The 144,179-nt window shown below is 43.4% G+C and overlaps 1 protein-coding gene and 1 long non-coding RNA gene across 32 annotated transcripts; one reads left to right on the forward strand and one right to left on the reverse strand.

Annotated features, from left to right (window-relative positions):
* Positions 1-3,537: 3,537 nt before the first annotated feature.
* On the reverse strand, positions 3,538-88,956 carry ELN (elastin). Of its 31 annotated transcripts, none has more exons than XM_088152360.1 (33): positions 88,770-88,954; positions 54,737-54,784; positions 49,848-49,904; positions 47,803-47,829; positions 47,230-47,253; positions 46,219-46,290; positions 43,498-43,707; positions 41,603-41,647; positions 39,415-39,462; positions 39,182-39,253; positions 38,087-38,119; positions 37,810-37,884; positions 36,841-36,885; positions 35,249-35,311; positions 34,300-34,344; positions 33,622-33,717; positions 32,504-32,569; positions 25,867-26,094; positions 23,109-23,165; positions 21,100-21,510; positions 20,918-20,983; positions 19,526-19,765; positions 18,279-18,332; positions 15,986-16,267; positions 13,359-13,421; positions 12,169-12,393; positions 11,972-12,019; positions 11,186-11,224; positions 9,897-9,965; positions 6,954-6,992; positions 6,240-6,263; positions 6,091-6,138; positions 3,538-4,349 (listed from the first exon to the last, which is right to left on the reverse strand). In XM_088152360.1, the coding sequence occupies exons 1-33, from the start codon at positions 88,849-88,851 to the stop codon at positions 4,324-4,326; spliced, it is 3,027 nt and encodes a 1,008-aa protein (XP_088008486.1). In that variant the 5' UTR covers positions 88,852-88,954; the 3' UTR covers positions 3,538-4,323. The 31 variants fall into 31 exon arrangements, with proteins under 31 accessions (XP_088008486.1, XP_088008484.1, XP_088008505.1 ...); XM_088152358.1 differs by having other exon boundaries at positions 9,885-9,965; XM_088152379.1 differs by having other exon boundaries at positions 9,885-9,965; positions 21,379-21,510; positions 88,770-88,953.
* A 124-nt stretch (positions 88,957-89,080) lies between these two features.
* Positions 89,081-115,188, forward strand: LOC148214376 (uncharacterized). The gene is made up of 3 exons (XR_015798179.1): positions 89,081-89,230; positions 94,717-94,812; positions 115,081-115,188. It is a non-coding gene; the product is annotated as an uncharacterized LOC148214376 (long non-coding RNA).
* The last annotated feature ends 28,991 nt before the right edge of the window (positions 115,189-144,179 follow it).

The raw sequence follows: 144,179 nt of genomic DNA on the forward strand, positions 1-144,179 counted from the left end.
GCATTTGGCTGAATGTGAGCAGATAATATTGCCCGAAACACTGCAGAATTCATCCTGCTGCTTTTGCCAGCAGTCACATCATCAATAAATACAAGAGAACCAGTTCCATTGGCAGCCATACATGCCCACGCCATGACACTACCACCACCATGCTTCACTGATGAGGTGGTATGCTTAGGATCATGAGCAGTTCCTTTCCTTCTCCATACTCTTCTCTTCCCATCACTCTGGTACAAGTTGATCTTGGTCTCATCTGTCCATAGGATGTTGTTCCAGAACTGTGAAGGCTTTTTAGATGTCGTTTGGCAAACTCTAATCTGGCCTTCCTGTTTTTGAGGCTCACCAATGGTTTACATCTTGTGGTGAACCCTCTGTATTCACTCTGGTGAAGTCTTCTTTTGATTGTTGACTTTGACACACATACACCTACCTCCTGGGGAGTGTTCTTGATCTGGCCAACTGTTGTGAAGGGTGTTTTCTTCACCAGGGAAAGGATTCTTCGGTCATCCACCACAGTTGTTTTCCGTTGTCTCCCGGGTCTTTTGGTGTTGCTGAGCTCACCGGTGCGTTCCTTCTTTTTGAGAATGTTCCAAACAGTTGTTTTGGCCACACCTAATGTTCTTGCTATCTCTCTGATGGGTTTGTTTTGTTTCTTCAGCCTAATGATGGCTTGCTTCACTGATAGTGACAGCCCTTTGGATCTCATCTTGAGATTTGACAGCAACAGATTCCACATGCAAATAGCACACTTGAAATGAACTCTGGGCCTTTTATCTGCACATTGTAATTGGGGTACTGAGGGAATATCACACGCCTGGCCATGGAACAGCTGAGAAGCCAATTGTCCCATTACTTTTGGTCCCTTAACAAGTGGGAGGCACATATGCAAACTGTTGTAATTCCTACACCGTTCACCTGAGTTGGATGTACATACCCTCAAATTAAAGCTGACAGTCTGCAGTTAAGGCACATTGTGTTTGTTTCATTCCAAATCCATTGTGGTGGTGTATAGAGCCAAAGATGTTAGAATTGTGTTGATGTCCCAATATTTCTGGACCTGACTGTATCTTTTGAATAAACCTGGCATGCTAACCCAGGCATCATACTGGAGTTCAGCAAAGAGTTTATAACTCTTACAGCCCTGTGCTATGATATTGCCATTCTCCATGATGGTGATCGGGGTGTGTCTATGTGGAGATCAAGAATTGGCTTTCAGTGCTATTTAATCTGAAGATTTTTTGGATTTGTAGATGAGGCTCAACACTCCTGGCTCAAACAAAGCTCGTGGTCTTTCAACATCAGAATTCTCACTTTAGAAATTAAGCTTTAAGTCTGTGAATGCACAAATACAAGTGTGTATGTATATGATTTGACTTAGCTAGCCAGTATTTATCTGTCAGAACTAACTGCAGTTAAATTTCCCACTTAGTCCCTGGTGTAGTGGGTGGCTGTGGAAAGTAAGTACAGTGAGAAAGAAGAAACTTCACCCTCAGACTTGGAGGTGGTCCCAGAATTAGGAAGGAGCAGGACTATCAAAGATTTAAACCACACGTAGGCTGAGCTCAGAGTTCATTTAACCACATCAAGAAAAGGCTTAGCAACTTTACTTGCATGATATGAAAACTTCAGTCGGTTTTTTGCAGCTTAATATGTTGTGCAAACCCAGCCTGCTTGGTTATTTCAGTTCATTATGTGAATCCAGAAAAATTCTGAATTCAGTGGAATCTGATCAAATGTCTTCTGTGTCACAGTTGTAACATGCTTACATTCCTACACTCCAGCTGGGAACCCAGTTTTTTTCAAATTACATATATTCAGAAAACCATATACCAACTCACAATTCCATTATCTAGGAACAGAAAAGCTTAATTCTTTCAGTACATGATGTGGCATGGATTCACTCTTCTTTTGTACAAGAAATGGCTTTGCATTAGCCATTATTTGGAGAAATTGATCAGCTCTGAGAAATATCCATCCCTGACCCCAAATTACATTTCTAGTGATTTTGCTATTCATTGTGCTTCTATATCCACAAACCAGTTTAATGAGAAGCAGGACATTCATTACACCATCCTGTCATGGAAAGTATGCTGGTATCTCAGTTGTGCAATGAAGGTGGGGGTGACTGGTGTAACAGCTGCTGATGTCAAAAGGGCACAAACATATGATGATGAAACTTAGGAAAGTTTATGCCTTTTAATAAATTTTGTTAGTTGGAAAAGGTGCTACCAGACACAAATGTGTCAAATGCAGTTTTCCCCTGTGCAGTTTCTGCAGAGAAATATCTTCCCCTTTTCATGATATAAACTGTAGACTGCCCCATCACCTATTATATATTAATTCTTTCTCAACTTTGAGAAGATACCTCTTTTGCTGACAGTGTCTTCTTGCATCTTCCTGTTTTCTGTGCTATTCCCAGTTGCTCTAAATAGTCTGCTAGTCTAGAGCTTTATTTCAAAAGATTTTGTCTTTAGCACGATTTTTGATATACTGCCTCCTTAGGATCCATTTGATAACATAACACGTGTGTATGCTTTCTTAGGCTCATCTAATCCAGCATTCTATTTCCAATCCTGGCTAACCAGAAACCTCAAGAAAGTCCGTAAGTAGGACAAAAAAATCAGTTCCCAACATCAGATACACTGCCCTAGAACATGGGGTTCCAATTACTTATAATGCCTATTAGTCATTATAAGCCTCCCTTCTTCACGTATACACTTGTCTTATTTTTAAAAAAGATAGGAAAGTCAGGAGCCATCACTAATGGCTGGATTTGCACTAACAAATTTAACAGATTACTGAAAACATAATGGCTACATTTGCTCAATATGCTAAGTTTGGTTAGTTTTAACTTTGCTAAGGCTTTGTTTGTTTGTAGTTTAACATTTATTTATTCATTTGAGAAATGTATATGGCCCCCCGACTTGAACATTGCAACTCTGGGTGGTGTAGAATAAACCAAGGAACAGATACAAAAATGAAATAAGTAATTCCAGTTAAAATGAGTAAATGACCATTGATGGGTGATCAGGGAATGACATTTACTATGCTCTTGCAGGTGTGAACTCATTCTGGTCCCAATGCCTGAGCAAAACACGCAGTGTGTGTCCTGCCTGTTGGTTAGATTTTGGCACTGTGTATTCTGCTAACCCAGAAATGCATTGTTTGACAATCAGACTAAACGTGTTCTGCACGTGCAGTAATTTACTCTAATAAGAAGTATTAGGATATGAATAGCCTTGCACTGTTAACTGGGGTGGAAAACAAGGAGAGAAGGGCTTAATATTTCCAATAGCAGCTACACACTTGAATGTAATTTATAAAAAAGTCAGCTATATGTAACAAACAAATGTTACATTAGGAGTGTCAGGTGGTTTTTGCTTCGCTTAAGGCCAAGGGCAAAACATAGCCTCAGAGTTGCTCCAGTTGATTTCTGCAGTCTGCTATTAAGGGTATTGGGAAACTGGGTCCAGATCTGATCAGGTGGGCCGATTTGGAAAACATACCTTTTCTGAAAATAAGTACGAGAGAGCGAGGTTACCTTTAAAACATTATTTATTAGTCAGGTTTTATTTATTTTATTTTTTGGAAAGCAGTTACTGTTCTTCTTTATAAAAAGTGTCCCATCCCAGTTACATCAAAGTGATTAAACATGAAGATGTGGAGCAGGTCGGCTGGTCATGTACAGGGGTCCCTGGCCAGCCCGTTCATTGGGAGCTGGACAATGTGATGCCGGCGCCCACGTTAGGTATGCTGGACGCTGTGGCCTGGCCGTGCTAATCCACCCGGGCCTGGCAGCCAGCAGAAGCTGCAGGATTAAAGCTAATCCCATTGGCACTGACAGCTTGGCCTGAGCTGCTCCCCCCCATACGGAGGCAGTGTGTTGGGGGAAGGGAAGAATGGCCTGGCAAGGGGCTCACGGCAAAACTAGGGGCGTCCCCCCACACACACTTAGATCCAAAGAGGAGCCTGCAGAGAGAGACCAGGGAAGAAGCAGGGCCAACTGGCCGGCGGCTCCTGTCCCCCCGCTTGTAGGCGCAGGGCTCAGGAGCGGGTTAAAGTGCTCAGGCCGCCCCCTCTGAAAGCAGCCCTCCTAGGCTGCAGCACCAAAGGGCCCCAGGGAGCTGAAGGCAGGGATGCTCCCCGGGGGATGGTTGTAGCACCAATGAGAGGGAGGGGGGCCGGCCGGGGGTGGCAAGGCACGGGGCTGTGTTGGCAGCGGTGGTGGTGGAATCTCTGCTTTTCTCGGGGGTGGGGGGGTACATTCGAGACCAGGCAGTAGCACCAAAGTTCATGAGGTGAATGGTAGGCCGTTGGTCTGGGCTACTTCCTCTTCCGGCCGACTCCTCCTGCAATCCGAAGAGAGAGACAGAATGACCAAGCAGTCCAGCAGGTGGTTGACGGGTGCCGAGGGGGCTTGCCAACCTGGAACTGGGCCCAGGGATTTCTCACCTGGCTCAGTGGATGCAATATGCTTAACCAGGTCAGTTAGAGACCTAGTTATTTTATTTGGACATATTCCTCTTTCAGGAGAAGAGAATATCTATAGCTCAGGGCTGAACCGAGGCGTTCTTGGTGCTCTCCGAGCGTGGTTGTTGGCTTGAAGACGTTTCATTACCCAACTTGGTAACATCGTCAGTGCCACAGCCAAACAACCAACCAAGCTCAGAGCACCAAGAACTCCACATGGTCAGCTTCAGTAGCATCAACGCTCTTTTTTGTGCATGAGGGTTAAGTTAACTGATGATTCAGTGCAAAATAAGTTGAGCCTGTAAATATGGACTTTAAGTAGCAAAAAACATTAGGCACAAATTGGAAGTTTGGTGTGGGATTTTGGTGCTGGAACCTGTAATAGACAGCTTTTATGACACAGGATAGCACCTGATGGAGTCTGGGCTTGGGAGCTAAGCAGGGTCAAACCATACTGGGATGGAAGGCCATCAAGAAGCCTGAGGGTTTGTAAGCTACGCTGGGAAGTTCATATAACATGGAAGAAGGCAGTGGCACATCCCGTCCCTATTGCTGTTAAGAAAACTGGATGTGACTATGAAGGCCTCAAGAGCTGAGCTGAACTCAAAGGAGACTTTACTGCAAAAAGAACCTCCCTAATAATTATACAGTATAAAAATAAAAGTGGAACTCTGAGGAGAGAAAGCTTGGTGGGGCCCCATTTTCCATCACTGGGGCACGCAGTCCTTTGGTGGTTTGGGGGCTGCACTGTGAGAAAGTCTGAGGGGTCAGGCTCTGGCATGATGATGCTAAATAGCTACAGTCAGGCCACGCAGGTGAACAGCATTGACATTTTCCATTTTTTCCTGTATTTCGGAGACAAGTTTGGAAGTTTTCCATGTCTTTGTTTTAAACAGTTTATTTAACAGTTACACTAAAGCTTCTGTGGCCTAAAAATGGCAAGCAGTTGTGCCACCAGTTTTTGGCAATTGTAGTTGGGGGGAGCACAAAAAGGGGGATGGAAGCTGTTTGTGCTGCTGTGGTTACCTACCCTTGTCATACTCCCTGTGTGACCAAGGACATCAAGACTGTCCTGGTCAGATATACAAGAGCTGATACAGAATAATCTCTGAAAGAAGCCCAAATTTGTCCTTCAGACCAGGTCAAACCCAGTTCTTTGCTTTGCCGTTTCCTCTCTCCTGACTACTGGTCTCATCTCAGGCCCAAAGGATCGCAGTCTGGATCTCGCTGATCCAAGGAAAATGATCCTCCTCCTCCTCCCACCAGCCACTCCTGGGCCTCTACTGAGGAACTCCAACAACTGCCTTCACTAGTCCAGATGAGGATTACTGTTTTGGGAACAGGGTGTAGGCCGGGCTCAGGCGCTTTCCAACTCCCTGGATAGGAGCACCAAATCCATCCTGCTGGGATCAGGCCACCCAATCATCTTCCCTGACATCCTGTTTCTGATCGGAAGATTCTTGGACTGCCCTGTGGAGGGCGTGTTGGGCATTAGTTTCCTCTTTTCAACTCAGATCTAATCCTCGGAGGCAGAGTATCCCTGAGCATGGAGGTTTTGGAAGCAAGACAGAAACAGTAGCTTTCAATCAAGTTATCTTTCCAGGCCGTGGGGCCACTTACTTTTGTAGCCAAGTGCCCCCAGGACTCCATAGGGCTTGGGGGGTTTACCTGTGTAGAGGAGAAAAGGGGGGTCATTCAAGGCTGGTTAACTAGTTAACTTCTTCTGGACTATCCTTTGCCCCTCTCCTCCCCCAAAGTACTGCTCTTACCTCCATAGCCAGGTACGCCTCCACCTGTGATCCCAAATCAGAGAGAAAAAAACCTTGTTAGCATTGTCATAACCCCTCTTAGCCGACCCTCCTTCCCCCTTCCCGCTATGCTAAGAATCCCTCAGAGAAAATGAGCCCCTCTAAAGCATTTCTTTGTGGTTGGGTTCATGCATTGCAATAAGCCTTCATTTGCTTAACCATGATTTAAAAGCAAATGGCTGGTTTGTACAACATGCAAAGCCAAAATCAGAGAAACCACAACATACTCGATTAAAATGAAGCTGAGTAGTTTCTGGCTCTGTGAATTGTGGGAATGCAACCATTTCTGTGGGGTGAACTAGCCATGGGTTTCCAGGGGGGAAGCATGTGATATGAACACAGCAATTGTTTCATTAACTCAGGTTTAAAGTATTGTGAGAACTTGGCCATTACGCTTTGAGTGTTGTGTCAGGCCGCTCTATTTTCTTTATTAACAACTCCTAATGTTTCCCTCTTAGTTCAGTGAGAACTACAAGGATTTTGAAGGGGCATTGCTCTGTTAATAACAAAAATGATTGCTACTGAGATAGCACACCCACTGAGTGAAAACCACCCTTTGCCAGTTGTTGCCCTCAGGACACAGACACGCTACACTGGCCTGTCAAAAACTTTTAGCCTGCAGCCTCTTCCTGCATTTGGGTCTGCAAGACCTGAGCCTTTCCACCCCCAACATACCTGGGTAAATGGGAGATAATCCAAAACCAGGGCCATTTGCTGCAATAGAGGGGAAGAGGTGGAAGAGAGCATGAAAAGACTTTGAAGGGACAAGCAAAAAGAAAGCTTGATTCACAGAGTTAAATGAAGTATGGGGGGATAGAGGCAGCCAATGATTTTGCACGTACGTGAAGAGGATTCTTGTTATTAGAGTACCAAAAGGCAGCATTCATACAATGCACTGAAAACTAGCCAGCCGTGTTTTAGCCTTGTGTGCTGGTCGTATCCTTCCATGCGGTTAGTTTATACTACAGTTGTTTACTGTGATTCCAAAAGCTTGGGTTAATTGAGTAAATCATGGTTAAGCTAAACTGATGATTTTTTTTTAATCTGTTAAGTCGTGTCCGATTCTCAGAGACTGCCTGGACAAGTCCCTGCAGTTTTCTTGGCAGGTTTTTCAGAAGTGGTTTGCCACTGCCTCCTTCCTAGGGCTGAGGGAAAGTGACTGGCCCCAGGTCACCCAGCTGGCTTTGTGCCTAGGCGGGACTAGAACTTTGGTCTCCCAGTTTGCAGCCTGATGTAACCACTACACCAAACTGGCTCTCAAAAAAAAAAAAATCCTATGGATAAGCACATGCAAACCCAGCTTGTATGCCTCCTGACATCTTGGTGGAGGAGTTTTTCAGCCCATTCAGGGGCCCAGCATCATGCAAGTGCACATGTGGACCTGCCCACAGAAGTGAAATGTCAAAGCTTCAGGTCCCACCATCTAGCTTTCTGTAGAACATTGACTCTTGAATTCAGTTCCACTGAATCTATACAGCTCTCTGTCATATCATTTTATATAAACCTGTAGAGGTCCCCCCCCCCCCCCCGTCAAAAGGAAGAAAGAAAAAGGGAAATGCAGGAGTTTGCTTGTTCTTAAGGAAACAGTACACAAGATAATCCACTGTGTTGGAACAAAAGTGTGGGAAGTTGGTAAGAAACTGTAGGGTCTCTGAACATGCTCAATCTTTCCATCACCATTGCTGGGAGTCAGGAGAAGTGTTAAAAGTTGTTCAATTCTAGGGTCCTTTTCTGCTTCTATTCTCTGTGTCTCAGAGAACTCAGAGAAATGGCATTTTTCTCCTTGACTATTGGAATAGCAGCCCGCAGAAACAATAAAAAAGACAGGAGTGCCTCTTTAGAAGGGCAGTAGCATGGTGATCATTCATATAATCAACATAAGTATTTTTCCAAATACCCATGCATAGTGGAGTGATTTATCCAGTTATAATATGGTAGGCCGAGGATAATTAGGAATTAGCTATTCTTGCAAAATCTCACATCTTTTGTCAACTTTGAACATGAACAAATTCTCCCGTGAGAAGAAAGTCCTTTATGAGGTTCTTTCATTTTCCATTCTTTGGAGATTGGGAGGCACTTGAGCTCTGAGCCCCCTTCCCCTTCTGCCTTCCATGCTCCCTCCCCTGTTGCTAGAAATCCTATTTTCTTATTATCTGGTTTGGGAGGTTTACCACCAACCCCTGGATACTGTAATCCTGTGCAACAGAATGAGAGAAAAGTGAGTTGTGCCTTATTTCCACTCGGTTAGACTACCATAAGGTGCTCCACTTGGGGCTCTTCTTAAAGAGTGTTCAGAAACTGGTACAAAATGCAGCCGCCCAAATTCTTTTAGGCTTCCAGCTTTGGGAGCACATTATACCAGTTTTGCTAACCCTGCATTGGTTGCCAGTTGGTTTTCAGGTCCAATTTAAGTGCTGAGCTATAAAGCCCTTTATGGCTTGGTGCCTGGGTACCTCCAACTCCCATCAGAATTGGCCCATCCAATTAGATCTGCCAGGGAGAAATTGCCGTAAATCTCACTCTTTCAGGAGATTCAGTGTGTGTGTGTGGGGGGGGGGGGGGGGGTGGAAGATGGTGCTGCTTCTCTGTGGCAGCCCTGACCTGGTGGATTGGCTCTCTCTTTATTGTCTTTTGGAAGTTTTTAAAAACTAAATTGTTTCAGAAAGCTTTCCCTTGATTTGAATGTTGCCATCTTTATTTCTATTTATGCTATTTATAGTTTATGTTGTATGGTATTTCATTTTATTGTGTTTATAGTTGTTTTATTCCTACCCTGGAAGTTTTCGTCTGTATGTGTTCTGTGTAAGCCTATGAGTGTCTCTTTGGATTGCAGTGGCATAGAAATACATTAAATAAGTATAGATATTGTCACCTGAGGCTCAAGACAGAGGTGAGAACTACCTATGAGTGTAATAAGGCTGAAAGGTGATACAGGAGGAAGACATTTCTCCTTCGTTTGCTTAGTAGGATTGTTCTAAATAATTTAGCTGGTTGTAAACTGATTCTGTCAGCACTAGCCAGATTTGACTGGTCTTGGAGGCTGGTTAGTCCTGGTTAGTATATGGATGGGAATCACTTGTAAATACAGTATCAGGGTTGTTCACTTGACTGGAAAATTTAAAAAAAAAAATCCCAACAGAAGGCAGTGGCAAAACCATTTTACTACACTGCTGAGAAAACTGCATGGATATAATCATGAAGAACTGAACTTTTTTAAAACTTTGAATTGGTTGTAGAAGTGTGTTCGGATTAAGCAATTTTTAAGGGAAAAAAAATAATAGCCCATCCTGATCACTCAGATTTCCTTCCTATATCCTGAATTAATATTCTTCCATTTTGCATTACAAGCCACAAAGTTCAAGATTAGTCGGGGATAAGTCTGAGCTTATGATGACCGTAAAATTTATAATAGTATTTAAAATCTAGGGTGTTTCCACAAGTCCCTACTTACTTTAAAAGAAAACGGTGGACAAAGTTTAACAGGTACATTCTCATATTCCATTTTTGAAAAGATTGGACTGAGTTTCAGGATGATACAGATTTGGGTATAACTCCCACACTGATTTGTCCTCCCCCCTGCATCCCACTGGAAGCATCTTTGCCCACCAGGTATCAGACCTCCAACTCCAGCACCACCTCCAAGACCGGCTCCTCCCAGTCCAGGGACACCATATCCTCCTCCAATGCCTGTTTTAAAAAAATCTCCATCAGAAACAAACCACAAAGCTAGTTGAAATGAAATATGGAACATTTGATTTTTGTGCTGATTAGATACTTCTAAGCACATTTGAATTCACCACGAAGGATCTTCAAGGGAATCCATGTTATCTTTCTGTGCAAAAAGGGATAGCGGATTTAAACCGCATTCAGAATTGCAAAATGCTCAGTTTAAATCTTGTTGAATTAATCCAGAACTGAACATAATTTGTTTAGCATTTACTGTATATGATCTGAAGAAGCCTACTAGAGGACACAGTACTAAAAGGGAGAAATTTTGCTGACCCTTCAGATGATTTGGATTAAAATCCCCATGTAGCCCACCCAGTAGAGCCAAAGGCAAGGACTTGTGGACACTGTAGTCCAAAATATCAAAGGGCTCTGGGTTAGGCCTTATGGGGTCAATATAACACTGTAAGCTAATGGGTGTGAAATTAACATTATCAAAGCCCTGTAGAAATCCTGAATGTGCTTAACCCAATTGCTGCTAGCTTTGCACACAGAAAATCCTAAAACCTAGTCTGCAGCATAAGAAAGACTAAGAGGAGCCTCTTTTGGCATTGGCCAGTCCTAATTTAGATAATAGAATACTGGGCCAGCTGATCTAAGAGGAGCTATGGGAAGCCTTGGTGATCCATCCTAGGTGGTCTGAGAAGAGCTACATGCCAGTCTAAGAAAGAAGAGGCAACTTAGTGGTACAAAACAGAAATGCTGAAAACCACAATGAGAGATGATGAAGGCAATGCCAGGAAAGTGATCAAAATTCAAAGTGGCCATCTAAGAACAGAAGCAGGACATTTGGCATTGCCCTTAGTCTGGGAATCTATTCTTCCAAACTAAGGAGCAGGCTTCAAGGACAGAGTTTGATATGGCCTGGTGAACAACATTGGGTCTTGCAGGTCAGATGGCTCAAAGTTCAGCTGGGCTTAGAGAGCATTCTTCAAGTTTGCGGCAACAGAACCTGCCAGTTACATGCCAGAATCTGACTGCTAGGAGCAATCATTCATCATACCCTGGCCAAACACCTTTGTGTTGTATTCTTTAGTCATGTTAAGACAACTTCTCACATTCTGGAGTATGGGAAAAGGAACAAGGCCAGGAAGAATCCAGACCCACCTCCTGTAGCTAAAGACTGAGCCGTAATACCTATGTCAACCCTAGCAGTTCCCTACCCTGGACAACCATCTTACCTGCCACGCCAGTTCCACCCAGTCCAGTTCCTGGGACACCTGTCAAAGACAGGGAGCAAATCTCAATGGTGAATCCATGGCAAGTCTTTTCTCTCCTGCAGGCTGGAGGCTTCCCAGAGGAATTGCAGCTGCATCCACTTTTCCATTTTTTCACTCAAGGAGGTGTCTTGTCCTAGAGCTCACTTTCTCTAATGGTTGTTCTGGGCCCATCCAAGAACTTGCAGAGCAACCGTTAGGGAAGGCGAGGCCTTTGGCCTTGTGGGTCATGGGAGTTGCAGTCCAGCACATTTGGAGGCCTCTAGGTTGGGGAAGACTTTAATGTGCAAGAAGAAAGAGCTATGCAAGAACAGAATGGGTCCCTGGCGTGGCTTCCATTTGTTTCAACAGGGTCTGAGTAGGAGACCTTCCTGCTAGAATGTGCCCAGGGGAATACATTGGTGGATAAGATGTGCCATTTTGGCCAGCCCTGTGCAGTTAATTTATGCAGAAATTGCATAAGTCATAAGTGAGTTTATTCTGATCCAGTCCTGAGAAACAGCGAAAATTCATTTACTCTGCATCATCCCCACACACATTGTGCTCCTCAGCCTTCTCAAAAAAGTTAAATGTGCCACTCACTCCCAAAAGGTTGTTTCTCCCGTTCTGACTGAGCTGAATTTTTTTTCTTTTACACTCTCTCTCTCTCTCACTCTTTCCCTCTTCCTTTCATAGACACATTGGTCTATACCTACTTTGAGGAGCTAACATGTTGAATTACAAGCAGTTTTTTTCATTCTGCAGAGATACCGTATTTAGGTGGTTTGACTCCTGCTTGTCCTCCAATTAGGGGAATGCCTGTAAGATAAGACGAAATAATTCCCATCAGAACCCTTTGCTGGAGATAATTTTTGCCTCTAAAAATGGGAAATTGTGATCTGGCCTGATTCTCTAGGAAATTACTCCTGTCTCAGGAGAATCTGAGGATTACTCAGTGAAGCACAGACCTGCACCAGGAACTCTGCCCCCGGGCACAACGCCGCCTCCAGGAAGGACACCACCTCCAGGCACAACACCGCCTCCAGGAAGGACACCACCTCCAGGAAGGACACCACCTCCAGGCAAAACGCCGCCTCCAGGAAGGACACCACCTCCAGGAAGGACACCACCTCCAGGCACAATGCCACCTCCAGGAAGGACACCACCTCCAGGAAGGACACCTGTTCCACCACCTACAGTAAGTTTGAATTTTTTTTAATTGAGGTGCAGAGAATGTTAAATAAGGGGAAAAGAAAAAAAAATCAAATGTTTCCCATTTTGTGTCCTCATGTCCACTGTTAGGTTTAGATGAGTTCTCGTGGGTGTTCCACTCCTGTTGAATTCCAGTTTAGTAAGGAGAATCTTTAAAAAATCCTAAAATTTCAGCATATCTCCTTTGCTCTTGTTTTTAGTTCCTTTCTGCCTTACCCCTCTGTGTAACCGATTCATACATGAACACTGATATTGTGTAAAGAAACCGCATTTCTCATGCAAGCATATTTCTGAAACCTCTCTTTGTGTTGCCTCATCTGCAGAAGCTCATTCTGACCTGGACATAGGCATATAGGCTGTCACTTGACGCTGTATCATCAGTGGGCTTGATGCTTGGGCAAGCTAGATTTCCCCATCCCTACCCCCCGCCAATGAAATGGTGTCCAGTGAGAGCATGCAACTTTTCCGAGTGGTGTGAGAGAGCTACCCCCACCCCCAAGATAGGCCAGAGCGAGACATACAAAGGAAATGGCTCCAGACAAAAACTAAATTTAATTTACATTTAATTTCAATAAGGTAAAGTAAGTTAATTACAATCACAATTAATAATGTTCCCTACCAGTCACTTCCCTAGCAGTAATAATTCAGTGGCAAATTTGGGGTGGCTCTGGGAACCCCATTCAAAGCTTTCAGAAGCCACATGCAGCCATATAGCCTTAAGGTGTGCACCATCCCTTTATAGGATATCGAAATGAATTCCTAATTTCTGCCCCTGCCCAACTCAGAAATGGCACTATGGAATAAGGGAACCCATAACTGATCTTGGCAATTTGAGGTTTGTCCTGAAAAGGTGCAGAGCCTTTTGTTAAACGGGCTACCAAGAGAGAAAATTTTATTTCCCAAGAAAAAGCTAGCTTAGGCAGGGATGGAGGTAGGTCAGACTCACCATATTTAGCTGCTTTGGCTGCTGCTTTGGCTGCTGCTGCTGCTGCTGCTGCAGACCCAGGTACTAGGAGAAGGAAGGGCAGAAAAATTAAGCAGTCAGAATGGGAGCAAAGTTCAGATCTCTAATATCTCATGAAAGAGATAAAAGCAGGCTTCGTTTGCAGCCCAGCTACCCCTAAAAAGGAACTGCAGGGCTGAGGAGATGGGTGGGCAGGTTATTCCTCTGCCACATTGTTTTCCCAGTTTGACCAGAAGTGATTAATAGATTTTTCTGGCTCTGTTTCCCTTCCCATCCAGCATCATCCAGTGACAGGAGAAAAAAAACAAAACACCCTACTACCAATTGCTTTCCTTATAATTTGACAGGGTGAGCCTCAGTAAATAGGAGCTTTTGCCATTTTTCAAGTTGCCAAAGTGACAAGTTGCCAGTGCAGAGATGCCCTATGCCAGTAACCTGTCATTCTGGCTATTTCTGGTCTACAAGTGTTCTGGAAGACTGCTAGATCTGTGTGCAAAAGTAGCCCATCTAAGAGGTGGTGGGACATCCTTGGATGCAGGACAGAGTGCAAGAGAGCTTATGCAATGCATTGAGAGAGGCCCCTCCTGCTTCATCCTGACCCATCCTCCATTCTACTGACCTGCCAGCTGGGCTGTTTTTGGCAGAGGTCTACCTGTCTTCAGAAGAGGTGTAGATTGAAAGGTTTGTGTGTCTTCCTGTCATTTGGGTACAAAAGGAAAACAAAACAAAACAAAAAAAACCCCATGGCTGCCTTGTTAATTTCACTCCAGCTCCCAAATGTCCCAACTTGATAAGTGGTATAAGACACCAGCAGAAGAAGATGAACAAGGTTTTAAAATTGGAGGAAGAAACATCAGTAGCCCTGCTGATGACACCATTCTGATAGCCAGAAAAGGATCTGCAAGCCCTAGTAATCAGCGTCAATCAGTGCAGTAAAAAAATGGGACTAAGATTAAATATAAAGATCAAACTAATGACAACAGGTAGAACAACCAGCCTTAGAATGGACAATGAAGATATCAAAGTAGTGGATAGCTTCTGCCTTTTTAGGATCAACCATCAACAGTAAAGTAACAAGCACTCAAAAAATACACGGCAGATTAGCACTTGGTAGAGCAGACATGAAGGCCTTGGAAAAGATATTTAGATGCCATGATGTGTCTATACCTATAAAGATCATGCAAGAAATGGTATTCCCTGTGACGTTCTATGGAAATTAAAGTGGGACTTTGAAGAAGGATTGAAAGGGCATTGACTTTTTTGAACTTTGATGATGGAGAAGACTCCTGAGAATACAGTGGGCAGCCAAGAACATAAACAAATGGATCATCAAACAAATCAACCAAGAGTTCTCACTTGAGGCACAAATGACCAGGCTCAAATATCCTACTTTGGATACATTATGGAAAGAACTAGCTCCCTGGAGAAGGCTCTGATTCCAGGAAAGCTGGAAGGAAAGAGAAGAACCAGCAGCCAGGTGGATGTACTCATTTACAGTAGTGATGGGTGAACCATTGGGAGACCTGAAGGACCAGGTTAGGGACAGACTGTCTTGGAGAAAATCTATCTGCGTGGTCATTAAGAGTCAACACTGACTTGATGGCACATAATCAATCAGTCAAATCTGGCAGGGAATAGCTGCAGAAGGCAGCTTCTGAAAGCATCACATGGAGCATTCACAATGGCTTTAGGGTAAGCTAGTGTTGTCCAAACTTGGCCACTTTAAGATGAGTGGACTTCAACTCCCAGAATTCCCCACCCAGCATGGGGAATTCTGGGAGTTGAAGTCCACTCATCTTAAAGTGGCCAAGTTTGGACAACACTGGGGTAAGCAAAATGATATTACCTTCCTCCCAAGTAGTAAAAACAGTAGGAAGCATGGCTATATAAATACACCAGTCAGCAAAAGCAGCAGAGAACCTTTAATGCACTCATTTAGGACAGAACCAGCACTATGGCTCTTTCCCACTTTAAACTGACTGGCAGCCATGGGGTTTTTTTGTTTGTTTGTTTGCTTTGGGCAGACAGGTCTACGGGTCTTTTGAAACACCACTGAACATGTGTTTAATAATAATACTGAAAAAGGTTGAAAACAGTATACAAGCCATATTTCATTGCCAGATTTTTCACTGATGGATCCCTGATATGTTTCCTATAAGCAGTCCCACCCTTCCCTGGATTTCCAGCAGCAGTATTTAAAAATCAAAAGGTAATATGGGATAACATTGCTTTGACTTGCAATATGGGTTGCCAAATGCCACAGCAGCATTTCTGAACAGGAAAACTGAAATGATCTTGGAGGGGGCACCTCAGTTGTGGAATTCCTCACTCTTAAGAGGCTTACTTGGTCCCTCTCCTACTAGCTTTGAGGAGGGTAGGTAAAAAAAAGTTTGCTATTGCAGAAAGTATTTATGCTATTGGGGAACTTGGCGTTTTATTCTTTGCCATTTTTAGTTCAATTTGTAAGGGCATTTCACTGATTTGGCTTAGTTGCCTTGTATTATGAACTGATCAGAAATTCTGCTGTGGTCCAAAAGAAATAGAAATCTATCTGGGAATAATAAAATAAATACACCTGGTAATAAGTGTTGGCATCTAGAACTGCTTACCTCCAACTCCTGGGATTCCTCCAATGCCAGGCACAAGTCCAGTTCCAGCACCAGGCACCAGGCCACCAACGCCAGGGACCAGGCCACCAACTCCACCAATGCCAGGGACCAGGCCGCCAACACCACCAACGCCAGGGACCAGGCCGCCAACACCACCAACGCCAGGGACCAGGCCGCCAACACCACCAACGCCAGGGACCAGGCCGCCAACACCACCAACGCCAGGGACCAGGCCGCCAACCCCTCCTCCAGGCACAAGACCTCTTGCTCCCCCAGCTCCTGCTGGGGCAAAGCAAACATTTTGTTCTGCTCTGTTGTGTAGAACAGTGTTTCTCAACCTTGGCAACTTGAAGATGTATAGATTTCAACTCCCAGAATTCCCTAGCCAGCCAACTCTCAGAATTCCCCATGCTGGCTGGGAAATTCTGGGAGTTTAAAGTCCACACATCTTCAAGTTGCCAAGGTTGAGAAACACTAGTGTAGAAGTTGAAGTTCTCCAAGGAAAATATTCAGTTCAAAACATGAAGCTTCTGTGCTTTGTATTTTCTCCTATGCCATTATCTTTTTTCAGCACGCTTGCAAGTGGCTACTGTGTTCTTATTATAATTGCTTTTCTTTGCCAAATGAGGATGCTGAATGATGCAGCATTTTTCTGCAATTATTTGTCCCCTTAGAATAGTGCTGCTAAATGATGCAGTGTTATTATGGGGAATTGCATATCTGCATGTCTGTGTACTGGAGTGGGTGTTTTGCCCTCCTATCATAGCATCTTATGCAATTTCCCCAGCTCCAGTGGGAAGCCAGGCCGAAGTTGGGCATGTCAACTCCATCCCACACAATGCTTATGATCCTTAGATATAAATCTATTACCTGCCACTTAAATCAATTGTTCTTGCTATTGCCAGAAATTCTACAGTGTAGGCATAAGGCTTTTCAGGTATAGTAGAAGACCGCTGGTGTAGTGATGAAGATTTGGGGCTAGGACTGGGGAGATCCAGGCTCAAGTCCACCAACAGCCATGGGTGATATTGCACCAGTGACTCAAACTAACCTTCTTCATGGGGTTGTTGTTACAGGAATAAAAGGGAGATTCCCATGTAAGCTTCCTTGAGCACTTGGAGAAATGGGGATAAAGATCTTATTGGTCCTAATAGTAATAATAAAAACTACCACCCAAGGAATACCTGTCTACTGGTTTCATCATCTTGCTTTTGCCTTATGGTGAATACCTAACTTTTGAGAAAGGTCTGGTGAATATAACTGCACTTCTATGGCTGTATTCACACAACACACTTATCCCATTTTCTGATATGCTGAACCACAAATTGTAAATTATCAAATGATGATTAGAGAGAACCAAAGCCATGGGGGGGGGGGTGAGAGACAAAAAATCAGAAGGAATTGGGTGGCACCTTTTCTGACTAACACATTTTATTAATAGGCACAAGCTTTCATGAGCATCAGAGGCTCTATGCCTTTGAGAAAGGGTGTTGCAGTTCATAAAAGCTTATGCCTGTTAATAACATTTGTTATTCAGAAAAGGTGCTACCAGATTCCTCCTGATTTTTTCTCACAGAGACTCATACAATGTCTATAACAGGAGATGAGAGAGTGATCCATGACAGACTCCTCTTCAGATACTATGTTCTCTCCAAAGGGCGAGACACATCAGTCTTCAAACGCAGAACTGCCTGGCCACTTTTCCCCAGTATTCCTAACTCAGTACCATTGAACAGATTCTCTCCTTAAGTGAGGAGTAGACCAAGGCCTAGAAGTATCGACTCTTTCATTTCTCCTTGTGTATAGGGCTCTATTTGCTGTTTACTAAGACTGTACAGCATTTGGATTCAAAAGTAAAAAAAGTGATTTGGAGTATGTGGGGGCACCCATATAGCATCTGTCTGCAACTCTGTAAAGCAGGGTTTCTCAACTTCAGCAACTTTAAGATGTGTGGACTTCAACCCCCAGAATTCTCCAGCCAGCATGTTGGCTGGGGAATTCTGGGAGTTGAAGTCCACACATCTCAAAGTTGATAAGGTTGAGAAACCCTCCTGTAAAGTTTGTGTGGCTGCCCTCTGTAGCTGCAGAAACACACATTTGGTTTAAGGAGTTGCAGACAAGTGCTACAAACATGCCTCTGCACTTTCTAACATACATTTTTGCCTTCAAATCTGAAATGCTGCACAGCCCTAGCGTTTGCCAGTAGAAACTGCTAGTTCAGCTTGACTATATTTACAAGGCTGCTCTAAAATACTAGCATTTTGCTGCCTGTGCTGGATTGAAGCGACCTTACCGTATCTTGCTGCTTTGGCAGCTGCTTTTAGAGCGGCCGCAGAAGTTCCTGGAGCTGGGAATAAAAGGAAAATAAAGATGAGGTCTTTGGATCCCCAAGACCTACTCTGCATAGTTCCCCAGCTCACGACAGGGTTGGGATCACCCTAAGAACCACAATAGCAGCCTAACTTCAGCTGAATAACCATGAAGCCATAATTGCAAGCTGAGTATGAATCAGCAGTGCAGTGTGGCTGCAAGAAAGGCAAACACAATTTTAGGCTGCATCAGTGAAGATACAGTGTCCAATCCATGGGAATAATACCCATCTGAAGTATTGTGCCAATTCTAGGCACCACATTTTAAGAAGGAGTCAAAGGATTTAGAATAGTTTCAGAAAAGGTCAGCAACGATGATAAAGGGACCAGAAACTAACTCCTACAAAGAGAGATTGAAGGAGCAGGGCATGTTTAGCCTTGAGAAGAAAAGCCTGGGGAGGTATATGGTACCATGCTTCAAATATCTGAAAGGTTATCACACAGAAAAAAATCAGAGGAGACCTGTTCTCTATCATTACAGACCTCAGGGCATGGAATAATGGATTTAAGTTAAAGGCAGGCAGTTTCCACTGAATGCTGGAAAAACTTCCTAACGGTAAGAGCCATTTAAGTGTGAAACCAATTACCCAGAATGCTGGTGAGCTTCCCTTCCCTGGATATCTCCAGCCAGAGACTGGACAGTCAACTTTTCAGGGATGCTTTCACTTGGATTCTTGCACTGAGCAAGGAGTTTGTTTATTTAATTCATTTATTAAACAAACTTATATAGCTGCCCATCTACCAGAAGGAATTCTGGATGGCAAACAAGATACAATGCAATTCCAACACTCACATACCCCTCATTTAAACAAAAAACAATGTTGAGACCAATGATAAAATTTGCATCCATAAATCAACCACACCATGTCAGCTCCATCAGCATCTTAGGCCCAGTGCTTTCCTGAAGACCAACAAGGTCAGGGCCATCTGTATCTCTGGGGAAGGCTGTTCCATAAAAGAGGCACCATGACAGAGAAGGCATACTTCCAAGGCCCCACCAGGTAACACTGTTTCACCAAGGAGTCTGGAGTTGGACTCAATGACCTAAGTCTATGGGACTTTTCCCACTGTTGAGTTAAACTGCTAACCACCCATTTTAGAGTTGGCACAAAATGACATTGGCAGTAATTCTGCACTTTTATGTTAACTTCCTGCATACATAAGAACTTACCTATCTGGCCAGGTCCCAGTCCACCAGGTCCCAGTCCACCAGGTCCCAGTCCGCCAGGCCCAAGTCCACCAGGTCCCACTCCAACTCCACCTGGTCCCACTCCAACTCCAACTCCACCAGGTCCCACTCCAATTCCACCAGGTCCCACTCCAACTCCAACTCCACCAGGACCCACTCCAACTCCACCAGGTCCCACTCCAACTCCACCAGGCCCAAGTCTGCCAGGTACTACCCCAGTTCCTAAAAAAAGATATTGAAACAAATAGATTAAGGAGCAGTTTATGTTTTTATCTGGTTTAGTAATGTTTGTTGGAATAGGATGAGATATTATTTCTACCCCATCCCATTTATTTGCAAATTTTCTCTATCTCTACCTCTAAAGAGACAGAGAAAATGGAATGTTCAAGAATGCAAAAACATCATCATTGAAGCTTCCCCCCTCCAATTCCTAGAACTACGGAAACTGACTGCAATTCAGAAGTTTGGCAGAATCTTCTACTGTCTCCCCAAAGATGCTGAGATGTTGAGTTTGGTTTTGCGTGATTGACAAATTTGATTCAGTACAAATGAGAAACAATCAGAATGCAAGATCCCCAACTCAAAGTCTACAACAGTGTTTTTGAAACTCGGCAACTTTAAGATGTGTGGACGTCAACTCTTCGAATTCCCCAGCCAGCATGCTGGCTGGGGGATTCTGCGAGTTGAAGTCACACATCTTAAGGTTGCCGAGTTTCAAAAACACTGGTCTACAAAGATGATAAATTTTGGCTTACAGAAATGAAAATGATTAGGGGAGTGATAAACTGAGGGGTGATAATTTTTTTTGATTCTGCTTGAAGGGTTGTTTTAGTGGGTAGAAGCTGAATGCATTTCTGAAGTGAATGCCTTGGATCTCACGGAAGGGTGGGGATGGGGTGGACAAACTTGGTTTGGTAGAAGAATTATCTAATGATATATTAACATGTATATTAATACTTTACATTAGACCCAGTGAAGGTCTTTAATATGGATTTTCAAATTAATTTAACAGGCATTATTCCTACAGAGAGACTTGCTTTTTTAAAAAAACAACTAATAATATCTATGGATTCTTTATAATGTTACATATTTTATTAGGCTCAATGTCTGTAATAATTTAAATAATAAATCAATCAATACATTTTAAGATGTCTCAGTCAGCCATTTATGGTACGTGCCATTCTATATTTTATTTAATGCTTTGGCTTTCCGAAATAGATCTTCATTTTGCTTCAGTGCTTTGTATCCTGCTATTCCTGCTACGCTGCCCAGAGTCACCTTGTGTGAGATGGGCGGCCATATAAATAAATAAATAAATAAATAAATATTCACAAACTCTGATGCAATGAGGAAAGAAGTAGGTTGGATATTTACCATACGCTGCTGCTTTTGCTGCTGCCTTGGCTGCTGCTGCCACTGCTGCTGCTGATGTTCCAGCTCCTGATGTACATAAAAAACACAGTTGAGTTACAGGACAGAATCCATACAGATACGGAGCTCTTCAACTTATCTAAATGCACCTGCGACTGCTGGCACATCAGGAACTCCATCAATACCTGGGATGATGCCAACACCACCAGGGCCGACACCAACGCCACCAGGGACAACGCCAACGCCACCAGGGACAACTCCAACACCACCAGGACCAACACCAACACCACCAGGGACAACGCCAACGCCACCAGGGACAACGCCAACACCACCAGGACCAACACCAACACCAACACCACCAGGGACGATGCCAACACCACCAGGGACAACGCCAACGCCACCTGGGATGACGCCAATGCCACCTGGGATGACGCCAACGCCACCTGGAACGACGCCAACGCCACCTGGGACGATGCCAACACCACCAGGACCAACGCCAATGCCACCAGGACCAACGCCAATGCCACCAGGACCAACGCCAATGCCACCAGGACCAATGCCAACGCCACCAGGGCCAACGCCACCTGGAACCAGCCCTGGGAAAGAAATTATGAAATTGGAGTGGAGACTCAGTAGAAACTCAATTCAACTAGCTGGAAACTCAGATGGAAACTCAACTGGAGTGGGAACTCAATGGAAACTCAAAACAGACCCACCAAAATACTTGCTGTCTACCAGCCATGCTTATTCAGAAAATCCTTGCAATGTGATCACTCAGTGATGCTAATCACCAGGGCAGACTCAGGAGGGAACTGCCTGCATGCTACTATCTAAGGGCCACATTAAAGCAAAAACATCCTATATTAGATTATGGCTCCCAAAGCACTAATCTCTCCTTGTTCATTCTGAATTCATATCCACATATGGATATCTTCCACTCACTGATATACAAGAACTCTATTTGTGTATATGTTTTACTCATGGAGGCAAAGACACAAAGGTCTGAGATCAGTTTCACAGGCTGTGTTGTTGGCCCGTCACTGGTCGCTCAGACTGGGGGGATGCACAGGCACAGCCTTTTATGGATGGCCTCCTATGTGGAGAATTCTCTCTCATGACAATTCTGCTCAGTCTCTTCTTTTGTGGCTTTTCACTGATCCAAAAGACTTGTTCTATTCCTCTTAAGATTTTTATTGATCTCATTGCTAGCCTTCTATATATGTGGTGCATGAGACAGTTTGGTGTAGTGGTTAAGGCAGCAGGCTAGAAGCCAGGGACCGTGAGTTCTAATCCCTCCTTAGGCACAAAGCTAATTGGGTGACCTTGGGCCAGTCACTCACTCTCAGCCCTACGGGAGGTGGGTCGGGGAGGTTCCCGGGTAAAAATCCACGTAACATCTCCAAACTGCAAAAGTATCACTGCATACAGTAACTGCTTCCTTTATAAGCAAAACCAGAATATAACTGGACATTCAGTCAATCCACATTCTGCCTGGAAAGTCTGAATTCTGCAACTTACACATGTTAAGAAAGTCATTTGGATTTTCTAAATTTCATCTTCTGTAATTTATGGTTAGAGGGAAAAAAAAATCTCAAATTGTAATTTCTTCTAGTTTGTTTCATCTAGATAATATGGAAAGTGTTAAGAAGTATGTAATTGATCAAAACCTTCCCTGATTCCAAAGATACTTTAGGGGTACCAGGTGGTCTGCATTTACTGCTGCCAGAAAGCAGAAACTCAAAATCTCCTATTTTTCCCCACCAAAATGTCACAAGTTTCTCTGCTCTCCACTGTGTTGTATAGACCAGTGTTTTTCAACCTCAGCATCTTTAAGATATGTGGACTTTAAGTCCCAGGATTCCCCAGCCAGCATGTGGCTGGGGAATTCTGGGAGTTGGTCCACACATTTTAAAGTTGCTGAGATTGAGAAACACTGGCATATACTGCTGGGTGTCAGAGGGGGTGGGAAAACTGTCTGTACGATGACAGCCCAATGTGTTGTTTTCAGCAGCGGTTGTAACTTGTCATGCTGGATTTACCAACCTACCCTTCTAGCTTCTGAAGTGTCGCTAAGGCTGCACACTTACGAAGTGCAACTTTGCCCATCCCAGGAACTAAAGGCTTGAAAGTAAGACACCTGCTCTCCTCCCCCCTCCCCGCAAAAAAACAGCTTTCAAATAATTTGGACACATACCGTATTTTGCTGCTTTAGCAGCTGCTGCTGCTGCCGCTGCTGCTGCTGGACTCACTCCTGGCAGATTCAAACAAGAGAAGAAACAGGAGGTATAGCTTAATAATAGAAATGTAATGCATTTCAAATACAATCTTCCACCTTGCTGTGATCAGAATGCAAAACTGGAAAATCTTACACTCATTATAATAAATCTTGGAAATGTACCTTTGGGGCCAAAGGGGAGGAGATAAAACAATTTATTCTGAACTTTTTGCTGGCATCATACTTAAGCAGGGTTTTTGGTACTGGCTGGTTAGATCAGCCTGGCTTGGTTAAAACTGGAAACTATCCAGATGTGTAAGGGAGATGGCACCTTCCCCGCCAGCACTTCTGCCTCATAAAATAAGAGGTGATCAGCTTGTAGCCTTTACTTCATGTTCAGAAGCCCTCTTTAAGCGAGACACCCAGGTTGGGAATGAAGAGAAGGGGGTTGCAAAAAGAAGGTGGGTTCCCTTGCCCACTTGGGTTCTGGCCCCCCACAACCATCAGACAGTCCCCAAGAGACTATATACCATCCCCCAGGACAGTAGCCCTGGAGGAAAAAAACATTCCATACTTGCTATAAGCCAAATACAGTGTTGTAATGAAGCAAGCTTTTCGCTGGCATCCTATTCTCTTTATAGACCATGGAATATAAAAATTCTCAAAGCCAACTCAATTGCTGTATTATTTACTTTGTTCATATGCTATTTCGTTCTTTTCTAGAGAAACACTGCTTCATGCACTTATTCTTTATATTGTTGTAATAAACAAATGTAATCATTCCAAACCTTTCCCCACATGGCTGATTCATTTGCTATTACCTCACACGGTGACTTAGATAAAGCTATCCTCCGTGCACTTGTGTGTGAGTGTTTACGCTTATAACAAAGGACAGATGGCAACCAGAAACAAATCAGACACTAATCTTAAAACACTGAGTGCTGCTGGCACTGCATTGTGAGGAAATGTGCTAATACAGAAAACAAGAGGGATTGAGTTTTAACCTTAAAACAAGAAAAGATGGGAACTGAATGCCCACTCCCTCAGTTCATCATATCGGACATTTTTTCTTCCCTTCAACTTCATTTCCCACCACTCCAGAACTGGATTCAGAGGAAGGTCTTCCCACACTGCCTACTGGGTTTACCCGCTGAACTGATTAATTTCACACTCGGCTGCAGCATACTTGAAAGCGTAAGTCAGCTAGACTTGCATTTTGCAGCCCATTCTCAAGGCGTGAGTGGATGGTTGTCCAATTGGCGCAAGCTCTCGGGTCACCTTGCCTCTCCACTCAGGAGCGATAGCCACCAAAGCTTTCTGTTTGCGGGTTTTTGTTTTAAGGAGAAAAGTAATTTGCTCCCTCCAATACAGTGGTTCTTCAGCTGGGCACATCTTGGGGTTAATGGAGCAATTTGTAATTGCTTGTTTCTGAGCTGAAGACCCAGTTTGGGACAGCTTTGCCTAGATGCTCGCGTAAAACAACAGTCTGTGTTTTTGTTTGGGCGAGGTAATGACGTTATTCGAGACTGGAAAAATGGTAATTGGGTCAAACAGTTTAAGAACACTGCTCTAATATCTACTGCTCGGGTATTTTTGCATAAAATCAGGCAAATACGCATGAACTCTGATGATCCCACTTTAAAATGCAGCATGGATTGATTGTGTTGTTCCAACAAGAGGTGGGCAGTATTTGTATCCACGGCAGAAAATAAGCAATCATGATTATTATTTGTAGTATTGCTGTATTAGTTAAAGTAGTACTTATTAAATTATTTTCATATAATAAATATTTGGGGGTCGATGAACAATCTGAAACCTTCATGGAAGGGTCAATGAGAGTTTGGGGACCCCTGGCTTACCCAGTAGCTGTGTTTGAGTAAAGGAGGTGATACCAGGATGTCTGACTTTTCTGCTTTGGATTTAAATACTGCCCACCTCTACCTCTGATAGGTTTCATTTCTTATCTGCCTATAGCAACTCAAGCAAAGGAAGTAAAATGATAAGAATGTGACTGTTTTGCCCTCTTTTCTGTTCTACTCAGTGGGTTCCTGGGTAAGATAGGGTGCTTGTACTTCCCTTTTGTAAGGTGCGGGAATGTGGGAAAGGACTTTTATTACTCCAGCATCTGTAGCATTGTGAAGCAGGGTAGTGAAGATTCACTGTTCTTTGCACTCTCCTACTAAGTAGCTGGAGAGAGAACCCAGATTCTGCTCCTTCTCAACATTTTAAGATCAGCTGATAATGATCAGCCCCAAACTGGTTTTGAAGAGATGAGGAGTAGAGACAGAAGCAGCATGGAAGTGTTCTTGGTATCAGGCTGGGGGAAGAGGTTGGGAAACAGGGTTTTGGTAAATAAGGGGTGGGTGGGTTCAGTTCCGCTCCTTGTATGGATGTTAAAATTAGGTTTCTGCTTTGATTACTAGGATCAGAGTGATTACGATTATAGGGTGTTGTTTGAGACTGCTATTTGAGTGGATGACCTCTGCCCTCTTCACACATGCCACAGAGGATGTGTGTCTCAGAAGACGTTGATCTGGTAGTATGGTTCCCATAGGGCACATGCTTGGTGATGTAACCTAAAAGTAGTGAATAGATATTAATATGTTTGAAGCCAATGAACAAGTTTATAACTGAGAGCTGTTGGACTAAATGGAATTTGTCTGTGATATAGAAGCAAACCTGATTTCATCTTCTCCTCCTCTTCCTCTTCCTCTTCCTCTTCCCCTAACCTCCTTACCTCCCACACCAACTCCTGGTGCAACGCCTGGAAGTCCACCAACACCTGGAAGTCCACCAACACCAGGAACTCCACCAACACCTGGAAGTCCACCAACACCAGGAACTCCACCAACACCTGGAACTCCACCAACACCTGGAACTCCACCAACACCTGGAACTCCACCAACACCTGGAAGTCCACCAACGCCGACACCACCCACTCCAATTCCAGGGACAGCTCTGCCACCTGCAAAGAGAAAGAAAGGCATAAAGGGCACAAGCAAATCAGGCTGGAACTGGGAGAATGTTGCCCTTCAAACTGGCTGGAGTAATGAATCTCTTGAATATTGACCAATGTTGGTCAAATGGGCTGGTCAAATGCTGACAAATAATTGGTGTTAATTTATTAGAATAGCAGAGGAGAACAGAGAGAAAGTGCTAATGATAGAAAAATGCTTTTCTCAAAATTTCCACTGATGGACAATAAAGAAATAAATACACACAGACATAAACACACACACACAATCAGCTATGAAAGGCTGGTGGGTGAAATGGTAGTTACACCCATAATCTCTATGGTCAAAAATGCAGATGTAATTGTCAAAAACTAGTAATTTACTTGTTTTGCAATCCTCAAGCCACAAAGAAATGGAAGGACTTGTGATGGAAGGCTAGAATAATATAGTGGCTAGGATACTAACCTGTCACCTTCCCAGGTAGACTAGACAGGAAACACGACCAGATGAGCTAATTCTACTTTATTTTAAGGCTACATTAACAGAAACTTGCAAGTCTGAAAGTACAAATCTCCCGCCGTCTCTTTTACAGCCTGATAAGTTAGGGAGGTTCCTTTCTGAGTTTCTTTCTCTTTCAGTTATGCAGCTGCAGGCTATGCCCCCTCTTATCTGATCATTCCCTAGGCAGCATCTATTCTCCACATCTCCCAAGGTCATTTCCATCATGTAACCTGTGATTTAGGAAACTTTCAGATCACTTCTGGACGTTCAGAACTTCTGTCACTTATTCATTAGGTCAGTCTTCCTGAGGCTGAAACCATCCATAAGTATAACTGTTATAATGATTATAATTCCATTCATTCCCCAGCTAGCATGCTCACTATTAGATCTCTTAATAGGTTAAGGAAGGCTATGCTAAGTTCTCCTACACAATCCAACATTTCTCAACCTTGGTAATTATATTTATGTGCGTGTGCATGTGCATGCATACAAGTACACATATTTGGAGAGAGCAGGAGAAGAGCTTTATTATAATAACTATAATGCATTTAATAAAACTGTATGCTACTTCCCAATATTACCCATTTCATTGCATTTTACAATCAGTAATAAAAGTACCAACACTAGCCATAACTAAGTTTATATTAACATTTAATTTTAAAGTACAGGAAAGAACAAAAATGAAATCAAAACTTTTCTTATAGCAGCCGTACAAAGAAGCCCCAGGTGGGGAGCTAAGTCTTTAACAGGGACCTAAAAATGCTACTGTAGATGCCTGAGAGACATTTAGGCAGAATGTTCCACAATTAAAAGTGCCATCATTGAGAAACCTGCTAGACAAAAGCATTCTCCCTCCAGCCATAGCAATTGTCCTGGTCTGTGGCACTGAAGGTCTTTATATATCATGCCATTGCTTAGCAAAAGTATAACATGCGCATGTTCGGGTGCCCCACTCCACTACCCAGCTGCCACGTTCTGCTCCAGCCGCAGTGCAAGGGTAGTGTCCCCCCCCAGCGCATTGTAGTCATCATGTGCCATTAAATCAGTGTCAACTTATAGTGACTACTAAGTTTTCTCCAGGCGAATCTGTCCCCAACCTGGTCCTTCAGGTCTTCCAAAGGTTGCACTGTAGTAGTCTAAATATACGAGGACATCAGGACATGAGCTATTGCAGGTAGGTTGCTCATGTCCAGAAAAGGGTGTAGTTGGTTAAAAGGTGATGATAGGGGCTCCTAACTAAGGAGTTTACTTGCACCACCCATGACAAGGATGATGCTAGGAACAATCCCAAACTGCGTACTTGTTTTTTGCTGGGGAAGAGAAACTTCATTTCAGGTCATGCAAACTCAGAGAACCCCAAGGACTCCACAGTTCAGCCCTGAGCTACACATATTCACCTCTGTTGAAACTCTTTAATTCCTATACCACAGAACCACCTATCCACAATACTATAATTACTGTAACACTAATTATAATAATTAATATTATGTTATAATTAGGACAGAGAAAGTGTGCTTTGAGCAGAGCTTGACTCTTAATGACGTCATAGCTATGTCTGTGAAATTTTCTTGGCAATGATCTGGAAGTGGTCACTGTCACTGTCTTCATACAGGAATTTTTTTTTTCACTTCACAGTCTAACCACAGCCCTGGGATTTCCCATCTAAGTACTAACCATCTCCAAGCCTGTTTCAATTTCCAAGATCAAGTTTAGGCAAGTACTTCCACCTAGGAAGGACTTCTGTTGTTATGAATGCAATAATATTAATTTTATAATAATTATTTTATTTACTGTTGCAATAAGTAGTAATTGAAGCCTTTGCTACTACCTAATTGGGCAGCTGTGAGGATTATAATCATAAAATAAAAGTAATATTTTATGAATAAATATTTAATGCTGGTGCTGAATCGCCCAGAGGTACAGGGATGGAAACTTCCTGCTTCAAAGAGGGTCTGTCATGATGGGAAGTTACTATCTGCTTATTAAAAGCTTATGGTTTTTAATAAATTTTGTTAGTTGGAAAAGATGCTACATGACTGATTTTTTGTCATCATAAACGAATATGGCTCTCCTCCTACAATACCTGGGGGAAGATGATGATGATGATGATGATGATGATGATGATGATGATGATGATGATGATGATGATGATGATAAAATTAGGCAAATCTCACCAGCAGATTTTCCTGTAATTCTAAATTAGCCATTCCCAACATGATGCCTTCCAAATATTTATGAATCAGTCATTCTGAATGTAGAAACCTAAGAGTCATAGTCTAAACAGCACCTGTGATACTCCTTCTACCTACCATCTCAATAGTTCTTGCTACATGGGGATAATAGATCAAGGTACCCTGTGACCACCATCAACCCATTCTTCTAGGAAGTTCAAAACATTTCATTTGAAACATTCAGGCATGTTGTAACCAGAATGGTCCACTAGATGGCACCCTGTCTCCTGGATGGCTCTACCTCTGACAGGGCCTGAGTCATAGATAGTGAAAAGGGAAGAGTGATGCTCAAGGTCAATTTCTGCTTTCCACAGACATTTCACTGGCATCACCCACACCCCACCTCCACCTCTGAGAAGAAAGACTGCCCACAGAAATCAGTGGAAAAATTCAGACTTTCACCACAGCTATAACTGGGTAATACATAGCCTATCACAATGGGCAGTTTCAACAAAAACTTTCCCATTCTTTCTGCACTGTTCTTATTTCATGTGAAAAATGAAAGACATTAATAAATGCAGTGAATCTGCATGTAAGATAATGGAACAAAAAGTGAGCACCAGAGAATTAGTTTCAGGTTGGGAAGAGAGGCAAAGATGAAATTTAATTGGACTGTCTTTTGTGGCAATGCTTATAATTTTTTAGACACATTATGTGAAAATCTAACTCTCTTGAGAAGTCTACAATTGTGGGAAAGTTGGAAGGAAAGAGAAGAAGAGGATGACCAGCAGCAAAGTGGGTGGACTCAGTAGCAGTGGTGGTAGGTGCACTGTTGGAAGGCCTGAAGGACAAAGTTAGGAACAAATCGTCATAGAGAGAATTGTGGTCGCTAAGAGTCAAAACCAACTTAATGGTACATAATTAAACCAAATTGTTGCAATGTGTGGGATGTTCCTAGGTGGAAAGATATCTGTCAGTTCAGACCAGCTCAGTCCCACCTTTAAAGTGCATCTTAAAGGTTCAGTGGAGTGCACCAAATCAGCCCCCCTTTTCCAGAAAATGCATCATATATCTTAATATTCTACCTGCCCACAATAAACAGTAGGGTACCCCAACCAAGATGCATTGTAGAAGAGATGGATGGTTTCCCAAGGTTTAAAATTTGCATTTGAAGGATTTGTTTGTTTGTTTGTTTGTTTTGCTGTGTGCAAATCTTTATGCCAGTTAAATAAAACTCAGGACTTATTTGCTGCAAATTTTTACATGTAAGAAGGTGGTTGGGTAGGTACTGCTACCCAAGCAGAGCTATGATAGGATCCTTGCTTTCTCCATTGGATTTCACTTTAGAGGCAGTTTTCATTTCTACAACACAAAAGGCAGAAGCATAGAAGCCATAGAAGCAAACACATTGCCCATCACTGTCTTATCACTATGGCCTCAGATGCTGGGAGGGCTATCCTATCACAGCAAAAGTTACATTAAAATTACCAGATAACTCTTTCTTATAATACAGTAGGTGATCAGTAGCACCACTTGGAGAAGGAAGCAAAAGAATATGGGCTTAGTTACATATTGGGTGAAAGAAGAAAGATATATCTAGAACAGGCCTAGTTTACTTCATTCAAAATTCATTACTGAATTTTTGGCAGATCTATCATAACCATTGGATTGATAAGTACATGAATTCAGCATAAACAAATGCAGCTATTATTCAAACTTCATGCCAAGTGTCTTTTCGAGCCACTGGAAGAAGTGCCTAATACATTTACAATGTTATCCACAAACCAATATTCAGCATTAGAAAGGGAGGCCATCTTGAATTGGCTCAGTTCAACATTTGGCTTTCATTTTTGGTTCATACAGTACAACACACTAAGCTGCAAGGTGATTTATTTGATTAGTGTTTGGGTAAATTCAGCCAATTGTAGATTATGTTACAACCATGGCCTAGTTCAATAAGAAAACTAGGTCAACATTTCCCTGGAAATACCAAGATGGCAATTAGGACCTTAGTGATTTGATTAAGTCTGCATTTCAACTTTAACCTAGGATTTAACAAGGGAGCATGCATAGCCAGGACAGAAGTGTCTTGTTTCCCATAATACACTGTGTTAGGCTAAATGGGTTTGTAGTTCAGTTTGTTTTGAGAACTAGTCAATGCTTTACTTTGGCTTCTAGCACAAGATGACCCCTGACACATTAAGAGTAGGAAAGATGGTGAAATTGTATTTTGCAGCCTGCTGCTTGGTTTGGATGAAGGAGTAGGTGCTGCTGAGAAATAAGACAATCTTAGAACTAGAAGGGCACGACCTGAGGTTTGGACGGGATACAAATAAAGTTAAAGGTTAATGTGGCTTTTAAAAATCACTACATTAGAAGCGCCATATTATGAATATGGAATAGATATAAACCCAGATTGTGCCCAAAAATGCCTTTATGGGTCTCAGCACAAGAAGCATTTTATAGAAAAGAAACAGGCAAAGAGAGATGGTTAACATACAGAGAGCTGTTACAACAAGAGCATGGAGAATATAAGATGAAATCTAGAGATCAGTTGACTGGCCCTTGATTTTCATGCAGGATGGAAGTTTGGGCAGAACTTCAGAGACTGGAAAATAGCACACAGTCTCACTATCTTGCCTAGAAATGCTCACCCTGGTGAAACCTGATGCTGCTGTGGTTTCCTTAAATCCCTCAAACAGCATGACTCCCCATTGCCAGCACTTCTTCAATAAAAAACAGATGGCAGGCTGAAACGGTCCAGGAAAAAGTGGTAGCAAGCAATATACTACAATTCCCAAAGCTCTCTGCACAGATGATCAGGTGCAGGTGGGAAAGGTTCAATATTCAGTACTTAAAGAGGAGGTGCTCAAAATCCATCCTGTTTGATCCTATGCTTTTTGATTTGAAACTATCCAGGTGATTTCCCTCCATCTCCCAGATTTTGCTTTGAAGAACACAAGAAGTGCTTGCAACCATCAGGTTCAGCAACCTGCTGCCATACAGACAGGAGCAAAATTTCCCACCCCAAACCCACCATTCCTATCAGATCCCTTCAGGAGAGAGATTAGCTACTGTTAAGTCTAGCTAGAAGGTTTGGAAGATTTAACATGGTTCGCTCAGTATCTGAAACAGGAGAACGGAGGTACATTTTTGAGGGCCTTCTGGATGGAGGAAAAGGATTCATTCTGCCCTGGCCTGGTTCTGCCGTATGCCACCTCTTCCCCTGCTCTCTCCAACGTGGAAGCATGTTTGTCACAGCCGATTCACAACCCATCAGGTGAAAGGACTGCAAAGGAGCAGTAACCGGTGCAGAAGAAACAGGCACCTCCTCGTATTTCCTCTTTCCAAACTGCAACATTTGTTGCAACAGATGGCAGCATCTGGCTGACCTCAGCTGATCTCGAGAAAGCTAAATAGGGTTGGGTTGGTAAGGACTTAGATGGCAGATCACCAGGAAACCCCAGGGTTGAAGACTGGACTAGGAAGTGAAAAGGAAAGAAAAGAAAAAAGAAAAGAAGGCAACGGGAAACCGTTTTCATCCTGTTGCCAAGAAAACAACATGGATGTGTCCGTGAAGTCAAAACTGAGCTCAAAGCAAGGGAGACTTTCTTTTTCTCTGCCAATGGTAAGTTATTTCACAGAAGGTTCTTGGCATCCCATTTAGTTTGGTCCATACATTCCTTTCTCCTCCTAAACTTGCTTCAGTTCCAGTTCCAGCCCATCTAAAGAAGATGAACCAACTCACCGTAAGCTGCTGCTTTGGCAGCTACTTTGGCAGCTACTGCTGCTGCTGCTGCTGGTCCACCCACACCTGAAGGAAGAAAAAGGTGAGAGAAGGACACTCATCCTACTACTTTTGAGGCATTGATGCCAATAAGAACAGATACTCCTACTATATCTGGATTATGGAGGGCTGGACTTCAGAAGGTCATGGCCATGATGGCTGAAGTAGCATGGCTGTGGGGGAGCATAGCTGGATTAAATGAGTCTTAGGTAGGGTCCCAACTATTCCTATAGCCATATAAAATAGAGATGTATTAAAAGTGTGGTTGGACATTCAAATCCAATGGCATAGGCTCTTCAGCACCCCATGACCTACTGGCCACAAGGGGCAGTAGGATGTAGATAGAGAGTTAATGTTTTACTCTGTGTCCCTCTCGTTATCACTCTGCCTCGTCTTTGCTAATCTGCGGTCATTTCCATCTACCCTTCTTCCCAGGGTAGAAGAGATCCTCTTGGACACCCCTCTTGGTAGGATGTAGCTAGCTAGGTGCTAGGTTTCACCTATCCCTATCATGTATTTCCTGTATATAAATCTCCTTTATGTTTCAGTTATAACACCTGCTTCACTAACCATTGATCAGTCAAGTCAGATTGGGTCTCAGGAATGGTCACATGCACCCACAGAAGGCTTCAACCTCCACAAGGTCCAGGATGCTTCTGCTGCACTTTGACTTCCAAGTATAGGTGGGCTTATCCATTTCTGTGTTGGAACTTCAAGGCAATGTGAGGATGGCTCCTAATGACCAGCTAGTCTTGGGTCAGTTCAGCTGCACTCTACACTTTTAGGTGAGGGAAAGAGAAGCAATGGCCCTCTAATTTTGCTGGACATGCATCAGCCCCAGCCAAGGAGCCAAGGATAATTAAAGCTGGGCATGGCCATTCTCTCCATAGCTGACGTATAAGCATCTGGGAGTGGATAGGCACCTAGTAAGTAGAGGTGGAATTTGGGCCATGTAGACCTTAGTTTTATCCATCTTAGTTTTATCTGCATCATGGTAGCCCATAATGGACTTTCCTTATTCTCAGGCCATGATCCAGCAAGACAGATGTGATGTTTCTATTTAATATACAGGAAATTACCTGCTCCTGGAACACCCCCAGTACCAGGCAACAATCCTGCTCCACCAAGTGCCCCAACTCCAGGAATGCCACCTGTCCCAGGCAAAACTCCAGCGCCTTGTGAGAGAAAAGTAGGAATGCACGTTGGTCAAAGTTGCTAGAGCTTTGACTCCCAGCAGAATGGAATGAAGATATTTCCAGTCCCAGCGTAGTCCATCTAAAACATTTGACCTCCACCTTCCCCATCCTTGAGTTACTGTGGATCTTAAGGTCTGGAAAACATGGTTGTCTGCAGGACTGATCTCCATGGAAGCACCATCTCCTTTTTTATAGTCAAGGAAATACTTTTAAGGCACTTTGTTCCAGAAGTCTTTTAATAATTAGAGCAGAAGTTTTTAGGTGATGGAGGGCTCAGTGGATTCTGTTTGCATGATATTGTGGGTTCAAGCCAATAAGAACAAACAAGAACAAAGATTAAAAATAATTAAATAAAAAGTGGCTAAAGTCTCATGAGATTTCATGTGATAACACACAGATCTTTGAAATTTAGCCATTTTTTAAAGTCCTATTATTAGGAGCTCTGGGGCCCAGTGGCTGCATAGGTTCTAAAACATTAAATATCTGTTCAGTGGAAAGCCTGCAGGCTGAATTTTTGAATACTGCAAAAGTGCTGGTGGTTCTTTTTGGCTTGTTACTTACCATATTTTGCAGCTGCTTTAGCAGCAGCTGCCTGAGCTCCTACACCTGCAGAAGAAAGCAGAGGAACCTCAGATATTTTTGCCCCTCTTCTTCCGTCATCATCCCAAAATACAAATATCCATTCTCCAAAAGTATATCACCATTCTCCAGAATTAGCAACTGAGAAGCAGGTTCAATTATTGAGAAGGATATTGGGAACTCCTGATTAACCCCTAAGAGGAGGGGAAGCCAAAGCTTAAGACAGACTAGGGAATCTGTGGGCTTCCAGATTTGCCTGAACTATAATTCTCAGCTATCCCAGCCAGCATGGCCAATAGTGAGGATGTTGGGAGTTATGATTCATCAACATCTGGAAGATCATAGGTTCCTCACCATCGCCCTACCTCCAAGTATTCAGCGTCCTTTCACTGGTAGGGGCAAAACCCTGATCTTTCTGGGATGAGCTAGAAAAACAGGATAAGTAATATGACTGAACAGCAGAAGCAAGGAAACTCAGATATTGTCAGCTCTTTGAGATAGGCCAGATCAAGAAACAGATACTGCAGGGATTCCAGGAATGCTAATTTATTGTTGTAGGGTATAATAGCAGAATTATGAAACCAGTTCAAGTTTCTCTCTGGCCTATCTTCTGATAAACAAAATCAAGACAGAGTAATTTGAGTTTCTCATGCTGGCTTAAATCTCTGGACTGTGTAATTGCTTCTCCAAGTCTACCCTTAACAATTCTTTCATACCTTCCAAGGTCATCTCTAAATTCCTTTACAGATATAGTAGAAAACACTGTTGTTCAGTAACATCTGGAGGGCCACAGGCTCCCCACATCCCTGGCGTTCTCTGACCATGTCACAATGCCAAATTTGCCCAGAGCAGGAAGACAGCAAGGCACATCTTGTAAGAGCTTTGCTAACGTTCTTGTCTGACTTTTGGCCAAACTCATAAAGACATTTACCTGTGCCTGTTGGATAGCCAGCCTTCCCTGCAGCTCCTCCAGCAAATGCACCACCTGGCCCACCTAAAACCACGGAGAGAAGGCAAATCTACTTGAGAATAGCTATTCATATTTTTGTCTAATACAAAATGTAAAGGAAATTGGAGGAAGAAGGGGACATTGGGGTCTTCTTGGTAAAAAATATCTCCCAGATGTTGATAAGTAAGGTGGGATTGTATCTCCTTTACTCATCCCTGTTGTATTTTAGAGAGAGAAATCTCTTGACACCTTGCATATTTATACAATTTCCCAAACCCAGTAATTTCCATATGTGTTAGACTTCTACATCTGTAATCCCCAGGTACCTGGAAGGTACTGGGTTGGGGAAAGGCTGTTTTACATCTAATTATGGAACTAGATCCAATTTCACTCCACTCTTAGGGTTGTCATTCTATAGGCAGCAGGCTCAAAAGATTTGCAAATAATTCTCAACTCTGCCTCCTATCCAAAACCACAATTCCAATCAAAGCCATGAGGCTTAAAACTAGATTCAAACCAAATGATAGAAATCAGTAAGGAAGACTTGCTCACATAGCCAGTATAAAACTAACAGCAATAAAACTAAAAGCAGAAAAACTTGGTGCCACAGCCACAGTTCTCTGATGCACCCACATTCTTGTCCCACCCTGATATCGCCCTATCCCATCGCCTCTCCCTGGGGGAAGAGCCAGGTTTTAAGTGTTCTCTGGAATGATGGAAGGATAGGGGCCTGTCAGATCTTAGGGCAGGGGCTGCAACGGAAAAGACACACTTCCTAGGTCCCATAAAATGGTGATGTTTAAGAAAAGGGAACTGGAGCATGCCTACCCTATCCACTCTGGTGGGATGGACAGATGCCCTCAGGGAGAGGCAGTTCTGCAGTTAACCTGGCCCCGTGCCATGTAGGGCTTTAAAGGTAATAACCAGCACCTTAAATTGCACCCGGAAGAAAACTGGGAGCCAGTGCAACTCACGCAACAGGGGTGTAATATGGGCAAACCTAGGGATACCCAACACTACACATGTCTGGACCAGTTGTAACTTCTGGGTAGACTTCAAGGGTAGCCCCACATGGAGCATGTTGCAGCAATCCAAACAGGAAGTGACCAAGGCATGAGTGTGATGGAATGGAATTATGAAGGCCAGGCTCAGGGAGATAAGCGTGTTCTTAGTTCACCGCAAGAGCGTGGGAACTTCAAGAGGATGAGGCTGGCACCTCCCTGAGGAATTCATGGTGTTGTGGCTGGCTGGCTTGGGAGATGGGGTTCCGTCTGGGGAGATTCTTGCTAGAGGTTGTAGCTAATAAACACAGCAGAACTGATTTTGCATTGTCTCTTGGAGTTCCTTGGGCTAGGCCTGACAATGAGTGACTGTGAGCAAGGCCTCCTGGTCCAGGAAAAGGTGCAGTTGGTACACAAGACAAGTTTGTGCAATCTGGAATCCAGGTGATACTTCAGTTGCTTTAAGGCCCCAAGCTGTGCTCATTTCCATCAAGCCCCCAGCTTCACTGGTACCTTGCTGCACAGCCACTGAGCAAAGGATTTAGGAACCGAAGACATGCCAAGAGGACTCACCGAAAGCCAGCTTGCCAGCACCATAAGGCAGACCATAATAACTACCTGGAAAGAGAATCCCCATTTGATCAGAACACGCACACAGGAAGCTGGTATTTACTGAGTCAGACTATTGCTCTAACTAGGATAAAATACGGTCTTCGGAGACGGACAGGGATTTCCCCTCAAAGACTTTTCACAGAACTGGTTCCTTGGGATTTTAGAACCAGGACAGCCCATGGACTAAAATACAGCTCCTGTTGGCAAGATAATGCTCTGTCCTGGTACAATAGCAGCCATGTTAATTCTGAGTTAAGCAGTACAGTGACCTTTAAAATGTCTGTCTGTCTGTCTGTCTGATCTATCTGTCTGTCTCTCTGTTGATATCTATCATCTATCCATCATCTGTCTGTCTGTCTTTTTTAGCAATCTTCTGGGATTTAAAAAGGATGATTTGCACTGGCATTCAATTTTTCACCAGCTGCATGGGAGAGGCTACACAGCTGAAAGAAAAAATAAAACAAATAACAATAGATGGTTTATATGCATGATGGTAACTGCTGTCCTTTACTGAGAGGCTTGTAGACTCTTAAGAAGCTTGCAAACAGAGAGGCTCCCATTTTACAGAAGTAGAAGAGTCTGAGTTACACGTTGATTTGCCGAACTAATGCATACAAGTGGGCTCACAGATCATACTACGTCATGCTTCGCTTAACTGCTGCTTTCCAAATACACCGCAACTAATGGGGTTCACCTACCATACTAGGCCACAAACTACAATTTACAAGCCACAATGGCTGGTTTCACACAACAGACTTTATTTTTGGCTTGCAATGTTACGTAAATCCAGCCTATGAGCCCGTGAGAGTGAGAGAGAGGGAAAAACCCCTTTTGACAGAGGCAGTATGTTTTAAATGCAGAAAAGGCCTATTTGGACAAAGGTTTCAGGGTTTTGTAAAGCAATCTGGTAAATTCTGGATTAAGGATCACCTGGGAGTTTTGGTGCCTTGATGGGATAACCCAGAGGTAGCCCTGGCTGCTGTCCACCTCCAAGTCCTCCAAGTCCTGTAACATCAAGGAGAGGATGCACAGGGAAAGGTCACAAACTAACAATGACCGAACACATTTTCCTGCTCCACTTTGTAGCTGGTAATCTGCAGGGCTAATCTCTTCCTCAGCTATCCTAGAAGCAGGGTGTACACGTGGTGGATGCACAAATGCATCCCTCGTTTGTTTGTTTCTTTCGTTTTTCAAGCATCCAACCTACCAGGGATCCCAGCAAAGGCTCCGGCTCCGGCCCCTGAAAGAGCGGGGGAAAGCACGTTAGAAATGGCTTCTGACGCGCACAAAAAATTAGTGGTGTGAATATGCCAAGAGAAAAGGAATAAAAAAAACGTACTGGAGCTAGCATGCAGGATATTTCAAAACCTGCCTAAGTTGTAAAGGATTTTAAGATAGACGCTGTGTTTCTATTGATTCTTCATATTAATAAAATACTAACAACAGCAATTGGGACGAGAATTTCCGATGCTAAGCAATGTGATCATGAAGCGTGACGTCATGTGACTGTGCCACTTAGCGATGGAAATTCCAGCACTTCTGGTTGCCACTGTTAAGCGAATCACAGTGAGGATGTCACATGGTTGCCATTTGCGACCTCCTGCCGACTTCCCCACTGACTTTGCTTGTAGGAAGCCGGCAAAGAAGGTCACAAGTGGTAATCACGCGACCGTGGGACATTGCGATGTCATAATTACAAGTATGCCACCAATTGCCTGGATTGTGATCACATGACTGTGGGGATGCTGTGACTGACGTAAGTATGAGGGCTGGTCGTAACTACCACTCGTTCAGCACGGTCGTAAGTTCGAATAATTTTTTTGGTTAATAAGCCACCCTGAACTTCAAGTTCTTTTTAGAAATCAATACTGAGAGTCAAGTATTTGCAGGTATCATGTTGCACCCTCACACGTGCATCCATGCACATGCACACATTCAGGCACACATATCCATGCACACACACACACAGATAGAGGTAAGTAGATCACAATATAAATTAGAACAATGGTTTGTAAAGTGTGCTCTAGGGAGTCCTGAGGGTTCCTGAGACCCTTTCAGGGGATCTGCAAAGCCAAATAAATATTTTAAAAGTTCTCTGTTTTAATTTCTAATTTGGTAAATATTGATAGACATAACCCACATAAACCAAAGCTCTTTGGAGTCCTCAATCATTTTTAAGACTGTAAAGGGGTCCTGAGACCAACATGTTTGAGAACCACTGAATTAGAAGATCATAAAATCTACCTCTTGGGAACAAATCCTTGCCATAAACAATAACATTTGGGGTGGAGGTGCCACTTACCTGGGACTTTTTGTTTGACACCTGTTCCAGTTGGCACACCTGGCAAGACTCCTACACCAGGATAGCGGATCCCTGAGATTTACAGAAAGAGAAGTTTTTGTCTCACATGTTAAATGAGAAATATTCCATCATTATTCTTTGGGTTTCTTGAAATGTGCTCAATTTGCACCTGTGCATTGAACATCAACTTGCTGAGGGAAGGGTGGGATGGACTCGATGCAGACCATACTCACCTGTGCCAGGAAGTACACCTCCAGGGAAGACTCCTGGAATTCCAACACCTGCCAAACACGGAAGAGAGACTGTGATGCTGCCATTCTTCCTTCCCCTCTCACTTCCATGTCTTTCTCCCACTGGGGTATTATATTTAATTCAGAAGCCTAATTAGAAGGACTTCCTCACTCATTCTTGTAGCCATTTTAATGGTCTCAGCAGATGGCAGCACATAACTGATCTCGGAAGCGAAGCAGGATCAGCCTTGGTTTGGTTAATACTTTACTTGGATGGAGAACCACCCACAAATTTAGGATGTTGTCTTGGGAAGCTGAAATAACATCTCAGAAGAAAACCGTGGCAAACCACTTCTATAATGCTGAGGCGTTGTGAGTTAGAAAGCTCTGGGCAAGGATTTCAATTGGATGAGAGTCGAAGTCACTAGGTCAACTTTAGTTTCTACCAGGTCAAAAACATCTGCTAAACTGATTTTAGCCTCATTTCTTGAACACTTTCATTCTTGTTTGCCTGTTGCACAGAACTGTACAGCTTCCAAGCAAGCCCTAAAGCAGTTAGTCTCAACAAGCATTTTCCCCCTCTAAATTATCTGCTGGCTAGTTCCCCTACTTCTCTCTAAAATAGCAGGTCAAGACCACTTATACCAACACATTTTTGGTCCCAATTGTAATATGGCCTTTAAGGCTGCAATCCCTCCCCCATTAAATCCCCCCCCCATTAAAAATAACACAAAAAACAATAACAGCAAAAGTGTAAAAACCTCCAACGGTCACTGAGAACAAACCCAATCACACACAATAACATTTCACAGCCGTCTACCCCCCTGGCCCCCATGCCCTGGAGGGCCTCCAGGTCTTTAGCACTTTCCAAAAGGCCAGCACTGCGACAGAAAAGACTCGCTTCCTCAGTCCCATTAGAAGACATTCTTTAATTGAGGGAACCCAGAGTGGGTTCCTCCTGTTGGAACTAGTGGGATGCGGGAGGGACAGTCCTGTAAACAACCTGGCCCCATGTCATAAAGGCTTTGTAAGTGACAACCAGCACCTTGAATTCCATCCAGAAGCACAGAGCTAGTGCAGTTCATGGAGCAGAGGTGTAGCATGAACAAATTGAGATGTGCCCATAACAGCTCACACTGCTGCCTTCAGGACCATTTGCATTGCAGTAATTCACGTGGGAGATAACTAAGGCGTAGGTGATTGTGAGCAGTGGTCCAAGAAAGGGTACAACTGGCACACAAAGGAAGTTGTGCAAAAACTCTTCTGGCCATGGCTGCCATCTGCTCTTCAAGCAGGATCAGTACATCCAGGAGGACCCCAGATTGCATACCAGTTCTGTTTGTACGGAACCCCATCCAGAACTAAAGATGGAAAAACACCGGATCCAGGAGGCCCTAAAAACCCAAGCCACTCAAACTTGCTTGAGTTGGGCTGAAGCTAGGATTGCACAATACGTTTAACCAAGTCAGTTAATGGCTAGTTAATTTTATTGTACCTTGATATGTTTTGTGAACCCAGTCTGTTTAGCTAGTTTATGGTTCAGTATATTATGCAAACCCAGAGAATGGGTTAATTCAGTAGACAGGTTAAATATGTAGTGTGAAGCCAGCCACTTAGTTAGGAATAAGGCCCACTAAACTCAGTGAGACCACCTTTTATCCAAATACCAGTAAGATCATACTATTCAGGGGGTTTGTTTCTGATCCACTGAGCTTTGCTGATTGGTGTTCTATTTAGAGCTGTGTCCTTTTGGCCTCCTCTTACAATCTTTTGATGGAAAAAATGACTGCTTGTTACCTGCCACAAAAATCTACATGTTGGGAAAAATGGGTAAGTCAAGGTATTGTTATCCCTAAACTAAATGTATGTTGTTTTACACCAAAGCACTGTTCTGCTGTTTTGATAATGACGTTAGGTTCTTCTATCTGTTTGAAATGATCATTAGTTCCCCAGATGGACATGGGGCTGAAGAAATGTTTTAAATGAGAGACACAAAACATTGGTCATCTAGAGCCCACTGCGATTAGCCACCAAATGCCTATAAGCCAGGGAGCCAAAGATGATCCCAATGCTGTGCCTTTAGTTTGAATAGCCTCTTTCACTTACTCTCCCAGCCAATTAATGTGCTGTTAAAAACCAGAGGGCTCATCCTTAACTGAGCTGAAGTTTCCTGGAGCAACTGCTGACCTACCAGGGATTTTCCCAGGCTTGGCTCCAGCACCAGCTCCTCCAACACCTGTGGGAGCAAGAGAGACCGGTTGGAACAGCGCAAAAGCCTCACTCCAGCATAAAGATTTGTCAGATTTCTTGCTCTCAAATAAATGAAACACTGGCCCAAAGGGCAGGTTCAGACAGGAAGCATCGTCAAGTAATAGCGCAAAAGTGCTTTCTGTTGGACCATGCGGTCTTTGTGGGATTGCGCAAGTCGAGAATCAGGAAAAGTACTTCAAGGGTTAGCTAGAAAGGACTAATTTATTTTGGCCCAACCAAACAAAACATGGTGGGCCAGGGAGTAGAACTGAACAGACTGTGATTTCAATGGATATTTAATAGGCAATACTATTGTTCGTCGTTCTTTGATCTTTTTCATCCTCTCTTAAGATGAGCTTACAATAAAACTAATGGCAGTTTGCATAAGAATATTAAACAACTTTGTGCTTGGGCCTCTGTGGAGCAGGAAAGAGTAGCAAGTGATGGAACATGCAACCCTTGTGACTTATGTTCTTGCATCCAAGATCAAGCCAAAAGTAGGAACGGCGAGAGTCTGGACCATGACATAGCACCTCACTTTTCAACCTTTTTTTTGGTCCTTGAAGTTTGTATTGGGTGTCTGTGTCTTTGCAGGGTTTGAATAGGCAACTGCCCCAATCAGCGTTATGGAGAATGTTGAGGACAGCTTAGCCTTTCATCCCAGCTGTAGTAACAGGATATCGATGTCTTTTATTACTCTTCATTCAAGGGGCAATTTTTATGGTTGGATTGGGTTTCATGCCTCGAAAGTTTAAAAGTGATTCTCCCTTCCTCAGAGAGTGTTTAAGCCACTTCCTTTCACACAATACATTTAATCAGGCTTGCGTTTGCCAATCATGCTGCTGGATGAGCATTAACCTTGGTTAGGTGAATTTAGCCTGTTTGTGATTCAAGGTATTGTGTGAATTCAAAACAACATAAAGCGTGTTGTATAAACACAGCCAGTGCATGAGGAATGCCTACTACTCCCATCTGAGCAAAGGTAAGGATGATAGGCTGAGATGCAGGGGAAGAATTCAGGAACATGATATGGAGATTGCCATCACTGTGGCCTCATTTGTAAGCATTGATTATTAGATTCCTGAAATCCTTTTCAAAGAAGCCTTCTTAAAATGGCATAATTACCAAGATGGTGATGTTAATATGCCATATGCCTTCTGTTTTAAAAGAAGTGAGATGGCTTTTCTGTGGTATCAGGATTATTTACACATAATAGCTAGCTTCAAGTAACATGCTTAACCAAGTCATTTTAAGTCCTAATGGTAGCTTAAATAGTGTCAACTGTCATAAGGTCTTTGGTGATTTAGTGTGTTTTGTGAACCCAGCCCTTTTGGTTAGCTTATATCTCAATGTATTGTTCTGTTGTGGAAAGGTTCCTTATTTAAGTGGGCATTTTTCCCACAACAATACAAACTCAAAAAATGGGAAATTCAGTAATCAAGTTTATAGGCATCTGGTGGAAGCCACCACGATGCCGCATGTCATTGCACAATGACACAAAATAATGCAAGTACATATTATGCATTATTTCCATGATGGTGTCATGATGCACACAATACCACTTGCCTTCCTTGCCCATAACCAAGATAAATGTGTTGTGTGAATGAAGCCATAATGGAGAATGTTTGTTTCAGTGTTTCCAACACAACTTAAACTGCTTCTCTAACTCAATAAGCAAAGTCAAGGACCTTCCCTCCTACTTTCTCCTTGTTTGAATCATGCTACTGACAGAAGATGACATTGAACTTGCTGAACAGCTGGTCTTATTTGGAGCTACTTAAGATTCTTAGGTGCAGGAAGGTTGATGATATAGTTACTCTGTGTTAGTAGACCTACCTCCAGGTAATCCGCCCACGCCGCCTCCAGGTAGTCCACCTATGCCGCCTCCAGGTAGTCCACCTATGCCGCCTCCAGGTAGTCCACCTATGCCGCCGCCAGGTAGTCCACCTATGCCGCCTCCAGGTAGTCCACCTATGCCGCCTCCAGGTAGTCCACCTATGCCGCCACCAGGTAGTCCACCTACGCCACCACCAGGTACGCCAAGTCCTGAAGTTGGTAACACACATACTTATTGAGGTTTGAGGCCCAGGTTGGGCATGGGGTTAACGATTCCCTTGTACCTAGACTTCTTATATCTAGACTTCCCCATCCTACTCCACCCCATCCCACCCCACCCCACCCCACCCCACCCCAAGATTTCATTTTGGAGTGACTGGCAATGGAATTTGCTGCTGCCACAGGAGTACCCTTCCCACTGTTTGTCAGGTCACACAAAGACACAGAAGAGGCTGCTTCTTCTAAAATAGCAGGTAGGCTTATTGTGGAGTACTCCTCTCCTTCCCAAACAGGTATAGGAACAGATTAGATTAGATTCCCACTCTTGTAAAAGCTTCTTGAGAAGAATCAAGGACAGGACTTCTGGGGAAGAAGTGGTGAACTGGATGGTTCTGCGAAAAGTGGAGCTGACCAATGTGGCAGAATGAAGAGCCGGCAAGTAGACCAGCTCTATAATTCCTCTCCAGACAAGAAGAGGACTTGAGATCCCCCACAAATGCTCCAGACAGCTGCTCCTCATGAGGAGACTGCAACACAGGGTTTAGAGCTCTGGGAGATGAGGGAATAGCCATCTTGCTTAAACCGTGGCCAGCACCTTTAAAAGTTTCGCATACTTCCCTTTCTAATCACTTTCAGAAATTGCTTGTTAACTGCTTTTCAGCTATTAGGAACCTTTGGATCAACAAGTTTTACAGCACCAGATGAGTTTCCTTCAATCCTGTGATGGAATGGAATTATGAAGGCCAGGCCCAGGGAGATAAACATTTTCTTAGCTCCCCAGAAGAGTGTGGGAGGAACAAGAGGATGAGACTGGCATCTCCCTGAGGAATTCACACTGTTGTGGCTGGCTGACTTTGGGAGCTGGGGTTTCAGTCTGGGAAGATTCTTGCTAGAGGTTGTAGCTAATAAACATAACTGGACTGAATTTGCATTGTCTCTTGGAGTTCCTTGGGCTAGGCCTGACAAATCCTTAGTAAAAGAAGTTTTAAATACAAGTTTAAGGACTTAATTTCCCCCCCCTCTGGAATAAACAGCAAAAGTGTGATTAAAACTTTGATTTTAGAAAGTTACAAATGGGCTAAGGGTCCAGATAAATTTGAAATAAGATTTTGGAATTAATTATAAAGAATCTTTCCCATAGGAAAATGCTTTTGTTTTGAATTATTTAAAATAACATAAGATCTGGTCATATTGAAGAATATTTTTGAACAATGAACCCAGAAGTTAACTTTAAGTGTGTCTGCCTCTATAGATAGACTGTGTTTAAAAGATGCTATGGAAGAGGAACAAGTATTACCTGACATGATTGAGACTGATTTGAAAGTGGATTTAAAAATGACAGGCTACAAGAATGACATGGAAAAACATGTTACACTGGATATATAAAACAAATTGGCTGATGTCTTAATAATTAAAAGAGATATACAAATAACAAACCAAGTCAGTGACCCGGATAATTTTCCTATACTGGATTTACAAAAGAGGCTTGTTAAAGCTCTGAAGAATTTTGTGAGAAGGGACAAAGAAAAAATGAAAAGAAATCAAATTCTAGGACATTACTTGAAGGGGCTAAATATCAAGATTGTTAGAAGTAAAAGGAAGGAATATAGAGTTGGTTTATTTTATCAAGGTTAAAATAGATATATTATCTCTGGCAGAGGATGAGATGGTTAGATAGCATCACTGAAGCAATGAGCATGAAACTGAGCAAACTCAGGGAGGCAGTGAAGAACAGGAAGGCCTGGCACGATATGGTTCATGGGGTCACGAAGAGTCAGACACAACTTAACGACAGAACAACAACAAAATCTCTGGTAATCCTTAATGGACTTTTGTTGACATCAGGACTGAAATGATGAGGTTTTATGGATTTGTTTATAGATAGGAGATGGGATATGGGAAGAAGAGATCATTTGTTATATTTTAAGAGAAAGTGATAAGTTACTAAAATTGTTTATACTTGTTGTGATGAAGGGAGAAGTCACTTTTTTATATATTTTTCTTTTTCTTTATGTTCTTATTTTTTCTTTCTTTTCTATTTTTCTTTCTCTTTTTTCTTTTCTGCACCATCTATTTTTTTCTTTTTCTTTTTTTACTTCTTTAGTTTTTATTGTTGTAAATTGTAATCTTTAATAAAATAATTTGTAAAAAAAAAAAAGAAGAAGAATCAAGGACAGAACAATCATTCATGGGGAGCAATCCCAGGAAGCCTCCTCTAATGACAGGAAACACAATGCAATGACTTCTACATCAGGAGTTACTGCAATATTATTTGGGAGTTATCATCTATAGGCCAAGATGGGAAGAGAGCAGATAGAGAAATGATCTTATAAGAATGAGAGAGAGATGTAGGCACCAAATATCAAGAAAGCTAGGTTAAAGGCAGGGAGGAATTGAACAGACCTTGACTTCACCCATGATTTTTGTCCAAGTCTGGTCTGTGGCAAGATGAAATGCGATCAGAATAAGTGAGGTCAACAGGGAACAGCAGCTTTGACTCACCAGCTTTAGCGGCGGCTTTATAGGCTGCAGCAGCAGATCCACCAGGATAGGCGCCTCCTGGAAACAGGCCACCTGTAAAAATCCACCATTTGTTTTTGACAGGACCAGCTGTGTGTATCAGTTGTTAACTAGGAAACCCCAGGTTGGGTTGAAACACTGTCCTGAGTTATTGAAGTGTGGCTTACTGAATAAACCCACAATGGCTAAATTCACACAACACGGTAAGCCAAAAACAACTGTACTGTGGTTTGACATAGTACAGGTAGTCCCCAGTTTAAGAATGAGTTCCGTTCCCAAGGTCTGTCCTTAAGCTGAATTTGTATGTAATACTGTATAAGTAGTATTGCATAATTAACTCGAACCATTGTGCATTTAACTCAAGTCATTGTGTATTTAACTTGATTTTTGCTACAATAGGCTCCATTGTTAACTATGGGTTGACTGTAAACTGGGCATTCTTAACCAGGGAATACCTGTATACAAACTCAAACTTGAGTATGCAGTGTCTTCTTTGTGCCCTATTCTGGATGATTCAGACAACCAATCCAACATGACAGAGGAGAGACAAATCCCCAATGGCCGTCTCAGATGTGCCATAAGTCACATGATTGAATCAAATGACTTCATCTACAGACAGCTACACTTGTCTGGGGTCTTTTAGGGTCCCTGCCGTGCAAACTAACCTATTCGATATATTTTACCAGATTTTTAAAATCATTTTGCAATCCATCTTAATAAGTGCAAGCAAAGAAGAAGCCATGCGAGCAAGTGAATATTCAAGCAACAGTATGCACATTCCAGTGCAACGACACATGAAACGTACGTGTGCGAAACAGCTAATGGAGAACCTCTGGTCATACTGAAAGATTGGTTTAAGACCTGCACACAACCTAGTGTCCTTTTCCCAACTTGCTATTAGCGGTGTCTAAATGAGGGAAGAACTCTGCCTTTGACCAGAGATCCAGAGATCTCTGATGCGACCTAGAGATCTTGGAGACATGGCAAACATACCTAGTGCTCCAGTCCCTCCAACTCCTGCAGAGAAATTAAAAGAAGAATTAAGAGAGCAAAAGAGTAAGGGGCTAGTATGTTGCTTTTATAGATTTGTTACTTGTGATTTTAATTGGGGGGGGTTATTTATTTTTTTATTGTTTTTATTGCCTTGGTTTTTAATTGTAAGCCGCCTAGAGTCACCCTCTGGGGGAGATGGGCAGCAAATAAATGAAATGAAATGAAATCAATAAATCAATCAATGTAATCAATAAATCCCAACTCTTTAAACAGAAAAAATAACAGAATCAGAAGATCAGCGCAACACCACTGAGTCTTCCAACCATATACTGTAAGTTGGAAGCAGGAAGGAACCCTCTCACCGATACAAGTGCTGCAGTGGCCGTGTGCTGAAAAAAGTCCCAAGTAGAAGACAGGGAGAGCACCTGGCCCAGCGTGCCAGGCAACATATTCTTCTGCCCACCCACCTCATAGCTGGGGGAAGAAGAGAAAGTAGCTTTATCAGTCCCAAAAAGTGGCAGAGAAAGTAGCTTTATCAGTCCGAGAAAGTAGCAGCCGGATTGCACCACTTACCTGGTTTGGGAGGTTTTGCTCCTAGTCCTGGGGAAAAAGAAAGACGCTCTCCACAGTTAAACAGGCTGAAAAAGCAGCAGCAGCGGCAGCAGCAGCAGCAGCGGCAGCAGCAGCGGCAGCTTGTCTGCACCATCCATTACAAGCCATGTTAAAATGCACATGTATCTCTCTCTCTCTCTCTCTCTCAATAAATGAATATTTAAACGTCCAGAGCAAAGGTATCATTAAATCCATTCAGCAAGTAAAAAAGAGGATTTTTCATCCGTTCTGCATTAAAAATGCTCAGATGTAATGATAATACAAGCCCCAAAAAGGGCAATTTTGAGGTGGGGTAATATCTATCTATCTATCTATCTATCTATCTATCTATCTATCTATCTATCTATCTATCTATCTATCTATCTCATATATATAAATATTGCATGCTGTTTGTGTTGTATCAGTAGAATTCTACACAAAATGAATCCTTCCCCCACAATATTGCTCTTTTTTGATGGACTCTTCCAATATCCTCATGTGCATTATTAATTCCGAGACAGAAATATTAAATGAGGTGAAGGATTAGTGCTGAGCCAAATATCATCAGAAGAGAATTTAAGAGTCTTAATATGGACTGTGTGCAAATAGGAACACTGGCAGGGAACTTTTCTTAGCAAGTTTATGGGAAGCAGGAGTTGTCTAGGATGTTGATGATGGGACAGTGGCCATTTAAAAAAAAAAAAAAAATTAGTACTTTAAGAATGTTGACATGAAATTCTTCTCAGTGGTCACAAACCAACATTCCCTTTCCCCAGCATTTGACAAAGCATCCTTCTAGGATTGGTACAGATTAGTGGCTATCAAAGAGAGATAAAAACCAGGAACTCCCAGTTCAAATCTAGGTGATTGTAAGTACGATGCTAACTGGGATAGACACTAGACTAAACCATGGCTTCCTTCCATTTGTTGTTGTTGTTAAATAGGCCATAAGTGACTAAATGAATCAAATGAACTGCAATTTAGATTAGTGCACTGTGTGAACTCAGTCCTTCTCAAATGCTACTAGGTGAAGTTGCAGCTCTGGTTTTGGTGTACGATGTCTCCGCTGGCCCTGGTCCCCTCCCAGTAAACCAGTAATGGTGCAGCTGGGAGTTTGCCACTGTGAGCAATTCTGGTATATTTCAATTGTTTCACTAGAGAAATGCTGTTTCTAGGCAGTGAACAGACAGGTTTATTTTTTAACTTCCAACTGGATAAAAATGGTGTCCATAGCCAAAGGTTATTTTCCTGGGAACATCCAGAATACTCATAAAGCAGCTTGGAGATAGAGGGATGGGGAGGGGGCAGTGGAAGGAGAAAGAAAAGAGGAGAAAGGTACACCTTTCCCCTTCCATTCCACTTGTAAAGGCCTGGGTTGCCATCTTTAGCTTGAACATCCCTGCCACAGACCCCACCTTTGTCCTTTGCACTGTTTCTCTCCAGCTCAGCCAGCCAGATATCGAAAATAGATTGGAAAAGAGTCAAAATAGTCTAGAACAATTTGGGGGCATTTTATAATGGTTTCAGATGGATGAGGGGTGGAAAGACTGTCTGGAGGTGTCTTTAGCCTTCTCCTGACTTCACTGGACTCTTGTAAGTATCCCACTCAATAATGCACACATTGAGTGCTAAGCATTCTCTTGAGGGCTGGTGGAGAAAGAGAACCCTACTGGAACCCATGGAAGCTGGGAATTCTGGGAGTTGTAATCACAACACATTTGGAAGATGTCAGATTGTGGTAGGTTAAGGTAGGTAAAAATCTCCTTTGCAGTGGGTTTGACTCCTGTTGAATTCATGTCTGTGTCTGTGACATTTTCTTGCAAAAGAATTAATTTGCTTTAGCCTTTTTTCAGAATGGGTTTTCAACTTCTCTGTCTAGTCTACAGCCCTGGGATTTCTAATCAGGTTGAATTCTGCTTAGCTATTTGAGATCAACCAAAGCTGGTTAGATGTACCACCTGGTTTGTTGCAGACTGGACAACCTTCTTGGTTGAGGTGAAGCCTAGTTAGCTGAGACAATGACTCACCTGTTCCTCCAAGTCCACCCCCAAGTCCACCCCCAAGTCCACCTCCAAGGCCAGCTCCTGTGGAAGAAAGGACAACCTCAATTCCCTTCAACAGTTTCTGAATCTCATCCAGTTTGGGACAGTGAAACGAACATCAAAAAACAAAACAATTTTTCCAGATAAATTGTACACCCAGAAATGTGACACTTCTTGTGGGTTAATTAGGTAGATATGCACTTTGTAATGCCAGTTCAGAGGAAAGAATATCCTTTAAGGATTTTTTCCCCAGCCCATTAGGTATATGGTGTCTATCCTAGGGAGAAGAGGGATGGAGTTTCTTCATTCATAAAGCAATGGGATGAATACAGTACAGTAGGACTTAGTTCGGGTTTGCAAATTGCCTAGTTGCCTATGGTGAGCCAGAGAAAGACACAAGGACTGATTCTGATGACCTGCAAGATAAATAGGCAAGCAAACATTGTTCCAGGTTTATGGCTATCCTGACTTGCACTCCCACCAAGTGTGTTTCAGTTTCTGTAAGTATTCTTGAAAGTAGTGAGGATTTTCAGGCTCTGTGGCCTACTGCTAAGGGCTCCTAAGTTAGGCTGCTCATAAGAGAGTCCTGCTGGGTCACCACAGAGATCTACCTACTCAGATAGCCTTTTCCCACTTAAATGCTCCTGGGAAGTTCAATAGCAGAACATGAAGGCAACAAGATACTGGGATCAGATTGAAAAATATGGAGGTTAAATGGATACATTCCCCATGAATGTTTCCTTTTTTTGTGCATATCTCTGTGTTTGTGCCTTTGACCAGTCTTGACTCCTGGCAATTACATGGACAAGTCAATGCAATTTTCTTGGCAGCATTTTCAGAAGTGGCTTGCCATTGCCTTCTTCCTAGGGCTGAGAGTGAGTGACTGGCCCAAAGTCACCCAGATGGCTTCCATGCTGAAGGCAAGATTAGAACTTAGGTTTTCTTGCTGCAAGGTCAGTGTCTTAACCACTAGACAAACTGGCTCTCACTTGTCTAATTAAATTAATATATTTATTAGTTTAAACTTAATAGTGTATTTGTCTAGTGTAATAATTTTGTGTAATTTAATAAAAGATCAGGGTGACAGAAATGAGTCTTCCTCTGTTTCAGCAGTTTCAACCTTTTCCTTTATGCTGACCTCTGTACAAAAGCTGTCATTGAAAGATTTGAAGACTGGCATGTAAGCCAGGGCAGCACATGGAACCTGTGAGCCCCATAATACAGGGTTCCTCAACTTTGGCAACTTTAAAACCGATGGACTTCAACTCCCAGAATTCCCCAGCCAGGCTGGGAAGTTGAATTCTGGGAGTTGAAGTCCACCGGTCTTAAAGTTGCCAAGGTTGAGGAACCTTGCCATAATACATAAGACTCCTTGTGGAACAAATCAAGCAATTTAGAGGTAAATAGTTGTTTTTTGCATAGAGCTCCTAAGCATAGTACGAATTTAAATTGTAATACTTATCATTTAGCAAGTGAGCTAGCTTTTAGCATAGCTTCAACTCTGTATTAGTGGTTAGGCTTCAAGATGGTCAGAACAGCTAGAGCTAGCTGAAGTTTGCTTTGACATCTAGCAGACATCTACCATAACAAGTCTGCTCTGAACTTTTGCTTTTTATAATCAGTGTGTGAGCAATCACGTTTATACCTCTGTAGTTCCTTGTTGTTCAGTTATAAATATACCCTATTTTCTCTATTTCGGGGTCTTGCCCATGGAACATTACTGAACATGTCCATGTGTACTTGACCTGGTTTTGCAAACCCATAACAGATTTTGGAGACTGAAGTACTCTCTGTTGTCCTGAGAAATGTAAGTCGCAAACAGGATAGAAATAAATTCAGAAGTTCCCTCTTGCAGATTTGTCACCAACACCCTCCAGATGCTGTTAGTGGCACCCTAACATTAAATACAAAATAATTTTAATGTTTTTTCCCCATCATGGTGGAACAATAGCTCAGGAATTCCCCTCAAGATCCTATGAGATTTTAGGTGAGAATGCCAAGGCTCTGCAAGATTTGGGGCTCACTTACACCTCCTGCGTGCCCTCGCAATGAGAGGGCCCACTAACTGTTTATTGTGGACATGTCCTCTCCCTCAGTGCCAGCCTGCCACCGAAGGAGGCTGAAGCTGACCAAAGTGTTTCATCTTCAAGTGGTGCTTTCCATCAAGAACACAATATACCAGTGTTGTCCAAACTTGGCCACTTTAAGATGAGTGGACTTCAACTCCCAGAATTCCCCAGCCAGCCATGCTGGCTGGGGAATTCTGGGAGTTGAAGTCCACTCATCTTAAAGTGGCTGAGGTTGAGGAACCCTGCTATATACCCTCTAGGGTGAACATTCTAATTTGCATGGAGGAGAAGCTGGGTGGGGACAGACAACCCTGCCAGGTCCCAGTTGGCCTGCTGTGGGACCAGGCCCTCTCATCTGGCTGGAGGGCTCTGGGCTTCTGCTGCTCAATTTGCTTTGGCGGCCAGAGAGAACAGAGCCTTGCCTGGCAACTATTTTTTTCCCAGTGGGGGAATATCCACCTAATCTATAAGGCCTTTGACAAGGTTGATATTCTCACTTCTCCTCAACCAAATCTTAAGGAAACAGCTGCCCCTCAACCCAGCTGCCAACTGGCAGCTCCCTTGGCAGCAGGCCTCCTGCTTATTCTTCTCTAAAGCTGAACAGGCAATGCCCTCAGGTCCCTTCGGGAAGGCCAAGGCCCTTATGGCAGGATCCTCAGGCTGCACACCAGTCCAGAAAGCCACAGCCTGGCAGGGGTACCCTTGTGTGAGACAAGCATCTCTCCTGGCCTTATCTCAGCAGCGCAGCAGAAGGAATGCCGGGATAGCAGCAGTTATTCAAGTGACAAACTTTCTTCCCCTGCATATAGACTTGCGCGTGCACATGCAACACATGGATATAATTATTTTTTAAAAAATGTTTGTCTATTCCAGGGACCACCTGCTTGATTTTATCCTCACAGCAACTCTGGAAATTAGATTAGTCTGAGAAATCTTGCCTGGGAGCATTTCCATAATATTTCCACTCCCCAGCTCTTCAAAAGCCGACTAAAAAAAATGTCTGCAACTGTCTTTACTGCTGCCAAGCTCACAATGAAAAAAGGCCAAAACCACTGCTCTGCCTCGAAGTGCCTTGTCGTGACAAAAATCCTCTCACCTTCATTTTACATACAAAGGAAACTGACAGTTTCACCCTTCCTTTTGCTCAGGTTACTGAGGAGAGATGCAAAACTGGCAAACTAGCATTCCTTTTACAGGACCTTTTAGATGGCTGAAGCTCAGGAGCTTGGAGGAGGGATGAAGCAAGAGCTTTCTCCAATGGGGAAAGAACCTGTCCCCTAAGCTTTGTTTAGCTCTGGTCTTTTTGATTGAATGCTGCTTGGCAGCTGAGCTTCAACATCACAGGGGTGTGGAAGTGATTCCGAAGTGGTGCAAACACTTTATGTGGATCAGTGAACCTCATGGCCATGTGTACATTTCCAGCCAGGCTTCTCATAGACCAACTGTGCAAATGCTGGCCTGTGCAGCTTTTTGGAAATGCCATCTAGGCTAGCAGGCAGGCATCACTATCAAGGTATGACCATGAATTTGGTAACTTAATGGTCTGTCAGTTGTGACAGAAACATAGAACTGTGAAGATGGAAGGATCCCCAAGGATTACCTAGTCCAACCCTGTGCAATGTGCAGGGAAACTAATTAGACCATTTGTGAGAGGTGGTTGTCCAGCCTCTTCGTGCTCTCTAGATGGAGAACCCACAATCTTCATGGGTAGGCTGTTCCACTGTTGTATAGATCTTACTATCAGGAAATTTGTCTTTATATGATATATTTTCCTTCGTGTTTTCTTAGATCCAATTTCACTGGGTATCCCCAAGTTCTGCCATTATGGGGGAGGAAGGAGAGATACTCATTTGCTCCACACTATGTATAATTTTGCAAAACAACATTATTTTATAAGCGAGCACAGCTATATTATTTATTTTTATTATTTATTATTTATAATAAATAATTACTTGTCCCATTCCATGAGGGACTAGTTCCCCCTACGCCTTTGATGCCAGCTGCTCCTGCAGAGATCAGTACATTCTCAGGCAGTGCAGAAACCAAGGATTTTTAACAATTCTTGGTCATTTCAATGAAGCTTATAAAACACTGGTCCCAACCCTGAGATTATATTGGTTGTTTTTTCCCCAGGTACGAGTTCTGAGCCAAGTATATTTATATCTATATTGTACACTTCCCATTTAGGGGAATTTGACAAAGCAGTTTGAGGAATGCTTTTTTTAAAAAAAAAATGGGCATACATGGATTCATTTCAGCCACTAATAACATCCCTAATTTTGCTGAAGAAAAGAAATAGCACAATAGGGTAATAACTAAGGCAAGGAAGGAAATGAACTTGCAGATGGTTTTTGGATAAAACAATAAGTGTAAACAAATTGCCAGTGAAAGCAAGATAAGATCACAAGGTGATTTATATTCCTTAAGACGCCCCAATGATCTTTTCTCCCAAATCTCTCCTAAGTGAAGAAATAAGACGACAGAATCTGCCTGAGATAGAAGATCATGACAGCTTTTTTCCCCCACATGAAATACCTACACTGTTATGAAGGGCAATGAGAAGGGTAAACAACCTGTTTTATAAAATTATATTGGATGCTAAGTGAAGATTTTAATCTGTGGAGGGAATATCCCCTATACTCGAAAGCAGATATGGATACAGACATCTTGAAACACTGCAGAGTGCCACCATTTAAAGTGGATCTATCTAGAGCAGTGTTTCTCAACCTTAGCAACTTGAAGATATGTGGACCTCAACTCCCAGAATTCCCCAGCCAGCATACTTGGGACGGTGCAGATTCTTACCTGGGTAGAACCCTACTCCTGGAACGCCTGCTCCAGCACCTGGAACCCCTGTCAATAAAATAAGAGACAGAAAAGCTTATTTTTGGATTTTGTGGAGAGAATGGATGGAACCCAATCTATTCATACTCCCTAACTTAACCTCAATGGCCAAGAAAAAGCATTAAGCAGCTTTGGGAGAAAGTCTGCCTCCCTTCCCCCTTCCTGCCTGCCATTTTCTCCCTGTCTCTTCCTTGCTCATGGGTGTTGACAGGGAGGGGGCAAAAAAGTAAAGGTGGTGAACTCAACCACATGATCAAAGGCCCAGAAGTCAAGATGGTGACCACAATCATGCAACTGAAGCCCTGCCCTTTTTTACATGGGTTGTGATGTGCCATTTACCCTTTCCTGGGCTCACCCAGCATCATAAACTAATGGAGTGGGTTGGATTCACTCAACATGCCAAGCCATTAAAACAAAAACAGACACCTCAACCAAGATGACAATGAAGCAAGCTCATTATGTCATATAAATACAGCTATTAGATCATTAACTTAAGGTCTTGCGCGAACACAGTCAACAAGTTCAGTAGGACTAATACCCAGATGAATATCATATTTCTATATACACATACACACAATGAATATCATATTTATATATATATATATATTTACACACACACACATATACATATACATACACACACATACACACAATGAATATCATAAAAAAAAAAGAAGTCCCCTCTCACCCCTATGGGTGGTACATGTCTTCCCCAATCTCGGGTCCTCTACCAGAGGCCCAGGAGCTTGAGGGTTCTGTGCAGCATCTGAGCTGTTCCTAGCCCTGCACTCTTCTGGACAGAGCTCTGATAGTGTTCCTGGGATCTGTTGGAGCCCCTCTCCCAGCTTGGGAGTCACAACCCCGAGTGCAGCTGCTGTGCTCTGTCTACTGTTATAGTAGCATTCCATCAGTTCCAGGTTGTCTCATCTATGCATGGTTTGTTCCAGTAGCCCACTTATTATCAGTTTGTCCTGGTTCCCAACATCTGATGCAGACCTTGTTAATCCAGGCGACGTCCGAGCCAGCATGACTCTCTTAATTCGTGTCACTCTCATATTTGAGGCAGGCAGGTGAAGCGTTAGGGGGTCTTTGCCCAAGGACCCCTACTGGTAAGGTAGGTACCAGCCAGGATTCAAACCCTGGTCTCCTGCATCATTGGTGGTGCTCCAACCACCATGCTATCCAGCTGCTCATATAATAAACACACACACACACAAATATTCATATATGTAACCTCAGCCTTCCTTCAAAAACTCATGTAAGACTGTTACCAAAGTCCTCTGCTTAAGCCCCAGTGAGTCGTGTATGGCAGAAATGCAGTTTGAATTCAAGACTTGTAAATGTATGATCATTTACATATACACACATAGGTGAGTCTATGCATACATGCATACATATATCCCCTCTGCCCCATGTCAGCACTTCTCTCGCTCTTCGGCTCCAAGGACTGGCACTTGGTCCCTTCCAATAAAACTTGAGTTCCTTCCAGCCACCTGTGTGTGGTGCAAGGCAGAATCTAGTACAGCCCATGGTTGCTGCTACACGTTCTCCAGCGCTTCCTTTCTCTTGCTGACACTATGCCCTTATGGCTTCTTTCCTCTTAAATAAACATCGTGTTTGTGTTTAAATGCAGCATATTTTGCCTTGGGATTCAAACAAGAGGACTGACCTCTTTCAGCCAAGGGAATGCCGCAATGGCAGAAGCAGCTTTTATGGCCAAGGAACAATTAGTGTGTGTTTAGATTAGTGTGTGTTTAGATGTGCACGCACGCATTAGGACTACCATGTCCAGGCTACAAATATCTAGATGACCACGAGATGCAACAAATGGATGCCTCAAATTCTTTTGGCCACCATCTACGGGGCTTCAGATGTTTCCAGCTCAGTTTCAGTAGCCTTAAGACATGTGGATGTGGATTTTGTGGGGAAGGAAAGAAGGAAGTGAAATCATAGATAGGAATTGGGTTGACTAAAGGCAGGGTTTTCATTCAACTCTGCATTACGCAACTTCAAGCCCAGAACATTTTTCCAGTGCCCAATCCAGCCTCAGCAAGTATGAAGTAAATAAGGAGAGAGTGATTCTAAGCATAGGCAGAGTGCATTTCTCTTCTAATCATAAAACCAGAGGCATGCATCGAATTACAAAGTGTAACTTGCAGAACCCTGGCATTTCCCATTCTGCAAATGAGAAAACCCAGTTTCTGGAACTGCTAAAGCTGAGGTGGGGTAGACGTTACTTGGGGTAGAAACACATCTGAGTGCAGCAATACAATAACATCCTTGCATCAGTTGTAGGAGGGTAGTAGCAGGGGACAGAACCCCAAAAGCTTGTGCAGAGAAGCCCTTCTGACACCCCAAAGCAGTGTTTCTCAACTTTGGCAACTTGAAGACGTGTGGACTTCAACTCCCAGAATTCCCCAACCAGCCATGCTGTCTCAAAGGGACAGGCATATCACCTCCTTTCTCACATCAAAGAGTGCCCCATATTGCTACCACAATCTTACAAGTTGCTAGAAAGTTTCCTCCGTCAACTACACAAAATGTCTATTTACTCAGCCTGTCCTGGAAAGAGTGTTAGTCAACTGAAGCTAACAGTTAAAGCAACAACAATTCTTGAGAATCCTTTAAAAAACTCTAATCTAATCCAGATCTAGTTACTTACAGCATAGCAATGACTCAGCCACATTTGCTCTCTTGATAAGTGGTTGTGGCAGGTTTCTCCAACCTGGCAGCCTCCCACTGTCTTGGATTACAAGGCACACTACTTCCAACCAGCATGGCCAATGGCTGGGTTGGTAGGAGCCTCAATCCAGCACATCTGGAGAATGTCAGTATGGGGGAAGACTGGCTTCTAGACTGAGATTGAGGAACAAGAAAGGAAACTCTCCCAGTGCACTGGCATTTAGCATCTATGTATGTGCACTGGAAGACAAGTTGAATATCCTCACATGGCGAAACAGGAACGGTGGTTTATCCAGGGCAGTCAAAACAGCTGGAGAAATTAGATTGTGAAAAGCCGTGGCTAGTGTTCAGATCACAAGTGGTTTTTTTTCTTGAAAGGCAGCTTCTGCAGGGGCTGGGTTTGGACGCTGGTTCCTCCAAAAGCCGCAGTAACTGGATGTACACATCCTACTAAACCATGTTATGTTTCACCATAACATGGTTTAGTATAACAACACTCTAATGAACCACAGTTGTCTGAGTCTGCACATCATGCTAAAGTTGATTCGTTTCCTAATTCTACAAACTCAGCCTGCTTGTTTAGCCTAACCCTAACCCAAACCTAGCAATTTAGCATGTTGTAGAAATGTGTTCAAAGAGAAGTCCTGGGGTTGGCCTACGTTCAGTTCTCTTGTAGGGAACTGAACAGAATGTTGTAAAACAAATCAGTGATTTAGCAACCTCAGAGGAGCCCGAATTCATGAGGCAAAGTTGAATCAACAACACTCCCTCCTCCTGATGGCTAAAATCGGCCTTCTTCAATGGGGCTCTGCACATCTATTAAATTACAATTCCCATGATTCCTACCTACGTTCCTGCTGGGTGTGCTGGCTGCAAATCAATCAGGGATGTTGTAGTTTAGCATATGTGGAAGGCCTCAGGTTGAAGAAAGCTATTTTGCAGTTCAAACATATTTGGTGGCAAATATTTACTATCTGGATAAACAGTGAGGAGAGAGGAAGAAGAATTGACATCTGCAGTCCATGCGTGCTCATTAACAGATGTGCAGGATATATGTGTCACCTCATCCCAGCAATTTAAGGTCAAGAAAATAAGATTTTAGATGGCTGAGGAAGCATCTTCATTAACTCATATATGTTTGTTTAAAGCTATCCCTAACAAGCCTCTTAAATGAGAGCAATGCAAGCAGGATCGAGCATGACCAAGTGGATTACTCAGTGTTAGGGATGAGAGCCTAGCTTTTTCTCCCCCCAGCAGGCCATCACCTTGCTCTCAATTCCAATGTGGAGGCACCTGCTTCTCAGCGGGCTGTCTCTTCCCCATTCTTTCCTTACCCAGCGCACGTGTAGTGCACGTTCAAGATTGGACCAGTGGATACACATCCAGCATTTCCACAGCTCAGGGAACAGCCAAAAGATGACTGAAGTTGCCATAACATCACAGAATGGGTGTGCTATTACAGAGTGATACTCCAGAGTAGTGTTTCTCGATCTTGGCAACTTGAAGGCGTGTGGGCTTCAACTCCCAGAATTCCCCAGCCAGCATGGCTGGCTGGGGAATTCTGGAAGTTGAAGTCCACATGCCTTCAAGTTGCCGAAGTTGAGAAACACTGCTCCAGATAGTTACACCCATGAACTTTCCTGGAGTGCTGGACTTCTGCGAGAAGGAAGAAAGAAAGAAGTTGTGACAATCACTGCTGTTGTTCTGAATCAGGGATGCAGAGAAGGATCTCAGAGGTTAGGTGGGGGAAAAGGAGACCCGGTCACAGCTTTGGGAAGGACTGGGCCGGGAGGATACCGAAAGAAAAGAAACCCCAAAGGCAAGGCAGTGGGGTATGCTCCCCAGAGTGCAGTTTGCATCGGTAACCCCACTATCCCCATCCACAATGTTCCCTTCTCTACATTGATAGTTCTCCATTTCCTGCAAGCACCAGCAGCTTCAATGGGCCCCCTTTCATAGTTGGTGGTTTTTTTCTTGCTGCTTCAAAAGGCCACCAATGCTCTAGTCGGGAAAAGTTTCCCCTGAGCAGTAGAAGCAGGTTTGGGATTATTATCTGCAAACCAAGGGCTTCAACAAAAAAGGGATACGCTTCCCTTTTAATTTCTGCAGAGAATTGCCCACTCATAAGAAAAATAGTGACAGCCACCTGTTCCCCAGCTGTTGTTCTTTCCCCGAAGCTGCCTGAGCATGTGTGAGACCGAGGCCAGATTAAATGTTACCACCTGAAAAGACGGCTAGGGCCAAACTGGAAAAAGCTTTTTTCTTTAAGCAAGCTGGAAGACAATGAAAGAAAGAGGCAGCTGATCCCCAGATCAGTAAAACGGTCCAGTTGGTATTTTTCAACCAGCTTAGCTTCCTCCCAAGAGGGACTTAAAACTGGTTTAAACTCCAGCATTCCAGCTTAATTAGTTGATGGATTGCAGCCAAAGTTAAGTCAACACAAGACAAACCCCCAGACAAATGAGCCAGAGCAGATTGAAAAACCAACTGGATGGTTAGTGGAAGCAGATTGAGAAACACAATGAAAAATAAGGAATGATATAATAAACACAGACACAATGCAGAGTATGGGAGGGGCAGAAGAGAGACGACATCTTGGATTCCCAGGGCAGGACTGAACAGGAAGATCGTCCAAACCGATCCCTTGCAAAACCAGATATGTAAACCTTCAAAAGCCCAACCAGCATTAACCATGAACAGAAAGCCAAACTGCTAAGCAGCTGTGTATCAAACAGCAGCCAAAAACCAAGGAGTCCTCTAATAACCTAAAACTAAGCAAGGTACGTAAACAATCTTTGATAAATAATACTGTCTGGGTTCACACAATATCCTAAATATGAACCCAGGCTAAGTAAACACAATTGCTGTGTTAAAATAATGTGCCATGCCTTAAGCCACGTCACAGGATGGCCTGGTTCATACAATGTACCAAGACAAAGGCTGGGTTCCCAAAGCATGCCAACTCACAATTTACCCAACATGTTGTATGTACCCAGCTAATAAATATTTTAAGGTAATTTTCCTACATACTACTCAACAGAAGTTCAAACATATAAACTTAGGACTTAGCAGTGTTTCTCAGCCTTAGTAACTTTAAGATGTGTGAACTTTAACTCCCAGAATTCCCCAGCCACCAGAGAAACACTGCTGTAGAGCAACACTAAAACCACAGACAAAATAACAGCAATAACTCATTGAAGTTATTAATTGGTCATTCCCTCTGCTCCCCCCACCCCCAAGTTTTAGCAGGCTGAAGGAAGGGATAGGCTGTTTGGCTCAGAAAATATGGTAGAACCTTGGCTTTCATTTTAAACAGGGTTAGGCAACTGGAGATGGAGGCAGCAGTGGACAAGGCTGTGTCATATGCTTGAGTATGCCTTGGATCTTCCTTTTTTCTTATATTTTTTGGCCAAGGAAGGAATGCTTTTAAAAAAAGGCTTATCGTTTTTCTGTGTATCCTGCCTCAAAATTCTGGGGAATCATACCACTGATTTGGGGCATTGGTTGTCAATCAGAGCTCTTGAAAGACTACAGAAAGGAGGATGCAGGTTATTCATATAGGAGGACCTTTCCCCCTTTGCACCTAACCTTGGCACAAACATGTCTTAGCCACATTTTTTCTGCAGCATCTTCATGCCTTTGTCTTCATTATGCCCCTACTCCTTAAAAAGAGAGGTTTAATTCATCCTTAGCTACATCAGTGTAAAAGTAGTATCTTCACCCTTATTCTGATACCTTCCAAGGATAATCTCAAGGTACCTAAAAACTGTTAGGCTTGTCAATCATGACGCTGGAGAAAAGTCAAGGGACTACAGTGACTTGTGGATAGCTCTTTTGTTCAGCAGTAGGAAAAGGCCTTAAGAATTGGATTTGGGGGCTCAGAAATATGATCTGAAATGCTTGCAAGTCAACAGTGGAGACAAGACTATGACCTTGTTGTGGCCAGAAGTTTCCATCCCAATCCAAACAAAGCTGGAATCTTGGGAGAAGAAGCTCCATTCTCACTTAGAGCCATTTTGATCTGAACCAGCAGAAACTCACTTATCACTAGCAAGAAATGGTTGAGAATTTTTTTTTTTTAGCCAGTGGGGAGCCAGTTGTTTGTTGTTTTTGAGATGGAGCCCTCATATGTTTCCCAGATTTCAGATGAAGGGGCACATTTGCCAAATAAAAGCAAACTGGGGTCTTACCGTTGAGAATACTTCCTTTTAGAGTGTGTATAAGATGTGCTAGCGATGAGTGCACTGTTGGGAGATTTGAAAGAACGGGTTAGGGATAGATCATCATGGAGAAAATCTATGTGGTCGCTAGGAGTCGAAAACAACTTGATGGTGCATATTTGAAAAAAAAAAAGCTTTCAAAAAAGCCCAACCTGCTGAGCCTCTACATGAATTGGTGGACACCTGCTTGCAAGGAGGAAAATCTAGAGACCGAGCCCATGAAAGCAGGGAGGTATCCTTGATGCAAGCCAGCCCTGTCTTTGCCCTGGGAGTGACTCAATACAATGATGGCACCTGATGGGCAGACATTAAGAATTTCATGTTGCTATCCAAAGTAGCACTGGAGCAATGGGTCACAAAGACATATAGGAGACCTTCTCTTCCAAAGTAGATTTTTGGGTTCATAATGTCCCCTGATAAAGTCTAGAATTACGAAGCCCAGTGATACCAAGCACCGGATTGTCCACATCCCAAGAAATACTTTTAGAGGTCATGACTGCTTTTGGTTCCTAATGCAAATGTTACTGGGAGACAGCCAAATGTTATAAAATAACAAACAATAACAATGGAACCAAAAGAAAACACAGAGCTGTATAAAGTTAAGATTGGGTAAACTTTGTCAGCAAGGCTCACAATGAAATTTGACTTGAGAAGTTCCAGCCCAGCTCTGTCCCCCTCTCCCGGCTCCCAATTCAGCTTTCTGAAATTTGGCTGCATCCAGTTTGTCCAGCAGATGGGGCTGAGACGCCAGTCTGGCCAGAAGCAGGTTTGGAGTGGTAACTGCCTCGGCTGGGCCTTTATGGAGTAGTGTGCTTTGTAAAAAAAACAAGTTTCTTTCCTTCCTAAACTGGATGGTGGCCACAGGCCTGCTTCCCTTCCAGTCCTTGTCTTGGATCAGAACATGCCTCTTCCTGTGCTGCAGAGGAGGCAAAGGCAGAAGAATCTTAGAATCAAGCACAGCTTGAAAGGTGTTCATTTAATCTAGGGCTCATGATGATTCTTAATTTAGCATCAGAACTGATTTTTCAGCATCCATGCAGATCAACCCTAAGAAATAGCTTGTGCCAAAAGTAAGTTTGTCTTTTCCAGCCAAGACTCACAGGATAAAGGGCAGGCTTGCAAACTCATGTGCAAAGTGCATTTGCACCACTGAAGAGTAATCCACTCAGTCTAATAATTCTGCAGTGAAGAGCATAGCCTAGAGCAGTGTTTTTCAACCTCAGCCACTTTAAGTTGTACGGATTTCAACTCCCAGAATTCCCTGGCTGGGGAATTCTGGGAGTTGAAATCTACACATCTTAAAGGGGCTGAGGTGGAGAAATACTGGCCTAGAGGTAGATACCTAGCTCTATGTTTTTCCATAAGCAAGCCTAGTGTCAGAGCAACTTTTATATTGCTAGAGAGATTTGCTTCACATGAGCCACCAAGCAGAATAAATAAAATACAGAACATTTCATGGATGATACATGTGCCAGTTGTGTGGGATCATGGTTTTGACCTTTAAAGCCCTTCATGGCATGGGGGTGGGTTATCTGAGGAACTGCCTCTCCTGGATTATAAATGCCCACCCCATCAGGTCTGGCAGAGAAGGCATGCTGTGGGTCCCATCTGCCAGGAATTACATTTGGCGGGTCCCAGGAGGCGGGGCTTCTCTGTGGTGACACCCACCTTGTGGAACCTTCTCCCCCCAGAAGTGAGATTAGCTCTATCCCCCTCAACATTCCACAAGTCCCTCAAGACCTGGCTATGTGATCAGGCCTGGGTGTCCCAGGAGACCCCGGGAAATTTTGCGATGGCTCCCTTACTACATTTAACATCATCCTCTCCTGTTTTGTGTGTTTTTAAAATAGTTTTTACAGTTTTAATGATTGTTTTATATGTATTTATTGATTCTTTTTAACTGAGAGCTGAACGCCACCCAGAGTCACTCTCTTGTGGGATGGGTGGCCCTACAAATATGATCAATCAATCAATAATAATATTTTAATATTACCCACCACAAAATAGTACCATTCCTTATTGCTAAGAGGAAAGCATTCAGTAGCCCTTTTCCTTGCATGAACTTTTTCCTTGTAACGCCCCACTTCAGCCTTATTTCATCTTATTTGGTTTTCACAGTTATGAACAAACTCTATATTGCATTCACCAGCAAAGCTGACCCTGGCTGATTACACATTGGCTGAATTCTCACAATACACTTAATTATCCTATTTTCTAGATTCACACCATACCCTGAACTATAACCTAACCAAACAGGTAGGGTTTGCAGAACACACAAAGCCTTGAAAAAGCTAACCAAAGTTTGCAATGCTCATTTCGCTTAGCCTGTTGTGCAAACACAGCGGACAACTTTGAAACTGACCTGGTTAACTTAGTCTGGCAGAGTTCAGAGCCAGCTTCATCCCAACCCTTTGGCATTAGCACCTCATTTTAAGCCAAGAGCAGACAAACCATGATGTTATGATTTAGCACGATATATGAACCCAGCCAATGTCAAGCCTTCGCTGTGCTCTGACCACTAAACTGAAGAAATCAAAGACAGACAAAATATGAAATTACTGCATTGGCATGCATAAGCACAGTTAGTGGCAGCTAGAAAAGGGGAAGCAAAAATGGCTTAACAAAACATTTGACATTAGCTATGTAGTAGTAGTAGTAGTAGTAGTAGTAGTAGTAGTAAAAGAGATTATACATCTTTAGATGAATCAATACGGCAGAGTTGGGGACTCTGTAGCCCTATAGATGCTGCTGAATTCCTACTCTCAGTAGCCTCATCTGGACATTCCCCTGCCAGGTAGCATTGGGTAGGATTAAGCAACCTGGCACTCTCAAGAAATTTGGGGTGTAACTCCCATAATCTGTTGCCATTGGCCATGCTGGCTGGGGCTGGCGGATCTGCAGTCTGACCACTTTGACAATAGCTTCCTTCTGGCACAGACCAGCTCAAGTTAAGGCAGTGTTTCTCAACCTTGGCAACTTTAAGATGAGTGGACTTCAATTCCCAGAATTCTGGGAGTTGAAGTCCACTCAGCTTAAAGTTGCCAAGGTTGAGAAACACTGGGTTAAGGAATCACTAAAAGGACAGGTGGGCCTCAAAGTTAGCACCTGGACAGCAGATGAAGCAGTCTTCTTGCTAACCAAGCATGTGCTAGACTGCAGACTTACAACATTATCTGAGGCCTGATTTTTTGGACATTATTAGTCCTTTTATGTTCACTAGGACTTACTCCTAGGGAAGCATGCACAGGACTGCGGATCAAGCCTTGGTTTTTCTCAGCTAAAAACCCCTCCATTTGCTTTACCACGTATGTTTTAATAATTTAGTGTATCAGTCATCAACCAGATGTTTTGCAAATGAGTTGGACTTTAACTCTCATATTCCCCAGCCAGCATGCACAGCCAATAGCTGGCTGGGGATTATGGGACTTGACATCTAATATGCCTGGAAGTCACCAGCCTAGGGAACTGGCTTGCTTTAATATGGTTATCTTAGTTTCCTGGCAAAGGCGCTGTGGTCTGGACAGTTACTGTCACTATAACCACTGATCTCAATTTTAACCTTGTGGGGAGACTCCAAAGGAAGAGAGAGAAGCAGGCGGCTTACGTCCACCCCAAAGCAGGAAGCAATTCAATTCTCTCTCTTATGGAGAGAAAGAGGAGGAAAGGGAAGGTAAGATGGATGGATGGATGATACTCTCAGCAGGAAATTTTTGAAATATTACCAACTGCTTGCACCTCTCATTGCTATCCCCAAAGTACGTTTTTGGAATTCAGAGCCAAACATTTGAGATCTTTTACTGTCTCATCTAATTATGCATAGGCCTTTACCGTTCACATTTTTGCTGACAGTATTGAGAGTTAATTCCTTGGCTTGAGTTAGAAAGACACCCCCCCCCCTTCAAATTCTGATCGGGAGAGCAAGGGAAACGAGCATTGTTGGTAGATGAGATCCAGGATCAGACACAGAGTTGAGACAAAGAGGAAGGATGCCAGATGTTGCAAGGGAAGATCCTGATGCACGGGCATGAGATTTCAGAGGCATCACAGCTGCCATTGTAACTGGAAGCAGATTCCTAGAGATCCTTGTGAACTTTTCAGCCCTGGGATTGAGAAAAATGACAACCCAAACAAGCGAAGAAAGTAAGCAGGGCCTGTCGGTAAGGGCATATAGAAATGGTGAGGTTACAACACATGCACACAAACACAAACAGACACACATTTTGGTGACTCAGGAATGGGCAGCCGTAAAGTGCAGTTCCAGGAAGCAAGGAAACTTCACGCAGGAGACTTGGCAAGGTTGATCTAGCAGCCTCCTACTCCCAGTCTGATTTATTGCTCAGTTTGTATCTTGCTTCTCAGCCGAAACCCATCTAAAAGATTTGCTTGGCCTCGCAAATCGACGGTTTGGTGTTGTGAGGGGTGTTTCCATTTTATAATACAATCCCCCTATCTTGTTCATGGAATCGGATGGGGAAGAGGGAATTCCAGAGACATGGTTGCCCGTCATGGGTCCCACGGTGTTTTTTCAACACGACTTCTGCCATGTTGCCTCCTTACCAGAAAAGCAGAATTGCTGCATTATGCTTGCTGACTGGTAAGGGCGAACAGATGCTGGTGGCTTCAGCCTCCAGTTAAAAGGCCTTGGGATTCAGGTGGGAGAGCTGGGAAAGGTTTCATTGTCCCTGAGATCCTGGAAAGCTACTGATACTCAGAACAAACAGCAGGGAGCTGCCTTGGTTTAAGGCAGTGTTTCTCAACCTTGGGAACTTTAAGATGAGTGGACTTCAACTCCCAGAATTCCCCAGCCAGCAAAGCAAAGCTGGCTGGGGAATTCTGGGAGTTGAAGTCCACACATCTTAAAGTTCCCAAGGTTGAGAAACACTGGTTTAAGGGATGAGCAGCACCTTGCCTCCAACTGGTCTTTTTTGCAGATCAGCAAAACCGACGGCATGATTTCCAAGCCATAGTTTTTCTTCTTTCAAGCCTGATCTTCTCTGGTGACAAGAAAAATACTTTGCACATGTTCAGTGGTATTTTTGAGGTAGTCTAGAATCTGTAAGCTAGCACACAAACTACAAGCCAAACCTAGATTAAGCCCCTTCCCTTTCTCTGGGTTAGCCTGGGGAGGGGGAGATCCATGGCCACTTGATTGCATTGTTGCAATATCAATGCCCAGAAAAATAAATCAACTTTTGGAAAACGTTCCCTCCTGAACTTCCACCCCCACTTTCCATGATTTGGTATGGAAAACAAAGGAGTGATGTGGAAAAGAAACGCTTGCCTAAACACAGGAATTCCCCAGTGGCTTTGCTACAAATATGACTGTTTTTGGGGGGACACAAAACACATTTTCTTTGCCCCTCATTTCCCATTCCAAAGGGTAAAAGAAACTTGGGAGAGAGCAGAAAGTTAACACTGGAGCTGAAAAAAAATCACTCCCCCCCCCCCCCCAATGTTTACACATCTTTTCTTTGTTGGAGGAAAGATTTTTCTTCCACCAGAAATGTCATGGCTTGAGACAGACTGACAAAGAGTTGATTGGAAATGTTATGGATAACCCAGAGATTCCTTGATTTTTTTTTCATCAGCAACAAGATAACAGCTCTTGCAACCAAGAACCAACACCTGGATCAAGCCGCAAATAAAATGCCCCAACACACAACCACATCAGGTAACACCCCCCCCCCCCCGCAGAGGCAATTGTACAACGTGCTAAGCTAGGGCTAGTGTTAGCCATAGTGTTAATTATTTTCTGGCTTACCTTCTTGTGTGAAGCAGCCCATTGCACCCAGACAATGAATTAACTCAGTAACCAGTCTAAGTGTGTCATGTGAACGCAGCCATAGAAGTCAAATGAAACCCTGAGGCTAACCTGCGCTGACAGGGTACAATTGGCTCAGTTTTATCCCCCCCCCTCCGCCTTTAAATATTATGCCTTCCTCCACTGAATTCTGGGAATTGCTGGCTTGGTTTGTACACCTTAAAAACAGTTAACTTCCCCCTTTTACAGAACTTGAGCTCCCAGAGCGCTCAGATGATGAGACAGAATAAATATGTACCAGATTAAGTTTGTAGCCAGAATAAATAAGAACAGAATAAAATCACTGTTGGCTTCCAGTCATTCCATCTAATCTAGCACTCTGTTTCCCATAGTGACCAAGTAGATGCTTCCAAGAAGCTCATGAGGGCAACAGCCCTGTTGTTTGCCCTGCCCCAGCAGGGATGCTCTGAGACATTCTGTTCAGTGTTAATACCGATAGCTGTTAGCTATTAATTTCAACCATGAGTCTGCTTCATTTTCAAGCCCTGTATGTCCTATATATTATTGAGATGTCCTATATGTGCATGTGCACGTGTACATGTGTCTGCGTGTATAGAAAGGTCACAGTACCTGATGCAACTGACACATCCTTGGCATGGACTTGTCTTCCCAGTATGATCTCTTTGTCATCCTGTTTATGGCTGCAGACTTCTGCATCACCAGTTGCCTGCAGGCCCTATCTCCCAGGGCTTAAAAAGGGTCAAGATGGGTGGGCTGTCTGGGACACTGATGCTACGGGTTGTGTGTTGCAGCCTCCTTGGGGAACTGAAGGCGCCTGTGTGCTGGCTGGCTGCAACTCATCAGGGGAGGGGGGAGCCGCCTCTTCCCTGGTGTTTCCCCCCACCCGGCAGAGCCTCAGAGATATGCGATGCCCTGTTGGCTGAGCACAGCTTTCCCCAAACCTCCAGAGGAACTGATTCAGCATCCAGACAAAAAAGGAAGCAGAAGAACTGGAGCTCTTCTGCTGGGAATGTGCTTTATCCTCTGTCTCTCTGTCTCTGTCTCTTAAATAGGAAACCCTGCCTGCTAATCTTGGGTGGGTTTCAGGATGGCAGATCCTCCTTGGCATGTCACTTAAACAAAGTGGCAATTCCAGCTGCAGTAACAAAGACTCTGGTTAAATTCACCCATCACGCTAAGTCTGAATTAACCAACCTTCAATCAAATATGGAGTATGTGGTAGGAAGCAAGATGCATTCTGCACATGCTTTGAGACTTGCTTTTAATTAATGCAAGGTATCACATTCCAGGGTTAATCCAACATTCAAAGGTAACCCCGGGGCTTTACTCACACAAGCAGAGGAAAGGTGGAGAACCATGCACTGCCAAATTACTATTAGCACTTCACAAAGATGGAGGATGCTTGGATGGTGAGGTAAAGACCTAGCAGATATATTTGTCTAGCGTGCTAAACTTGGGTGGTGTTAAACTGGGTTAGTTTTCTGTGATTTAACATATTGTATAAGCTCATTCAGTTTATTGTTCAAATATTGTGCAAACCCAGAAATGAGTTAATCCAGTAGCCAGATTAAATATGTTGTCTGAAGGTAGCCATAGAACTGGAAAGCACCATTTAGATTATTGGGCCTGATCCCCATCATCACCCATTGTTATAATTTTCAACAACCATTGCAGTCCAATCAAAATAATGTTAGAATTAAATGTTCATAACATTCCAGATTTAGATTTTTCAGCCCACTGCATCAGTTTTACTTCTTTCCACTGTCTCTTCCTGGACTGCTTCAGAATTCTTAGAGATTTCTCTTTGTCGTTCCTCAAGTATCATGACTAAAATCTCTTCTAGAATCTGTGTGCAGATACTGTGTTTACCTGAAAGGAAGACTCTTTTTTCCCCCTCAAATAATCCATGTTTGAGGCTCATCTTAGATTTGCTGGAACTCTGGAAATGGAGGCAGATGTGTTCGGAAATAGGATCATGAGCTGAACTCTGGTCTATCTTCCTTTTTGGCAAACCCAGTACTGAGTATTTAAATCTGCCTGCAAAAAGGCAGCCTGAGCAGTTCCCCCAGAGGTAGTGTTTGGAGAGAGACTATCTTCAAACCTTTACCTATCCCAGCGACAGCTATCAAGAAAAGTCTCTTTGTCCTCCATCTGAATGGAGTTGTCTAATTTAGAAAAAGTCCAGGAATACCCCCTTTACTGTGAGTGTTGCTTTGTAAACGGGTACACGGTGTTGCCAGGGCAAGCCCCATATGACTGGCCACAGGCTTCTACCAGAAATGACGAATAATAGGTCGCGCACATGGAGGCTGAAGAAATCAGATGGAGGGATTATCGCAAATGATTTATGAAGGCACAAGAATACAACATTGTAGGCCAGGATATTAATTTGTCTAGTGCTTCTGGAGAAGGGCCAAAATTCTTCACATATATTACAACTTCGTAACTTTGCGTAAGGTGGTCCAGGAATTCATTATTATCACCATATGGGTGATCTTTGTTTTGGGGAAAGGGAGGATGCTAAGCCTGATAGATTGCAGCTTAGAGGTGGGTGAGCCTGTGAGAGAGTTGAACTGGGGTCTTCCTGGCGCTGCACTCACACGCTTCCAGGCGTTTGGCTGTCAGAATGCAAGGAGGGGAGCTGCTCTGGCACACGAAGGCTAGGATGACTGATGGCGCACAGCACTCTTTGGAAGTGGAGTGCAGAGAGTGCTTAGCTGCGCATAACTACTTGTGCATTGTGTGTGCCAAGTGTGTAGATGTGCAAGAGAGGCTACAGCAGTGTTTCTCAACCTTGGCAACTTGAAGATGTGTGGACTTCAATCCCCAGAATTCCCCAGCCAGCTTGCTGGCTGGGGAATTCTGGGGATTGAAGTCCACACATCTTCAAGTTGCCAAGGTTGAGAAACACTGGGCTACAGGGTGAAATGGCCAAATGAGAATTTGTGGTAAGTAGGGCTTCTGTTCATCTGGGGCTGAGTAAGATCACATTTTCTGTCATGCTGTTGGGCTGAGTTTGCACAACACATCAGACTGGGTTATAATGGAGTTGTGTAGTTTATGTTTCAGGAACCCAGCCATGGTCTGTGAATGAGACCATCACTTTAAGCCATAATATGGGTCCTTTGTTTGGGCATTCCATGCTAGGCAAGACAACAACAAAAAACGTGTTTTTAAACCTAAGTTTAGCTTGTTTTGTAATCCAATTTAGGGGCTTAAATCATCAAAGCAACACAAGGAAGACAGTGTAAATTCCTGCTTTGTGAAGAGTCACTGAGATGTTTATCTTGTCACCGACTGAAGGACTTTCTACATTTTAAAAACTTTCAGCGAAGCTGAATATAATTGCTTTTCATATACACTGGGGGGAGGTACCCTGAGTCTCTAGGGCACCATACAGCCCCCAAGCCCTTCCTTCTCTGTGACCCTTGAAATCCCTCTGACCACTGCTGGTAAAAATCAGGCCCTGTTTTCTACCATTTTGAGTCAGGAAAGGGAAAGGAAAGGCAAGAAAACTTTAGTGATAAAGTACAGCCCTTATCCCATCACAACTCTTCTCTACCAAGCACTCCCGGTGGACTGAACTCCTGCACGTTTGATGTTGCATTGGAGGACACGTGTGTCTACTCTGCCTCCTTCGTTGGAAGATGAACCTGATGCTTTGACTCCTGTCTTCTACATAGCCAGAGCTGGACACAAAGTCTGTCATTGTTGGTGTGACTGAAGTCTTTATTGAGAGAGGCAAGAGAACCTGACAGAGGTGGATCATTTTGTGTGTGCAGACATACCCCATAGCCTCATGGGAAAAAGGACTTTGGGGGCTGTGGAGGAGGAAGGAGACGCTACTCTCACTCCTGATTCCAGGAAATAGATATTCTGCTATTTCTACATTGATAATCCCTCCTGCCCCCTCTAAGGGATGACTGTGGGCCCCCCCCGGCTCCCAATTATTTCCACATTTTTGAGGCCATCCCATCGTAATTTGGTTATGCAGATCCTCAAGTGAGAGGCTGTTGGGGATGATAGGAGGCAGCATGCAGCTTGGGCTGCTGGATCAGATTGGGGGCTAGCTGGCAAGTACATTGGCTAACCTATAACCTGTGCATGGATAGGTGAAGAAACTGAGTATTTCTTCACTATGGAGTTTCTACCAATCCCTGTGGCCAAAAATTATAATCCCATGAAATATGCTGTCCTCATTGCTGATCTCTATCCCGCCTCTATTCCTGGTCCTTACAGTCCCTGACTGCCCTCCAGGTTATGAGTGACACCCAACAGATTTTACCCACCATGAGACTGCCCTTGGGTGGTGTGAGAGTAAGAGGGAACATATTATATTAATACAGCTAAACTCATGAGCTGGGGATAGCAAGACAAAAGCAAGGTCACAGGAGAACGGTCAAAAAAAGATGTTGATGGCCAGGGCATGTTGGAGCCATTGTGGCCCCTATCTTGACTTTTTTGATCCTCTCCCTGTGGATACCCCCCTATGACAAGGTAAATCAGCTTTTATCCAAGTGAATTCTAGGAAAGCAGGCTTTGTTGATGTGGAGAAACCCACACTGGATTATTTGTCTGGTCAGAAAAAATATCTCCCATTGCCACATTTTTCCCCATTCCAAAGATGCCAAATCAGTGATTAGAGAACATTTCTGGAAGACCAGTGAGGTATCTTTCTAAGGCAGATGTTGAAGTTTTGCTGGACTTGATAGGGGTATCAAAGCCTGAAAAACGTGCATTCTTAATGTTTTCCTCTATGTGCCAAAACTTTAGTATTTGGCTTCTGGACAATTTTCACACTATCTTCAGGCTTTAGATCTTTAATTTGCACCATGTAAGTCAAAGGAATGATTAGTAAGGACTTAGGAAATTAGGCATTTCCCCTCTCAAAAACTGGCCTGGGGTTTTTCACTTCATCATATGGTAGTTGCTAGATCCTATTGCCTGAATCCAGATACCAGACAAAAAGGGGGGGAAATAAACAAATACCATATTTCCTAGTCCACTGAATGGGTGACACTGGAAAGAGTTTACCTTTCAGGTGACTTGTTGAAGCTCACAAAAGCACTCTCAGAGTCTGGATCTAGTACTCATGTTTAATTTGTGTTGTTTTTTTCCAGTGTCCATTTTCTCCTAAGACTGCTGAAACTGCCAAATGGGCCGTGGATCTGTAATCCAGTTTCTCCCAACCTGGTGACCACTACAGATAGCTTCAACTCCTATATCCTCCATACTGAAAGTAGATTTGTCAATACTGTCTGCTGCCCCTCCCCCACCTGTCGGTATATACTGCCTTGAATCTTATAAATCATCATCATCATCATCATCATCATCATCATCTTAAGACTAGGAAGCCCCATGTGCCACCAAAGGGGGAAAAAAGGTTTGGAATAAAAAAAAAATGACCTCCTTTCCTCCAGTCAGCTCCCAGATTTGGGGCATCTTTTTTCTACCCACCCTTCACTTCCAAGCCAGATGTTCTCAAGAGCATTAAAAAAACACAATAGCCGTAGACATCCTTCATTCCATGCACTTGTCACCCTGCGTACTCTTGTTGTAAAAGCAATCTGCATTTCAAGGCCAACCAAGACACAACTGCAAAGGAATACTTGTCAGTGAATTCTGAATTTTTTAAAAAAAATCACAAGCCAAAGGATGGAGGAAAATCTACCACACGTCTCTTTGCCTGTTTGGTCAGAAGCCTGCTGTGTCTGTTAAACAGATTCCCCTGTTTTCTTGGAAGAGGTCAGTTTTGGACCAAAGAGAAATGTTTAAAATCACCTCCTAAACTACTTATGTCATAGAGTGCTCTGTCCTGAAATGTACTATTGGTAAGAATCCAAGCTCGGTATGAAGAAACACTGGTCCTAAAATACATTTATATGATACTGTTTGTTCAATGATAGCTAGCAAAATTATGTGTTTTCAGATCAAACAAAGTAGGAACAGCAAAAATAAAAATGAACATCCATTTGCTTCCTTCTGATTTTTTTTTTCAGTTGAAAATCTTTTGAGAAGCATTATTTTGCAATTCAGCACTGCGTGTTTGCAGGATGCAAAGATGGAGGCTTATCCTTAAGCGAGACGGTGGGATTAACCTCTCGGTCATCCAAAGACAATCAAGTTACTTATCCTGACAACAGTGACTGCCTAACCAGAGAGATGCGATATTCCAGCAAACTTTGTGCTGACTGGCACTTCTTTGAGATCCACACAACAAGAAAGCTCATAGCTTTCAAGACAGCTCGTGACTTGATGGGAAATTAGACGCTAATCCCTGCACCAGCAAATTTATTTTAAAAAGAAGCCCCCCATGCATTTACAAAGGGTAAAAAAAAGTGGGAGCAGAAGAGAAGCAGCAGAAGAAATGCAAAAGACTGGCTTTAGTTTTTTTTTTTAATGCTTGCTCCAACAACCCTGGTGACATCATTATATAACTTTAAGATGTTCTTGGGCAGGGTTCCTCAACTTTGGCAAATTTAAGACGGGTGGACTTCAACTCCCAGAATTCCCCAGCCAGCAAAGCAAAGCTGGTTGGGGAATTCTGGGAGTTGAAGTCCACCCGTCTTAAAGTTGCCAAGGTTGAGGAACCCTGTTCTTGGGCACTTGGACACAGATTTTTTTTTTTTTTAAAGGGCGTCCTTGTTCATTTCAATGCAATTTTAGCCCTTTGGGTTCCTATAACCAATATGTAGGCCTGAGTTAGTGTCCTGCCAATGCATACAACAAGGATTCACACACTCACAACTGAAGGAGTTAAAGATAAGGCTATTTTTTTTTCCTGCCCAAGCAATTCAGTGTTGCTCTTTCCCATTCCATGCTCACAATGGAGAACAGAGGATTCTTCCAAAGTCTGCATATCCTATGAATTTATCCTGAGAATGTCCTTCTGCCTTGCTTGCTTGCCATCACTTAAACATCTGTGGATGAATGATAACAGAGGTGCATGGAAATTAAGGGATTACGTTGTTCTTTCCCATTTTTCTTCTTTGCATTCCTTTCCTGATTTTGCAAATCTGAGCCAAAAGTTCTCCAAAGTGATTTTTTTCTAGGTAATGTTCTGTAATTATTCTTTTTCTTTTTGAAGTTGGCTGAAAAAAGGAACCACACTGCAGAATTTTCTTGAAATATGTGACAATGGTCATTTCCCTTTCTTTCCCCACAATGTCCACAGACAAGACAGTTAAATCAAGAGCACTGTGGAGAAGGAGAGGCTGCAGATGATTGTGGGGGGTGGGGGGAGAAAGAGATTTGGGAAATAATTAACAAACCATGTTACTGCTCCATGAATGGGGAGGCCTATCCCTGAGAATGCGAAGAGAGGACTCCTTGGAAAAGACCCTGATGCTGGGAAGGATTGAAGGCAAAAGGAGAAGGGGACGGCAGAGGATGAGATGGTTAGATAGCATCACCGAAGCAATGAACATGAAATTGAGCAAACTCTGGGAGGCAGTGAAGGACAGGAAGGCCTGGCACGATATGGTTCATGGGGTCACGAAGAGTCGGACATGACTTAACGACTGAACAACAACAACAATCCCTGAGAAACTGGAGAGTTTCACCAAAATGGTTCTTTATTTCCTCTGCGTGTAAATGGGAGAATTTTAAGAGTCTACCTGGGAGAACTCTGCACCCCGAGTGAAAAGTTGATTCCTTGTTATTTCAACTGCACGAAGTAAGGTGTGCACTTTCCCTGCTTGTCATTTCTGGAGCCTGTAATCTCTCAGAATCCCACCTTTTGCCAAGGACTCCTGATGGTGCCAGATCCCAAGACCTGCCTGAGGGAAATGTCTGAAGAAATAGATCATCTCTGATTTCCCAGTTGCAGTTTTGCAGCTTCTTGGTTTGGGGGATGCAAAGAGGTCTTGTGATTATCTGGGAAGCTGCCATTTCAAATCCCCCAGTGAGAAAAGCAGAAGGGGAGTAATCCATCCTATGAAACATTTTCTTCTGCCTCAGTCTTCTGACAGCTCCATTCGCTGGCCCATGGCCGCCATGGAGCTAAATTGTGAGAGTAGAATCCTCATGCTAGAAACTCAACATTTGTAGCCCATAATAAATCTTGGCCAATATAATGCCATTTATATGCTATACAGTACTGGCTGTGAATTAGGGAGCTGTTATCCAACATACAGGAAGGAAGATGTCGGGGAGATTACCTGGGGAAAAAAAATAGAAGGCCTTCCCCCATTACCCTTATATAATCCCACTACCCTTGACCTGAGAATATCCCTGCACAGGGAGGGGGACTTCAGCAAGCCACCCCTATTTGGTATTAAGGGTACAATGTAGAGACATTCCACCACCTACCCCACCTACCAATATTCTTATTCATTTGATGGACATGTTAGGAATTGTTTCTCCAACACCCTCCCTTGATTGTGATGTGCTTCCCTCCTGACCTGGAGTTGAGGGCACAACTAGAGGTGCCCCCAATGTGTATGCTTGATGCACATTCAGGACAGGGACATGCTGGGCTCCTGTCCATATAGTTCCACCATACGAGACTGCATGGTAGTTCTTCCCGTGGTGTCCCATCCTGTGTTACTATCTGCTTGAAAAAAACTCAAGCCAAATTACAGAGTTTGCATCAGGGTATATCTCTTCATGTAGAGAAAAAAAATCCCCAAGGGACGACTCGGCTTACCTAGTATCAGGAGTCCTCCCACAAGCAGAACAGATAGGTTCTAGCAGGACTATTGACCTACAGAACATCAATAGTCCTGCTGTGCCATATAGAGCACCTGCAAAGTCCATGTGCTCACAGGTCAGTGCTTCCATTGACCTGTGCTACACCTTCCATGCTCTCAGTGCAGATGGTCCACCTGACTGCTGGAGTGTGGGGAGATTGCAGTTGTAGCTTCACTCCTGAGGAGGTCACTCTTCTCTCCTGATAGGGTTGACCAACCACATGTGCTTCCTTCAGATAATCTTTTCCCCTACATTTCTTCAGCATGATCTCTTTCCCACCAAGCACACCTTCCAGAATTGATGCATCTTGGCAAAGAGGGGAGCTGGAGGACATGCTAGGCCTGTGACCCCTCTGCAACCCTGTGCACTGAAACAAGGAAGTGATGGATGAAAGCTAAAAAATGGGGAACAGTAGCATCCAGGCAGGACCTAGAACTAGCTCTTTCCCTATCCTCTGCCAAAGTAGAAAGCAATCTGCAGGCCCACTAGTGTGAATTTCAAAATTATATAAGCAAAGGAATCATTTGGGTTCAAATCATCCACTGCAAGTAGACGAGCGAGTAACCCCATGATTGGCTTTTGAGGAATGGGTGGGGAGGCGCAGCACGTGTGAAAGAAATGTAAAAACAAATAGTGCTTCTGAGTGTACTGACTGTTGTTATGTATTTCAAATGGTCAGCAGCCCTGGTGTATGATGGTAGATAGGCTGGCATTTCCATCATAATATAAGGAAGAAGGGGAGCGGCAGAGAGTGGGAGGATCCAGCCACCTCTGTAGCCAAAGCAGGAGTGGCGGAACAGTATGGGCCCAACCAACAGATGGGGCCAAACCACAGCAGATCTGGCCAACTGGAGCAGAGAAGATTGCTGACCTCAACCTCATCTGCAGCTGCCGCCGCCTCCTCCTCCTCCTCCTCCTCCTCCTCGCTCCTTGGTTGTCCCCATGGGAAGTCTTCTGCTGCTACAAGAGGGAAAACTCTACTTTCAAAGAGAACACCTTAACCCAACTTCAGTGCACCTCAGCTTTACCTGCTGAAAAGATGGATGCTCTAATGTGATGCATGTCCTCAGTAAATAGTAAGTGGGCCATCTCTGCAGTGTGACGAGGAGCCCTATGTTTTATAGCATCTTTGTTTATATCACAGATGGACTCAAACTTCATGCAAAGGGCCTTAAATAGGGCCTTTCACAAATGCACCCACCCCACTTTTATGGTCCTCTTTTGTTTCCTTTACAACGAGATCTTCCAGATACAGGTGCAGTCCCAGTAGTAGGGCAAGATGATCAAGCAGGATTTGAGGGGCTTGTAAATTTAAGCAATTGAAATATCTCTGGGCCATAGGTAACAGACTTCTTTTAAGACAGCAAATGTTGCTTCAGAAGTAGCAACATACCACAGCCTTGAGCTTGAATGTGTTCTCACTGGAGGCTTTCAGTAGAGGTATGGTGAACTGAAGACGGCTCTGCAAAAGCGGAGCCAATGACCGCGGCAAAGACCAAGGAACTGGGGAGTAGACCGGTTCCTTGGAACCTCTCTGGATAAGGAGAGGATGGGAAATTATCTACATGTATTCTGGATGACTGCTCCTCATGAGGAAGCCACAGGACAGTGGTTTTCTGCAGGTTTGAGTGCCGGGAGACAATGAGATTAGCCATCTTGCTTGCAACCGCAGCGGAGACTTTTAAAGGACACTAAGTTCGCAAACCTCCCTTTCTAATCACTTTTGGAAATTGCTCATTAACGACTTCTAAGCCATTAGAGACCTTTGGAATGACAAGTTTGAAAACACTGGGTGAGTCTGCCTTCCGTCTTGAATGAATGATAATATTAATCATAAGTTTAAGAATTTAAACAGCAAATAGCCAAATAAGATGTTGATTTTAGAAAGTGATAAACAGACTAAGGGTCCAGATAAAATTAGAATATTGAAACGTTACAATAAAATTTTGGAATTAATTATAAAGCACAACAGCTTCTCATGGGAAACAGATCCTGTTTTGGTTTTTACAAGACATAACATAGATAAGCAATTTCATGATTTCAAAAACTGGACACTAGAGGGAACTAAAGATTTTAGGTAGAGGAAAGATATACAGGCCTGTAAGATGATGCAATTATCTTACATTATGATAATAAAAATACTGAAGGAGACTTTTGAAGAATGGAATCAGAAAATAGTAGCCACAATATCAACAATGTCAGTCATGATGTCTGCTTCTATGGATAGACTATGTCCAAAAGATATTATTGAAGAAATGACAGATGTAAAACAAGTTTTATCTGACAAGAAGGAGATGGCATTGAAAGTGGATTTACAACTGACAGGCCAAGAGAATGACTTATAAAAAGATGTTTCACTGGATCTACAAAAGAAACCGGCTGAAGTTTTAAAATTTAAAAGGGTAATACAAATAACAAACCAAGAGAGTCACCTGGATAATTTTTTCTTATTAAATTTACAAAAGAGGCTTGTTAAAGCCTTGAAGAACTCTGTGCAATGGGACAAAGAAGAAATGAAGAGAAATCCAACCCTATGACAATATTTGAATTTAAGATTAAGACTGTTAGAAGTAAAAGGAAGGAATATAAAATTGGTTTATTTGATCGAGGTTAAAACAAGATATGTTGTTACCTCTGGCAATCCGTTATGGATTTTCTGATGACGCCAGGACTGAAAAGATGACGTTTAATGGATTTGTTGATAGAAAAGAGATGGGATATGGGATGAAGAGATAAATGCTTGTAACTTTAGAGAGGGTGAAGAGTTACTAAATTTGTTTATACTTGTGCGATGAAGTTGGAAGTCACTTTATATATTTCTTTTCCCTTTCTTTATTATAGCCTTTTATCTTTCTTCTCTCTTTCTTTTTTCTTTCTTTTTCCTTGCACTTTTTACTTTTTCTATTCTCTTTTCTTTCTTTTAGTTTGTATTGGATTTTACTATTATAATCAAAATCCATAATAAAATATATATATATATATATATTATATATAAAGAATATAAAGAATGTATTCTCACTGGAGGGAGTCCTTGCTCCCAGCTCATAGGAGCATGTTGGCATGATCTGATAAAAGAGGCCAAGTGAATCAGCGGTAGTAGATGGGAGAGTAAGGTAGATTTGCAACCATGACATGCCCTGAAACATGGGAAATTTATTCTTTTATTTTTGTAAAGTGGGGAAAGGGGTGCATTGAGGTATATATAGATCAGAGGTGGCAGGATGAGGCAGTAGATTATTGTCCCACAAAGGAGTACTGATTGACTGACAGTTCAGCCTGCTGGAAGCTGTACATTCACAAGTATCTTAATACAAGCATCCTCTGAGTGTGCTGATGCCTGAATAGATCTGAAAATAGTAAAAACAGCCAAAAACTGGATTCAGAAGAAGCTTTGCTTTCCAGTAGCAATGTGAGCCGTAATCCTTCCAGAGGAAAGCCCAGGGAAAATAATGCTATTTCAATGAGGAGCATCAATCCCACGGGGCCTCAATATAGGATAGGATGGGGATGAGGAGCTTTTGAACCTTGATAGTCATATGGTTTCCCACCAACAGCTCAGAAAGCTTACCTGCCCATTCCCATCTTGTTACATATGTCATTATACAATATCACCCCTCGACACAACTATAGTATACTCCCACTGTACATGCACACCACATGCCTCTCACACAACTCTGCACCCCTCCCATGGTTTAATTATGCAGAATCTCTCCTACAATAACCACCACTAGTTTCCAGAGTTAAAATACAGAAGAATCTACCCACTGGCTTTCCATGAAAAATGCATAAAGTATACAGATGGAGGCCTAGCGTGCTGGTGGTTTCACTGGAGATGGTGGAAAGTGAAGTACATGTTATCACACTCTAACTATAGTCCTGCCCCAGTCTACTTCATGGCTCTTGCTTCAAAGTAAGTAAAATAATCCAAGAAAAAGCTGGAAACAGAGCACAATGTTTTAGGTTGTGAGTTGAAAAACCCAGATCATTTCCATTTGGATATTCACAGGTCAACCCTCAGCATCTGCTTAAGAGGCAGGATTATCAGCTTCAGCCAGAATTAAACTTGGTTCCAATAGAAGAGAATATCTCTAGCTGAGGGTTGAACTGTGGAGTACTTGGTACTCTTGAGCTTGGTTGTTTGTTTGCAGACATTTCATTACCCAAATAGGTAACATCATCAATGCTAGTGTTACCTAGCACATTACTGATCATGTTACCTAGTCGGGTAATGAAACGCCTGCAAGTAACGAAGCTCAGAAAGCACCAAGAACTCCACAGAATTAAACATGGCCTCCATGTTTAATTCTGTGGAGTTCTTGGTGCTCTCTGAGCTTAGTATACCTTACCACTTTGCAACCATATGTGGCCACACCAATCATTAGTGGGCCAACAATGGAATTTCATCCCAGTAATGTGGTTGGATTGGCTTTTTTTCCATATAATGGCAGCCACAGTCTTGAGTCCAAAGTTCAGATCATGAAGGAGGTCAGAAGTTGAAGGTCTAGCAAATGCTGGCAGCTTATGCCTGGCCTGTGTAGAGCATCTAGAGCAGTCAAGCTAATCAGCTTAATGCTGAGACTCTGTGAGGCACCAGTCTGAAACAGGGAAGAAAGCAAAAACTACACCTTCAAAGAACTGGGCTTCATAGCTTCCATCCACTAGGCATTGACAGAGTTCTAGGTGGAGGGAATGAATAATTTTAAACAAACAAAATGGAGAGAAGTTGAAGTGCCTCTGGATATTGCATGAATACAGGTAGCCCCCAGTTTAAGAATGAGTTCCGTTCCCAAAGTCTGCCCTTAAGTCGAATTTGTATGTAAACTGTATAATACCGTATAAGTAGCATTGTGTAATGAACTCAAACCATTGCGCATTTAACTCAAATCATTGTATATTTAACTTGAATTTTGCTACAATAGGCTCCGTTCTTAACCATGAGTCGTCCTTAAACCGGGCATTCTTAACCTGGGGACTCCCTGTATTCATTTCTTTGTCACTGCTCAAACTCATCCTACCCATTTTCAAAGCTTTACAAGAACAGGCCAGAAGAAATAGTAAGATAGGTTGGAGTGACAGAAGGGTTGAGTACCCAGACCATGAATGATGAAGACAGCTGTCATCAAACCAACCTTAGATCTCTCTAGAACCTCCTATCCATACAGCTGTGACATGAGAAAGTGTGAGAGAAATCCTACGTACCAGAGTTAGCTTTCAGTTTGGTAATGTCAACTGTGATGGCCATTGTATGTTTAGGGTCGGGTTAGCAAATTGTATGAACCCATGCCATTTGGTTAGATTAGAGTTCAGTGTATTATGTGAACACAGAAAATGGATTAATTTAGTAACCAGGTTAGATGTCTAAATGTAACCAGTGGGAAAAAAGGGAGGGGCATAAGTCAGAAATGGCATCATCCGGACTCCCTATGCAATTGCACAAATGAGAAAGAATAATAACACAATAAAAATACTTCCTGGAAACACCCACCTATGTCATTGTTATGCTGACTACGATGCGTAGTGTGTGTGTGTGTGTGTGTGTGTGTGTGTGAGAGAGAGAGAGAGAAGGCACTGTCACCCAGTTTACACAACTACAGTCCCAGGGTATGCTTAACCCTGATTGGCTGGATAAGCCACCATTGGCTGGGCTCACATGATAAAAGCTGTACAACCATGCTTTAAACAACACTGGCTGAATTGGCCAAAGACACTGATTTTGAACCACCCAGTCCCACGCTAGCCTAATATGATGTGTGAACCCAACCTGTGCATAAATGCCCTCTAGTCTTTGCAAAACACACACACACAATCCAAAACAAAAACAGGTTCAAAGTAAAAGGAATTAATGGAGTGCTTGAGAATCAATTGGCCTATTCCTCCACTAGCCTGGCTCAGCTTCTCACCCCGAGGAAGGGGACAAAGTGACTTAGCAGCTTAAGCAGAGCGCTGCCAACTCCGACTGACTTAAGAAAACACGCCAAATGTCTACGCACCACTATCTCTGTGGCATCTAGGAGGGGAGTCTTTCTTTTTATTCCACGCAAGCCCCAGATCACTCCACTTTATATTTTCCTTTCGTTTCGTAGATGGAAGAACAAGAATAAACCACAGCAGGAGCTGTAATCTTATCTCACAGGCCTCTTTTGACAAAAGAGGTTTCACAAGGACACAGTTCAAAAAAAGAAAAAGAAAAGAACACACAATAAAGCAGAAAGCCAAACAACTTTGTTAATTTGCCCCAGCTTAGTTCCAACAGCTGCTCAGTCTCTGGCCCCCATCTCCTTTGGAAGGGGCTGGATTGCACCGAGAAAGCAAGCGCTTTGAGCTGCCAGGTTTATGAAATTATGAGGCTGGCATAGACTGAGGAACATTTTTCTTTTTCTCTCCTGCTCCATCCAGCATCCTGTTTTCCACTCATATGCCTCTGAAAAACCCCCAAGCAGCAAGGGGGTCCGCAGGGGGGATCAAAAGAAGTCTACATGTCAGCCTCACCTACGTGATTAAAGTTGTGCTCTTTTTTATGTGACTTGCATATAAAGGTCATAGCTCTCCTCTGGGGATTGCCCCCAGAATCGGGCTCTCAGACATAGACTGCAGCCATACAGAGAGATTTCTCTTCTTAGACGCCGTGGTGAATAGTACTTACTAACTGGGGATCTATCTACCACCCATTTGTCTTACCCCTAAACAGGGCCCTTCTGGTAGGAGCGAAAGCCATGTTTTCTACTGTTCGCCTTGAAATACCTATACAGCCAATTTTCAGGGCACGATTTAAGTAGGTTCTCAGCGATCATATAAACTGCTCTCTCTGTGCTATCCATAATTATAAAAACTTCAATCCTGCTCCATACGTAGGTTGTTTTTTTTAAGAGTAAATCTTCCAAACACCTCCGTTTTGCACTGTAGAAGTCCTGAATGCATTACTGTAATGTTTCTTTTCTATAATTCTCCCAGTTCAACAGCGTAAGTTTCAAACCCTGGTGTATGTCCTTCTACCGCCATCTGAAAATGAAATGGCTTGGTTTTGGAATAAACATGAACTGCCATTAATTTCCAGATGCCACACTTTAGACATCTGATAGAACTGGGAAATTTTCAAAAGATGTCTTTTGGAATGCACAAACACGATTGTCTTTGGCGTTTCTGTGTCAGTCAGTGAGCACACTGGTTTAGGAATGTTTGTGGGCGTGGCTTTAAGCCTCCTCCTTGTCAATCTTATGTCACAATTTGCACTGCTCATTATCTGTGCTGTTCTCCCCATCCTTTAAAGTTCCTTAAAAAAAACAAAACTTTGCAAAAATGCCCAACAGAAAATTTGGTGAGGTTGCTTGGTATGAGATGCTGTTTAAGTTGAGCTTTGCTTTCAGATGGTTCACACATCATGCTAACTCACCATATGGTTGGTTTGGTTTAACATGCTGTGTGACCTGAGAAATTGGAGGCTGCGATCTATGGTTTCTGGTAAGTTCTATGGTTTCTGGCAACTAGCACCCCCTATGCACCCAGTAGTCTCCATGTCTTTTTTCCATTGACCCCCAAATTCTCCAAGATTGCATCACTGAAAAACAGCTGTGTTACAGTGGTGCAATGTTCCAGTTTTAAAAGAGAAAATAAGCAGTAAAATAAGCAAAGCTTCCAGTGTGGTTTACACATATACATTACTATCAGTAATAAATTAAAAAGAAAGGCAACATTCTGACCTATTCCCTTAGCTGCTATCACCAATCATCTGGGCAGCTGAGAAGCAGGTTTAAAAGAAGAGCACCCTCAAGTGGCAGAAAGGTGGTTCAGCTGGGCTTTATGGTGTAGCATAATGTGTGAACATTGTGGTTTATTTGGCAAACAATCAGGGGCCCACATGTAAAAAAAGAGCAAGGCTTCAATCATGCAGTCCTGGCTGCCCTCTTAACTTCTTTGACACCCCCCATCCATGGACACCCTGCAATCACTAATTGAAATTTACAGCTTAAACAGAATATGTGACCCCACTTTGCTGAGAGAAAAGCAAAACACGGGGACAAAGAGATAGAAGTCTGGGGTGTCTTCTTCTTCTTCTTCTTCTTCTTCTTCTTCTTCTTCTTCTTCTTCTTCTTCTTCTTCTTCTTCTTCTTCTTCTTCTTCTTCTTCTTCTTCTTCTTCTTCTCCACCTCCTCCTCCTCCTCCTCCTCCTCCTCCTCCTCTAACAAATCTGTCTGTTGAAAATTCATCATTCAGTAGATATATCCATGGTGTTTTGAATTGTTATAGATCTTTGGCAGCTCTTTTTCCCCCAAGATTTTTGTATTTCAGTAATGTTAAGCATGAAGAAGATACAGAGCATGTGGCCAAATATTCAACACTCAATCCTAAATTTTGACATTCCAGCATTTTTTTTAAAAAAAGGCTTCAAAGCACAATACTGTATTGAGGATGAAACTAGACATCCAATTGGTAAAAAGCCAATTCCACACAGAAAAAACAGAATTAAAAAAGGGAGGGCTTCTGAATCCTTCCCCCTCTGCCACTTTCCACCCTTCCTTTTTTGGATCTACTTTCCACATCTTCTGAACGTGGCTCTAGAAAACCAATGAGAAGAAAAGTACCTGCAGAGGTGGGGTCAAGGGGTTTCTTCAGGGAAACCATGAATAGAGAAATAATGAAGCAGCATACCCTGCTTTCTGCCTCTATTAATTCTCCTCCCCCCCGCCCCACACACAAAGCCACTTCGTAGCTTGTTAGTCTGAAAGCAGGACCTGTTGCATTTCAAATTTTTGTGCATGGCTTATGTCACAACAGATGCTACCACCTGGTTGACTTGGCTCATCTTGAAAAAGCTAACCTGGATTGAACCTGGCTACTTTTTGGATATAAGACCACCAGGAATTCACAGAGAGGTAGCCTGATTGCAAAGACATATTATAGAAAAAGGCGACAGCAAGCCACTTCTCTACTATCGTCAACAAAATTGCATGAATGTGTCTATAGAACCACCAGAAATTTTGGTCCACTCAAGGGAGATTTTCCTTTCTTTTACAGGTCCTACATTTGAGATACTTTAACAATAATATAATAATTACATTCTTTGGAATCTTGGGTAACTAGACCCAAATTTGAAGACCTGCCAAATGTGGTATGCATCCTGTTTTTCTAAAGCCATTCTCTGCAATCCGTTACTTACTTGGGAGTAAGTCCAATTTAACCAAGTGGGAGTTGTTTCCAGGGAAACACACAGAAAATTGGCTTGTAAGGGATTGCTTTTTAAGGGAACTTTTTGAGCATGGATACCTGCAAATTTGTATGCTGTTCTTCTGTTACATTTTTTGAAGCATCTTCTTTACAAACGCACACAATCAAGGGTCCCAGTCCAGACTGCATTGCCACTCACTTTAGAACACAGTGGAGTGACAACAGAACTTCAAGACTGCTCAGATGGGATAGGAAAAAGTGTGTGTATCTGTGCATATGAATCCAGTTTCTTTTATCTGTTATTCCCACAACCTGCAAATGCAAACTAGGAAACACTGGTATAAATTTCCAGCTCCCTCTGCAATCCTCCCCCACAAACGTAGTCTAAATTAATCCATAAATAATATGGACACTGTCCTGCGTTAGTTCTTAGCAAAGAATTTACAAGCCTGTTAGGAATTTCGGGCACTTGGACATGCTCAAAGAAGAAAAAAGTCAACTCTGCTCTGGTCAATCAGAGCGAAAGAGAAGTCTAAGCAGAGGGAGAGAAGGGTTGAGAGAGTGAGTTCTGGTTGTCTGAAGGCAGTTTTTGACTCAGCAAAACTATATATACAATGTGCTTCACAACAGGTGGCATTACCAAATGGATCCTGAAAAAGCTAGCCAGGGTCAGATCTGGTTAGTATCAGGATGGGAGACTACCAGGTTATTGAACAGACAGGGAAGTTGAAAAGTATTCTAAAAGAAGGCAATGGCAAACTAATTCCATATTATTGCCAAGAAAACTACATAGACATATATCTGTAGTCACTAGTAAAATTCAGGAGAAATTTTATCTTCCCCTTGACTATGGCTCCCTCCTTCCAAGAAGTCAAAACTCCCAGACGCCCCCCCCCCCACTTTTGGGGCATTTTTTTCCTACATAGTGTACAGTATGTAGAAGGAAATAATTCATACCTACATTCTTCAGAATATACTCTCAAACCTGGACAAAACTTGGGGGACATATTTCTGTGGATTTCATGACTTTCCTGTCTCATCTAATAAATCTTTCTTGAAAAAAATTCTTGGCCAACATTCTTGTGTTCCAGCAAGAGTTGAGACCTCGGTTTCTTTTCTATTTTCTTAACTTCTATTGCTGCTTACTCAAGAATGAGCCCATATGAACTGACCTTGAATATTCCTAGCCTCCATACCTAAATCTATGTGTATACCATGTCCACAATACAGCTTGAAAGGCCAACATAGAAAGGACATTAGCCACACAGACATTCTCCTGAAATAGCCCTGTTACAATGGGCAAATCATGTCCCACAAACCAGGTCTCCATTCTTCCTCAGTTGCAACAGTGAGACAGATGCTGCCTATCCCCAAAAATGAAAGGCAATGAACAGAAGGAATGCTTTTGCATCAGAAGGCTTTAGATTCACCGATGTCCCCTTTTTACCATGCAAAGAGCTAGCAAGATGAAAAAGAGGATTTGAACTTTAGATCAGACTTTCCAAAGCAAAGAGGGGGAAGGACATACCGAAGCATGGATCCGACAATATTACAAAATTAGACCAACTTATGGGTGGGGTGGGGAGGATTTTCAACAAGCATGAGCTATGATGCCTAAGTGGAACCTCCCTGCTTGGTGCAGTGTACTTCTGGATGCTAAGAACAGACAAGCCATGTGGACAGATGCAGCCCTCATGCTCTGCTTGTGGGCTTCCTGGAAGTATTTAGTTGGCCACTGCTGAACACAGGAGTGGCCAACCAGATACTAGCCGGATCATTGTTGGAATGATCCAACAGATTTCAGAACTCAAACTAGACTAGAGAGATCATGGAGACAAGTTGATCTACTCAAAAAGCAGAAGGCATCAGCCTCACACTGCAGCCTACAAGATGCACCTTTGTGATGTCGGAAAAGATGTTTGGTCACTATGTTGCTCTTAGGGCAACGGTTCAAGGAATCTTTGGATGCACCTCTCAAGTTGTGTAACACAGCCTATAAAAGGGATCCAGGCAGGCATCTACTGCAGGTGCCATAGGGCATGATCACACTGCCTACCTAGGCCACTTTTTCAGGGAGCTCAGAAGATCAGGGCATACCAAACGAACTCTCCCCACTGAGATCTTTAGCTAACTTTCTAGGAGAATTCCTTTCCATCATACCTAGTCCAAAACCCATCCAGCAGATCTTCCCAATATAGTAAGGTGTTGTGTGTGTGGATTTAAAAAAAAAATTACTGTTTTTAAGAAAGGATTTTCAGAACACATCACCCAGCATTCTGTCTGGAGTGCTGACCATTCCAAGGAAAGCAGGTTGGGCACAGAGGAAAGAAAAGGAATAATATCCCTTAGGGACACTTGTATAGAAAAATCTCAAGGTTTATTACATCAGTATCTCCAGCTACTTCCTAAATCTAAGGAACTGATTTGTCCCAAGACAACAGACAAGTTACAAGGAGTCACAATATTCAGCAGGAGAGTGGAGTTCCCAAGCAAGGGGAATGTCCTTAAGAGTGGGGACAGTACGGCAAAAAAACCCATGGAAGGAGGCAAAATCCAAGAGGCAGAGCGGGGTTGGCACAAGAGGCACAAGTTGACTCTCTGGATCCTGTGCCCCCAACGTTTGTCTTTGACCCTGAAATGGGGTATTGTTTCTGTGTTCCTACATGGAGAGTGGTGAAGAATTCAGGCTGTCACTTCGACTGACCCACATACCTTGCGTGCGTGAGCCCTGCAGGTGGGGCTTCTCACTAGTGAATGAGACCCCCGCAACTCCACTCTACAGTAAAAGGAGCCAAGAAAGTGCTGGGGTTCAAAACGAACCCTCCAACTGGGTCTGCAGGTTCTGTGTCTGCTTCAGAAACCCGCCACAGCCTCAGAGGGGCTCGGATTCTCTTTCAGAACCTGCTTGCAGGACCCAGAGTTGAGTGTAGCCTTTGGAAACGCTTCTAGGGATCCATGTGAGCTCTGCTCATCCTTCTAGAGCACTCTGGATCTGTGTCTTCATCTTCCCCCACCTTCCCCCACCTCTGCCCTTCCTTCCAAATCATCCTGATTCACACAGCAGATGTCTTGTCTTTTTATTTTTGAAAATGCAGTGTTAGCGCCTCTCTCGGGAGCAGCATCTCCACCCCTTTGATCTGGAGACCCCAGAGATGGCAGGGAAAGGGGGCTCTGAAGAAATCCCCCTTGCTCTCGGCGGCCAATGATAACCTAGAGCAGCTGGTCCTCCGCCCCTTCCCTCCTGCAAGAAGGTCTGGAGAGGTTTTGCCTAGAGTGGGGTGGGAAGGAGAGCCCCGGGCTTCCCGGGGTCTCCAGAGCTGGAGCTGGCGTGGAGGCGACGAGAGGGCTCCGCAGCCAGGGGGCAGACCGGCCGAGCCCCGCTTTCAGGAGGAAAGCACCTCAGCAGCGGCTGGCCAGAGCTGAAGCCGGCGCAGCCTGCCCGAGGTGCTTCTCTTACCTCCTTGCCACGAAGCCGGGAGGCTGGAAAGCAGGAGGACGAGGGCTCCAGGGAGGAGGAACGAAGTCCGCAGCCTCGCCATCTCTCGATGCAATGCCCTAGTCCGCTGGCAGCCCGAGCGTTTTATCCCAGCGGTGCTGCTTAATTGTGGCTTCCAAAGATGTAAGGGGAAAGGGGGGGGGGGGAGGAGGGGAGGGGAAGGGCTCAGGACACTACGTCATTGGGAAAGGGCAAAGCCACGAGTCTCTCCAACAGCCTGGGCTGACTTCCCTTTGCAATTTTTCTCTCGCGCTGCTCCGCTCCAGATCGGCGCATCTCTTGCCAACAGCGAGCGCGGCTGCCAAGGAGACTTTAGCGAGGAGGAAAGAGCGGGACTGAACTTCCTCCAGCTTGGTAGAGCAGCGCACCCCTTGGGTCCGTCGCCCCACCCCGAGGCCAGAGAACAGACCCCGAGGCCAGAGGTCAGGTGGCGGGCGGGGGCGACGGGGAGGCAGGTCGCTGGCGGGAGGGCTCCTTTGGCTTGGGACGCGGGCGCCTCTTGCACTCCGCAGGCGCTGGGGAAGAAAGCAGGAAAGATGAGCCGGGCTGGGGGTCCCCACTAAGAGACAAAGAAAGGAGGGGCGCAGGGGAAAATTAAGCTGGAGAGTCTGGAGATAACTTATCTGCAAAGAGTTTGTTCTCTAAGCGGCTGAGCCGTGAGATGGAGCCAACTGGCCCCTGGAAGCAATTGCTGAAATTGTTTGTGTTCAGACAGCCGACCCCTGGATCGGTGCTCAGCCCAGACAGGAGGCAGGGTCCCAGATGGGTCAGGGCCCTACAGCCTCTGTCAGAAGGGAAAACCGATATGCCCTTTTGCAAACCAGCCAAAGAACGGGATCCAGGAAGTTTCAGTTTGGGGACCTCTGGCCTGCCACACTCAACACACGGGTCTGGACGAACGACCCACCCACAGCCTCTGCTGCTCAGCTGTAAGACAGAATAATGTTCATCCACCCTCCTGACCAAGTTGCTGAAAAGAACTTACAAGAAAAATGGCAATACTTATGCCTGTTTTTCGTAAATGTGACAATTAATTGGGCACAACACTGAGTAAAACAGATCCTTGTCTTGTGCAGCTTACAATTTAATGATGGGAAAGAATTAGAGCTTGGGGCTCTGAGATGTGTAGATTCAGGTTTTGGGGGATCCAGCTGAAGATGACGGTGTCAACTTCTCAGAAAAGTCTGAGTAGATCCTCCTGAAAATGCACCAAACAGCGCTGAACTTCTTAAGTAAAAAACACAAAATTCAACATGAAAAAAATAATAATAGAAGCCCAGAGCAGAGTTTTAACATTCTGAGCAACCACTGGGAAGTGAAAAAGTTCCTTGAAAGAAAAAAAGCGATTAGAAGCTGTCATAAACGTTTCTAAGATGATGGTAGGGCTAGGGAAGATCCTGATATATGAGATTCCCACTTACTTGGTGACTGAAATATACTTTGCATATGCTCAGAAGAACACATTAAAAAAAAGGAGTGTGTCTCTACAAGTTCTAAAAAGTAGGTAGGGCATATTAGTTACACTTGTTGGTGAGTGAAATGTGTTTGCATGTACCCAGAGAAACTCTTAGCATGAATCTACACCTTTTGTGGTGTGCCTTGCTAAGGAAAACCTGTGTCAAGCAAAGGTTTGGCACAGAAGTCTGCAATCTGGGTGCCATCACCAACAGAGTCCTGCTCCTTCCCATACCACCCAACGTGCTCTGGATAGTGGAGGCACCTAGGACCACAGCCAAAAATATCTACCTTGCTCTGAACAACGGAGATATGTTGGGAGGAAGGCATGGCACATTTGAGAAGTTTTGGGAGTCTTCCTTTCCAAGGATATGGACTTCCTTCCTTACCACCTAAGAAGCCCATTATTTTATTGACTTTGATGCCAGAAAGCAATGCCTTTTCCAGCACTGGCAGCAAATTCACTGGCCCACTGCCATTGTTTTCAGAAAGAATGTCAACGTTTGGAAGGCATTAAGCAAATCTGTTTGATTAGATCAAAAAATATTCAGTCTGGTGCCGTAAACAAGAAAAATTGAGCTCTACTAGCCAAAGAAGGGCATTTAGAGTGTACTTCCCCAAACCCAGAAGATGAAGGGAGGGAGAATTTCCAAATTAATGTGGAGCACAATATTGTGATGTCTCTCAGAGGAGGGTAGTGCAGGCATCAAAATATTGGGTGAATGGACAGTAATGGAGGGATCATGATTTAGTAGGACTTAATTTATATCACAGTGTTGAGAGGATGACATTTTAAATACTTTTTAAAAGGGAATTTGCTGATGTGGCTTCCTTGCCTGGGAAGCCAAGTTGGCTCATATGGACTATAGTCCAAACACCAAGCATATGTTTTGCATGCAGGAGATCACAAGTTCTCAAAAGCATTGTGTCTCTGCTGGAAGGATCCTATTTGGAACCTAGTGCCACAAGGCCCAGTGTTGGCCACTAGTTAGAAAAAGGGGACTGAGCCAATTTATGAAGGAGGAGAAGATTGCTGTTTAATGGTTATACATAATGAAATTCTGCGATTATGAGCAGTATTGTTTCTGGGTATCCAACTGATAAGAAGCAGGAGAAGGTCCTGTTGGTGGTCTTCCCGGAGGCATCAGATTGATGACTATGAGAAATATAATGCCTAGTCCAACTGGGATCTTCTGCAGTTCTGATGATAGACCTCAAGGGCCAGTGCAAATCAGAGTAGATTAGTGTGTTCCCTATCCTTTGGGGCCAATGGGCACATTTGGAATTTTGAGAGCATTATAAGCACTCTCACAAAATTGTTGTCATGGTGATCTTGGCTGATTCCTGGGTCCTCAAAGTAACCATGGAATCTTCCTTGCCCTGTGAGGTTCCATGACCCACCTGATGGCAACTTCCACTGCTGTTGTTCCTTGCAGGTCAAGAAAGTCCAGTGATCAACTTCTTGCCTGGGTTCCCCAGACCCCAAAGCCAGCTCTTCCACCCCTCCCATGCTTGTTCCAGTGAAGGTCATTTCAAAGGGACTTTTCAGGGCGTCATCAGAAACACTGAACAGCTGTTTCAAGGAAGTTGACAGGCACTTTGAATATCTCCCACACAAGTCATTGCATGTACCGTGATGCTGTTTGGCCAAGACCTTGTTCATCATAGATAGCACCTGCCAGGGATGTCCTCAGGTTGTGGTAAAAAAAGGTCAAGATGGCAGCCAATGTGTTACATGCAACACACACACACAAATGGCAGAGCTCTGATCACAGTGTTGTAGCTGCCATCTTGAATTTTTTTTCTTTTTTACTGTACCCTGCGGACACCCCTGGTACCTGCCTATTCCTTCTTTCTTCTGGCTCTTGGCCTGGCTGTTTCCACAGCTGCCTGACACAGAGCAATCTGACTTGGTTTCCCCAGTTTTCTATCATGGGCTGACTCTGGAAAAGCTGAATGGGTTTATTTTCTTGGAAAAAGGAATGTTGCCAAAAGCTATACAGAAGGAAACAATAATTTTGTATGGTGCTAGAATGGGGGAAAAATCTTTTCTGTTCCTACTGGGTTATGGGGGGAAAGGACATGTTGAAGAAGTTTCTGATCCCAAGTGTGTGTTATTATTTTCTTGTTTGTTTGTTTTGGCGGCCAACAGAATTCACATTAGCCAAGAAGTCTCACAATAGAGGGACTGGGGAGAAGCTCAGTGGATCTGAATGAAGGCCAGAGCACATAACTCTGATTTAAAAAAGGAAAAAAAAATGGCAGCAGTGATGATTGAGAAATTGCCTCTGAGCATGTGCAGGGACTGTATCTTGCTCCTCTGCTCAACCCAAGCCAATTTCAGCCACACCGCAAGATGTCGAAGATGCAACATTGTTCTAGCACATCCAAGCCTTTGGATTTCTTCACTTTTTCTTCACCTTTTCTCCAGGAGCTCAAGACAGCATATTTGGGGTCTCCCTTCATTCTGTCCCCTTGATCTATTCCATGATCCAGTGGGGACTCCTAGCTGAGTCTCCCCAATCCCAACAGTGTAGGAGGAGAGCCATTTTAGTCTATGGTGGCAAAAAATCAGGAGGAGTCTGGTAGCACCTTTTCCAACCAACACATTTTGTTAAAAGGCATATGCTTTTATGAGCGTGGTATAGAAACAGAAGGAAGAAATAAATTATGGCTTCACAAGAAGCAGTATGGCGCCATGATTAAAAATATTAAACTAGGACTGGGTAGATCCAGATTCAAGTCTACACATAGAAATTTATTGGGTCAATCATTCTCTATCAGCCCAATAGGAGCATCTTCAGGAAGGGTCAAAAAAGTCAAGATGGTGGCCTTGATTGTGTAGTTGAAGCCCAACCCTTTTTTATGTGACCCACCCTACAGATCTGCCTGGCCCAACCTACCCTTCAGGATTGTTGTGAGAATAAAGAGAAGGGAGAATTCCATGGAAGTCATTCTGGACTCCAGGAGAAAAGGCAGGATATATAACCAGCAAATAAACTTATAAATAAACTTGATGTCCTGCTTCATCCACAGATAATAGCTGAGTTCCCACCACACGTTGAGCCACAAATTAACCAATGCCCATTTTAGCCTAGACTAGTGTATTACTGTATGTGAATCTAGCTCATCTCTCTCTCTCAGCTTAAAAGCTCCTTTGTCTAAAACAGTGTTTTTCAGACTTGACAACTTCAAGATGTATGGACTTCACCTCCCAGAATTCCCTAGCTAGCATGCTGGCTGGGGAATTCTGGGAGTTGAAGTCCACACATCTTGAAGTTGCCAAATTCGAAAGACACTGGTCTAAAAAGCTATCCAAGACAGAAAGTGGAACTCTTCAACCAATGCAGTCTTTCAACTCTGGAGGCTGGACAACCACCTCTTCAGGACACTTTGATTGGTTTTCCTGCACATTGCAGAGGGTTGGACTGGAAGATCTTTAGGGTTCCTTCCCACTCCACCATTGCATGACTGCATTGTTTAAACTGATCCTCCTTGCCTCCATTACTGTACTTGTACTCTGAAATTGTCTGAAGGAGGGATGTTGCATCTTACACATTATACTTCTTATCTGGATTTTGTAAGCAAAACATGTTCACAATGAATACAATGCAGGCGGGTACGATTCTGTCTGCACACATGTGCTTTGGAACTGCAGCCTTTGCTATCAGATAGCCCGACACTCTTCTGGCCCAAAGCCACTTGAGGTGGGTGGGGAGCATGACTGACTGAAGCACTGTATTGAAAAAGTAGTGTATGAGACACCCCTCCCCTCCACACGCACATACACACTTCCACTCGTTCCTATTACAGTGGAGCCTCATAACTGTAGTGGGAAGGTCACACTTTCATGTACAGAAAATAAGAATCCATAGTAGGAGGTTTCAGTTGTTTTCCCGGCAAGAATTTGGCTGCTGGAAAGGCAAGATGCTTGACATCTTCATTTAGGAATCTGTACACTTCATTCCTTCCAAGCCAGCCTGATTTTCAAAATGTAACCAGCTTTCAATTAGAGTCAGCATCACTGCTGACAAAGAATCTAACAACTGGGTGGGACTTCAAACTTCCCTTCATGCTGTCTGCATTCACACAACATGGTTAAGCAGATCAGTTGAAGGCCTAGTGGTTATACGTGTATAATGTGCCAAGTATGGCTAGTTTTCATCTTGGTTTTCTTTTTGGTGCTTTAGGGTACCATGAAAACCCAGCCTGCATGGCTAGTTTATGAGCTAATGGATTGTGGAAACTCAGAAAAGGTGTTAATTCAGTGGGTTGTGCGAACACAGTGACAGAGATGGATGGCTGGGGAACTGCTCTCAAGCAATCTCAGACGTTTTCAGCTTTCTGGAAGGAAACCAGAAGCACCATCCTGACATTTTCTTCTGAAATGTCAGGGGACAGGAGATGTTGCTCTCTGGCTCTCGCTAAGGGTTCCGTATTTTTTTCTTGGCAGAACTAGAAGGACTATTCCGATACTTGGGCCTGGAGAGGGATTGACCAAACACTGGGAGGCTTTGGTGAGCCCAAAAGAAACTGGAGCTTTCTGCAGGTGAAGATCCACTTCTTGGCAACAAAACGGTTGCGTTTGCCGGTGTCTTCTGAGATTTCTTTTCTTTTCTTTTTTTTACTTCCTTGTCTATCTTAACATCTTGGGATTTCCTAGTGGCATTCCATCCCAATACTAACCACGTCTGCATAGTTTTTCTGAGATCGGCTACGGTTGGTTTGATGCTGCCACCTGCTGTTACAAAGGAAACAGCTTCCTAGGTGTGGCTGCTCCAAAGAAATGCAGGCAGGTATTACGTTCATGCTACTGTGTTCTCTAAAGCAGTATTTCTCAGCCTTAGCAACTTTAAGATGTGTGGACTTCAACCCCCAGAATTCCCCAGCCAGCATGCTGCTGGCTGGGGAATTCTGGGAGTTGAAGTCCACACATCTTTAAAGTTGCCAAGGTTCAGAAACACTGTTCTAAAACACCTTTTCGAAATCAAATCTGGAATCCTATGCACATGGCTACCGCACCTTTGCAAAATTTACTACTCTGGATTGGCCTCCTCCTAATGTACTCTTGCTAGATGGGAGTTCCTGCACCAGATGCAAAGCCCAACTGCACCAGACCCAAAGAAAATGAAGCACAACAGCTTGCCTTCAGGAAACACAGCCCAGTGGGTAATACCTCCCTGTTGTTGGCTTGGGCAAAGGAGTCTTCCTTTTTGTCTCTGGATGAGTTATGGCTTTGCTCTTTAATTCAGGCACACCACACCGCTGGCTGCAGTAAGTGCCTTGAATCCTCTTACAGGCAGAAAGTTAATCCACACAGGGATCTATCTATCCAGAACCAAACATGGGGGAAAATACCATTTTCCTAATCTTGCTTCTCTCACCGCGGGCCAGTCTATACATTGGGAATGAGGCCATGCTGTGCTGCTGTGTACAGTTCTCCACAGCTGTATCCTTGAACACTGCAAGAGCAGTGACTGGTGGTTTCCCCTGGCTAAAATTCGAATATCGCCAACGATGGGAAAAGCTGCCAACTGCCATCTAGAAGGTGTGCCAGTGTGCTGTGCAGGGTGCTTGTATGGGTGTGCTGTCCTATTAAATTTTTCCCCTACAATTTCCCCCCCCCCCCCCAAAAAGTACACATAAAAATTCCAAACAATTTTCCAGCCTCTAGACCTCATGACCACTAGGTGGTAGCAAAGAGTACACTCCAGCCGCTGCCTAAGTATTTTGGGGTTCCAGTGTGGCTAATAGACATATTAAGCTATGGGTGCTCCCAAGTCAATCCGCATAATTTTCTCAAAGTGGTTATTGATTTGTCAGCTGGTCAATCTACTGACCTCTAAGTGGCAGCAATATATATATCTCCTGGTTACCACCTAGTTGCTGTCCAGATTAGCACAGCCAAGATGGAACTGCTGAATACACTGTGTGTTGCTGAAGAGCTGGCCTTTGAGAAAGGACTTTTGCTATGCATGTGTAGACAAGTAGGTCAACCTAATTTTCAAAATACAGTGAATAAAGGCATACAGTAAATGTTGGCTGTGGTAACAGGAGTACTAGTCTCCCTTTCAGCCAGAGCAAAGGAAGGCCATCTGCCTACCCTCTACTCCCAATGCATAGAAAAAGCCCTCTGGATCAGAAGACAACAGACATAAACTATCAGGAGATAGAAGGCATGTCAGTTGATAGTTTAGCTCATAAATGGTGGCTCAGCCCAGGTGGGGAAGAATCTGGGAAGAAGCATTGTGAAGCATTTAAACAGCCAATGTCCCTGGAGTTCTTGCTTCCTTTGGAATCCAGCTGCCTGATAGGATCCGTTGGGTTCCTGATCTCTTAGTGGAGGCAATGACAAATGTCAAGTAAACCAGCATTGCGGAACAGGCACAGAACCCAGTGACTGGGTGGAAGGGGTGGTCCCATGGCATAGCTGCTGGAACAGCTGGAAACAAAGAGATTGCTGGCCCCAACTGCATAATCTCAAGTTGTCTCCCTCCTCCATGCACTCTAGACTACCCACACAGAGTGTCTTGTGCTGGCATAATGTGAAACACTGCTTCCACACCAGAAGCCAAAAGCCTTCTTTGTGCTGCCTTAGCAATGGGTTGATAATGAGATAGAGACCAGGTTGTGAGGGCATGTCCTCAACTCGTGATAAGTAAAGTGTCTTTGTGCCAGGATAAGGAGGCTGTTTGGATGGGCTCAAAGCCATGACTCAAGCAGAAAGATAGAGCTGATTCTTCTGACGGCAGGTCTTTCTTCCTTGTGCAAACTCCAAAAATAAAGTCTTTTGAGGGAGAAGAATACAGCAGGCCTGCAGTTTTAATGTGGAGAAGAAATATCAAATCTAAATCCTACAAAATATTTGCTTCCTACCTAGCTTCCCTGCATAACCCCCATATCTCTCTGACCCACAGTGTTTCCTTGTTGACATATAAGGTTGGGTAAACTTTCCCTCAGTTGCCAGCCTCCCCTCAGCCAGAGAGATGAAGACTTTGGCTTGGTGTCACATTGCTTGGTGCTCAGAGACCCTTCCTTCCTTCCTTCCTATGCCAGAGCTCATGGCTGCATCATGAAGCAGAAGTCGTAAGTCAGGTGCTGCCATGTTCATAATTTAAATGGATTTTTTAAACCATTTGGGTCAGAACAACCAGCAGCACCTAGCCAGTGTTTCTCAACCTCAGCAACTTTAAGATGTGCGGACTTCGTCCCAGAATTCTCCAACTAGCATGCTGGCTGGAGAATTCTGGGAGTTGAAGAACACACATCTTAAAGTTGCTGAGGTTGAGAAACACTGGCCTAGCCTCCCTTGCCTGATCTTAAAAAAAGCTCAGAAAGGTGGGACCTGGATGATATTAGGGTGGGAAAACATCTATAACCCAGGGCTATAGATTAGACTATAAAGTTGAAAACAACCCTAAAAGAAGGCAGAGGGAAATCCCTTCTGCATAATTCTTTAGAAAAAAACATAGGCACGTCCACATTGTCAACTGGAGGTATGGTCACCTTAAGGGAGATTACCTTTTTAAACAGCTGACCATATTTCCTGGAGGTCCACCATTAGCTACAAATCATAGCTTTTAGGGTGATGATAAACACAACCTGACTGCTAAAAATTGCATACTGTACTCTCCTTTATTTGTTTAAGAGCGTTTTGGAAAGGCATGGAATTAAACTGCTCTGGAGAAGCCTGATTCTACAATGCCTGTCCTTTTAAAAACCCAGTGACCCTTGTTCCACTATCACAGAACAACTGTTACATCACATTGCCCAAATGCACAAACACCACACTTCTGAGGTTCAGGAGCCACAAGCTCTTTTTCTTTGGAGTGAAGTGCTCTACCACCATTGGAAGACTTGAAGGACCAGGTTAGGAACAAATCTTCCTGGAGAAATCTATGTGGTTGCTAAGAGTTGACATCACATAATCAATCAATCAATCAATCAATCAATCAATCTTCCACATATCGCCTAATTGAAACATGAACATGGCCTGTTAATTACTTGTTATGCTTTGTCCTCATGGATTCCCTTTGTCTCATTTCCAACCAACAACTGAGGTAGTCTAAAGTTATTTCCAGCTGTTCCAGCTTTAAAGCAATGCTTTTCCTTTTTTCTTCTCCCAATGGAATTTTGTGCTTCACGGACACACTCCAGCATGCTTCGTTGACACCACTGATTATGTGGCAGGCTGCTCACATACACAGGATTCACACTCTTTTGAAAGAGCCTTAGACCCCCGCTCTTAAAAAAAGGTTGATTTCAACTGGAAGAGTAATCTGGGTTCTGCCAAGCAATATTAATTACAGGTTTTCCACTGCTTCTGCCCACAAGGAGGGGGTTCACATGGTTATACTTCTTAATGTTTTATTACATTCTGGGGGTGGGGTGTGATGCTATTAATCTATGCTAGTTGGCTACTCCATTGGCTACTATCAGCTGCTGCTGGCCAAAGCCACTCACTGGCAGAACCGCCATTTGCTTCCACCCCTAGACTAGAATAGAGTATGCTTATTACTGATTGTTTCCTACCCCTTCATCCTTTACTCCTCCTTTGTTTAATTTAGCCTGATCAGCACATAACAAGTGTGGAGGAGGCATGTGGCATGACGTAAGAGGGATCTCAATACCCCAGGAGGACTTATTCCTGTATCCATCCTCCATGCCTGTGACCTGTCGGCCAAGCTATTTTTGGAGATGGGTTTAGCACTCTTTCAAAAGGGTGCTAGACCCATGTTGAGAAATATCCTGTTGACCAGGTCACAACCTCAGAGCACCGATGTGCCAGCCTCATATTAGTCAGGCAAAAGTGGCTAAATCTGCTGTTTGAATCGTCAGCCTACAACTTGCCTGGCCTCACTCTACTGTTGTATGTGATAAATAAGGAAAGCAACGAGTGGCTGTTTTTCCTGCTAATAGGTGAGACCTAGTGAGAGAGGAAAACATCAGGGAATCCAACCTTCTCCTGTATTAAAAATGTAAAATAGCACAACACACCAGCCTCGTTACTGAGGCCAAATAGGACTTCGCTGCTGGGGCAGGAGATTTCCTACTGACCTACTTCTATATTTTTTCTGGTGGACTGCATTTTAACACAACCATAGGCTGGCCCTCAGTAGCTGCCCTCAGACAGCATTCCTGTCAAGCTACTGTAAGTGGGCTGCACAATTCTGAACAGCCACTAGATAGCAAGAAAAAGTGAGAGTTTTATGTATCCCTTTGGTGCTTTAGGGTGGTCATCTGGACTGTTGCAGGCTAGATATGATATCCCTAATTCTTAGAACACAGTCTGGTTTACATTAGATACTAAACTAGGCTAAAAAGGGGTGGCATCATTTCGGTTCAACATGTTGTGGGAAGGAATCCAGCCAGAGTTTATTTGCACCTTTCTATAGGCTGAGCATAAACCGGGCAGGGAGGTGCCTCAACATTAAAAGTCCAACAGATTCCTGCTCCCCAGATAAGATCATTAGAAGGAACTCACGTTTCTAGTGCCTTAAGATTTTCTGCAAAGTCAGGGCCTCTACCTTCTTTTCAGATCCATTCCAGCAGTGACCTCAACAGTGGGGATGTGGCCTCCCATTTACAGATTTAGACATGGCCACACTGAACTTGACCAGCCCTCTTAAAGGTTCTTTTCATAAACACAGGTTCAGTTTAAGGCTTCCTCGTCACCTGTTCCCACAAGACAACATACTAAATCACATCAACTAGACCTAATGGCCAAATCCATACAACGGCTCAAGCTTGGATGGTTTTTATGTGTGCAAACCCAGCCTGTTAGTTCAATGTACTCCATGAACCAAGAACATTGGTTTATTTGATAACCTGTTTGAGTGTGTGTGCTGCAGTTCAGTAGCAACATGAAAATATAATCAGGAGCAGAACCAGTTCCATAGTTTTGGGAGCCCTAAGAGAGATGGCAGTTCTCCAGAAAGAGGAATCTTTGGCCAACAGTCCACTATCCTGCATTTCTTCACCCCTTTCACAGCTCTTGTCTGTGGTCCCTGGAGAGCGGGGGTGTCTGCAGGGCATGGTCAAAACAGTCAAGATGGTGGGCATGCCAATGCAATCAAACTTCTGTCCATTTTTTATGTGTGTCCTGCTGGAGCCTCCTGTGACTGAAAATAGGGTGGTGCACTTTCTTGCCATTTCTAGATAGGAAACACAGTAAAACTCTAGTGCACAGGATTAATGCAGTTTTTAAAAAAGGATATTTCAACTCTTTCTCCAAAAATGGGAAAAAAGAAAGAGAGAGTCTGCCCCGCCTGCCTGCCTAATGATACTCCACCCATTTTGCATCCTAGCTCCCCCCTCTGTGACTCTCGAGTGCATCCTCATTGTTTTAAGGGCAGTCCAGTTACAGAAAGTTTGGGCCCTTCTGTCCTAATGGGGGTGTTCACATCACACACTTACCCAGCATAGGTAAAAACCTAGCTGATTCATTTATACAACATGCTAACCTTGCTAAACGTTAGCCTGGGTTAAGCTTTTTCGCGGTTTCAGTACAAGTTCAACCTCTTGGATTAGTTTATGGTTAATATATTGTGTGTACCTGGAAAGTGGGACAAGCATGTTGTGTGAAGGAGGCCAGTGTATAGTACAGCAACACCCCATCTCATCTTGTTCTTATAACTTTGCTGCCCTTCTTTGATCATTAATTTGCCTAATATTTGTCTTCTTTGAATGGATTGGTTTTAATTTTGTGTTATTGTTTTTATATTGCTATAAAGTATTTTCAGTTTATATAAGATAAGACATGGAATACCTGTCTATTTGTTCAATAGATAATAGATAATAGATAAATAGATGCTGGTTTCTTGATAACCATTGTCCCCTCTCTTCCTCCAATATTACCATGCAGTCCTCATAAGGCAACCTTGTAGGGTTGTCGTGAGGAAAATCTATGAGGTAGGTTAGGATGAAAGATTATGACAGGCTTCAGGTTGCTAAATCAGTTTTGTGACTGAGGGGGGAATCGGAACAAATCTTGGGCTGCAATAGGCAGAGGAAGGGGAATTTATTGTAAAATTACCATTTCAGCAGCAAAACCACAAAATGTATTATTTTCAATAAGGGAACTTCCATGTTTGGAAACAATTTACTTCGGAGCATTGTATAAGGGGAATAAATAAATAACAGGATGAATATTTGCACTATCTAGAAAATATCTAATCCACTAGCTAATGCCACTGGAGACAGAAGGCAGAGCTAGAGAGATTTTGGGGTTAGCTAAATGAAGCCTCCATGTTTAGAGGCAATATACCTCTGAAAACCAATAGATGAGGTGTGGGGGGGACCACCAACACAGCAAAACTGTTGCCTTCATAAGTTGTTTGTGGGCTTCCTGGAGGCATCTGGCTTGCAGCTGTTGGAAACAGGATGTTGGATTAGATGGACCTTGGTTTGATCCAAGAAGGCATGCCAGCTCTTCTCTGGGTTTCAGAAAAAGACACTATAGCTATTTTGGGGCTCCTCCTAGCATCATAAGAGGAATGCTCTTTTGTATTGTACAAATTATAAATATAAGCCATTCGGGGTTCTAGAAAGAAGTTAGACTATGCATATCAATAAATAAAATGTTGTATTCTTTTTTAATTTGTTATAATCTCAGCAAAAAGAGGAACACAGCATTTTATATGAAAAGCATAAAAAGCAGAATAAAATTATTGCTATGCTCTGTTTTAAGTAGTTTTTATTTCTTTGGAGGATATTAAGCCGTGTGTGTGTGAGTGTGTTTATTGCTTATTATTTTATTAGTTTCGGTATGTTTTCTATTTTGTTTTTTTACAACACACATATAAATCAGAGAGTAAAATCCACAATAAAACTGTGATGTGTGAAATTAAGACAGCATTTTTTTTTTAAATTAAAGATCATTTGGCTTCAAATTTTTTTTTTTTTTAATGTAGGTGGCCTGGGCATTACAAAGGATCCTTTTCTCTTAGTTATTAAGCTGTGTCTGGTATCGTTCAAATGATGGAACACCCAGAGTGGCCAGGCCATCTAACAATGATCCCAGCACATGGGCAAATTGTTGTAGGAACAGTCGCTACTGCAAATTAGGAGCTAACATTAAACGAATTGCAAAAGGAAAGAGACGAGAATGGCACCAGAACGACAAAATCCTATCCAGCAGCAAGAGTCGCTCACAGGAAGGGGGAGGGGGGTTGTCAAAAAAGTCAAGAGGGTGGTCACAATTGTTCCTTGAGGATGCCCATGTTCAGTAGCGATCCATTTCTGAAAAACAACCTCTTGGTTCAAAATTTCACCCCGCTGAAAAATCACCAGGTTTCAAATTAGTCATGACTCTAGTTTTGCAATCCCCAAATAATGCCTCTTGCCACCATGTTTACTTTTTCAAAGTTATAAAGATTTATTTTAACTTGAAATACAGTAAAAACCATCAAAGCAAGCCATCAGTCTCCAGAATCATCTTTGTTTCTAAGAATGTCCTCTAATTCCATATTGGCTCCATAAGATTTCTTAGATAATAAAAACAACACATGGCTGTGATAGAGTAAACTTTAACTCTTTGCTTCCCTCCTCTGGTCATCTGGATGTTTGCAGCCCCGTGTGGGAACCTAACTAAAATGTTGGTGGACGTATGGTAGAGCAAAATGCTGGACTAGTATTTTCTGAATGATTGTTTGCTTCAGTAATGAGTAACATAGTCTCAAAGGAACCAATATGTCCACAGATACCTGTCTTGGTACCTAATAACCTTCCTGCCTCATCTGATTTTGATTTCTCTGATTTGTTCAATATGTCTATGTGCATATGTAAGAGGCTAAGGAAAGGAAACCCTTTCTGCACAGGGCAGAGACTTCCAACACTATGAATGGACACACTTAAGTGACAGTCAGTTTTATTGCATGTAAAATCCATGTGCTTTATTTGCCAAGGAAGACCAGGTTACTTGCCAAAGGAAGCTGCAGGAACATGGCACACAGTTTTAGGGTCCATGGATGAGTCTCCATAATGTGGAGTGTGAGTGTGGATGTGTGTGTGTGTGGAAAAGAGGCATGCTGTAATGTGAAACACTAGGTTCTAGCATCCATTTTATTTGTAAAAGTGCCTCTTGAGACCCTGGCAGGCCCATTGATAAAAGGGTAGATGGTGCCAACACAGTGCTTTGCTTAAAGTATGCCCACCTGCTAAGAGGATGATAAGATAATAAGGCCCTTTCCTCACACAAATTATACATTGATCTGAGATCCACACTGGACCACTGTGTCCCCACAGAACTCTGGAGCTTCTAGAGCTCTTCACAAGTGGGGCTGTTTGGAACTTCCAGCTTAGTTCCTCAGGCTGGGGAATTCTGGGAGCTGAAGTCCACACATCTTAAAGTTGTTGAGGTTGAGAAACATTGCTTTAGAGGAAACACTGCAGGGACAGGAACAGTGAGACACATGCTTTTCCATGGGTGGGAACTCCTGCTTCTCAACCCTGGGCTTTCTCCTTTCCCTCTTGAAGTCCAAGTTCCCCAGCCTTTTGTCACTTCTAAATGGAATGGCAATTTGGCCTCTCATCTGACAGAGTCCACAGCTTGGTTTTTCTTCCTTGTTGCAGTCAACAAGAAAAGAATGAGGACAGGAGACACAGTTCTAGCTGGAGTAGTGTCAGGGATGCCAAAATCTGGATGACCGCTAGATGATGGCAAAGGAATACAGAAAGCACAAATTCTTTGCTGCCACAGTCATCTGGAATTTTGTAGCCCTAGGCCGGAACTCTGATTTTTTTTCCCCATGCTTTTGCACTGGCCAGTTGGATGGCCTTTCTATCTTCCCCTTTCCTCATTTTCCCAACTCCAGGAAGCAGATGTGAAGCTACTTCTGCAGTAGCACAATACTGCTGCACAGGGTAAGAATGGGAAGGCTGGTGACTGCAGAAGGGCTCTGTTTGGCTGGTAGGAAGCTTTTTTGAGCAGGGAGCTGTTGTTTCAAAAGTTCCAAATGGGCTTAATGGTTGAAAGGATTGCCCACTCCTGACCTCCTAATACTGTGTGTTTTCAGCTACTGTACTCTAATTCACAAATCCTTGCTCAACTCATATTAATCTAAGATAGGGTCCAACTCAATCATTGTATTTTAGGTTTTACACTACTGCTGTTTATGTTTTAATGAGAGGCGTGAGCTGTTAAGTAAACCCAGATTTACTAAAAATGACGTCAAAGGCTTCAATAAATTTTAAAAACCAGAACGTTCCTCAGTGTCTTTGGAAGTTATAACTCAGATTATGTATTTTATTGGAACGCTAAAACTATCAAAGGTGTAAAACAAGCAATGCAACTGGTTGATACGCATGAACTTTTGTGCACTTTCGCCAAAGTTCAGTACTAGATTACAATCACATTGGAGCAGAGGACAACTTTGAATTCTCCAGATTTTGGCAATATTCCCTAAATTATCATACATTCATGAAAAGTTTTCATGAAAAGACTGGACTGCCCTTTGTCCAGAATGGTCTGAAGATTTCTGCACTGGGCAGGGGGTTGGAGTAGAAGACCTCCAAGGTCCCTTCCAACTCTATGGTTCTATGGATTAAAGGAAACAAAACTATTTTCTTGGCAACAGACCATATTTCAGCTGGATTATTTCAGGTACCCAGATTCTCAGCAAAGATTTTAAAGGCAAATGCCAAACAGTATGTTTTTAAAGATTTTTTATCCCACCTTTATTATTTTTATAAATAAGTCAAGGCGGCGAACATACCTAATACTCCTTCCTCTTCCTATTTTCCCCACAACAACAGTCCTGTGAGGTGGGTTGGGCTGAGAGAGAGTGACTGGCCCAAAGTACCCAGCCGGCTTTCCTGCCTAACGCAGGACTGAAACTCACAATCTCCTGCTTTTTAGCCTGGTGCCTTAACCACTAGACCAAACTGGCTCTCTTTTTTGGGGGGGTGGCGGCTGGATCACTTGATATTTTGGTTCCCCTCTAATGCTTCTATTACCGTCTTAAAGGCATGGAGGAATCTGCAGGGCTGTCACACATAAACATAAGAAGAGACTCATTTGATCAAATGAAAGTACTATCTGTTGTTGCATCCTACTTCCAGAACCCATAGGGTTAGCCCTACTGTCATTCTCACTCTGGCAACTTCTAAAAAATCACGTTGCTCTATGGCCCCTCACCTAGCTTCCACCTCCCCTGACCAAATCTTAACATCAGTCTAATCTTATCTACTTCTTCTAGACCCTTGGTTGAATATGCACAAATGACGTGAGTGGGTTATATCACTTCGCACCAGGTTAGTGTCACTACCAACTACAGCAGTTTAATGCCCCGATGGTAAGAGCATAACTTCCTCTCCTCAGATTGTTGCCTACCAGGAAATCTGAACACCTAAACTAGCCTTTCCCAAACTGATATCCTCTAGATTAGTTGGGGTTGAAACCCGCAGGATTCTTAGCCAGCATTTCTAGGAGCTGCAGTTGCAAGAGGTCTAGACTGAGTTGGAGATGGTTAACTAAGGCTGTGGGCACATGGATCCCTTGGGCACAGATGCCTTCAGTTTTTGTATTGAAATTGTAGTGAGGTTCTAAAGCAGTGTTTTTCAAACTTGGCAACTTCAAGATGTGTGGACTTCAACTCCCAGAATTCCCCAGCCAGCAAAGTTGGGGGATGCTGGCTGGGGAATTCTGGGAGTTGAAGTGCACACATCTAAAAGCTGCCAAGGTTGAGAAACATTGTTGTAATCATTTCTCCTAAGGCTTCGTTTCTGAACTTGCTCCAATTTGTCACTCTCCTTTCTGAACTGTGGTGCTCAGTAGAGGATTCTAAGTGGGGTCCAATGAGGACAGAGTTACTTCCCATGATCTGGACCCTCTGCTTCTGTTAATGCATCCCAAGATAGCATTTGCCTTTTTAGCTGCTGCATCACACTGTTGGCTCATATTTAATTTGTGATCAACAAGGGCAGACAGATCCCTTTCATGTGTCCTATTGCCAAGCCTTCCTATACTTGTGCCTGATATTTTATGCTATCCAGATGTAGAACTTACATTTCTCCCTGTTAAATTCCATCCTATTAATTTCAACTCAATTTGAGCCCACCTAGATCTTTTTGAATCTTTCCTCTTTCATTTAAAGCCTACCTAGATCTTTTTGAATCTTTCCTCAGTTTGAGCCTGCCTAGATCTTTTTGAATCTTTCCTCTTTCATTTAAAGCAGTGTTTCTCAACCTTGGCAACTTTAAGATGTGTGGACTTCAATTCCCAGAATTCCCCAGCCAGGCTGGGAGTTGAAGTCCACATATCTTAAAGTTGCCGAGGTTGAGAAACACTGATCTAAAGCATTAGCCACCCCTCCCAGTGGGTGTCATCTGCAAACTTTTTCAGTGTCTCTTCAAGCTCTTCATTCAGGTCATTTATAAAAACAGCACAAAGCCAAGGACTTAGGTCTGTGGCACTCCAGTTGATACTCTTAGCAGTGTGAAAATGGCACAGAGTGACATGTCCTTTAGAGGGTAAATGATTTTGTTGTCTTTTAAAAATCATTGTGGAGTTAGGTCAAATATTTGTTTTGCTTCACCGTTGAATCGTCTTAAAACAAACCTTGCTGTCTTTTTATTTATTTATTTTTTTGTGCAAGCAATCATCAAATAGAAAGCTGCTGGGATGGGGTGGCTGATGAGGAGAATGCTGGATGAATGGGAAGAGCAGAGGATCATTAAATTATTTTTTGACCAGTGAGCACAGCTAGAATTTGGAGAATATGTCAGAGGTGTTCTCACCAAATGGATGCCATGACATGTTTGCTTGTTCACAAAATGGATGTGGCTGACGGTTGCCAGTCACAAAAAGATAATCCAGAAGGCAATCTGGTTCCCACCAGCAGGCTCCTTATCACCCAGTTTACTTTTGGCTGCTTGCCCCACATACTTAACTTGGTTATTGAATTAGCCTATTATCTGGGTTTGCCCAAGGCATTGAAACATAAACTAATAAAAGAAGGCTGGGTTTAAGCAGTCTTTTGGGGGGGGGGGAGTCAAAACCAATCCAGGGTTGCTTCGTCACAACACAAACCTCACCCCTTTTGCACATGGGGTGGAACTGTGGATCCCCATATAGCAGGCTAAGCAGGGCAGGGCTGTCGGGACTGTCCAAAAAAATCAAGAAGGTGCTTGTGACCATGTGATCGGAGCCCTGTCCCTTTTAATGTTGCATGTAAAGGGTTGCGTCTTTTTTTTTTTACATGACTTTTATTGAAACTTTAAAAAAAGAAGATAAACCTAATGCAAACTCATATAAAGGAAGGAAGAAAAAAGAAAAAGCAAGCAAGCAAAGAGAAAGCGAAAAGTACAAGAAAAGAAACAAAAGTTGGAGAAAAAGAAAAAAGAAAGAAAAAAGATACAAAGAAGTATTCTTCACAGCAGTTATACGTACAATTATATTTTTACCTTTCTCTCTAAAGTTACATCATAGTACTCTTCTTTCTGTAATCCGTCCGGTCTCATCATCAAAGCCATAAATCAGAAGTTCATTTTTTTTTTCATTTTTACGCAAAAAGTCCATAAGAGGTTTCCAGTCAAAAAAGGAGTGGGTCTTTGATTGCACGGCTGAGCTGCCATTTTGACTCTTCTGATCCCCGGCACACACACGCAAACTAGGTTAAACCTAACCCAGCACGGCATGTTGTATGAATGCAGCCATAGGTTTAAGTGCGTGGTGCGAATCCAGCCCAAGCCTTCAGCTGCAGCCCCCTGCCATTTTTCCTTTCCTAAGAATTTCTGTGGGGCGTTCCCATAACGAAGACACTGCTGCTGCTACAGACAGATGCCTTGCGTTGCAGGACGCCATCTTCCCAATTTTAAAGAGGTGATGAAAATGGAAAAACTTTCCATTTTCCAAGGGGGAATGAAGCTTGACAGGCAACAAGAGAGGTGTTGATAGTCATACTGAGTCCCACGTTTTGGATATTTTGTGGCCCTGGTATGGGCCTGTGGCTTTTGGCTTCACAGCACAGACCCGGTAATGGAAAATGGCTGCCGCACACTGACACACCGTATAGGCAAATTGGCCTGAAGCGTTTCCTTCTTTCCAGCTTTAGGAGTGAAATACTGCCTCTACACCCATGGAAATCTTTAGAAGTTTTGAAGGGGCGAGGCGAAGGCAACCAACCATCGCAAAGGAAAGTACTATACAAAACATGCTGGCTTACTCTGCCGATAAAGTACAGCTTGATGGCGCACCATCACTGGAGAGGCCAGCCTGTGAGAGACCCCAGCCAGCTGTTTGCACATCCAGCTGTTACGCACCCGACAGAACTCCTCAGGTCACTGACCAAGAAGCAACTGAAGCGCCCTCAGTTAGAGACAGCCCTGCCTTTTGTGGGCCCAGCTTCAGGGGTCTCCCTCTTGCTTTCCTGTCTCTCGAGTGGGTTTCTTCTATCTTTTTCCATTTGGCTCTGGATAGCTCCAGATGGCCTGTCTGGGCGGATGTGAATTTGCTTCTGAATGAACACAGCCTTTCCCTCCACCCCCACCCCCACCCCCACCCCCACCCCCACCCCTTTTCTTCTTTCGGTTCTTCTGCAGCTGCGGGACAGAATTACAAAACATGGCAAAATGAGCATGCCGGGATGCGAGACAGGTTGAGCGGAGCATGCGAGCGGTTGCACAAGAGGAACCACACAAGTTGCGCACGATGTTGCTTTCCTCTCGGTGGGGGCGCGTGGGAGGAATTGGCCCAAGCAGCGCGACGGAATTGGAGGGGTGTAGAGATGGCAGGAGGCCATTTCAGGAGGAAGAAGAGCAGACGGGAGTGGCTGGCAGCCGGTGAGCTTTGGCAGGGCAAGGAAAGGGTAACTCCACTTCCCAGCAACTGCACCATGTCCACTCCTGCAAAGGGTATCAGCGAGCGAGGAAGACAGAGAGTCCTTGTTTAGAGAACCCAACTGGGACTGGCAACTTGGTCATTAAGCGAAGTAGTCGCTAAGTGAAACAGTGACTGTGCTTACAGTCTTACTTCAGCTTTCCTTTGCTTTACAGACCTGCGAAGGTCGTAAATGCAAGGTTTGGTTGCAAAGTTACTTTTTCATCACCGTTGTAACTGTGAATGGTTGCTGTACGAGGCAGTCGCTAAACGAGGACTACCTGTATCTTTTATCTGCCTGATGGGAAGTGCAAAAAAAAACCCCTCCTGCAACCAGCCAGCCAAGATGCTGCTCTTGGTTTCATGGCAAGGAGGAAAAAAGAGGGAAAAAATGGATTTGATCTTTTTGAGGTCAGAGTTGCAAACTCAGGCCTTGGGGTAGCTGCGGAAGAGGGGTGAAGGATGAGGGAAGGGCACTTGCTTCAGGAGGAAGAGGCAAATTGTAGGAGGTGGGATGAGTTGGAGTTCACACTATTGGGGTACCACCGACACACAGCTCCAGAGAAAATGCTGCCAAATTGTGTTCACAGGACTTGAGCTTAAATGTTGTTGGCAGAGCTTTCCAAAGCTCCATACCATAGCACAGTGTTGTCCAAACTTGGCTGGCTGGGGAATTCTGGGAGTTGAAGTCCACTCATCTTAAAGTGGCCAAGTTTGGACAACACTGCCATAGCATCACAGAGAAATGGGATGGCACCAGTCTGAGATTGGCATAGCTCTAGGATCTGGATGAGGCCTGAATGTGCCTTGAATGCGCCTATTGTTGTAATTCAGGGTTGTTGTTTTTTGTAGGGTTTACAGATGTGGATGGTATTAGATTTCAGAATCTTCTACTTGTAAGAAGCCAGATAACTGGTACTGGATTTGACAGATTAATAACATCATGACCTTAACATGCATTGGCAAGACTCGACTGATTGAGATGAGAACATTTAGAAAAGGTGCCACGTGTGTTTTTATAAACCAGGGATAGGTGATTCAGAGTTCACGGGCCACCTGCAACCCCCAGCATCTCTCCTGCAACAGCAGCCTGGAATGAGTGTGGCCAGCTTTTTAACCATTTTGCCACGTTGTGGTAAAAACACGCTTCCTTTATTTCTTGTTTTGTTTCTTCTGTTAAGAAACAAAATGTGTGCCTTAATCTTTGTAGGGCCTTACTGGTACACCTCTTTAAATGTTCATTAATCCCCCTGAATTAGAGTAATTTTTCTTATTTTGTGAGAGTTTTAAGGGGGCACCTAATTTACCCTTTTAATCCCGCCCTACAAAACAGTTTGGAAATACTCTCCAGGGACACTGTGAGGTCACCATCCATACCACTGCAACACCACTGCAACACTAAATCAATGGTTTTCAAACTTGGCAACTTTAAGATGTGTGGACTTCAACTCCCAGAATTCCCCAGCCAGCATGCTGGAATCCTGGGAGTTGAAGTCCACGCATCTTAAAGTTGCCAAGTTTGAAAAACACTGCTCTAAATTAAAAGTATGGCCCCTTCAGTATGTCCCTGGCCTTTTATAAACAAAAGGCAATCAGATTCAGGTCTCAAGATACTTTCATTGTATCATAGATAGCAGTTTGTCCAGTTCACTACTATCATTTTCCACATGCTCAGCATTAAACAAGGTGAAGAATATTCCTTTAATCTGGGTGACTTTGGGCCAGTCACTCTTTCTAAGCCCAGCCTACCTACAGCTGTTGTGGGGAAAATAGGAGGCAGGAGTATTATGTTCATTGTCTTGAATTGACCAAAATATATACAAAAGATGGGATAAAAATCTAATCATCAACTTCATCATCATTGCAATACTGTTTTAATCCTGTAAAGCTGGCTGCTGATAATTCATGACCCTGTAACCCAATGTTTATTTTAATATCTTTTATTTACGGTATTTATAGAAGCCTCTTACGACACACAAGACTCTTTTATTCACACAAAATAGAATTCAAAAGACCTCACACATCTGGAAATTGTTTGAATTATTTTCAGGGACTTTCATTTAACATAGTGTTTCTCAACCTCGGCCACTCTAAGATGTGTGGACTTCAACTCCCAGAATTCCCTGAATTCTGGGAGTTGAAGTCCATACATCTTAGAGTGGCTGAGGTTGAGAGACACTGATTTAACATATTGGGCTACATCCAATGGTGCATTTTCTATATAGGCAACACAACTTCCCTTTGCTTTTCACTTTCCACCTTCCATTGGCACCTCCCACCCATCTGTTCTAGAGGTTGCCAGACTTTCCACTTCAAATTTTAGTCATGGAAAGGGGGTAGAACGGGAAGGAAGAATTGGTTGTGCTGAATTCTGCTCCTCTATCAATAAAACCATTTGTATTGATTTATATCAGAGGTTGGCGACCTGTGGCGCAGTTCTTTTTTCACAATCCCCAACACTGATGTCTGTGTGTGAGAGAGAGAATATGTGTGAGCATTATTAATTAATAAGATTGGAACATTGATATGCCCAACATTTCCAGGGCTGGGAAGGCATGGACAGAGACTAACATAATGTGGAATCTGCTAATTTCTTGGCATAACCTCTTGAGCAAAATGGTCCTTGTATTAAGTGATGAAACTAAAGATTTCACTGATTATTTTTTCAACCAATATAAAAAACTGAACTGTGTTTTCTGCCAAGATCCTGTTCATGGTATTCGTGCATGAGATGCCTTCCATGACATTTCTCTCTTCTTGGTCTCTCTGCTGCCTCTTCGTCTCCATTTCTTAAACTTTTTGATTCCTTAGTCTTCTTCTGCAGTCTTTACAGCCCCTTCTGTTTCACAGATTTCCTGATGATTTTCTTCTACTGTGGCCAAGGAAATAGCAATGGCAGGGGTGCCCACGGAGATGGGGTTGGTATCAAAAAAGTAAAGATGACCTCTGTGACTGTGCAATCAAAGCCCACCCCTTTTTGATGCGCGTCATGTATTCAATACATGAAAAAAATAAATAGGACTTTGATTGTATAGTCATGGCCACTTTCTTGACTTTTTTGCACAGCCTCCCCCCCATTGCCCCTAAGGAATGACACTATTATTCACTGTGAATTCACACAGCTTAATGTGGTGTCTTTAATCCTGGCTTAGCATGTTGGGTTTGTATCCAGCCAGCCATGGTTAAGCTCACCACATTTAGTTTGGTTTAATGTTTCCTTGGTAATCAAGTACTATAACCTTAAAATGTGCTCAGATTTTCCATCAGTTTCCTTTTCTTCATTTTCTGCATAGCTTCTCAGATTTCTGTGCCAAAAACACCTCAAAGTATAGCATCACTTTTCTTTTTTTTAAAATATTGTAGAACAGCTGTGTTGGTTTACAATAGCCCCAAATCAGAAGGCATCTGGACATACCTTTTCAGACTAACACATTTTACTATAGCTGTAAAAGCTTATGCCTTAAACTGTATGTCTTTTAGTAAAATGTGTTGGTCTGAAAAGGTGCAACCATGCTCCTGATTTTTCTTCTTGTGCTGAGGCTGTCTGCATTTTGCTGTGAAAAAGATACTTTGACTTGGTAATCTTGTCCTTCTACAGACCTAAGCTTATGTCTTTCTTAAGAGAGTATTAAATCTCTTGCATGGGGCAGAAGAAAAGAGGACAGAGCATCTGTCACTTGCACATATAGACCAATCCATATGGGTAACCACTAAGCTGAGAGGCAACCCACAGTCAGGCCTTTCACTTGCTACATTTGATAGGGGATGTTTTCAACTGCTGATAACAAGCCGCAAGAGAACTCACTTTTCTATCATATCACTAAGGCAGTGTTTCTCAACATTAGTAACTTTCAGATCTGTGGACTTCAATTCCCAGAATTCCCCACCAGCACGCTGGCTGAGGAATTCTGGAAATTGAAGTCCACAGATCTTAAAGTTGCCAAAGTTGAGAAATACTGTGTTAACCAAAGGATGAAACTAGACATAGAGCAGTAATCGTTATTCATAACTGTGTGCTAGAAGCACGTCCCTAGTTTTATCCCACAAATGTTTCTGGGGCCGATTTACAGTCCTATTTCTCCAAAGCAATAAAGCAACTGGAGGTCACTTTCCTTTAAGAATGTCTGCTAAGCTCTGGAATGTTTGTGAACATTCTGTGTCATCATGGTAGCTCATCTACATTGGTTAGTGACTGCTTGTATTTTCAAAAGTTTGTAGGATGATATTCATTTAAGTTAGTTCTGTTTTTAGTTGAAGACACAAGGATGGCCTAGGGAATCAACCTGAGGTTTGCCAAGGCCATGTGTTCAAGCCCGGTGGAGTGCCGAGTGCCTGTTCTGTGAGTCACCCTTTACTATGTTTAGAAGCTTCACAGGATGCATTTTGCTCAGAGTCCAAAAACATCTTTCCTTGCTGAAGTCAGGGCTCCAGTAAAAAGGGTGAAGATGAAAGGCTGGCTAATTCCAAGAGCTGTTCATGCTGGGGCCGGCAGGCGACCGGAGTTTTGTTGACCTTGGCTGCTTGCAGGCTTGGCATGCTCTTGCCTCACTTGGCATCACTTTCAGAACTAATCTCCATCTCCAACTAATTTCAGCTTGCTTCCTCCATCCCAAAAAAGTGAGCAGCAGGAGAGCTGTGCAGCAACTTCCCAAGAAATGGCAGGGCCCAAGGCTAAAACTGGGGGTGAGTCTATCCAACATCCTTGCAGGGGAGCAAAGCCCCCAGCTAATCAAGGCTGGAGACAGAGGCATGGGGCGCCTGTCCCAACCCCAAAGCAAATGCTTCAAGTGAAACTGAGAAGAGCAAGTTTAGAGCACTCGGGAGAAAATGCATATTTGCACAGTGCAGTTAACTTATGGAACTCGCTGGAGCAAGATGTAGAAAACCCCCACAAGCTTAAATGACCTTAAAGGAGAGACTTCTATAGCAAGATGGGATGTTAATTATCATGGCTACATGGAGCCTCCAGATCCAGGAGCAATCTACCTCTGAAAATAAGTGGAAGGAAATAATACAGCAGAAATGTTGGGCCTTCATGCCCTGAATGGAGGCTTCCCTTGTTTCCCCTGCTTGTGGGATTTCTGCGAAAGAATCAAAGGGTAGACTAGATTGCTTACTGGTCCGAGAACCAGGACCCCCTTTGGATGCTATTACTATAATAGTCTCACGTTAGAAGAGCAGATTTCCAACATAAAAGAGGAATGAGCATCTTCAATAGCTAAATGACCAAGTAGTACTATCTCTCCATCCATCCATCCACAGCAGTGTTTCTCGACCTTGGGAACTTTAAGATGTGTGGACTTCAACCTCCAGAATTCCTCAGCCGGCATGCTGGCTGGGGAATTCTGGGAGTTGAAATCCACACATCTCAAAGTTCCCAAGGTCGAGAAACACTGATCTACAGTATTCCCATTTCTGCACATGGAAGGAGTTAGATATTTTCGTTTGAAGAAGAGGATGTGCCTGAATCCAGCAAGGCTGATATTTTAGATGTATTAAGAAGGTGCTCTGTGATCAGATACTAAAGCTTGGAAATGCTGTGCTCAGATTTTCAATGGCTGCACAATTCCGTGTATCTGCCGTAACCCAAAGCCAGCATTGGGGTCTCTTGAAAATAAGTCTGATTTCCACCATTTTGGCGTGATGCTGGAGAAGAAGTGAGGTTGGGTCCTTTTGTTTCTGCCTGACTGGATCCTCCCTCTCTGTGCAAGGGATCTCTCAGAATTGTCTTGCAATCCCTTTCTGAGGAACATAACTTCTGCAGACTTACTTAATTAACTTCTGGAACTCTTTGTCACAAGATGCAGAGATAACAGCTGCTAGCTCTGTTGGCTTTAAAAGGAGACAAGACAAACGCGTGGAGAATGAAAGGTCTGTCAATAGACATTAGACACGTTAAGGTTAAGTACTACCAGACTGAAAGGATATATATTACAAATCTTGTCCTCAGGTCAGACGTTAGCTGTCTCATCTTCTCATATTTCTCTCTTTCTCTTTCAGAACGAAGCATTCAGAAATCAAGATCACCAGAAGAAGTAAACATTTGATTATTGGAACAAAGAATGCACGTTATGTAGTTGAAGAAAATAAGACATTATTACTATTATAGTTGCTTCTTATTAGACCATTTTTCAGTTCAATACTCAAGATAATTTATAATTTAAAACAACCTACAGTACAGGAAATAAAAACAAGTACATTAAAACTCAAATAATAGCATCAGGGACCTAAAACGGCCTTTCTTCACAGATTTCCTAAAGGCAATCAAGTGCAACCCCCAAAGAAACACATTTCATAGCTTTTGTGATTATTGCTATTACCATTATTATTTGCAACCCTCTTGCCACTTTGCATAATTTAGTTTGGGGGTCTTACCAATCACTGAAAATGACCGAAAGTACAGAATTCCATGACCCAGGGATTGGAAAACTCTTTCAGACCCCATTTTGGCTTCTGGAACTAAATTTTTCAATCACACAATTCCATACTTATCTTCATACATAACTATGAAAATAAGGAACTTGTTTACTTTTAAAACAGAAGGCATCATTTTGTACCATGTACCAAATCTTGGTTCTCACGGTGTCTCAGCATATGTATAGCTCTTTATGTAAATAGTTTTATGGTCCAAATTTGTAGTATTTTAAAAAGAGCCTCTCAGTCCCCTGCAGATTTGCTGGAGAAGTTCTTGGAATCTCCTGGTCTTCAAAGGATGAGAAAATCAGAGAGGAAGAGGGGAGCCAAGGGGCTGGAGGCTTGAATTCAGCAGCAGTCCTTGTTAGAGGATATGCTCTTGAGCATATGCAGAGCTCTAAAAGAACAGCAAGTCATTAAGTAGCAGAAAAGAGAAAAAATGTTCAAAATATTATTGCCTTGGCATTGGGGATAAAGAATAGGCTTAGCCCAGCTATTGGTGAACACTATCAGGCGTTCATATAAATATAAATAAAAAGTTGATTTATTAAGGAATACATAAGATAGGAGTGCCCTATTGTAAAGAGAAAGGCAAGAGAGGGAGCAGTTCTACCCTCTTCAAGCCAAAGGCTCATTTAACTTGTGATAGGTGACAGTCCAGCCCAGGGACAGTGTGCAAAGACCCTTTCCTTTGTCCTTACCTGGATACTTGCCTTTGGCCTCAAAGGCTCACAGGTGTCATGTTTTATTTAACAATGGGTTAATACAGAAACTACAAAAGGGTCTCACAATACGCTGAGGCTAATCCATAACCATGATTTGCAAGCCACACTGGTGGAGTTTGCCTATCCCATTCAACCAAACCAAGCAACCTACATCATGGCTTAATGCAGTGTTTTTCAACCTTGGCAACTTTAAGATGCATGGACCTCGACTCCCAGAATTCTGGGAGTCGAGGTCCATGCTTCTTAAAGTTGCCAAGGTTGAAAAACACTGGCGTAGGGCAACCTGAGAACTTGGTCAGTATCTAAGGATTTTTCCCATTCTATTGCACGGGTGGCTGCTCCTCTTCTGTCTCTTTTCATAAAGTGGGCTAAATGCAGTTCATTAAAGAAATGTCTTGGGGGGGCATCCAGATCCCCTTCTAGTCCTGTGTTTCTGATGATGCTTTTATTCACACCCTTCTGCCTTTCCTGCTCTCTACCTGCCAGGAGCCTGTCATTCTGGACCAGGCCTTGGCAGGCTCCAAGGGTGACATAAGGCTCAGATTTGTTCATGAATAGCCTCTATACATACCTCCAGGTGCGGCATTCCAGACACGCGGGGCTCTCCAAAGCAAGACAAAGAGGCTTAGAAAATGGCTGGCACACCGTATTGGCTCTTTCTCCAGAAACGGCATAAAGAGGATGGGAGAGGCATTAGGTATGCTTGCAAAGAAAGTGGGGGATATGTGTCTCCAGCCAGTTCCCGCTCAGTGTCCAGGGAGCACATTTCAAAGAAAGCCCGTGAACAAGGTTGGGAGGGAGAGCCCCAGGCGAGGTGGCCATGTCTAGCGACAGAGAATGTCCCATGGCCAGTGGCAGCCCCAGAATGCCCATCCTACTATTGCTGGCTAATGCAGAAGTTCTGCTAGTCAAAAACAGCTGCCCGTGTTTTGATATCCTGGCCAAGAACAACTCCATGACCAAGGTTTTTGGCAACAGTTCTTAAGGAACAAACTGCCAGGCTTGGCTTAAGCCAGAGGTCAGCCTCTGACCCTGGACCTTGTTTTCATGATGCTGGAAAAATGACAACTATGATGATCAAGGTGAGGTGGTTTCTGAGCTCATGCAGAGTATATTTTCATTTTTTGGCATGTTCTCCTAGGAAAGCATACCAGGGGATGACTCTGTGTTTAGAAGACAGACTAAAATGTTCCTATCCAGTTGGGCCTTTGGGGGATTACAGACAATGGGTTGGTCCTCAAGAAAAATAGGACTTTAGACTTGGCTGCATTCTGGATGCTTGTTATGTTTGCAGGGAAGGGGCCATGCCTGGGAGCAGCCAAAAGCACCACTGCTTTGATTGAGCCCAAAACTGTATTCTTTTGTGAAGAATAGACAATTCACAGAGAAGGAGTGTTTGATAACCAAAGGAATTAACCAAAATGTCACACACAATATATCTGCAGTTTATCCAGACCTTATATATCTGGATCCAGTATATCAAGACCACATTGCCTTGAGTGAGGCCATCCTTTCCCCAGAGCAACACCCTGCAAACGTTTCTCCTGCCCTTTGATGTGGGAGCTGCGCTCGCAGACACCCCAGCAGGAGCACGCTCAAGCCTTCTTTCAGCTGCTCTGCACCTCCCCAAGCAGGAGAGATGTGGGGCAGCTGACAGCAGGGGCTAAGACTTGGAAACCGTTGGCCAGGATAGCAAAAGAGCACTCCCATCTCCATTGTCCCTCTGAACGGCGGATATTGGGGCCAAGTTATAAGAAAGAACTTTTGTCTTCAACCCATTTGCAACTTTCCCTGGAAGCATCTGGCTAGCCTCTCCTAGTTGGAATCAAGATGTTTGGTAGGATGGAACTTGGTTAAGCTAGTGAAGCTGTTCTTAAGATACGGGGGTGGGGGGTTGTTTGTTTTTAAAGCAGGAGACAAATTTACCCTGCTTTTTGCAGTGAGCAGTGGCTTTTGTCTTGATTTTCTTTTTAAAAAAAACCCTCTAATTTGTTGCATATGGTCTCTAAAGTAGATATTTCACAATAAGACACAACTTATCCATTAATATAAGAAAATAGCCTTGTGGCATTCGGGAGATGTTACAGAAATACATCATGGCCATGGATGGATTCCAGCCTTCTATGCAAACTGGATTGGGAGTGGATTCTACTTTTAAACTAAACAAGAAACAACAACAAACCCCCTCCCTTCAGAATGGTGTGGGTGGAAAAACCTCAAATTTTACCAGAAGGAAGAGCTCCCCCACTCTCCTTTTTTCCTTTTATGTTTAGAATGAGTTGCATAATATATATGGAGGGAACCATTTGAATAGCTTGGATTGGGATTGTAATATTTGGTATGGCCCCTGAATCACAAACAAGAGAAAGCAGGGAGGGCTAGAACTGGATGCTGGGAAGGCTGCAAATAGGACAGAGTCCTGTGCCACACAGCTTCACCGGGAATGATACAGACGTGCTTTGCCATGAACTTCTGGGATGTTCTTGGATTTTCTGGTCTAGCCTATAGCCCTGTTATTTAGCAGTCAAGCTGCCCTGGAAGAAGACTCTACCATATCTAAGTTCTTTGCCCTTCTGTGCGATCGTATATCCAGAGTGCGACTCTTTCACACTCAAATGCTTTGACTCACCTGCGGGCAAATCTTCGCGCAGGATGGGTCACTATCAGGTGACAGCCACCAGAGGGAGCCCTTTTAAACAGCCTTCCCGAGTGCCTGATTTTGTATCAGTCTGTCAATTGACAGGAGCAGCTCTGAACAAGAGCGGAATTGGGTAACACACAGGCTGATGATAATACACAATTTATGATGGCAAACCCTGCTGTGACTATTGATGTCCCTGGGAAGAGCATATCAGGATTGTTTGCTCCATCCACCTGACTCCAGTTAACGTCCTGGCAACCACAGTTTGGAAAATGCCCCATGGAAATTCATCATTCACTGAAGATAATGCTCGAGGTATTGCAGGATTCTGTGCCAGAGACCCTTAAGGAATGTCTCTATAAATGTTGGATGTTTGCAGACTGCTGCGTTATACAGCAAAGTTGCACGAGCCTGTAATGGAGGCCCAGACTTGCTCAGAATTCCTTCAAGAGTCACTCCGGGACAATTAGTGTCACCAGAAGTGACAAATCTAATTAAGGCTGATGCTGCATTTCCTTTCCGAGATTGCATTCCCTGGCCTCTAATTCAAACCAACTCCACTGGAGTTGCGTTCTCTCAACTTGATTTCAAGCCCGAGGTGACTTTTGAGGAAAGTTGGAGAGCCAAATAGAGTTGGTTGTTTTGAAGGTTATGCGCGTGCGCACGCAGACATGCATGGAACACACCGTCCCCTGTCTGAGGGAGCGAGAGAGACTCAGTCTGCCCAGCTGGGCTGGAACGTGTCGAACTTAGCTGCTGGCTTGCTCTGCCTTGTGCGCTCCAACCCCTTGGTGTGGGTCAAGGAAATTGCCTCCCTCCTTTTGGAATGAGCCATCTCCAAGAAGAGAATGAGAAAAAATAAATATTCCAATTTTGTAAAAACACCAGAAAGATGTTTTGTTCTTCAGCTAAACAGATATACGAATGAAGGGCTTACAGATCAACTGTTGGGTTAGTTAGTCTGAACCCCTTTCTGAAGGGTTAAGGCCATGCCCATCCTAGTATGTCTGTCACTGATCCATTGTTTCCTGAACACAATCCATTTGTAGAATTCATTTGATCGCTGAACTTAATGAACTGCGGCTGCCTTACCCAGCAAGGCTGCTATGACTGACAGCCACTCTTCAAGGGAAGCAGAGATTTTCCTAGCAACTCTACCTGAGATCTTCTAATTCAGGGGCTGGTGACTCTTTCAGGGAGTGGGCGCCACTACAAGATGAGGCAAGTGACCCAAAAGATTTTAAAAATTAAAAATGGCCAAAGTCTCATGGGATACCAGTGTTCAGTCCTGAGATCCTGAAAGATCTGGCCCAGAGTCACTTCTTCGTGAGATGGGCGGTATCTAAATTTGAGAAAGAAAGAAAGAAAGAAAGAAAGAAAGAAAGAAAGAAAGAAAGAAAGAAAGAAAGAAAGAAAATGGAAACTTCATGAGATTTCAACCATAGTTAACTAAGGTATGTAATTTTGGAGTGGGCAAAAAAATGGGCACCGTTAGGGTTCATCTACACATCCGTCTTGCCTTAAGACCCCAACTTATTTATATAGGACACGTCCTCACATGGTGCCTGCATCTCATTGCTATCCCGCTACTAAAGCAGACTGACATTGACTTTAGGTATTCTGGTATGAAGCTGGTGCTTTATCCCATCACAAGTAGATCAATTAGGGCAGGGTTCCTCAACCTTGGCAACTTGAAGATGTGTGGACTTCAACTCCCAGAATTCCCCAGCCAGCCATGGGGAATTCTGGGAGTTGAAGTCCACACATCTTCAAGTCACCAAGGTTGAGGTACCCTGATTTAGGGTGCATGAAGGATGAGCCTTAAAATGATATGGCCCAATTGGTCTGCTGTGGGACTGCTCTCCCACCTCCAGGCCCTGGGCACTGTGCTTCCATGGCCATTTTGGCTGTGGCTATGAAGGGGACTAGATACCTCAGGTGGGTGGCCTATTCTACTCTGGGGGAGGGGGACTGGACATGGGAATATCCATCCAATGCAAGACCAAATGCAGTTCTTCCAGGAGACTGACATTCCCATTAGCAAACAAAAATTAACCAGAAAAATCGTTGTCCTTAAAAGGCTCCAAACTTTTCCAGATTGAGAGACTGATGTTTTAGGAATGATTACATGGTTTCCAGCCCCTGAGTCTGGATTAAAGCCCTACAGCTAAACAAAAATAAAAGTATTTAAAATCAACACCAATTGTTCATGCAGACTTTCAGGGAAGGGCAGTGGGTTGTTTGATATATAGATATATCTATCTTCTCTGACAGGACTGTTGACCTCAACAGACTGATAGTCTTATGAAATGTTTTCAGAGATACTCCCATCTAGAGATCATCTCTGAACTCTAATTTTGATTCTAATCTCTGATTCCAACCTGCAATGATCCAGATGATCTTTAAGTAGGAGCATCTATGAATATGTTTCATAAGACCACAGCACACCACAGTGTTGCATTTTATCTCTGAACTTCACTGGTATATTTTTTGACAAAAATGCCGTTAATGGTGATTTGATGTAGATCTATAGGTTGATAATAGTGAGGCAAAAAGTTAGAAGAAATTTGGTTAGGTGGAGCTCCCAGAGTATATAAGCACTGCTATAATACACTTTCTGTATAGCAGTTGGTGGAAGCATTTCCCATTGGTGATGACGTAGGACAGACTGGAATTTCATCCCGGTGAAAAGACTGTGAATGCTGGCTTCTGGATACGCATGAAGGGCTTGTGTGGGCAGTGTGATTTATGCTGACCTGATCTCCTCCTGGTTTCAGGGTGGGAGGAAAGCATGGCAAAGTGGCTGTGTGGATGCAGACAATGTGGTGTTCTCAGAGGCCTTGATGCCAAAGTTACTTTAAGTGAAGGTGCTGGGAACTGAATTTCAGTCTTTCTGCATGCAAAGTAGGACAGGATTTTCTGTGAAGCAGGCACGGTGGTGAGGAGGTAATATTCAGTGTGTTTAACACAAGCACAAGGCATATGCTCTCTAACCGTGGAAGAAGTAGGAAGGGCTAAAGAGATCGCATGTTTTGATGATCAGTAGGCTTGTAGTTTTAAGTCAATGACTCTGGTGGCTGGGGACATTGTTGGAATGGAAGTCCAGTAATGTTTTTTAAAAATCTTTTAATGTACAGTATATACAGTGTATTTTTGATACATTTAAATCCCTGACAATTATGTAACTACTAGGAAACTGTGAACAGTGAGTTGAGCATTAGATGTAAATTTGTACGGGCATTCACAGAAGTCAAAATCTTCAGGAATCACTATTCAAGAACAACTGCCACGCAAATAATTTAAAGTGGTTTTCTTCTGACATTTAGGATCTGGTGACTTTGGGCCAATTATTGGGCAAACCGCTTTTGAAAATGATGCCAAGAAAACTGCAAGGACTTGTCCGGGGAGTTGCCAGAAGTCAAGATTGACTCGAAGGCAGGCACACACACACACACACAATTGTCTTGACCTGGGGGTCTCATTTGAGCCAGGCCTTGTCAGTCAATCAGCAAAAGCAAATAAATGCACTTCCAAAGGTATGGTCTGAATCAGAATTTCTCAATCTCAGTGACTTTAAGATCTGTGGACTTCAACTCCCAGAATTCCCCAGCCAGCATGCTAGGTGGGGAATTCTAGGAGTTGAAGTCCACAGATCTTAAAGTTGTTGAGGTTGAGAAACACTGGTCTAAATGGAGATCTGAGTTTTATGGACCACGTGCAGACTATCTTTGCCTCAATCTGTTTGTAAAGCAACCTGAGCAAGGATGGATGGATGGATGAAGAGAAACTTGTAACATCTCAGTGCTTCCTCCAACGTTTTCTTTTGAAACTCATTCCCAATACAGTTTTGAACACTTTATTGCATTAGGCTGTGACCTGGGATTTTTTGGCCTTCCTCCTCCCCTACTACCAGCCAGTTTTAATGTACTTTAGCACTCCGGGGCAAATCTTGTCCCGCCTGTGCTTTGAGACAAAATGCCTCCATCTCTTTCCCCCAGGCAGCTGAATCCTGGACAAGGCCATGCTAAGAAACCACGTTTAGGCTGTGTTCCTCTATATTTACCTAGGAGTGGGTCCTACTGAACTCTAAAGGAATGCATCCTATTGTGCTGTGCTCTTTAAAGATAGAAAACAAGGCTTCCGAAGCCAAGAATAGGGGCAGAGATTCATGAAAGACAGAGGTCAGCAACCTGGGAGTGTCCCTCACAAGCCTGGATGGTTGGAGCACATGAGAGTGAAGAAAGAGTTGTTGCTTTTACACTGTCTGCCTCTTGACCCAGCCGCATTCAGGAGACTTGGTTCCTGCCAGCACCTGCAGTCAAATCCCGGGCTGAGAATCCAGAAGGGCTGCTTAAGCCTGGTGCCAGTATGTCCTTGGGACCTTATCCAAAGGAAGTGGTGTTTCCTTTGGCCTGCCAACCCCATTTCCCCTGGTGACTCGCCTCAGCCACTTTCCTCTCAATGCCGCGTTGGCACCTCCGAGGCCTCCGACTCTGTACCCTCTCCCTTCCTTGGCACAGGAGGGAGCGAAATGCCCATCTTATCATCATCCGGCCATTCCCAGGTTCCTCCTCCTGGAGCCAGCCCTCACACCTTCTCGCTTTGCTGCTGACCCAGACATGCACTAAGCTGAGCCGTTGGGTGTGAGCGGAAGGGTTTGGGTTCAGAGACAGGCTAAATTTCTCCAGGCCTGTGAGAGTGGCCTCCGTGGGGCTTGGTTCCTGGACGTGCAGAGCCGCCACTTGTGGGCTCCAGCTCGGCTTTTCCTTGAAGAAGCTGGCAGGCCTGTTAAACATTACTCTGCTGAGCACATAACTGTGCACTAAACTTTGATCTCTTTCCCCATATTGCTGGACCTTAAACTCAGTTGAATCCATAGAAATGCATCTTTATTTTATGTGGGCCTGCATTCATGCAAGCATGTGCATACTTAAGAGAAAAGCAGGCAGCTTGCTTTCCGACCTCAAACGCCTGTCTGGATAGTAAACAAGGCTGGACTGCATTCATACTGCCTGACACATGGGGAGCTCAGGGATGGCAGCAGGGAGTTTGGCAGAGGACTGGGAGTGACATGATGCAGGAGAGGAAAGTGGGAAAACTGGGGTGCGCTAAGGACAACCTACGAAAGTGGGAGGGAGAAGCTGGGAGGGAGAGAAAAGCTGAAATGGGAAGGCCTGTGGGGATGATGAGGGAGCAGAGAGAAGGAAACGGCAAGATCAGAGCTGGAGACATGGTATCTGCACTATAGCCGGTCAAGTCAATAATCTGATTTCCAGGAAAAGAGAAATTAAGAAGAGGGAGGGAAAAAAAGTGCTTTTTTATTCATTTTTGGAAAAAAAACAGGCCAACTGCAGCTGACTGGTTCTTGGACGGTAATTGACAGTTACTAACTGAAAACCAATGGACTGGGCTGACTGGCCTGTTTTTTGCCAGCAAGAAGGAAGGAGATGTGTTTTCATGACTTCTGGGCATGTTAGCCCTGCGAGGTAGTCCAGACAAGAAGCACAACCAGGACTGCTAGCTCTATCTTTATTGTTAGGTTACATTAACAGAATCTTGCAAGACTGAAAGTGTTTCTCCCCTCCTTTTCTTTTACTCTCCAGAAAACTAAGGAGGGTCCCTTCGGAAAGTTTCCCATGCCCTCCCTCCTTCTGTGGGCTGAGATACCTTTTATACACTGGTTGTCCAGTCTGTGGCTGTCCCTTCTGTCTCCCACGGTCATACCATTCCAGAGCATGTGCAATGACATTGCTAGGCGAGCCTTATCCCAAGTGGCATCATCATGCAGGCATGTAAGGAAGGGCTTGTGCACTTAGCCACTGCAGAATGGATGTCTCCGCTGCAGTCAGATGCTTCAGTAAGTTAACCTCACAACCTTGACTTCTTGTGAAATAGACAACATGTGATTGTTTATACCCACCACGGCAGCGCTTTTATGTATTGCCACTCCTGAGATAGCCATTTTGTGAGCTCACTCACAAGATGCTCAAAATTCCAAATATGCCCCTTGGTCCCACCACCTAGGAGAACCTGGTCTAAGGCCTGCTGATCAGAAAAGCACCAACTGAGTTCACACAACATGCTTAATCAGATCAGTTAAACATGGCATCTGGACCCATCAATTCCTGGCAAATAGAAGGGGTAGAAATGGAAGCAGTAACAGACTTTATTTATTTGGGCTCCAAGATCACCGCAGATGGAGACTGCAGCCATGAAATTAAAAGATGCCTGCTCCTTGGGAGGAAAGCTATGGCAAACCTAGATAGCATATTAAAAAGCAGAGACGTCACCTTGCCGACAAAGATCCGCATAGTCAAAGCTATGGTTTTTCCAGTAGTAATGTATGGCTGTGAGAGCTGGACCATAAAAAAGGCTGAGCGCCGAAGAATTGATGCCTTTGAACTGTGGTGCTGGAGAAGACTCTTGAGAGTCCCCTGGACTGCCAGAAGGTCAAACCAGTCAATCTTAAAGGAAATCAACCCTGACTGCTCATTGGAAGGATCGATAATGAAACTCAAGCTCAGATACTTTGGTCACCTAATGCGAAGAGAGGACTCTTTGGAAAAGACCCTGATGCTGGGAAAGATTGAAGGCAAAAGGAGAAGAGGACGGCAGAGGATGAGATGGTTAGATAGCATCACTGAAGCAATGAGCATGAAACTGAGCAAACTCAGGGAGGCAGTGAAGGACAGGAAGGCCTGGTGCAATATGGTTCATGGGGTCACGAAGAGTCGGACACGACTTAACGACTGAACAACAAAAGAACCACATGCTGGTTTAATATGGTTACTGTGTGGTTCAATATATTGTACAATACCAGAAAATGATTCATTCAGGAACCAGGATAACCAACAGCCCCAATCAGTAGGCAGAACTACAGAAGTGCTACAGTGCAAGATCATTCCTAGGGAGAAAAAGCATTTCAGGACCTCCTTCCTGATGGAAGGCCCCTCAGATACAACTTCCCCTCACTCTTGATTTTCAGACAACCTTTTTCCTTTGTGCTTCAGGAGGAGATGAATAACATAGACTCGCAGAAAGGTAGGGCATTGTTGCCATGGATCTGTTGTCAATCCACTCCAAGAGATCAACCCTAACCCTTGGAGCATTTTCAGAAAAGGGACTCCCTGTCTCCCAGTTTGCTTTGTTCTTTCTTAATCCAGTATTCCACCATTTTAATAATTCCCTCAAAGTTTTTTGAGTCAATACTCTGATCAAAGTTGGGGGGCAAAGGGGGCTTACAACTTTTACTGCAAAAAAGAAGCTTGATCTGAAGAAAAAAGCGTATCCATGTTATGTGCACGTGTGCATGGTTAAGGTGTGATTGTGCATCTCTTTGGCTTTCACAGACTGCTCCTTGAGGTCTGGGGCCAGATCCCAGGGAATATAGATCGGACGGGCATTCTTCTCTTTGAGTCGTCAAAGTCAACCCATGGCAGAGCACTAGGGATTAAGGTGGAAGGGAAAGAGCACATCAGGTTCTCCAAGAGGAGCATTGGAAGAGATGATCTCAAAATCCATTTACCCTCTCTGCACCTCTCCCAGGCAAAGGTCCAGACAGGATAGGGGAGGGCAATTTGCAGAAGGGAGGCATGCAGGAACCACTGTTCCGTATCTTTCAAAAGCTCTGCCCTGCTTATAGCAGGTAGTTTGATGCCCCCTGTTTGGGAAGAAAAGAAGGGAGAGAGATAACATAGAAGCACATTATTTCAAAAGATGCTATCTGAGTGAAGTTGTGGGGGGGCAATAAGCATGCAGACTCTTTCACGTTAAACCGTTTAACCCTGGGCGAGCTACCAAAAAAAAAAAAAAAAACCCGACCCAGACCAATTAATTAAAAAACAATGACAAACAGTAACCTAATGCTGCTTTATGCCACTGCTGGAATGTGCCTTAAATTCAGCTGTGGATCACAAAGCTCAGCCACCCCTTTGCAATCTCTTCCTGGCCTGATATGGCAACATTTGTTGTGCAGCTCCTGGGAATGGCTCCATTTCCCCTAAAATAGAATGCAGAACCCAAGGAGGGAAAGTCTTCGGGCTTCTAGGGGCTTTTTGCAAGTCTGGGATAAGAAATGCTGAAGGCCCAGATTCCAACAATTTGCAACTGGTCAGAGTAGCAATATTGAGCTAAATGCACCAAGGGTCCAATTCAGTGCTTGGTTTTGCATAAGTCAGGAAGGGGTCTGCTCCTTTGCAGCTTAGCATGTTGTATGAACCCAGCCAACTGCAGTTTATTCAGTAAAGGGTTAGTTAAACAAACTATGAATTAGCAAGATGTATCGGCCTATTTAAATCATTGTATCGAACCATGTCGATTCCAACTTTTCTCTCCCGAATAGTCAGTTTGTAAGGGTGGTGGAGTTGCCATCAGTAGTGTAGGAGTTGTGATCTATACAATAAAAGAGAATGAGAAAATAAGTCTAGAACTGGTGCTAAAGATTATTGATTTGCTTCAAGGTTGAGCTCTTTTTCAACTGGTTGATTTGTTCTGAGTAAAGTGTGTTCTTTTTAGAGTTAACTGTCAGTTGTGCCCAGTCAGGGACCTGCCAGAATGTGTTAGTCTACAACCCTCATAATGAGGGAGTGAAGGGTGTTGTAGCTCAGGCACTAACATAATGTAGCTCATGGTAATGGTGGTGGGTACCAGTGTTTTCAAACCCCTTCTTTCTGCCTCTAGAGACACCTCTCCAACTGAGCTGTGGAGTATGATTGATGACATACATTATGAGACAGGAAACATGAAAACTGTTGTGTAATCCCTAAAGTAAGTTTAAGACTGTTTTCAGAACTGAAGAATTCTCTTAAACCCCACCTCCAAAAATTCTGGAAAAAAATGGAAAATCCCAGACTGATGTATGACATTAGTTAGCCCACCTTGTATCATGGCCTCAGACAGTTGTTCCCTGCAGATGTTCAGTATAGCCCCCAAAGGTTGACCATCCCCGATGTATCCTCATTTAGGTGTGAAGCAATGTGATGGACCAATTCATGGAGGTCATCGGGATCAATGGCTGTTAGCTTCTGAAGGCCATCTGCTGGGAGACAAGGAGCCTTCCTTGTGTGGTTGGCCGGCCACTGGGAGAACAGACTGCTGGACTACATGGGCCAGAAGTCCAATCTAGCAGGCACAGCTTATGTTCTTATGTTATGTTTTTATGTGGTATCATCAGATGTATAGGCTGAGTTCATGCAACACTGTGAATCTGGATGCAACTAATCAATTTGCTGGATATGCCCAATATACTGACTGAATCATACAAAACAAACCAAAGTTAAAACTAACCAAGATTAGCATTTGGCATACTGACCTAGTTAAACATGTTGTGTGAATGCAGCCAGGATCACTAACTGACTGGAATTACTTTCAGCAAGAAGACAATGAGAATTTAAAACTAAAACAAAACGGTGTCTAGGCACCTACTGAAAGAAGCAAGAAACAGATATCCCCTCACTGAAAATAATTCTTGTCTGCTGGAAGCACTCCTTAAACCCTCCCCTGAGTTCACATCAGTTTGACTTTGAATTCCAGGGTTAAGCTTGGGTGGGCCTGTTTGCAACTGAAAAGCAAAGATACGGAGAAAGACATGATTTATCAATTATTTATTTATTATCTGGGCTGCAAAAATCCAGATGGCCACAAGATGGGCAGTAAAGGAATAGAGAAAATTCTCTTTGCCCCCATCTGGTGATAATCCAGAATGTTGCTGGCTGCTTATGACATGCTTATTCTTGATGGATGACCTGGAAAAACATCCTATCAAGGCTGAAATGAAAATGCCTTTATTGGCATGTGGTAACACTTCTTGATTGAGGATTGTTTGGAGGGAGTGTCAGTAAGATAATAAATTCAGCTTGTTGGTTTCAAAATAACTGACATGATTGAACTTAAATAAATATTTCATCCGTGGTGTCGTTGGGGCAGGAAATTTGATGTTACATTCCAGGATCAATTCCTCAGAATAAGTAGACATCCCCAAACACAGTACAGCTTGCTTATCCCATTTTGAAATACACGAAATAATATACCTATTAACAATTAAAGAGCCTCTTTCTTCACAAGACTGTTACCAGAGCATACGTTTTTAACATGTTGATTAAATACAACAACTGTTGCTCCCATCTCTCATTCCTGGGAATCAGTTTGGCTTTGCAGGTATCTATATACTGTATCTATCCCCATAAACTAACCAAATGGGAACTGGATTCACATGACACAAAGAAAGAAAGAAAGAAAGAAAGAAAGAAAGAAAGAAAGAAAGAAAGAAAGAAAGAAAGAAAGAAAGAAAGAAAGAAAGAAAGAAAGAGGGAGGGAGGGAGGGAGGGAGGGAGGGAGGGAGAGAAGAGAAGAGAAGAGAAGAGAAGAGAAGAGAAGAGAAGAGAAGAGAAGAGAAGAGAAGAGAAGAGAAGAGAAGAGAAGAGAAGAGAAGAGAAGAGAAGAGAAGAGAAAGCAAGGTTAATACTAACCAAGGATAGCATATCGGGTGAATGAGCTACTAGGTCTGCAATTGACCTGGTTAACAGTTTTGTAGAATGCACTTGTGGAAGTCATTATAAGTTTCTCTTTGGACTGGGGAATGATGGAAATGAAGAGGAGGATAACCAAACAAAGCTAAAATAAAATACAAATAATCAATGTTTATGTGATGGTGTAGAATCTGAGATAAAGCTGTCATTTCTGCGGTGCAAACAAATAAATGCCCCCTTGATGGCAGCAAAGAGTCAGAGTTTTCAGTATTTCTTCACTGCCCTCTAGAGGTTGTCTAAATCTTTGCAGTCCACCTATGGAATTAGAGTCCTCCCACCTACTGGACTAAATATCAATCCATCAGCCTCATCCAGACTATGCAGGGATAATAGGAGTAGAAGTCCAACAATACCTGAAAGGCTATACCAGTGCTTCTCAACTTTGGGAACTGTAAGATGTGTGGACTTCAACTCCCAGAATTCCTCAGCCAGCCATGGTGGCTGGGGAATTCTGGAAGTTGAAGTCCACACATCTTACAGTTCCCAAGGTTGAGAAACAGTGGGCTATACATTCCCCTTCCCCGGTCTATGTAAAAAATTAAGCAGGTCCTGTTGATCAATTTGGATTTAAAAGAAATGGTTGAAATCTCCTGAGATATTTTAAACTGGGGAGGGACTTTTACCAAGGTGCCACTTTCTCACAGGGCTAATTTATTGGGGTCTGCATCCCCATGGTGAGAGAAATGAAAGGTGGTTGGGGTCAGAGCCAAAAGGTTTTGGAGCCATGTTTTCTCTCTCAGAAACCCTCTTCTGTCTCTTTCTAACAAAGGATTACAGGTTATTTGAAAGCAACATGGGTACTCACAACTTCCCTTTCTGCCTCCCGCTTAGAGTCAGCTGTTCCTCCATGAAGTTCAAGGAGGCCATTCCATTTCATTCTCACAGCTCTGCAAGGTAAGCCCAGCTGAGAAAGAAAACAACGCTGGCTACCTTTGAAGCCAGTCCCTCATTTCTGTCAGCTTTAAAGATAAGGCACAACGTGCCTTTGAGGGGAATTCTACGCATACCGTTCCTTTTTTAGCAAAGAAGAAAACCCAAAGTTTCCTCACGTTGCATTGCAGAGCAGAAGATAAGCCTGGCTGGATTGAGATAATGGCCCGTGTAGTCCAACGTGCCATACAACAGAGTGGCCAACTACCTATATTTATGAAGCCTACCCAAACGTGGACAGAAGGCCCTCTTCCCCTTTTGCTTTCTAGAAGTAGCTATGATGTCTATGATTCGTATAGCCATAAGGGCTAATATCCAAAAGCCATTGATAGCCACCATTAATTTAAAGTCCCCCTTTAAAACTATGTAAATCAGTGTTTCTCAACCTCAGCAACTTTAAGATGTGTGGACTTTAACTCCCAGAACTCCCTGGCTGGGGAATTCTGGGAGTTGAAGTTTACACATCTTAAAATTGCTGAGGTTGAGAAACATGGATGTAAATCCACCAACATCATCATCTCTGATGGCAGTAAATTCAGTGGTTTGACTATGTGTTGTATAAAAAAAAGGTCTTCCATTTACAGGTCCTGAATCCATCCACAAACTTCTGCCTACCCCCATTTTGTATACCATGCACAATTGTAGGTACCTCTTCCCTTACTTGTTCTTGCTGTAGTTTCTCGATGTAAGCGTGCTGTGTTCTAATTCCCTAATATTTTTGATTGGCCTTTCCCCCCATCTCTTTGCAGCGCAGAACTTACATAGGATGTCTGTAGTACCTCTTGCTTTGCGTGCAGGTAAACTGAAATTGTTCTTGGAGAAGACATGGTCATCTACTCTTTCTTCCCAGCAGGACAGAATTAAGTTACTTCTGCTCTACGCCTGTCGCAACGTTGTTTGAAAGTATCCCATCGCAAGGAACGATGCATTTGCATCACGCCTTCATTTTAGCATCAAAGGACTTTGGATTGATCATGCGCAAACCTGATGGCGTGCCTCCCCACCCCTGGCCCCACGGTAGACAATAAAACTCAGCACCCAGATTTCACACATGACTTTGACGTGTTCATTAAAATTCATTTTGGCCCCCCAAAATCACACAGGACAGATTTACATTCAGGCAAAACATCTGAGGAATTTCAAGGGAAGCCAAAAAAAGAGGAGGGGGCACTTGCAATTCCTCAAGAGAGGGTCCATATATCCCCAGCATCCTTCTGCAGGCTCAGACCTGCTAGGGCTTGCCAGGAACCAATGCACGGCAGAAGCCAAGGGGCGGGGTCAGGCAGATGGGGTGGGGTCCTTGTTTCTGCTGTTTTCCTTTTCGGTCTCCATCTCTTTTGTTCCAAAAGGGTTTTTTTGTGTTTGTTTTTTGCCCTTGTCAGCTTTCCAAGTCCTCTTGTTCTATCTCTTCTCTCCCCCCCCCCTTCCCGTCCCACCCCCGGTGTCGCAAAGCAAGCTGTTTGCTCCTGTTGGCAAGACTTGCCTGTCTTATGGTGTTGACCTTGGCCAGTTCTTGCTGCGGCTGGAGTGGGATTATACCATAAATTCCTGTCTTCTAGGAATCTAGCCTGGGAAAGCAAGGAGAATATTTGATTAAAATGCTTGACATCTTACCACATAACAGAGCCATTTGGCACGGAGACCTGAGCACTGGGAAGGGGGTCTGTGTACAAGCCAAGGTAGATGGGGAGCAGTCAAGGAGGGGGGCGAGGAAAGCATTGTTGACCCATGCACAACTGGGCACTAGTGGAATCGGAGTGCTTAAGAGGCATTGAGTTCAAATATGGGCAAGGAGAACACAGCAAATGTTTGCATGTCGAGGCAATCAATGTCTGCTTGTGGCTAGAAGCAACCTTATAACCCCCAAACTATCAAGGAAGGTCTCTTCCTGCCAGGACCTTGCAGTCAGATGTTCAAGCCGGGCAGTGGAGGAAGTACAAGGGAATCAGAGAGGCAAAGGGCCATGGGAACTTATTAGTCTGAGCGATTCTGGATTGAAACCCTCTATCTACTGTCTTGGGAGCAAACTCTCTTGAACTAACTGCGACATCCTTCTTGCTTGACATTCTTCTTTGCTCCAAAGAAAATTTCACTGGGTTGGGTTCACATGACATGCTTAGATGAGATGAAAATAGGGTTAGACATACATTTCTGGCTCATCCTGTTGGGGAACCTAGCCTTTGTCTTAATCAGTCCATTACACTACACCATTACTATCTATTTCTTTATTTGGACATAGCGTATTACCAATTGTAGGTTGCTAATCCAAACTGAGGGTTTAACAAACTGTGTGAACCCAGCTACCGTGTTAAATAAGGTTTTCTCCTCGGAATGTGGAAAGAACAGTCCTTGCTGTTGTTTCTGTGTGGGACTTGAACCCAGCTCTGTGACGCAAATGCTTCAGGTTTCATTCCACCCGTAGCTAGGCAGCCAGTCATGAGAGCGAAAAAGGCTGAACTCAGAAAAAGTGAATGGGCGAATGATGGGGCGAAGCTGAAGTCAATGAAATGGGCTGCGCTGGAGAGAAACATGAAATAAACATACATTTTATCTCTGTTTCATATTTTCTCATCACGAATGGTCATCAGCTGGCACATCATCTGTAGATTGGACTATACCTGTAATAAACCAAAGTTTGTCTTAGGGACTTCTTTTATACAAGAGGAGATATTTTACCTCAAAGGTGGCATGTCATGCTGGAAGGTAACATATATGCGTGTACATTGTATACAGATAGATGGACATGGGCGTGCACTTGCACAGTCATGCCCGTGCGTGGCAAGGCTGTGCGTATGCATTTCTCTTTTTCTGCACAACTGCTCTAGCCCAGTTGGGAACAGGTTTGGGGATAGCATTGTGAACCGCATCAGAGACAGCCATCTGAGCTGCATCAAGGTCACCTGGGACTTGGGGTGGGGTGAGGGGAACCCGATAGCAAGAAAATGGGAGCACCTTTAAGGTCCCAGGTGACCTGTGGATTCTGGTGCCTTCATCAGCCAGCAAGGAAAACAGGGAAGAGGAGGAACAAATTTGTAACAACATAGGAAAGGTGCTGTGGGCCACTGAGAACACTTTTAACATTTCCACCATCTCAACACTTCCTTTACCCCAAGAAGCAGTTTTGGAATGCTCTGTGATTATTCTTACCTGGCCATTCCAAGGACTTTAACTGAATCAACCAGCCTCCTTTCCCCAGATAAATAAGTGAATGCAAAAAATGCAACACACACCCTCCCCAACTATCTCTCACCAATGAAAAACAATCCTCAAATGGCCCGCTGCTTTCTAAGCCACTCCAAAGGCAGAGCGAGGGCACCAGGGCATTCCAACTGTTCAGCTGGCTTATCAGAAGCAGGAAGAGCCCAGGAGCCAGGAGGCAATTCTTGGTGAGAGGTCCCAACTATGGGGAAACTGCTTTCTCCTAAACCCTGCAGAGTTCAACAGCAAAAATTGCAAAATGGAAGGTTTTCAGATTAAGATTTTGGGCAGTCAAGCTGGAGGAAAATCTCAGCTGCCTAAGGGTGACCCCAGTGAAGGAGCTTAGGGGCACAGTGTTGTCCTGGGCATGGCACCAACACCCTGTAAGGCAGTGCTTTGAAAGTCAGCCCAGTGCAGCTGAGTGTAGGCACACGTAGCTCCCACACTTTAGATACAGAATGGAAATGGGAGGATTACCCTTTAAAAATAAATAGAGTTCATGGGGCAGAGGAAGGAAACCCACACTTTGCTACCTAAAGCTATTTCTCCCCAGTTCAATGCTGATATCAGACAATGAGACAGACTGCAAAGAAATAGCTCCAAGTAGAAGAACACAGGGAGCTAAAGTAGGTTCAGGGACAGATTTTCCATTGAAACAGAACTGGAAGGGCAACCTCCATGGATTTTCTCCTGTCCTTCCAAAAGAATGTAAGGAGGGTCATGCTGGGCCAGATCAAAGGACTATCCAGAGCAGCCTTTTGTTTTTACAATGGCCTCAAAGAAGTCATGAAAAGCATCCTACCTTTGATTCTGAAAGTATGACATATAGTTGCAATGAGTAGTACATACTGACAGCCCCCTCCTCTCCTCTCCTCCATCACATGCTGGTGTTGCCAAGGCATAACCTCTGGCATTCACAATACCAGTAGATGGTACCCATTGCCCTCCCCTAATTTGGAAATAAAAATAAAAATGGCTGAAGTCTGATAAGGTAGCCAAATTCTGTAAGTTCTCTTTGTTTTTCCATAAGAACTCACGAGACATCAATTAGTTTTGTTAATTTAAAAAAATTCCTGTTTTTTAAATTAAAAAAGACAGGGCATGCGATTTCATCCAAAATCACACCATCTGCTTGAAATGATTAATAAGCCCAGGTTTATGCCATATTCTGAATTGTTTTAAAACATGTGTTCCAATTTGTCTAATTGCCATGAAGTGTTCATCCTTCACACATCTTTGATGTTTTAACTAGATGCAAAAATCCACCTTATACTGAAACTTAGCAGGACTTTTCCCCCATCCATTTCTTGGCTTCTCAGAAGAATTGGCTTTGCATGTATGTAGAAGACCCTATATTCAAGTTGGGCAGGTTGATGACATAAAGAGGATGGGATTTTCAGGGGTTTCATTTTTTAAAGGGAAGTTGTTTTTTAAAAACAGAATGAAGCCTGTTTTAGAGTTTCTTGGTGCTTTCTTCCTTAAAATGAGAGGAAACTGCACTGTACTTAGGTCAGCAATGGTATCACCAAATTCAGCAACCCAATTAGAGGGGCTCCAAATCCTGGAGGGAAAAAAAAACAAACCAAACCCAAGTCTTTGGGGCTGTGGGCAGCCCACCCCTAAGTTAAAGGATCTCAAGAGCTAATGCTGGGGTAAATTGTTTAATAATTTGATTTGTCATAGGACAGTTCCTTAGGAGAATATCTGCTTTTCATGTAAATTTGCCCAAGTCTGATAGCTGGCATCTCTATTTGAAAGGATCACCTCAGTGTCCTTGGAGATTTGCTTTCCATCAGAATAAGTAACACTGCATCACATGTACCAGGAGACTGATACAGGTTAGGGGCCACTGGACATTATGTCTCTGGCCCAAGGAGGCAGCAAAGTAACGCTGCTGTAGTCCTTTGATCAGAGTGGAGGGAACTTCTGACTAGCAAAATCCCATCAAAATAATAACCCAAATCAAGGAAAACTGCATTACATACTTGCCCCTGCATCTGAGATTTGGAATTTTGAATGTGTAACTGCTAAGCAGACTTGAGGCTTGGCAGCCCTCAGTAAAGAACTGAAGAACTGGGGCTCACTGATAGAATTCATCCCGTCCCACATCCAGTCCAAAGCTGATCTTAGAGGCTTGGGGCTGAGCCCAGCTGACTGCCAGCTTGAATTAATTCAGAAGAAAAAGCTGAAGGCCTGAAAGCACCGGCCTGGGAAGAGACTGAGCTGGCGTGAAATTGATAGACCACTTGGCCTGCTAGAGAAAAGTGATACAGACTAGTCTTTGTTAGGATTGACTCCCATGAGGATCTGACAATTAAGGCTCTGGGCTGGGATTACTGATCTGGCGACCTTTGGGCAACTTTTGAAACAGGCTGTGGAAATGCTTGTTGAAATGTCCCTCTTCAGGCCTTTTCTCCAGGCCTGTGGGTAATGCTGTCTCCCTTCTCCTGTAGATGCAATCAGTTCCAGGCGGTGGCACTTGGCAACTGTGCCCAAGTCCAGAGCTGGAGAATAGTTGCTGAACCCAGATGCTAAGGGCTAGCTGCAACATGACATGGTCCAGGAAGAATGTCATTTGCCCAAGGGAGGCAGGTTGGGCTCTGCTTCTTTATCTCAGGCTTCCATATTCCAAAAGCTGCAGGCTGCACTTCCCTTCCATGCTAACATTTTCAGGTAGCTCACTGCAGCCATGATGATCCAGGACCATTCAATAGTCAAATGTCAGATTATGCTGGGAACATCCATCAGTGCTCTACCAATGAACTTTCAGAAATATACACTGGTGGCTGGGAATTCAGGGAGTTAGGACATTGTAGGAAGTAGGATATAGGTTGAGAGCCAGCTTGGTCTAATGGTTAAGGCACTGGGTTAGGAGTAGGGAGACTTTAGTTCTTAGTCCTTCCTTGGGCATGGAAGCCAACTGGTTGACTTTGGACCAGGAACTTTCTCTCAGTTCTAGGAAGAAGGCAAGGGCAAATCACTTCTGAAAAGATTTCTAAGAAAACTGCATGGACTTGTCCATGAAATTTCCAGGAGTGAAGACTAACTTGAAGTCCCCCTACCCTCAAAGAATGTATTTTAAATAGACATGTATTCCAAAGACTTAATTTTATAAGGCAGTTGACTACCAGTTTTTTTTACTCAAGCCAGACATATCTTGAAAACTTGCTCATAGAGTATGACTTTTGTGAATCTTCTGTGCATCTTCAGGCCACATATTAGAGTCTATGCTTCTTCCTTGGCAATAAAATAAAATAATACCTTTTGCGCATGTGCAGAATATCTTTTTATTCAGTGCATCCATGCCTCTGTTTGCTAGGCTTGCATATTTCACAATTGATCCAGGCTTTCTTTCAGCAAAGGCTTGGGGCCTAGATCTTATTTCTCAGCTGTGAAGTGTATGAAATAATAACAAGGTTGAAGACACTGAGGATCAGTAGAGTCTTTTATTGCTGAGCAGACACAATTAGGCCATAATTAACTGGAACAACAAAGAGTAGCATTTCTGGGTCAGATCAAGCTTGAGTACCTCAATGAGCAGGAAGAGGAAGAGAAGAAGCAGGAACAGCAGCAGTAAGTTTGGGAGGGCAATCACCTGCTACTAGCCGTTCCGTTCAGTACAATCTGGTGTTTCCAATGGTAGAGTCATGTCTAGCTTAACAGTGTAGCATTCACAAGGATTATGCTTGCAGCAGAGAAGTTGTTGGGAGGACGTGTGTTATAACTGAGGGCGATTCAGCGGTTTAGAGGGCTGGTTGGATGAAAGCAGCAGTCCTTATGAAGACAGGGTGGGAGGGAAATCAGTCAGAATGCTTCCTATCCAGGTTCGTCTGCCAGAACTCTTCCAGTACGCCATCTTGTCTTGCCTCACCCCTGCCAGGGACTGTACCTCTTGCTGATATTAGCCAAGTGTACAGGGCAACTCATCGAAGGGATGCAAGACACGGCAGAAACAGCGTCTCCACCTCTCAAGCGTCCGCTAAAAAAGTGAAGCAAAGCGGGGATGCTGGGTTCTCAGTTTTACAACCCAGCCCTCACCAAAGGACTGGTGTGCAGAGATGGATGATAATTGAAACCAGAAAGGCTGGATCCAGGCAGACAAAATAGGGGGCTGAGTCAGAGCAAAGAAGACCCAGCCAGCTCCTGGTTGACAAGTCCGTGCAGGCCAAGTTGGATCATGGCTCACTGCAATCTGGGGAGGGGCTTGTCCTTCAGATTCCCACCTGCTTTCTATGCAAGTCTGGCCAGGGACTACGGACAAGGCTGAATTTCTGCAGGAACCCAGTTCTTAGGACGCTGAGCTGGGGGTTGCAAACCCAAATGGCTGTTTATTCACATTAGATACAACGAGGTTCTATCATGCAGAACTATAAGACAGCCTGATGACCTCCTTTGAAGACACTTCTTGATCCATGATTTGTGCTATCCTTAGAAATAACTCTACAGGTTAAGTTCATGATTGTATCCCTCTATCAAAGAGGCTGACCATCGTGGGCTTGAATAAAGTTTCCAGTGAATCTAACCAGTATCTACCACAAACGACCCGGCCAATTCAATCTATGCATGAGGCTGATTGTTGCCTTGGCTTTTTGCTAATCAGCCTCCCTGGGACTGGTCATTCTGCTGCATCTCCAAATTAATCCACATCCCATGTAGAGATAAGGCAGGATAACCCTTCCAGCAAAAGCTGACTAAAAAAAAAAAAAATCAAGGCCAGAACAGGAAATCCTGCAGAACCCTACCAGGGAACTTCATCTGAAGATGGATAATTCTCTTTCTACACTAGGGTGAGAATGGCTGCAGGGTATGCAGTTAACTACCCCACCCAACACAGATACAGAATAGAGCGGCTTGCCTTGACAGGAGCCTTTCTGTGGAATTGTAGCAGGAGACGGATATTCTTTCCAAACTGGAAATGGACAAAGCGTTTCTAATTTTAATTCACAAAGAACATATTCTTTGATGATCAGAGATTAGGGGAATATTACCAATAAACCCAGAGAATGCTGTGCCTGGCAGTTTCCTCATGTTTCTCGTACCCTGATGCAGTTCACTTTGCGCACAGCACAGCTCTCGGTGGGAAACAAGACGGGGTTTGTTTTTCTGCGCAGCAAATGCTCCTTTCCCGTGTTCTGGACCCCTCTGACCTGGCCCTCGGCTGCCTTGCCATGTTCCGACTCCCCTTTCCACTTGCACGGACATTTTTCTCGCAGAGGCTAAAGGGCCTGTTGCTGGCAGGTGCACCACGACTTGTCTCTGGTGGCCAGACCTTGTCGATGGAGCTGCATTCCTGTGGGCGGAGGCAGCTCCCCTCTGCTTGGCTGCTGGAGCGCTTGCTGTGCGAAAGCAACTTGTGCCAGGGCCAAAGTCTTCCAGAGAAATAAAATAAACACAATTCTAAATGGAGGCAGGAATGAATGAAGTAACATGGAAGGTATGATGCTGTTCCACCCCGCTTGGCCCCGCCTCCTCTGCCTCCTCCCCCCCCCCCCCCACAACTTCATCCAAAGTCCACAGACATTCTCCCAAGAGGGGGTTACTGGTGGGGGTGGGGGGATGATGGGGAGGGAACGCTGTCAGGGTAAACCAGGATGGCTTGGCCATTTTTCAGAAATGGCCTCTCTCAGAAAATGTCATTTGTGGGTTGGTGGTGCCTGAACTGGTGCCAATGTCTGAGGCTATTCTAGAGCAGAAGGTCCAGGCTGACTGTGAGAGGTACTCAGTGGATGAGGGAAAGGCACTCTGTACAAGCGTAGAGGTTCTCTGATTCAAAAAGGGGAAGCGTGGGAGTGCAGTGAGAGTTGCTTTGAGCTTTCAGAGAAGAGGTGGGATGCAAATCCATCCTCATCCTCATCTTCATCCCCGTCATTGCTTTTGTAGCAGGAAGATGAAAGGCCAAATCAAGAAGGCTCTGGTGCAAATGTCATCTCTGCCATTCTCTGCTAAAGGCACCCCATCTATTTCCCAGGGCGACACGTAGCCCTGAACCTTTTGTTGTCATTTTATGGCAAAAATGGGTGGTATCATGTCCCGCTGTTTTGGAGTGGGAAACACACGAAACAGACTTAACACATTAAAAAGCAAAACAAAAGGAAGGAAAAAAAAATACAATACACGATAATATCAGAGAAAAGCAAATTCTATGGTTGAGCCCAACTCAGGATTGTGGCAATAAAGGTAGAGGAGCTGCCTTCAAATAATATGTTGAACCTGGTCACTAAATGTTTTACTGAATACTGAACCATTTTCCAGGATCCCCCAATATTTATTTATTTGTATTTGTTTAAAAGGGCTATATACCGAACGATAGTTGCCAAACTAGGCTGGGTTTGTACGGCAGCACCCTAAATGCTGTCTCGCTCAAAAACTTCCCCAAAACAACTGTCCCAAGATTAACCTTAACCAAGCTTAGTTTGTTGTGTATACGCAGCTGCCAAGTCTTGAATTGACCTGGTTAAGTATGTTGCATGTACACAGCCAAAATATTTAAATGCATATTGTGGATGTTTCTTAAATTCCGAATTCTTTCTGTGAGCAACTTTGAGTCTTATTTAGCAGAAAAGCCAAATTAAAATCTTTGAAATGAGTCAACTACATCCATGTTTGAATGAGTTTTAACATTCTCTTAATTAGCATTTGGAATATAGCAAGGCTCATATATAACCATCAGACTGAAGGAACTTGCTGATGATCTAGCCAAACATTTGTGGGTTCACTTTGAGAAACCTTGAAGACTGGGTCTGTCAGATGAGCAGAAGGAGGCAAATATCTCAATCTTCAGATAAGAAAACAAAGAAGACCCAGAGGACTACAGACCAGCCAGTTTGACCATGATTTAAAAACAATCAGTCTGTAAGTGCCTCAAAAATAATGCTGTGATTTTGGTAAGTCAGCAGGGTCTGTCAAGAAATATTATTGCCAATTAGCCTTTTTTTCATTTTTTGCTCAAAGAACCTCTGAGTAAATTATGAGAATTCATAGATAATATATCTTGATTTGAGCCAAGTATTTGATAAGTACCCCATAGTACTCCAATCAGCAAGCTAGTTAAGTGTGGGCTGGGTGGACTGGCTGTTAAGAGGCTATATCAGTGTTTCTCAACTTTGGGTACTTTAAAATGTGTGGACTTCAACTCCCAGAATTCCCGAGCCAGCCATGCTGGCTGGGGAATTCTGGGAGTTGAAGTCCACACATCTTAAAGCTCCCAAGGTTGAGAAACACTGGGCTACATCATTGGCTTAAAAGCTATACTCATAGGGGACTTATCATAGTTCCTAATCAAACTGCACTGGACCTGACACTATTCCACATTTTTATTAATGATGTTGATAAAGAAGTAATGATCAAGTCTGCAAATTATACAAAGCTGGGTACTAGAGCTAATAATCTAAAGTAGAGATAGACAACCCACACACGTGGCCTCCCAGCAACTCATTTGTAGTCCCAGAGCCACAAGATAATGCCAGCAAAATTCAGCAGTAAGATCATTGTCTTTTTCAGGATTAGACAGGAAAGACCTCCCATTTCCCTCTTTACCCCCTCTTCCAAATAGCTCAAAAACTGATAGTTTTAGAAGGCATAGAGACTAAATTGTTTGTTCAACCCCTCAAAAGTTATCCCACTGCGTAATGCAAAATCATCTTAATAGGGTAGGGGAATTAACAGAACGAAATATAATTGAAACATATACAAAGTTGAAAAATAAATCAAAGGCACAGATAATATGGCTTGGCAATAGCACTTGGGAAAAGCATCTTGGGATTTTAGTTGGTCACCAGATGAGTGTATGAGTACAGCAAGACAGCTGTGATAAATGCTCTTCTCCAGTCCTTGAGCTGTCAGAGAAGTATGTTGGTACAAATTTCACTGCCCTTGTTGCCGATCCCTATTTCACCTCAAGTAAGAAGGCTGGTGAGTGATGCTGTCCTTACTGTTTTTATGCGAGATAGATTAAGGGAAATGATGGTGGATTCCCTTAGTTTCAGGGACCTCAGACCAAGCATCTCATGCTAGTGAGAAAAAGAGCCACCTTTAAACCACCTCTCCTTTAAAGATACCATGATAGGCAATTAGAGGAGGGTGCTTAGGATGGCTGGTTCAGCCACTTGTCAAGGTACCCGACTTACCAACTGCAGAGGAGAGATGCTTCATGCCTGTCGCCTGTCTCTTGTGCCATTTCTGAATACAGATCTACAGCTGTTCTGAAAAAAAATGCACATTTGTGTGAAAAATAGCCTGGCTGACAGGTATTAGGTGTGGAGGAGGACCATGGCATGAAGCAGGAGAGAGAGAAAGCTCTATTTTTGACAAGTGCTACAAGAGAATGACAAATGGTGTGGCCAGCAGCATGTAGAAATAGCCCAGGAAGCAGGCAAAATGAAGGAAGGGTAAGCTCTAAACCTGTGTATATAAGGAGTCTACATAAAATCTGATAAGTGATATAGAAGTCAGGGGTCCAAAAGTCAAAATGTCCATGGAGTGTCCTCCATATCACCAACTGGCTGGGGTGAAAAAACTACCAACCACAGTGCTGCAGCAGGAATAGGGCAGGAGAAAACAGACAAGAGTTTATCACTCTACATTGCCTATATATAGATATTTCATTGAAAAATCCCCTTGCTGGGATTCTTGTGTTGTATCTTTAACCTTCGTTTCAATCAATGTTACTAAACCGTGTTCTTAGATTCTTGTTCCTTGGATTAACTATCTAGATTGCAAGGGAAATCTGACATTCTGCTATTTTGGCCTGTTATACAATTTCACTATTAAACCACTTCACTGTTACACTATTTCACCTTAGTCTGATCCAGCATTGTTCTCATTAGCATGAGTTAGAAGTGAAAATTTAATGTTCTGAGACAGTCTTCTGCAAAGTATCGATTACAGGAAAGCAAAAACAGCCAGAAAGCTATTATTTTCATGGCCTGTTTGTGAGTTGTCCAGAGGCCTCTGGATGACTTCTATAGGAACGCAGATGATAGACTAGATGGGCCTTTGGTCTCCTCCAGCAGGGTTCTTCTTAAACTTTTATACCATAACTCTATCCAAGCCAATGGAAAGAATAAGAGACCTTGGCGGAAAAAATAGGACTTTGAGTCCCAATGAGTCTCAACAGTTTGTGAAACCAGGAGAGAAACAGTGATTAGTTCCAGAAAACAGAGTTGTGAACTATTTCATTATTTGCCTGAAGGAAGCAACGCCATCAAAGCTGTTCTTCCTAGGTCTATCTCTCAGGCATAGACATTGTTGCACCTCACTCTTCCGCAGCTCTACTCTTCTGGATGGCAACATTCAGAACCTCTCCTCCAGGACTCAACTCACATTTTCCTCTGCTGATATCAAGCCTTCTATCTGCCAGGCTCCTTGTCCAAGCTGACTCCTAGACTCCCCTTCCCATCCTTGTGCAAGGCAAAAGGGGACAAATTTGGCATCTTTCATAACATTCTTTTCTTTGGCTAAATTCTGCCTAGGCTCCTGCTTGGGTCAAGAAAACCCCTTAGTTTCTTACCACTGATGTAACACAAAATCCATGTTCTCCTGAATTGCCCAAGTTCAGGTCTCCATCTGGCTTGTTTTCAAGTCTCTTCTATCTTGCATGAATTTGGAATTTCTGTCATACACCAATCCAGCCTAATAATCAGATATTTGAAAGAAGAATAGACTAGATAGATATAGAAAGATAGATATAGATAATATAGGGTATTTTGGAATTTCCTAAGGCACTTCTTTCAACCCCATACACCTAGAACTCTCTCAGCCCTGATTTGTTGGTGGTTCTATTCCCCCTTTAAATTCTTCCTCAAAGCATCCCTTTGGCTTTTGTCCTGAACGTGAAACTAACCCCAAAGATGTGGCATTGTTCCTGCACATACGTATCCCTTTCCTCATCTCCTATTTCCCTCTTCCCTCCTTTCTAATATGGGTCAGCAGCTGCAGATCCTTGGGCCAAATCCAGCCTTCTGAAGAGAGTTTTGGAACAGAATTAAATTCACTGGCAGGTCACTTTAAACACTTTTGCCTATTACTTAAATGTTAATATAGGTTCCTTGGGAAAATAAACACAAGCGATTAAACTACAATAAACACTGTTTTCATATCCTTTCATGTTTATATGTATACTCTACTTTCTCTTCCAATATCTAAGCCCTAAGTGGCTCACATTTAAATAAACAATTTAATTGTCTCATTAACTATTGATTATTACCAATAATTTAATAATTCAAGCCTAATTTAATATGAAAAACTAATACGTTCAAAAGCTAGGAAAAATGAACAACTTAAATTAAGAAATACAATACAACTATTCCAAACCATTCAATTAATTCTTAAAGTACAAATGTTTCCTTCAATAATGGAATATACAGTAAACCGTAGTTTAGGATCCTGCGAAGTGGCAGAAAAAAATTCATATCACAACATCATAGTGCAAAGAACTGTCAAGACAAAATAGAGCTAAAAGAAAGATGAAGGGTGACCCTGGAAAATACCCCATAGCTTAGCTTGTTACAAGGGTACTGGAGTGTCCAGGTACCTTTTACAGCCTAAGAGGGTGTTTCTCAAACTTGGCAACTTTAAAATGCATGCTGGCTGCGGAATTCTGGGAGTTGAAGTGCATACATCTTAAAGTTGCTGAGGTTGGGAAATACTGCATTAAGAGTAAAGGAG

This window comes from Python bivittatus, unplaced genomic scaffold (genome assembly GCF_059951505.1).
Source record: "Python bivittatus isolate LINGU-HERP-01145 unplaced genomic scaffold, Pbiv_v1 ctg000690_np1212, whole genome shotgun sequence".
Classification (NCBI taxonomy): Eukaryota; Metazoa; Chordata; class Lepidosauria; order Squamata; family Pythonidae; genus Python; species Python bivittatus.

Bases quoted from the DNA above. Each gene is read 5' to 3' on its own strand.
- ELN (XM_088152358.1), bottom strand. From the start codon at position 88,851: ATGGCGAGGCTGCGGACTTCGTTCCTCCTCCCTGGAGCCCTCGTCCTC. The intron at 34,345-35,248 runs GTAAATGTCTTT...TTTCTTCTGCAG, and splicing joins TGGCTATCCAACAGGCACAG to GTGTAGGAGCTCAGGCAGCT. The intron at 13,422-15,985 runs GTAAGCAGTTCT...TCCTTCTCCTAG, and splicing joins AGGAATCCCAGGAGTTGGAG to TACCTGGGTCTGCAGCAGCA.